General features: G+C 48.0%; 1 protein-coding gene across 4 annotated transcripts; it reads left to right on the top strand.

The window, feature by feature from the left end:
* The first annotated feature begins 26,155 nt into the window (after positions 1–26,155).
* ZNF516 (zinc finger protein 516) lies at positions 26,156–114,818 on the top strand. Of its 4 annotated transcripts, none has more exons than XM_079783998.1 (6): positions 26,156–26,435; positions 65,187–67,075; positions 97,238–98,662; positions 104,568–104,672; positions 105,496–105,563; positions 110,681–114,818. In XM_079783998.1, exons 2-6 carry the CDS (start codon positions 65,362–65,364, stop codon positions 110,738–110,740), a joined length of 3,372 nt encoding a protein of 1,123 aa, XP_079640124.1. In that variant the 5' UTR covers positions 26,156–26,435; positions 65,187–65,361; the 3' UTR covers positions 110,741–114,818. The 4 variants fall into 4 exon arrangements, with proteins under 4 accessions (XP_079640124.1, XP_079640127.1, XP_079640126.1 ...); XM_079784000.1 differs by lacking the exon at positions 26,156–26,435 and adding an exon at positions 26,716–26,840; XM_079783999.1 differs by lacking the exon at positions 26,156–26,435 and adding an exon at positions 29,948–30,030.
* The last annotated feature ends 28,754 nt before the right edge of the window (positions 114,819–143,572 follow it).

Here is a 143,572-nt window from a genome sequence, read left to right as displayed (position 1 = left end):
CACTCAATCTATTTGCATAGGTGCCTCTGCATCTCCATGAAATGTCAGCCTAGTTAGAACCCACGCAGATTCACTCATTCGTTCATTCAACAAACATTCACAAGTGTCTCTGGGCAGCAGTCCAGGGAGGCAAAGATAAACAAGAAGTGCCACGCCCGCTCAGAAGACCCGCCCAGTCAAAGAGATGATATCCACCAATTAAATATGTCTGCTCTGATGAATGGAAACGCTGAGCAGTGGGCATCTTGAGGAGCTAGCGATAACTCGGCCTTTTCCCTGCCGTGTCACGGGCACTTACACCCATCTGCCTTCCCTGGAATTCTGCACACAATGAAGCCACACCTCTGAGCCTGACACTGTGACTTTTGTGACTTTTGGGGGGCCGATCGCCCCATCCTTTTGACTTGCCTTGGGGGATTTCTCCAATTCTGGGTGACGGTGGGCCACCAAGGCAACAGGCTGTGTCATTGCACAAAGTTCTGCTGGAGCCCAGCTTACTGAGACCTTCGTGTGCACCTCTCACAGGGAGGACTTTTGTCCCCCTTCAGCCAAGGGGACAGAGAGCCCAGTCGGTTGGTCATTGCCTGGGGGTGGGGGTGCTTACAACTTGGGACATCCCCCCACAAATGCAGGACCAAGATTGTCATGCTCAGGCTTCAGTTCAACCAAGAGAACATTTCCAAAGCAGGGAGGTCACAGTCTGCCCCACAGTCCCGCTCCCCTCTCTAGCATCTTCAGGTGCTCCTTCCAGAGATAGAAATCGGAGTTATGCAAAGAGCCCAGGTCAATCTTTTCTGCCACTTTTTTAGCATGGGATGGGTGGGGCCAGGTTGATTTGGGCCTGGAAGGCAGGCAGCCCACCGCTCAGAGACCAGACAGAAACGAGCCCTCCTTGTCAACCCTAGGTGAGTAGATTCGTCCTAAAGTGTAAGAGCAACACCATCAGTACAAGTCTGATATTTTCACAGCTGATATTTTCATTTAGGACTTATTTATGCTCCAGCACAACTGTGGTTTCTTATCTTTTCACATGCACATCCGACTGAGCGCTGGCTCTGCTCATTCAGGCTGCATAGTCTATAAGAAGGGAAAGGACTGAATTGGAAATCAGGAGATTGGAGTTCCGGTCCTGGGTGTGTGATTAACCTCTTGGAGGCTCAATTTCCATATCTTAAAAATGATGTTAGATTAATAATCTCTGGGTACTTTTCAGTCCTAAAATGTGATGACATGGAGCATAATTTGACTATTTAAAATTAGTGCAGACATCAATAATTACCACGGCTTTGCTCATATGACATCGCGTTAATCACCCACTTATTTATTTGATGCCATTTTTTTTAAAGGAATACAACCACCAACTGACACATTGTTTGAGAAAACAAGGAGCAGGCATTTGGACCAGACCTGAATGATGGGCCAGACTTGGACATAGGGAGAAAGGGCAGGGTGGGCGGGCTGTCATGGCAGAAGATCCTGACTATCCAAGGCATGGCCACTCTTGCCACCAACACTTGGGTCAGCCGAGAGCTGGGCACAGCTGGGGATGGGTCATCTCAAGGGGAAAGGGTTCGCTCTGGAGAATGAGATGCTTGCCTTCAATCCTACCCCTCATATTCTAGCATTGGGCATCGGACAAGAGACTATTTCTTTCTTTCTTTTTAATCCTCACCAGAGGATATGTTTTATTGATTTAGAAAGAAGGAAAAATAGAGATAGAGATAGGGAGAGAGAAGGGGGGGCGGAGGGAGAGAGAGAGAGAGAGAGAGAGAGAGAGAGAGAGAGAGAGAGAGAACACTGATTGATATGAAAGAAAAAGATCAATTGATTTCCTCAGGGGATCAAACCTACTACCCAGGTATGTGCCCTCACTAGGAATCAAACTGGCAACCTTTCCACGCATGGGATGATGCTCCAACCAACCACACTACCCTGGCTAGGGCTATTTCTTCATCTATAAAATGGGGGTTATATTACTTGCAATGTTTGGTGAGCAAGAAAACTAAGTAAGCCCTGGGTGACTTGACTCAGTGGATAGAGCATCGTCCTCAGACTGAAGTGTGCTGGGTTCAATTCCAGTCAAGGGCAGGTACCTTGGTTGCAGGCTTGATCCCTGACCCTGGTCGGGGCTCCTATGGGAGGCAGCCAATTGATGTGTCTCTCTCACATCGATGTTTCTCTCTCTCTGTCTCTCCCCCTCCCTTCCACTCTCAAAATCAATGGGAAAATATTATCAGGTGAGGATTAACAAAAATAAAAGAAAAATACACCTATTAGTTAGCTATTACTTTGTTTACCTTCATAGCCTGATTATTAGGCAAATGAGTAACAATTATGCCTATTATTAAAGGTGAGCCAGATTGGCTTGTTCTAATTCTTAAAAACTTTTATTTAATTTATCCAAGACTAACCCAAGTTCATGTATGATCATCATCTATAATTTCTCAAATATGTGGCTAGATCATCCACTTGGTCCTAAGAAATGGAAAGGAGAGACCATTGCTCAGAGACCAGAGAGTATCATTAATCTCCTTGAAGATAAGACTATTAGTTGGGTTTTTAAAAAAATATGTAATTAAAAATACCATTTCCCAAACAATATAATCTCATAAAAACTTCAAATACAGAAGAAATCTATTGTCACAAGTGTGATAAGATTTCAAATACAGAAGTCTATGAAGTCCTAAGTCAGAGCCTCCCAGGCCCCCATTCATGCCTCCGAGGTCCTGCGTGTCTTGCTCAGGTTGGACCTCGCAGCCTGCCTCCAGACCAGCGGATCTCAGAGGGGGACCCCACTGTCCAAGTGAGCTGTCCCTCTCCAATCCTGAAGCAGGGAGACACAAGGTGTCACAAGCAGCTGGAAGCTCTGGGTCTCAGCGAGCCAGGACCCTGCTCTGTGCACCTGGAAAACATACCCATCTTGGGTTGGGATCTCACCTACTTGCAGCAACAGAGGTAACAGGTCTGTGTCCACTTGGTCACCGAGAAAATGGAAGAGGAGGCAGACACAGAAGAGCCCTTCCCTCCCCTGGGTGCCCCTCAGGCTGCCCCCAGGCCTGGCCCTGATGACACTGGAGACCCCGACTCCTTCCACTAGAGGGGCAGGCGCACCGTTATGGTGGACGCTGTCACCAGGGCCTACTGACTGGACCCGGGATTAGATGAGCATGGTTCCCACCATGACCAGCCATCTTTTAAGTCTCCCAGCACAAGGGCTGTCATATATATTTAAATTAGAAACACTGAGAAAAGTAATGAAATAGAGGAAAAGGCAAAATATAAAACTTCATGTTCTATAAGAACTGAAAGGAAATATGGAAAAACAAAACATTAAGGTGTTGGTATGATTGGATGGTCACAAATTTTATTTATTGAATGATAATGAACTTTATGGAATTAAATATATAATTCATAAAGTTAAATACATATACTTATGTGTATATCCATACGTATATATGTACATACATGTGCATATATAACACACATAGACATGTACCAAGTTACCCGGCCAGAGATCATGTCACTCATGCAGGTCAGTTATGAGGAACACTGACGGACAGAAGCTACTGAAATCACCAACTGGGCGCCATGGACACAGGGGACAGCTTGATTGGCAATTGTGGAGGGTGCCCTGGTGCAGAGGAAGTGAGTGTGGGCCCCATACGGACATGCTGCCGCTTTAAGGCAGGAGAGGGCCATGAGGTGTGGGTTTTACGAGCATGGGACACTCAACTTGGGTGATAGGGTTTTCTGGCACCTGTGTTTTCAGAAAAGTGGAGCACAGATCAAGAATGTTTGCCAGAGATCTTGGTGGGACTCTCATCTGGGGAGGTTCCTGCTCCCCGTGGTGCCCCAGGGCCTCCAGGGGCTCTAAGTACTCTCTGAAGAGGTCCCAGTCTGCCTGCACCTCTGCCCCTTCCTTCACCATGTGCCCTGTCTTGAGTCCCCACACCCCTCTTTTGACACTTCTTAATAAATGTCCCTTGCCAACAGCATCTCTCATGGGAGGTGCCCTGCCTGCCCCAGATATCAGCACCTGGCTGAGCCATGGCCCAGTTCACATGGACTGAGTCTCCCCACGCTCCACCACAGCTCCCTGAGTCTCAAGCTTCTGTGCGTTCCTTATCTACGCCACGCCTTCTTTCCTCTCCAACCACAGACCATCAGGATGGAATCCTAGGTGTAATAGAGGCATTAGTCACACAGCCGGGAGATGGAAACACCAGTGTCCCTCCACCACTGGATGGACCAATGAATGCAGGACAACCCAACAATGGAACACTATTGGCAACAAATGGGAATGAAGCCACCACATGCGTGATTCCACTTACTGACATGTCCAGAACAGCAAATGCATAGAGACAGGAAGTGGATCAGTGGTTGCCAGGGGCTGAGGGGTTGGGAGAACAGGAAGGGACTGCTAATGGGTCCCAAGGCAGTTATTTTTTTTTTTTTGGGGGGGGGTCCCTATGAAAATGTTTAGAAGGTAGATGGAGGTGGCACCATATTATGAAGACACTAAATGTCACTGCATTGTTCACTTTAAAACAGTTAATTTTACATTATGTGAATTTTACTTTAGTTAAAAAAATAACCTTAGTTGTAGGGCTCAGAGAGATTTAGGAGTTGGAGGATAGGGCTTAGGATTCAAAGGGGATTGAGATTGACTAAGGGACTTAGAACTCAAAATATATTTCCTGGGTCATCAGGTCACCAGTGAGTCCCTCTAGCTGCCTTGGAACCCAACCACATCACTCTGAGTTTCAAAGACCTGATTTACAAACAAACTTTGGGATATAATCTTTTCCTTTTTGATCATTGAGGACGGTCTGTAGCTCAGTCAATCCTGGGCTCTTGTTCTGAATCCATCAATGAAAAGACATCATCACAAGAATCTTTGGGGAGTGAAAGTCAATTTAATCCATTTTTTTCTCTGTTAGCTCCTCTGGTAATTGGTTTGATGGGGAAGAAGTTTGAAGATATAGGTTAAATAGAGGTTTTTGGATTATCTATGCATTTCAATTATTCATGCTTCACCTGGCCCCAATTAGCACTAATAATTGTGTTCACTGAATAGAAGTCATTTCCCATCATATCACTCTTTCTCGAGGCTCATTTATTGTGTCTCTAATGGAGCCCCCCAAAGACAAAGCTACTTTCTCTAAACAGAGCTCAGAACCCCACCCCACAATGTGTCAAATTAACGCTGCCCAGTGGGCACTAAGTTAACTGTATTATTAATAGTATGAAATCAATGCTCTTCATAACCAAACATTATGTAGCTAAAAAATGTAACCAGTCATTTCCAAAGTGCACATGACAACCTGAGCATTTATGGCCATAAGGTATTGCAAAGCATTTCTAATCAATGTTGTCAATTGATTTGCTTTTCTCAGTTTCAGTGGAGAGTGTTGTCGTCTTGATTTATCCCTATTCAAGTTAACAGGGCTTTTGAAAGTGCCAGTTAATTTTAGCAGCCTGCCGGTTTCCCCGATGTGTTTATATTTACTAACCTCCATCTACATGCCTTTTAAGGTTTCGGTTTCTCTTTTTAGACACGTTTGTATTTATATGAAGCATGATAAATCTCTCCCATTCCAACAGCCCCGTCAGACCTCATGTGATCTCTGAGTCCCCACATCCCTTAACCCACACAGAAAGCAGCCCCCTTCCTGCAAGGCTGCTCTGAGCCTGGGTCCTGCCCCTTTCTGCCTCCTGTTTTCCCATCGCCATGGCGATGCAGCCTGTGACAGCACAGCCACCCAGCCGGGAGAAAGTCCCTGCCAGGTAGAATTACTAACGAAACAAATTGGCCTGGTGCCAGGGTGCCAGGAAGTGGTTCCCAAAGTTCTGCAGTTCTCTTTTCCACACAGTCAAGTTACAGGTAGCAGGGCCAACAGCACAGGGACGCTGACAGGGTGGCTCTTTTAAAGACACAACGGGCATGTGACTCTTCGGGGACACAGCCTGTGGCTCAGATCAATACCCACCCCTCCAATGCGCTAGGCTGGGGTTGGGGACCTGAGAGGATTAGTGCTCCTTCTGCAGACACCCTGTCCTGGGCCCCCATCAGCTTGGTCTTGGTGAATAATGAACAGCAGAGGGCAGAGTCCCCAGTGAGGACTGGGCGGTGGGGGGAGCCAGGGGCCCGAGGTGGGGGGTTAGAGGTAGGGCGGGGAGATGCTCCATGCTCTCCTATGTGGGCTGAAGAGTAATCAGCTTTCAGGAACTCTGAGGCAGCCACTCGCAGGCCAATTTCTTTCAAAAAATAAGATAATTGGTGCACGGTTCTTTCTGTGGTTTCTAAAATCATGAAATGGCCAATGAGACCATCTGAGAAGAGGCTTCTAAGTTTTGCTTTTCTCAATATCACTGTGTCTTTTGTTTGTATTTGTTTCTCGTGATGTATTTGATTTTGGCTAAAGGAACGCTGATTAGTCTCTAAGGGGACATAAAAAAAATGGAACACATTAATATTTGATAAGGAAATAAATGGACATTTTCATTTAAAGACGACAGTGATTGTTTTTAGATGGGCAATCTACAAAGATTTTCTAAATGCAAAAATTATATGGTGACATCTCAGTATTAATCACTTATTTTGTTACCTGGGTAAAGATAAACTGAGTATAACTGATGAATGACACGGTTAGTTGGGGAATTATAGCTATCTTCCTTGTCCAATTTTTGCGACATGTCTTAGTCACTTTTCCTGCAAAAAGCAATTGAGCCCTGTGTGAATTGTCACTTTATGTCACACGTGTGCATATCCCTGTGTTCTTATCAACTTTCTAATCCTATTTGATTTAAGGTTGTAAACCCCAGCCCCGAACTATCATATCAACAAAACCCTGGCTGAAGAGGATCAGGCACCTTTCTATGATGTTTTAAAATAATATTAATTGGCCACTTCATCTTGACAATTGGTGAGTAGTTTTTGGAATGTATTGTGTAGAATTATAGGTACTAGTGATTTTTTTTTTTTTACAGCAATTCTTCTCATGCCTGAAAATTGCTTTTGCTACCGTTTCCCATTTATGTTAAAGAACTCAAGTGACTTTAACTTCCCTTAGAAGTTGTTTCTAGGCTACAGCAATCACAGTAAAAATACAAACAAACAAAAAACACTAAAGTCAACTTCATTTTCCTTTTCTGAATTGAACACAGTGAATTCACTCTTTCCAGCGAGTCTTTCCCTCTCTGTGGGGAGCCTGTGGGTTTGCCCTAATCAAGATGCTGAGCCTAGATGTCAAACCTGGTTATTGTCTGGGGGAAATGGCCTTTTAAAATATTGACTTCCCCCAAACCATGTCAGGGCTTTCGATGGTGCAAAACTGACATGCCTATAAAGAAAGGAGCCCTCAACAGAAATGTCTCTGCCAGGTCTTGACGACCTGTCCTATCAGTGCAGGTGAGAGACGCAGAAAGGGCCATTGAACATACTTATAGTTGCCAAATCCTCATGGATACAACTTACACACCTGTTTCCTAGCAACTAGGAAAAACCCATCTCTATTCTGCTTTCCTGTATAAGATATGTATACAGAAAATAAAAATATAGGATGAAGTAGAAAATGGATAGGCCATAAGCGTTGCCCGACACAGCCCTTATGAAGGACTTGCTCTTGATGACAGGAATGAGGATTTCTGGGAAGCATTTCATTTGGGCTGTGGCCTCCAGAGGTGGCCTCTCAGATCAGCGTTCACAGACAGAGTGTCCTAGGAATGGCATGTCCTGCTCGCTTTCAAACAAATGGCAGAGCTCCGACCTCCTGGACAAGCTTTCAGACAAATGGAGCGCTCCGACCTCCTGGACAAGCCAGGTCCCCACCTGGGCTGTGCCTGAGGCAGGTGCCACCTGGGCAGGAGCAGGCCTGGGAGTGGAAAGGGAAGGCCAAGGCTCCAAACACTGAGAAAAAAAGGGGCCTTCTAAGGGCCACAGGACTTGCACAAACCTCTACTCATCCCCCACTTTCCCCCACTCCCCAACTCCCGAGTCCGCACACAGACAACTCTGTCTGAACGTTTAAGCAACACAGAGCTGACTCTGCTCAGACCCTCCCTCACATTTTACCGCTGAAAGTTAAGGTGTACTAAGAAGGATCACATGTCTGTCTCGGTGTTAATCATTGCATGTCACTCTTGGGGAATGCCATGTTCATGTAAAAACACACTTCCATAAAACCCCTGCCTCCCATGGCCTATGTCTGAGCACCCGGAAAAGAGGATCCCTGAGGCTAATTTATCTGTGGCTTAGATTTCTCGAAGGCTATTAACAATATGCTGCTTGGGATTCTTTGAAATCTGTGGTATCTGCTTGAATTGGCATTGTGGTGGAAATGACAAAAGAAATCCCACAGGAGCCATTTAGTAGCAGTTGGTTCTGACCAAAGTGCCCAGTGGTTTAGCTGTCCTTGTCCTGTTGCCTGTAGCCTGGGTGCAAGTTCAAGGTGTGCTGCCCACACGGGATGTGCTGCCGGGCGGCTGGTCCCTTGCAAGCGTAACAGGTGTGTGTACACGACGGCGTGCCCTTCACAAGGCCTCCGTGGGTGCTCTCGTTTCTGCTTCTGTGACAGAGGTGGCCAGGAACCCCCAGGTATGAAGACCTTGAGAAGCAATCCTGTACATTAAACAAAGAAATGGCTCTAACTGGTTTGGCTCAGTGGATAGAGCGTCGGCCTGCGGACTGAAGGGTCCTGGGTTTGATTCCGGTCAAGAGCATGTACCTTGGTTGCGGGCACATCCCCAGTAGGGGATATGCAGGAGGCAGCTGATCGATGTTTCTCTCTCATCGATGTTTCTAACTCTCTATCCCTCTCCCTTCCTCTCTGTAAAAAATCAATAAAATATATTAAAAAAAAACAAAACAACACAAAAACAAAACAAAGAAATGGGTTAGAGAAGCCCAAATCCTGCCAAAATGGCAGGAAGGAGGTTGTTTGAAAATGGCAAATAATCTTTTTTCAAGAAAGAAAGGGATGTGAGCAGGAGAAATGTCAGCCATGACACTTGTCATCACAATGAAGATACCTTTTGTAAAACAAATGTCCCCTCATGTGGCAGAGACAACAGACCCACAGCTCTTCCCAGCATCATCGTTTACAATGCCTTTTCCAGTTTCCAGAATATGTGCTGGCTTTTAACCGTATAATTTGGAGTACATAAATGGCCTCTCGGTAGGTTGCCCTAAGTGGAACTATTATATAATTGTGACGATCTGCACACAGTGTTATTAAGTGCTTAAAGAAGGCAGGTAACTCTGATGAGGTTTTCAGGGAAGAGCCTCTTTTCCAGTCTTACTCAGAACAATTTGAGGATGACCTTTCCCTCCAGGACACGGAAGCCGTGTTCTGCTGCGGGAGGCTGGGCCCTGCTTGGCTGGGTGTCAGATTCTGTACTTTCCAGGCTGAGACATGGGCCTTGCAGCTTTCAAAGTTAATCATTTACTGGCTCTGAAGTCTTGAGGGCATTTCAGTGGAGCTACAAATATGCCATTGCTCTAAGTCATCTTCCTTGTAATTTCCTGTTTTATCCCCAAAATCTAGTGAGAAATGTCATTCTAACGGGACAGGGGTCTGGTGAGGTGGAGACAACCTGCACCTCTTATTTGGGTTAAATAAGAGAGAATCTGGGTTAAATACGAAGGGTGAAAGGGAAGCTGACTACACTCCTGCTGAATACTTAATTTGCACATTAAAAGCTGATCATTAATCCTATATTTTAACTCTATAAATGCCAGGAGCTGTTATTTCCTGGAATCTGACAGATCTAGGGATAAACTAGACTATTCTGCGGCAAAGCCCAGGAATGACCAGGCAGATAATTCCTGTATCTAAACGAGAGACCACTACATCAGGCTTCAAGAACCAAATTGTTACCAGATTAAGCGAAGGGGAAGAATCCTAGAACAGACTATAGCTACGGTAGAGTTCTAATCAGGAGAACGTTATTAAAATCTAATTGTGAGTATATATATGAAGACACACACATTTTAAGTGTTGCAGTGTGTCTGTAGTTTCATTGCAACGAAATCCAGACAAGGCTTCAAGTGGCCAAAGGAGCACTGATTGTCCTCTTCCATGTTTGAGAAAACCCAGGGAACAGAGATCCAGCTAAGACGCCTCACACAGAGCTCGCCCAAGGATGTTTTCAATGACTCTAGCGTAAATCCGTATGACCAGCAACACTTTACCTAATTTGGAAAAACCAACAAATCAGATAAATAAAAAAGATGTATTTAGGACCAAAGTGTAGTTTCTATCAAGATGGCTTCCTGAGCTCTACAGGCCTGGTCATGAAGCTCCGAGAGCTGGGATTTGATAATAACACTGGAAAGGGTGGGCAGCTTGCCACCCCGGTGTCAACAATGTCCTCCTTATGCTGATTCACTTCAAGTTTCATACAAACAGCTGTTTGAAATGGTTTGCTCATAAATGTGCACACGGCTTTCAGAACAACAATCTCCTAACACCATGACAAAAAAAAAGCGAAGGAAAAACAAAGGCGAACCAGTGACAAGAAATTAGGTTGTTGATTTTGTGTTCAAGTAGTACATTGGCATCTCTTCCTCAACTCTTAAACCGACTTTTAAAATGGGGCAGTCTTTGCCCTAGCTGGTTTAGCTCAGTGGATAGAGCATAGGCCTGTGGACTGAAGGGTCCCAGGTTCGATTCCGGTTAAGGGCACATGCCCTGGTTGCGGGCTTGATCCTCAGTGGGGGGCGTGCAGTGGGCAGCCGATCAGTGATTCTCTTCATTGATGTTTCTATCTTTCTCTCCCTCTCCCTTCCTCTCTGAAATCAATAAAAATATTTTAAAAAATAAATAAAAAATAACATGTAGTAGTCTTCAGTAAAGTTGTTTATGCACTGATGATGTGCTAAGTGCACACTGTCCTCCTGAGAACATGAGAGCAAAATGTAGCCAACCCCCCTCCCACACACATACACATATTTGATTTTATAGTCTTCTAAATTTCATCAGAATTTGGGGATCTTTCCAGGAGAAACTTGAAAGAAAATGTGTCCGTTTATTGGTGCTTCAGTCACCCGCGTGTGTGAAAGTCAGGGACATGACTGTCTGTCACACCGAGCCTCAGAGCTAAAGCCTGGTGTCCATGGGGCTGTGCTCAGTTTCCTGGCAGAAAGTGGAACCTATGTCCTTGGCCCGCGGGGGAGGGGCAGGAGGCCTGCTGGTGCTCATTCTTCACTCCCCCTCCGAGCAGTTCAGAAACTCCTGGAAACTCCTCTCCACTTCCTGTTCTGCAGCTCAAGGGCTCACGTGGGACAAGTAGAAGAGGAACTTTGCGATCCATCTGGGAGACCTGGAGCCCCAGTTTAAATTCTGTGTCAACACACTACCTTTGGTCTGTTTTTCCTTATCCAGACATAAGCGTGGGGAAGCAAAGTTCTGGGGTGTTTCTATCTTGCAAGGGATTCCTTTACACTCCTCAATTAGGAAAATGTGTCAATTTCTAAAATCTGAAGTCCAAACCACAATCAAGGACGGGTAAGTGGAAAAAGAGAGACTCTGAAAGGGCTCTCCTGGCTCTGACTTGAAAAGAGGAAGGCGCTTTCTCAGCCAGGCTGAGTGAGGGCGCCCAGCAGAGGCAGCCAGCACTCCTGCCCGGCCTTTGGAAGGAGAGCCAGCCGGTGGGTGGGACCCGGTAAGAGGATCCTCCTCTCCCTGCCCTGAGCCCAGACTCCCAAAGGCCTGGAAACCCAGCAGAGCCGCCCAGACAATGCAAAGTATCCCCATTCCCCACCTCTCCTCTCTCTCTCTCTCTCTCTCTCTCTCTCTCTCTCTCTCTCTCTCTCTCTCTCTGTTAAGACAAGATTTCAGTTTTGAAAGAAACACAAATAAAGCACCGGCTCAATAATTAAAGTCTGCTGTTGCAGGCCAGAGTGCGAAGATTAATCGAAAATAGTTATGCAGCATTGTCCAAGCTCCCATGGAAATCTTGAGTGTTGTTCCCAGAGAAAAGGCGGTTACTTTTTAGCGTTTTCAGAAAACTGAATTTGTATCCATTGCCCGAATGCTAGGCACATCTGCTTATCTGGACCTCTCGGGGGCTGCTGTTGTGAGGTTTGTACAACTCACTTCCTGTCCTCCCACTTACACAACAGGATATTTAAATAACAAAGGCAACTCCCGAGAAGCCAGCCAAAAGGGGCTGCTCCTCACTTCACATGTGCCATTCTTCATTCCTTCATCCCCTCTTGATGGGTTCTGAGGTGCGGAAATAATTGGCACACACAAGGACATTTTAGAGTACGGACAAAAACAGGGACCTGTGTTTATCCTGGGCCGCTGTGTGTTGCAAGGGGCTGTTTGTCTCCCAGAGGGAAAGCCACTTTGGCCCCATTGCTTGCGGTGTTCCGAGGTCCACTATGAGCTCTAGATAAGCAAACACATGGAGGCACATTTGGGCGGATGTTCGATGCCTGCCCCAGTCCACCATGACACTTACCATATTTAACAACTTTTAGGCCTTCTCATTCACTTCTTAAAATACACAGCGTGGGTTTTAAGCTCATAGTGATATAATGTAATTTCAAATGTACACCAAATTCTTGAGTTAAAGAAAATCTTTTCTAGTAAATTAACATGCTTTCTGTCTCATGTGGATCATAGTTTCCTGGTTTGGAAATCTGAACTAAAAGGAGATCTTCACTGTTTTACTGCTTCCTTCATAGTAACATTACTGCAGGTGTATTATAAGTGATTTCAACACAGCTATTGTCTTGCCATAGGTAACCAGGTGGTGCCTATGAAACTAAAGGATTAAGTATTTTTCTGACTATGCCCGAGGTGTCCGTGTGAATGATGTTAGCCCATGCACACACATTATGAGAATCAAAGCTGTGTGCCAAGGACTATATTCAACTTGGAAACCAAGAACACGTTTACATAAAGAGAACTTAATTCTGTAAAGAAGAATTCCAACTTTGAAAACACCAAGGAGTTTCAAGTATCTTCACTCATCACTGGAAAATTACAAATGTCTTAAATCTGTATTTATAGATTTAACAGAAGTATTTCAAACAAATTATCACATTTTAACCTATGCAATACAACACTTTGTTAACTGATGGTTTTTTTAATGTGTGAAATTAAATATGCTTTTGTGATGGAAGAAGTGAGACTATCTGGGGATAAAAATAAAACACTGATCCCCCATCACACAAGACAACCACGATACACATTTTGTTTCATATTTTTTTAAAAAATAAATGCAATATTTTTTGTTTTCATAATTATTTTTATACTTACATATGATATTTTAAATCTGAATCATAGAATTCTACTGTGGGAGGTTTTATTTCGTTCTGGCCTCTCCTTAACTCAGAGAAGTTAAGTTACTTGCCAAAGGTCACAGAGCCACTCATGGCAAAGTCAGGGTGAGAAGCTATTCCTCCCATTTCTCTCCTCCAGATGCCATGCTGTCCCTCCTCACAACTGTGACATTGGCCCTTTCCAAATGACCAGACACCTAGGGAGTTGGGCAGACTTGAGAAAAAATAACTTGTAATATAATTGAATACCTAGGAACAAGCATTGTCTTTCAGGCCATTACATTCCCTTTTGTGCATAACAGACAAAGACCATTGTTCAAGACTGCCATTTTTAAAAATAACAGTTTTCCTGAGATATAATTTACATACCATACAACTCACCTAACTGAACTGTACAATTTAATGGTGTTGAGCATGTACACAATATTGTGCAACCATCACCTCTATCTTGTTCCAAAGCATTTTTATCACCCATATCCATGAGCAGTCACTCCCCATTTCCCCCGTTTTCCTGCCCCTGGCAACCACTCATCTGCTTTGTGTCTCTGTAGATTTCCTGTTCTGGACATGTCATGTAAATACAGTCGTACAACAGGTGGCCTTTACATAGCATACTGCTCTCAGAGGCTCATCCGTGCTGTAATGTGTACCAGTACTTCACCCCTCTTTGGGGCTGAATGGTTCTCCATTGTGTGCATAGACCATTCATCAGTGGGTGGATGTCTGGGTGTTTCTACTTTGAGGCTCTTATGAATAATGTTGCTACGAATATCCAAGTATAAGTGTGTATGTGGGTGTACGTATTTACTTCTCTTGGGTGTTTACCTAGGACTGGAATTTCTTGGTTACATGGTAACTCGGTGTTTAATCTTTTGAGGCGCTGCCTCTTTTCCAAAGTGGTTGCATCATTTGACATTCCCCACCAGCAATGTATAAGGATTTCACCGCCTCCTTGCCAACACGTGTTATTATCTGTCTTTTGATTCTAACCATCCTAGTGGCTATGACATGGCATCTTACTGTGGTTTTGATTTGCAGTTCCCTAATGGTGAATGATGTTGAGTGTCTTTTCATGTATTTATTGGCCATTTGCATACCTTCTGTGGATCCTTTTATCTTCTAGTCATATCCTTTGCCCATTTTTAAAAGAGGGTTATTTGTTTTTAAATTATTTGTAAGAATTGTAAAAGTTCCTTCGATATACCAGATAGAAGTCCCTTATCAGAGATGACATATGATTTGCAAATACTTTCTCCCATTCTGTGAGTTCTTTTCACTTTCTTGAAAGTGTCCTTTGAAGCACAGAACTTTTTCATTTAGATTGGATCAAATTAATCTGCTTTCTTTTCTGCTTTTGGTGTGATAGCCAAGAAGTCTCTGCCTAACCCAAGTTTGTGATGATTTGCTAATTATTTCTTCTAAGAATTTTATATTTTGCCCTCACACTTAGGTCTGTGGTCTATTTTGAGTTGATTTTGGGGTATGTTGTGAGTTGATTTTGGGGTATGTTGTGAGTTGATTTTGGGGTATGTTGTGAGGAAGGGGTCCAACTGCATTCTTTTGAATGTGCAGATCCACTTGTCCCCCTATTATTTGTTGAAAAGACCCTGTCATTTATAACGTGGCTTTTAGATGATTTTAACAAAGGGTAAGAGGAAGAGAATGTGGGTCAGAAGTAGGAATGGTACCACAGCTGTCACACACTATTACTGTATGAATATAGCTCAGTTTTAAACCCCGGCTTAGAGCCCACGTCTCATTTATTTTCATTCCTAATATGTCTTAACTCCTTTTGCAGTGTGTTATTTTCCATTTGCTGCTTTTTAAACACATTTTTGTTAGTTTTTAACAAATTTTTCTTTTTGCGATTTCTTTCCTAGTTTTTTTTACTCATGCATTTTGAACACATATATTCCTTCTGCCAATACCCAGTGTAATAAACTCCTCTCCCTCCCACCCAGCACAGCAAGAATCTGACCAGGCTTTTTCTGTCTCCCTTAGTCTTGACATTTAGGGGGAATACTATTCCTGATAGCTATTATTAAACTTTTATGCCGGCCGGCGTGGCTCAGTGGATGAGCGCCAACTTATGAAACAGGAGGTCACGGTTCGATTCCGGTCAGGGCACATGCCCAGGTTGGGGGCTCGACCCCTATTGGGGGGTGTGCAGGAGGCAGCCGATCAATGATTCTCTCTCTTCATTGATGTTTATACCTCTCTCTCCCTGTCCCTTCCTCTCTGAAATCAATAAAAAACAAAAACAAAACAAAATCCAAAAAACTTTTACAACCAACACTTACTAAAATGTAACAATGTTTTCCTAGTTTCTTTTCATCACCTGTTTCTTCTGTCCCTTTTCTTTTTAAATTTATTCTTTAGTTCCAATTTCCTTTAGTCTGAGGCACGGAAGAATGCCAGGCCCCGAGACTGGTGAAAATATAAGGTTCCAATTCTACATTCTGAGGGGATTTTCATAAGTGAGGCAGCAGACCTAAAGCAAGATCTATCACCTAGAATTAGCAACAGAGGACAGGAGGGCAGCTGCTGGGACAGGTCCCGATAACTTATGATTCCCAGAGCACTCAGAATGGGCCTTGCAACCCCTAGTCCAGTCCTGCTCCACTCACATGGGCTGGTGCTCCCCACATGTCCACGAATGAGCACCCTGAGCATGAATGGATTTGTATGTTGAGCACAAAGGGCTGAGGGTGCTGTCCCAGAGGACTGGCTGTCATTCCCAGCATCGTCTGTCTTTTCCATTTCGTCTGAACCTTTGCATCGGTAAACATGCCCACAACTCTCTTGCCTTCAAACAAACAGCCAGGGCAGGAAGACCTCTGCCTTCACCTGAGACCCTCCCGAGTAGGGACTGAAGCTCAGGCTGGTGTCACTGTTCCCCACGGCTCATCCCCCTTTCCTCTGAAGCTTCTCTCCGGAGGTCCCACAACAGCCTGTTACCGAGTCCGATGGATGTGCAGCCGTACCTGACACTCTGGGCCACTCTGTCTTCTTCAGGTGAACGGTCCCACCTGAAGGGGAAGAGCCCCGGTGGCCTGCCTTGGCTGTCTCAGTCTCCATCGGGGCTGCCCTCCCTTTGGCCAAGCCAGTGACACGCAGGACTCTGGTCTGCAGGCTCAGTGTACCTTACCTCCCAGCTGATTTCTCCACCACCATGCCCTTCTCCCACTGAACCAGAGGACTCTCCAAAAACCTCTCTGTGCACGTCCTTTTCTTGCTGAAAACATTACGGTGGCTGCCAGTTGCCTTAACATTTGATGACAGGTAGTGTGAACATCACACTGCCAGAGGCAACTCCTTTTAGTACAAGGGGCCGATGGATTTCAGGAACTACACCCTTAGATGCACAATTCTTAAAAACACTCTGAATTCAAAATGACTCCACTTCTCACTGACCACACCATCCAGGAAACAACTTTGCTCTGGTTTAACATTTTTAAATGGAGTTAGTAATTCTGAGCCATTTCACTTTGTGTTGTGAGCAGAACTAAAATACAATAAATGAGAAAGTACTTTGAGATGTAGTGTGTGTGATTATTACAATTCCATAGGACAATCCCTCTACTCCTATTTCAGAAAGGATACAATGGTCCTCTGTTCCCATCCCAGCTGGTGTGGGGGACACACAGACGCAAACAACTGTGCCTTGGTCACTGGGAGAGTTGACATTTCACCATTAATGCACTCATTTTAGTGTGTGTGTGTGTGTGTGTGTGTGTGTGTGTGTGTGTGACATGTAAATGATCACCTATCATTGTTCCTGCCTTCACATCCATGGCATTCTCTATGTTATCTTTGACTTAGACAATAGGTTCTCCACCCACAAAAGAGGGGAGCAGTTTTATGAGTGTACCCTGATCAGACGAAACTCCCATCACAGTTTGGAGAGAATTATTTGTGCGGTCTTCACAGAACAGAATTTGTTTTTTACATGGTTTCTATGTTTTCTCAGGGCATTAGATAACCCATTTTCCCCAGCCCCCTTACACAGCTGTCCCATGTTTACTCTGTTTAGTTAATCAAACCCCAGTGGCCTGGATGAGTGGGATGTTTGCACCATTAACTTCCCTGCAATTCTGCAGGGCCAGGGGGAGAGGCAATTCTGCACAAAAATGAGGAATTGGGGAGGAGGGAGGAACACTCCTCCCTGGAAATGATGCTGCCCCAGTCCTTCCAGAGCAGAGCTCACCCTGAAATCCTTTCTGTGCTCTCACTGACCCTGAGAACTGCCCATCTAAAATTTTAACACGAGGGTACATGTGAGCACGCCGTAGCCTTTGGAAATAAGATGATATTTCTGGGCTTTGAAAACATAACAGTCCTCCACGTAATGCTTCACAAGTAGGGCTTTTTAAAATGGGGCTTTTGTATTGTTCCAAGGAAATGTGTTACAAATATCAGTGAAATATTTCCTAAAGAACATAAGGCCTAGAATGGAAACTTCTTATCGGTTTGCCTAAAAGTCACTTCTCCGCTCCATTTAGGTTAAGTTCCAAAATAAACAACTGGATAAACAGCAACTGAAATTAAAGAAAAATAACAGAGGTGTGGGGGAGGGGCCGGAAAGTGGGACATTGTTTCTCCCTCCTGCAAGTTTGGAGTGTTTATGCTGTGGGAAAAAGGGGCATGCCGGAAACGGCTTCATTTTAAGGATGCCTTTATTTTGACCTATACCTTTCATTTACTCGGAAGCAAGTTATACGAACAACGATACTACCGGCTCTTCCCGCGGGCCCTACCTCCACAGGGAGGCCTTAGTGGCCGCTCTCTGCTCCGCATTTCCTTGCTCTCATTCATCCATGCACTTTGTTTAAACAGAGTTTGGTGCTTAGTGGACGATTGTATTGCATTGTAACTTACAGTGTAACACATTCTTTCTGTATTTATTTCACAGAACGACTTTCTAAAAGCGAAAGGGTTTGAACCGAAGGAAATAAAGAAATAGAAGTGGCCATCCCGAACCTCCGAGGCTGGTGTCTCTAAGACACCTCAATATCCACACCCCAGAAGTTTCTGCAGACCCAGGCTGTCGGAGGTCTCACTGGTGGCAGGAGGCCGGTTAGCTTTGCAGTCTCTCTGGGCAAAACAGGTGCTGACCCAACCCGGACTGCGAGGGTCAGTGACCACAAGAATGGAGCTGAATCACAGTCACCGTTCACATCGGCACTGGGAATGCAGATGGGGTCTTGAATGCAGCTCTGACACCTGTGATTTTGGGGTGTGACCACGAGATGTGACAAGGCTGGACCATACCAATGGCATCCCAGGTAAACAAACACATTTCTTCAAATCAATGACAAAAGTACGAATGGTTCTAGAAATGCCCTCATTTTAAGAGTGCCCATACAAATTGGGATAACATTTCTGATGCCTTCAGTTATTTTTAAACAATGTAATAAATTATCACATAATTTTATTATTTGATTACATCAGCAATTATATGGTGAGGAAGAACTTGTATATTAGGAAAAGAACTTGCAAGGCTCTGGCTGGGTAGCTCAGTTGGTTAGAGTGTCGTCCCAGTATGCCAAGGTTGTGGGTTCGATACCCATTCAGGGCACACACAGAATCTATCAATGAATGCATAAATAAATGGAACAACAAATCGATGTTTTTTTTCCCCCTCTCTCAAATCAATCAATAAAAAAGTACTTTGTTTGCCCATACAAAAAATACTATTAAAACAATTTTAAGTAACTTCGCCTTTTTATTTTTCTTGTTCATAATAACTGTGATTCCTACTTTATAGATATGGTAATTAATGTAAATGCTTACTAAATTCTAGGCTGATAGTTTGCCTCCAAATCACAGTGAGGAATACTGTCTGAATATGTTTTTTTGGTAAAAATATTGTTGGGAATATAGTGCATTACATTCCACAGTCTCTCCCACGCGCCCCCCCTTCCACACACACACACACACACACTTTGTTTTTGTTTTTTTTTTTAGAAATTGTAGGAGAAATTTCACTTAGATAGCATTACTAGGACATAATGCTTTTCTTTGGAAGGATGCACTTCACAAATCCGGTAAAGAATAGTGTTTCCCTCTTTGCTTTGGATGCTAGGAAGCTTAGAGGAAATTCCAGCACCTCTAACAACACAGCACCACTGGCTGTGCATCAGTGTGCACTTGTCTCAAACTTCTTCGTGACCCCGACTTCTTTATTTTCTTCTCTTACTTTTTCTGACTAATTCCTCCCACTGCTGTGCTGTCCTTTGGTATTTTATATGTTTTTAAAACCAGTTCAAATCCTTTGAGAAAGTAAAAAAAGATATTCATAAAGATTCTCTATCCCCCGGTTAGCAGGGTTTCCTGCACAAATATGTCCCACACATCATGGGGACAGAAAACTGACAGTGCTTTGTGGTAAGTGACAAATGTGAAAGTCGGAGGATGTGACTTGCCCAGGGAAGACCAACACCACACAGATGATAACTGGGTACAGGAGTTCATGTTCCTGGTCCGGTTATGAGAAAACTCGGACTGGGCTTTTCGCCCTTCTAGAAAATCACCTTCATTCAACTGAGGCCGTGGTGTTCTGGGCCGGTGATGTGGTCCAGGGAGTTGCATCCAGGGCTGCTGGCTTCACACCCTGCCCCTGGCACGTGCCCGCCTTACTTTTAAAACTAGCACTTCACCTAGGGCCTGGTGTGGAGCAGTATATGTGGAAAGAATGAACGAATGAGGCAAAGGTATGAAATATTAGAATTTTAAAATTTTGGTTAGCTTTCAATGGTGACTGTCTATGTGAAATATTTAAAATTTTTTCATTCTATTGAATGTTTTTGCAATCTAATATTGTTTTCCCACATTCCCCGTGTAATTGTCACAATTACATACCCCACACCCCCCAAAAAAAAGAAAAGAAAAAGAAAAAAGGGAACTCATGGACATGGACAAGTTTGGTGATTGCAGGTGTGTGTGTGTGTGTGGGGGGGGATGGTGCTGGAAGGGGGCATAGAGGGAATATATGGTGATGGGAAAAAATCAAATCAAATCAAATAATTTTTCTAAATAAAAAAATTAGCAATAAAAATGGCATTGTTTTCTATTTGCAAAACTCCTTCACATCTGGCTTTAAAAATAAAAAGCAAAACAAAAGCACACACAAGTGCACCTTTTAGGGGTTCGCAGCTCAAACTGTTTGTCTTTCTCAAAAATCCCATCATGGCCCACCGAAAATGGAATTTCTGAAAGAGACAACCAGTTTGACATCTCTTTATAAACCCCTTCACCCATTCTACAATTGAAGGCCTGCCCATAGCACAGCAGTGGGGTCCCAGGGACGCACACCCGTGCTGGTTCTGTCCCCAGGAAGGTAAATTCTCTTAACCAAGGCTTTTTCCTGGAGCCAGAAGCGTGGGGCCACCTGAGTGCCCAGCCACATGAATTAACCCAGCTTATGAGGTTCATACATCCAATTCCCCATGCCTTTTTATTTATTTCAATTTTTATTTTTCTGATTTAAATATGCTTTTTCCAATGTTGGGGGAAACAGTTTGGTTAAAAGTCATAAATAAGCTATGAAAATACTGGCCAGAGAGTACTTAATTAAAACCCAGCTGCTGGTCTGCTCCCTGCCAACCTGCTGCCCTGGCCTCCTTTTGGGAAGATGGGCCTTCTTCATTTTCTTCTGAAACTTATTCATATGGAGGCAGGGACAAGCAAAGACAGCTGGGTAACAAGATCATCCTAGGCAACAGAAGACAAATTCTTGAGGTTGTTTTTGTTGAGATTACAGTCACTTCCTTAATTTATTTGGCAAAGCTATTGCCTCCATTATCTATCACCTCGAGGCCAAATCGAACCTCACTACACGCTACAGCAGGGATGAACTTAGAAAACACGCTGAGTGAAATGAGCCGACACAACAGGACAAATGCTGTCTGATCCCATTTATACATGGTCCCTGGAGCAAATTCATAAAGACAGAGGTAGAGGGTGGTGGCCTGGGGCTGGGAGCAAGGGATCGGAGTTCAATAGGTATGCGTTCAGTTCTACAAGATGGAAAGACTTTGGAGATGGTGGTGATGATGGTTGTACAACACTGAATATACTTAACATTACGGAACTATATGCTTAAAATTATAAAAATAGCCAATTTCATGTTATGAATATTTTACCACAATAAAACTGTCACCAAAAAAAGTACCTAGTCTCCCTTATCAAGAAAACATCTTGATTCCTTAATTATGACAACCACTTCCTCATATCCTGACCATGTCTTTCCCTGCTATTCTGATTCTAACACCATAGAAACTTCTAAACGCCAAATTCTACTTCCAGTGGTACTAAGTGATGTTCAAGTGGGACCTCACCAAAAGGTCTTTGAGTGTCCCCCCTGCCCCTGCCCTCAGTTTCATTACTAGCGTGCCCCGCCCACCCACAGGGAAGGAGGTATTGCTGGTTCCCTAATTTTAATTTCTGTTCTCTTAGAAAAGTTAGCATCATCTGCACAGGTCACCAATTGGTTATGCATGGTGAAACAGAATGAGATTTGGGGGCACAAAAAGTCAATGGTTTTGCTGTTGTGAGAACATGGGATGTTAATAGGTCACAACTCAATGATTAAGTAATTAGCTACTGTAGGATTATAGGAAAAGGTAGTAAACAGACCCCCTCTTCCCTCCTGGGGAAATCTTTCAAGTATAGTTCCTTGTTGAATGTGTTTCTCCTTAAATGAATTCTGCTCTACAGCCTCGTTCCTTTATTCTTCTGACCAGAATGAACACATCTGTGGAATTCGCTGTGAGCTATTCTGCAGCCAGCTGTTGCTAAGTCTTTTATTCCGGTTGAAATTAGGAACAGATTCAAGGACCCTCTACCTACTGTGAAGGCCTGATGGAGTTACCTAAAACTGCAAATGGTGAGACAACATGGACTGTTCATACAGTTTCTACAACACTTTTGCCTCACTTGCGAATCTACACTTACTCTGCGTTATCTTTGCTATTAACCAAAAATAGATGCAGAGCCATCAGTGAAAGAAAATCTGTGTTGCCATAATAATAGTACTGTGGGTCATTGTGGAGGTGTCCTCTGAGCAGAAAGCAAGGACAATTGTTTAAAAAGCTGGTTTCCTGGGCAAGTTGTTCAATTTTCGGCCACGAGGAAAAATGAGTAAGGCATTCTCCGTGTCACACTCGTGGGTACGTTTGCACACGATCTCGAAGGGTTGCTTTGCTGATTATTAAACTGTTCAAAAATTCAGGTACAGCTAGCTGCCTGTTGAAGCGTCTTCGGACTCGGACACGGTGGAGAGAAGAAATCTTCATAAAAGTGTTTCAAGCAACATGGAGGTCCTCACCATGACCAAACAAGCCTAAAGCTCAGCCAAGTTGACCTTAAATTATCCTACGTGGGAGAGAGTTGCCGGGTCAGACATGGGAGAACCTGGGTGCAGATCCCACTAGAGCTAAGTGTGTGTGCGTGTTTATAAGAAAATGACTAGAGTACTCATCACCCTCAACAGAATGAAAATTTAGGAAACAGAGCTGAGAGAGTTTCCTGCACTGAGATTAAGAACATCCTATTGGTGAAATTCAGATTCAAGCAGTCTTGAAACCGTTTTGTAGAGGACTAGTTGAAATATAACCACAACTTTGTCTCCTGTCTTCTCAGGGGATTTTTATATGTTGAAAATGTCCTGTGTCCCTTCTTCTCCATCATCTCCATACCGCGCATTCTCTGCGTGTCCAAATTGTGTGAAAAGGAAGGATGTTAGGGAAGGGCAGCAAATTAGCATTGGGGTAATATTTTTGAAACTGTTTGTGATGAAATAGCCAGTTTCCATGTCACAGTGACATGGTTACTCACGCCAAACACTGGAAAGGCAGTCAGCAGCTGTACTGCTCCTACAAAACTCTTTAATATGTCAAGTATTCCAATTTTAATTTCTGTGGTTGATAACATATGATAGAAAACGGGTTGACCATTTAAATCAAATTTGTCCCTAATCCACTCTGAAATCTATAAATTTAAGTTAGCTCAGGGAGCTAAAGATTATTCCTAGACTTAGCATAATATCATTCTCTTTTCTCAGATATAATTTAGAAAATCCTCATATTTATATGGAGATAGAATTAACATTAAATATTTACTAATAAGTAGTGCACTTACATTTTTGAGCATGCATATTTAATAAATATGCTTTAGTTTGTCTTGGAGTTCATACTATAGTTCAGAAAGTTTCACTTCCAGCTTTCAGAAAGAACAGGCCTTTATTTTTTGTGGGGAGAATTCTTCTTGTTTGCTTTTTACTGTAGCTATTCTTGAAAGGAACCTCTTAAGAATCTTTCTTATCTAAATGGCCAGCCATCACACTACCGCCTAAGTTATACAGACAGGCCACTGAACACTGTTTCACTAAAAGGCCATTTTCCTTAGCTCAAACAAGCAGAGTCCCAAATGCTGAACAAAGAATTCATTAGACAATAACAAGGGAATATGTGTTTTCTTCTCCATCTGTTTCATGAACCAGAATTACTATAAAATTATAAATTCATACTAGTAAACAGGCAAGTGTTTATTCAACCATTAATCCATTAATATTGCTGACTTTTCTCCATCCAAATATTGTGATTTACCTAAATATTTCAAAATAGGAGAACCTCTGGGAGGTTTCAGGAATTTGTCATTTGTCTAGAAAGTGTCCTTAATCCTGAGTGGCTACTTTAAACGTCTGAGGATATTAAACAGTTGAAATTTTGGCAAGGTTAAATATGTTACAGGAATAGTATGGGAACCCTTTTACATATTTTGTTTTTGTATCAATTTTCCCCTGGAACATGCTACGAATGGTGCATTGACAAGTGAGCAATGACCAGTGACTTTGTGTACAAATAGTGTTCAGCACATTTTGCTTGTCTTGAAAGGTGCTCTCTCCTCAATAACAAAACCGGCTGGCCCTGCAGCTGCCATTTTCCAGAATGTAACTCTTGCCCATCTCTCATATTACCTTCTCAGATTCTGTATGCATCGTAGAGAACCGTGGAAGGAAAGAAATTTTCTAAAAGCACGATATTACTGTAGAAGAGTCATAGCCCTGAGTGAAATCACATGTGGGTGATTCAAAACCTGGGGAAAGGAGGCAAGTCACAGAAATCTCCATTTTATATGGAGGAGTTTGGAAGTTGCTCACTCTTTTGTTGATCTAATTTATCAATGTTCAACACATGAAAGTTATTCATGCAATACTGTAGTTTTCAATAGACCCAAGTATGCAGATGAATGTAGATAAACTCAAATCCACTTGAAAATACTAAAAAAAGCTATTAATATGTCAAGTATTCCAATTTTAATTTCTGTGGTTGATAACATATGATAATATATCTATGTCTATATATGCCATTTATATCCTTGCCGTTAGTTGAATTAGAGGATACTTTTGTGTAGTATTTGTACTGTGTATTGTAATGAATTGTGGGCACTTGAATACATTACTGTGAATTAGACTTAAATCTGATTGTTCAAGAATACATCCACTGGGGGGAAAAAAAGGAAATCATCTACTGAGGTGGTCACGCTGGAATCAGCAACAATTGTCCAAAGCCCTCACTTACCAAGCCCGCTCTCCAGAGCAGTGCAGATCACGGATCACCAAGAGAGCTTACGTGTTAGGATTCTGGATCCTTCTCTTGGAGGTTCTCCTCCCTCTTGCCCCCTCCCTCCATTGAAACACACACATCGCAAGCATGCACGCGCGCGCACACAGTACACATGCAGAATGGCCCCTGTGTCTGAGCCTGGCTCTGCAGGAACAAGCTCCTCCCTGTGAGCTGTCTGTAGTAGTTTCTGTTGTAAATGCCCTAAGTTGGAGAGGCCCTGGGCTGCAGCTGCAGTGAGTGTTAGCGCACATTAGGCACCGAGAAATGTCACCGCGGAAGGCAACACACGGGCTGCAGCGCGGCTGGTGGAGCAGGGCGAAGTCAGTGTCTTGGACGGAATCCATCTCCACTGCGGAGTTATCACGAGGGGAGAACAATATGGCCAGGAGCGGTGGGAGAGGACGGTTCCCCCTCCCCAGGCTATAGCTCCAGGCTGCACCACCACGGAGGCGGGGGAGCTCCCCTCACTCCTCCCCCCCCCCCCCCCCCCGCGTACCAATAATGCTTTTTTTTTGGGAGTCAAATTGGGAATTTTGTTCCCAGACTCAACTTATTGCAATTAAATACCGGCCCAGGAAGAGTAGTTGGTGTGAAGAAACAAAGTTTGAAAAACAGAAAAATTAGAGAACTTTTCAAGGATAAACAAACAAACAAACAAAACACACAGTCATTTTAAAATTGCCTTACAGCAGAATCCGCGTTCTGAAGTCTTTCCAGAGTGACCTTTGATCTTGGTTCAGGACTTAATGCATTGATACTCAGCGTCAGAATGCCCCCAAAAGCATTTGCCAGGAAGTTGAGTAAACGCACCCCCCCCCCCCGCCCCAGGCTGTTTGTAATGCACATGCACTGAGACCTCCGGAAGGAGCCCCACGAATCGCTCTGGACTCGCGGCTCAGTGTTCAGGTACCCACGCCCGCTGAGATGCATCCCCGACACGTCTGCACGTATGGATGCGTGCGTGTGTGCGGATCTGTGTGTGCGCGTAAACAGCTTCTCATAACTGGAGCTGCGGCAGCGGAGTCCTTGGAAGGAAGGGGCGACGACAAGCCGTTGGAATCGTGATTCAGGACTATTAGGGAAAGAATGAGCTGCTTCTGAGTCATCGCGAGCCTCCAGACTTTCCCCGCAGTGTGGCAGAACTTTGTGCTGATGAGACAATAGTGAAGCGTGTGCGTTTCCTACAGGGCAGACCATTCCGGGGCTGGGGGAAGCCTGGGGCCTGCGCCCGGCCGCGGTGGCCTGGCCTCCTCCCCGCGCCGCGCAGCTCCCCGAACCCGGCCGGTTTCGGAGTCCCCGCTGGGCGGGCGCGTCCGGGGCGCGAACGGGCAGCGCGGGGAGGGAAACGGGCGCGTGGCGGGCCCCGCGCGCCCTCGCGTGTCCCCCGCGCCCGGGCGCAGCTGGCGCGGTCGGTCTAGTGCAGCGCTCGGCTCCGCGCCTCGGGCGCTCGGCTTCACCTTCAGAGGCGCGGGGCGTGCGCGTCCTCCTCCCGGGGCCGCCGCCTCCCCGCCAAGGTAGGGACCGCGGTGGGGGCGCCGCGGGCCCGCGGGGGCGGGAGGCTCAGGGCCGGGGCCTGGACGCTCCTGGGACCTCTGTGTGCGCCGCTGGTGGGGGGCGCCGGGGAGGGGCTCCCGGGAGCTGGGAGGGCGGCTAGGCTTTCCCTGCTGGTAGTTGCTGGGCTCCGCAATTCCAGGAGAGGGAAGATGCAACTTCAGGCGGCGAGGCGAGCGCCGGGAGGTGGTTTTTACCGCAGTGGAGGGGCGGGGTGGGGGCCGGGGTGGGAGCGCGGAAGAGGCTCTGGCTTTGTACACTTCGTCAAAGGCGACGCGGGAGGAGGGGAGCTCGGATGCGCTCTCCATCCATTAGGAGACAAAGAGCAAATTGCCTTACTTTAAAGTAAAACGCTCTGGTTAATGAAGGTGAGTGATGGGGCTGCGGGGCCCGAGGAGCCGCTTCAATTATTAAGGGTTTGGCTGATGGGATCGATGCGGTGGGTACCGAGCGCTGCTGCCTCAGGGAAGTGTTAGCGTGAGGGGGGGTTGTTTGCCCTCTCCCCTGCCCTGTTTGCCTGCCCATTAGCGGGGAGCGTATAAGTGACCCTAACATTAAAGAAGTGAGAGCCTGAAAGGGAAGTTAGGGCAGGGGCAGGGGTGGGGGCGGGGGCGGGGGCGAGGGTTCCCGCAATGACTTGGACAGGGGTGGGAAGAGGGGTCCGGATGGCTAGGACTCCTCCGAGAGGCACCCAGCCAGGCTGGAGCAGGGACTGTGATGGTGGTGGTGGTGGTGGTGGTGGTGGGGTGAGGGTGGGGGAGTTACTGATCTCAATATATACTCGGGTATATCCAAGAAAAGAAGAATGCTGTGGATGTGTGTGTGTTGGGGCGGGGGGGGGGGGGGTTGGAAAAGCGCTTAGTCTGCCATTTTCAGAGAGAACTAGCATGCTGAATAGCTACGAGCAGTGTTTTTAGATTAAACTGTCTCGTTAAGTTTTAAAGAAACTTTGTATGGATAAGTTCGCTAAAAGCCAGAGCGTTGGTTATTTAAAACAGGAGGAAGGTTGGTGCGGTGACAATCAGCCCCAGTGGGCTGGGAAGGCAGTGGACCCTGCGGTTAGGAACCAGAGAGACCCAGCCTTTTACCAGAAAATGTGGGTCTGTAAGTCAGCCCCATTTATTATCAGCCTTAATAAGCTCCCTGCAGCAGACGGGGAGCTTCTGGGCTGTGTTTGTATGTTACTCATTCCGCTGGGCTTGTTGGTAAAGAATTACTCGGTCTCCGGGTGTGCAAAGATTAACTTGCTGAGGCCCCTTTTAAAATATATTCATTCTGTGCCTTATTTAATCCAGATGCACAAAAAGCCATTTGCTGCTTCATTGTTGGTTTACATTTTTTGAAAAGGCGACTGGTATAACCTGTGGAATTTGAAATGCAAATAAAAGCCTGTGGGAGTTGAGGCAGAACAAATCGGCGTTTATAAAGTGCAAAAGATTTAATGTCTTTGAAATCATTGCAGAGGGGAAAAAAAAAACGGGAGAGGGGGAGTCATTTTTCAGGGAGTGAATTGTGACGTCAGGGCTTTTTGGAAAAGATATTTTTAAGGTCTGAAACCCGGGTATGTAAAGTGCTTACAGGAAAAACAGATTACAAGATTAACATCTGTTAACATGATCATTTATCTCCAGCCAAAAATAGGTCAGTTCTTAAGGAAACACGATTGCTGGCGCATGCTTAAATAAAATTAAAAGAATGAATTCTTAATTTAGGACCGGTGTTTTTTATAACCTGACCTATGAAAAAAACATTTTTTATTTCGAGATCAGTGAAAGGTCAAAGTTCCTTTTGAATGTTGAGTACAGCTCTTCACCCTGCGTCCACCCCTCCCAGAGGACCCCCCTTTCTCCTTACTCTGAGCTCTCTCTTCGCCCCCTCCCGGGATTGCTAATTCCCTTTTCATCCATTGTGGAAGTACAAAATATACTTAAGTGGATATTGTCTGATGCCCCCCTCGTTAAAGAAGGAAAACTCTCCCCACAGATGGCTAACTTTCAGAGCTCTGCTGTTCTTTTACCATTAAATGAAATGGTGGGGAAGGGGGGGGGGGGGGGGGGAAGGAAACAGCCTTGTAAAGTTTCCCTGCCCCCTGAGTGAGAATGACGGCTCTGTTGGCCAATCCGTAGCGGCTTTCTCCATCCCGGAGGTAATTTGGGGTGTGAGTGTGTGTGCGCGCGCGCGCGCGTGCATGCGCCCATGTGTCTCTGCACACTGTTAAGTCCCACTAGACCCGCGCATCCGCAGGCTCCTGATTTGCACAGCTGTGTGCTGTAGACGTGGACACACTTTTATTCTAGTCTGTGCAGCTAGATGGGCACACCGCAGTTCAAATGGAGACCCTGCCTCCTCTGAGTGTCCTTCTCTAAAGAATGGACATAAGAGGCGCTTTCGGATTCCAGTCGAAACCTGGAGAAGGGGGAAGAAAAGAGGAATGATGTGATTATGCTTCTCAACAACTGGGGAATCGGCTCCTTTCGTCTCGTTCCCACGCGGCAGGCGCGCCCCAGCGCTCTGGGGGTTCGGGTGATGGAGCCCACTCGCCCGGCTCAAAGTGCACAGAGAACGAGAATTGTTGAAACTGCTGCTAACTCCGCACCAAAATGAAGGCAGCATGTACCTTTCGACTTCAAATTTTATTTCTGGAAGTTGATACTTAGTCCTTGGCAAATTCCAGAAGGTGACCTACTCATGGTCAGTGCAAGTTCTGTGGCTCGCCGAGCTGAGTGCGGAGCACGGGCGGGGAGCGTCACGGGCCGCCCCACGCTCCGTATGGGCTTGATCTGGCACCAGCTTCCCTGGGAATGTTGGTAGTGATGTGTGTGGAAGCGTGTGGACCAGAACTGGCCTGGTAGCATCTGTCACGGTTGGAGTTGCTGGGCTGCCTCACTCCTGGATGGATGGTGATGATGCGGTGCAGGGGTTAAGGACCCACGTGTGCCCCCTCCCTGCCCAGAGACCCCTGCTGGGAGATACCTGGGAGAGACCCGCGCCCCAGCTGCCCGGCCGGACCGAGGTCACCCCGAGGCCTACGGGCGACCCCAGGCGACCTTTGTTCTCCCCTTGCAAGAACCTAACTCGGTTAAGAGGCGGTGTCCGGCCCAGCGCCTCCAACTCGGGCCATTTCCGCCCCCCAAGGCGGAGCTGGATCCGATTCTGCCTCCCGCCCTCCCAGTGAGATCGCCGGTTGAGGAATGGGCAGCAAGGGGGAGGTGTCGCTGGATTAAATCATTCCTATTTCTGTATCTCAAGCTTTTTGGCGCTGGGTCTGGGGCGCCGCTGGGGAGGCTGGGGGCGGGGCGGGGGCGGGGGGGATTTACCTGCCCGCCCCGGGGGCGGGGGCGGTGGCGGCTTGTTGCTGGGCTTCCTGGGGGCGGGCCGTGGGCGGGGCGGCGGGGATAGAGGTGGGGGAGGGCCCGGCCCGCGCCCCCGCCCCCCGGCGCCCGCCCCCCGCCCCCCGCCCCCGTCATGTGGAGCGGACGTCACACGCCTGCACTGTAACCCAAGAAGTGAAAGAGACGGGGACCCACGGCCCAACTTCGCACCGTAACAAAGGCGGGGGTCCGTGCGGGTCGGAGGGGGACCAGCTGGGGAGGGAGAGGGCTGGGGGGCGGGGGGAGGGGCAGGGGTAAGGGAGTGGGACGGCTGGGGAGTGGGGGTCTGTGGGGACGGGGTGGGGGTCTTCGCGGGTCTGGGGAGTCGAGGCCAGACCTGGCTCGGGGTCCGTTGCGGGGGCGGGGGGCGGGGGTCTGCGCCAAGCCCGGGGGGTCTGCGCGGCTGCAGGGACCGCGCTCCGGGGCCCAGGCGCCAGGGAGACCAGGTAATTGGTTTCTATTTTAAACTTCACTTTGTTCTGGCGGAGGTGGGGCGGTGGGAAAGGCGTGGCCCTCAGGACGATTACATAAGTGTTCACACCTGATTTGGTCTGGGGCCGGGGACCTCGCTCAGGTTTGGGTGGGAGGTGCTGGGGCGCGCTGGCCCGGGCACCCGGCGAGGGGCCATTGCGCGTGGGTGTGTGTCCTGCCGGGCGACCTGACCCAGCTGGGCGCGCGAGAAGCCGGGTGGACCAGGGACCGCCTTGGAAGCCCAGATGTGCCCGTGGGCGTGGGCCGAGCCTGCCAGCGGGGTCCACCGCGTAACAAAGGGCAGGGCTTCGGGACCTTGGGCCGCGCACTGTGCTGACCTAACAGCAAGTCACAAAAGGAACTTTAGACAGTGGTCTGAATTAAACATTAGTCTCCCCCCCCCCCCCCCACCGTGAACCTGCCATTAAGTCTCCGTCCTGATTAAAGATGATTTAAAAATGGATGTATCTCCACGCCGTGGCTGCGAAATAAATACCCTTAAAGAATTGACCGACGTCGACGCAGGGCTGGCTTCTCCCCCAACAGGATCTTCTCCAGATTATTTTCCAAGCCGCCCCACGAATATGATTGGGGTATTTTGGTTGAGGAATGTAAGTGCTACTTTAAGGAAGGAGGCATGTATGCTATTCAATAGGCTACTTTCTCCTGCCGCGTAAAAAGCTCCTTTTATCATTTGTTTGCTCCTCCTTCATTTTCTCTTGCATTCTTTGTGGCATTGAAATCACTTGTTATTTATATTTACATAGACCAGCCAGAATTAAACATACCACATACCACATGCTACTGCTGCGTGTGAATGGAGAGTTTCCCCCTCTTGGTAAAATTGGAGAGAGTTGAGCGGAGCTGGGGGTGGTGCCTGGGTCTGAGAGTTGGATTACAGGGAGGACATCTTTGGTTTCACAAGAGAGACGGCCATGCCATCTTGAATGGGCCCTGGGAGAAACTGAGCTCTGAGCAAGGCTCACGGCTTTTGGTAATGGAATTAGAATTTGGATGTGCTGAGATACAAACAGCATGTCTCATATTTTTCTTAGTTCGTTTCTAGGACTTTGTTTTCTTAAGCTTGCTAATTTGCATATGCTGAAACATTCAGGGCACTTTAACATTCTAAACAAATAATCCCCTGGGTGTGTGATAGAGCTAACCAGGAGGCCTGGGAATGCCTTTCCGAAGTGAAACCAAACAGCTAAATGCATATTTGGTAGGGACAGGATTCAGCAGTCCAAAGGCAGGCGTTTTGCTTATTTTTGTTTCTGAGTCATCCTCCCAAAGACTTACTGTACTGAAATGTACTGGCTCAAGAACTTTAACTTTGGAATGTGTCACTGATGATCTGGGAATACTTTATACGACTGGAGTTAATCCCACTTATTTGTAAACAACTTTTAAAGTTGCCTGACTAATTTAGAGATTAATCAGTCTGAAGGCCCACGTTTCTAACTTTACAAGATGTTATCCCAGAAACCAGCCTTCAGTGAATAGAATAAGAGATGGTTGTGGAAAGAGGTCAATGTTGAAAGCATGTTGTCTCCACTTCTACAAATTCAATTTCTCCTATATTTACCTTACTTAAGTCTTGTGTAAAGCATTTGATACTAAGATTAACTGAACAAGGAAAGGAGGCTTCTTAAAAAGAATGCCTCAAAATGAGGTACACTTTAACAGATGGTTTTCGGCCTTACCAAATAGGGGAAAATGATAATGTGACCTGCAGATTTAAGTAGTGCTTAGTCATGGATTGTTCTTGAAAAACCAGTACTCAGTTTACTGGGTTGTTGTGGATTTTTATTTATTTGATTTCAGGATATATATTGCTCTTATTTATGTTTTATCAGAAGGAATCTTTTTAAAATTGGGAGGGAGGGGCTGTAAGTCTGACTGGAGCTTGTGTTTAGAGTTTCAGCGGCATTATACCTTAATGCCATGGAAATAGGAAACTGAAATATAAGCTGATTACGTTCAGCAGGAAGGAGCTTGTCCAAACCAGTGTGCTTTCCTGATATAATATGCTTGTTTTAAATGTTCAGGACAGTACTCTGTTTTGGTTTTTATTCTGTTTTCATTGGAGAAAAGGGCGTGTGTTAATTGTATAATTAAAAATGGCATTTTGCTTATGGTGCAATTAGATTTCTGAGTGAATAAGGCTTCTCTATTGCATGGGAAGGAAACAAACAACTTTTTCATTGGCATTTGAGGGCCAGTTCAGCTGGAGACATCTACACTAGGTGATAGGCATAGATTTAAGCAGAAGTCATAGAACTAATGGAAGAAAGCAGAAGAATGTTAACTTTATTTGATGAGCTATTTGCATTATAAATGCTTAAATGTAGAAGTAGCATTCCTTCTTCAAAGGCAGACATCTTACTGCTGTAAATGTGTAAACACTGACAGCAATAAATGTGGATAGAGCCAATCTGACACTATCAGTTAGTCCTTGCAAAAATGCATCTCTTGGCTGTCCTGACCCCTCCTCCTCAAAAGTCCTGGAGGCTGTGGGAGAGTCTGATGAGCCCCCCTCTTAGTGAATGTAGTCCCCACAATACCTTTGGGCCCTTGGGCACCCTGGGGGGCCTGGTCTGTGCTGGCCCGACCCCAAAGCATGTTCCTCTTTCAGTGTGGGCTCACCTGCTGCCCAACTAGCACCCAGCACTTGGAGTTGCCTGGGCTGGCTTACCACGTGGCATCTTTGATCGCTTCCAGAATTATTAATATCTAAATGTGAATAATTAATTGCATTACTGTCTTTAGCTCCCAGACCCTTACTCTGGTGGAAACTGCATGTCATGTGGGTTTGCATTTTTCAAGTGAATTGCATTGTTGGGATGTGGGTGTGTTCTGAAGCCTGACCGGGAGCTGGTTGGAAGATGTGTCCATGTGTCATGGAGACAGATGACAGCATGCAGCTTCTAGGAGGCAGATGTAAGTGTGGACGACTGATTTGAATCCACAAGCTTTGTCCACTTCGCCAGGCAGTTTGGGGAGCAGCAATTATTTGACTTCTTTCTGTGTTGGGCTTGGTGCTAACTGGGAGCATGAGCTAACCCACGTGACTGTGGTCCTCTTCTCCCTCCTCCCTCCTCCCCTCCCTGGGGCTCTCACCCCCCCCAACCTTTCTATCCAATGGCCAACAGTGAGTGTGTTGGCAGCAGCCTGTTAAGGACTGAATGTGTCTTGGGAGTGACAGCATTTTCCAGAATCAGGCCTTGACCTCGGTCTTTTTTGGCCTCAGGAACAAGTGAGTTTGGGGTGCAGGAGGTGGACCGTTCTCTTTGATGGAGGGGTGACCTCTGCCCTGAGTAAGGTGAGATCATACCCCCTCCCCACTCACCAGAGGTGGGGGAGTGATTTATAGGGGGAGTCCTCTTTATCACTGGACTCTAGCTATGAATTATCTTAGTTTTCAGGAATATTGGCAAATTGTCACAAACCATTTTAAGGAAGGAATCACATCAAATGTTTATGAAGAATTTATTAAAATTAACCTTATGGGAAGACTGAAGAAAAACTTTATGAATTTGAAATCTCATCTACTTCTTTAAAAAGCATCTTTATTTAGAATTAATTTACCTCAGCAGAGGACCATTTTAGGGGCATGACTTGGCTGTAGGAAGGGTACATATAAGGGCGCTGCGAATGCACGGCTTGTGTTTGAGATCCGAGAGCGGCTCAGGTCTATCAAGTGTGCCTGAGTGGGGAAAGGAGCAGTTGTAACTGTCTGTTTGTGTAGTCTTTGTCCCTCGAATCTGGCTACACGTGATTTGAGCAGCTGAAGCTTTTCTTTCCGAAGCTCGCCTGGCTGTCATATTTATGTGCAGAATGAGATGTTTTCTAGTGGCCTGCATTCGAGTGGTAAGGAAGTGTGATTCTATGGCTCTGGACTTCGCTTAAAAGTCATTTTTAAAAAAAAAAAATCGGGCATTTAGGCTTCACTACCAATGGCACTGAAAATGACAAAGCAGCAATAATTAGAAATGCAGCTGTTTTCAGCATGCAAACATATGAATATCTGTAATGAGCAGAACATTACACAGAGGAATAGAAAAATAGTTTAAAAAGCAGCTATGTCAGATATAGATACATTTTGCTGTTTACTTCACATATGTGTTCATTCTGGTTGATTTTTTTCCCTGGTGTGTGTGTGTGTGTGTGTGTGTGTTTATGTGTTATGTGTATGTGTGTGTATGTGGTCAGCAATGTAGTCGCTAAGTTCTCAAACCCACTTTGAGAAAAAGGTATTATACAGGGTAGGGCAAAGGTAGGTTTACAGTTGTGAGTACACAAAACACAGTTTATTCTTGGATTAGTATGTGTTATTGTTTTCCCTACAAACAATTGTAAACCTATTTTTGCCCCACCCTGTACATGCTGGTGAAGTTTAGATAGTTCCTTGCCGGAGTGGTGAGAATAGGGTGAGATATTAGTATGTTTTCAAGACAGAATGAATCTGGTGTTTTATTCCTTCAGAAGCAGGTAGACTTGTCTCTCACCGTGTGGCACCCCAGGGAATTGCTGATGTCAGCTCAGCCCTGGGATACAGCTGTCCTCCTATTTTCTTGCTCATTTAGGGGATAGTGAGTGCAGGCGACATGTGGTATTGGCTTTCAGCGCCCGGTGAAAGGGAGACTTAGAAATTTAGGTTCTGTGTTAAAACGCTGTAGTTTTTTCGTAATGGCTAAGAATTAGTAAAAATTTTTTCAGCATTATTTAGTAACCCTCGACAAACCCTTTCCTCTTCACTCTTCCCTGTCAAAGGAAAGGGTGTTTGTTTAGGAATTTTTTCCTTTGTTTCAGAAAAGGGCAACATGTGTCTGTCTCTGCCATATGGCACTATTTAACCTACGTGGCTCAGGCTGACTCGGCACTGCGCTTGCCTTGATTTATTTCAGCATTCGAGAATGTTCTTTGAAATGTACAGCGCAGGGTGCACCGAAAGTTGTGCGAGAGGCTGTCCCTGGCTTTCGCAGTTTGTTTAGCTGATATTCAAGGGTAGTGAGCTGGTGTTACTGTTATTGTTCCTGAATTAATTTTTGTAGGAAATAGTTGAACATTAAATGTTGACTGAGTTAATTCAGGAAAGCACGGAGCCCAATGTGAGTTAAAATTTCTGCTGATTGCAAATAGGCTGAGGCTGGGTTGGTAAGAAGGGACCTTCACTAACTACTTCCTTCCTCCTTCCTGAGTACTCCAATGATTTTAACCTACAGCTAGAAAATATGTGTGTTTTTTCCTTAAAGACTTGGCTATTTTTGAATGGATGGGTGAATCAGTGAGCAGATCCTATTTCATAGTTTTTAAATCTTTTATTTTTCAATTATAGGTGACATACAATATTATATTAAATTCAGGTGTACAACCCAGCGATTAGACATTACCTAACTTACTTAAGTGATCATCCCGATATGTCTCGTGCCCATCTGACACACCACACCAGTTGTTTCAATATTACTGACTATATTCCCTGTGCGGGACTCTACATCCCGTGACTATTCTGTAACTGCGATCCTGTTTCACAGCTGAAACTTTTGTGGTGGTGTTCTGGAACTGTCTAGAGCAGCAGTCGCCAACCGGTGGTCCTCAGACCACTGGTGGTCCGTGAGGTCCGAAAGGTTGGCGACCGCTGATCTAGAGGCAGATCTGTAATGTTTCCACTCAGGGATTTGTTTTGTTCACACATGCTATCAGTATACATTTGCATTTTTGGATTGACTTGTATTTAATTCACAAGGGGGGCTTCTTCAGCCCTGTCTTGGGAATCAGTGAATACAGAGAATTGTAGAAGATTCCGCCTTCATTTTTAACATCCTGCAGGGCTGTGGCCTTGCTACCCATGCCAGCCCATACGAATCCATGTGAACCCATGATAACACATGTCAACACATGCTAACAATGCTAACACATGCTCGTGTGTCTCTAGGCATCTCTCTTGTTAGCTTGAATTGTGCCATTTTAAGGAAAAAAAGTAAACATATTTGTACTCCTCCCTGTGTGTGCCCACAGCAGGGCCTCCATGCACAGAAAGGTGGGCTTGGGTGGCACAGAGAACTGCTGCCATGGGCAGGAGCACTGCTTTTGTTGATGCATAATTTATATTGACATTATCAGTGACACGGAGAGAACACTTTGGTGCCATTTGAGAAAATATCACCATTGACATTGGTAATTATATCCCCGCAGATTTAGATTCATCACACCAAAGCTTTCTCTGTTGTTAGTGTGACCATTAGCATAATGGTGATAATTTGTCCCTTTGTAACGCCAAGCATCTTTAGATTCCCGTGGTTGTGGTTAAGTACAGCATGGCCCAGGTGCTCACATGGCTTTCTTGTTCCAAAAAATGGCTTTTTACTTTTTAAAGTAAGAGGCAAGGAAGATGATCTCATTCCTGAAGCCAGCTTAGAGACTATGACCCTTAGTAAGCGAATCTCGAATGTGAAAATACTTGCCTTAGCCACGTAAACTTGGGGACAATTCTGTGGAGTCCTGGGATTTGTGGTAGGATTAAAATTGTCCCCAGTAAATTACCCTGGTGACAAAAAAGCAGAATCTATTGATGGTTTAATGGGAAGATTGGCTTATCAGTTATTTTCTAGGTTGATGAAAGATTATGATTTGCTTAGAATTTGAACTTTAGAAGGGAAGGTTAATTTTCCTAGCTACCCATTTTTTATTATCTGTAGGAACTGGTTAAAAAGGGAATTTATTGCAGTAAGAATTTGAAATTTTATGTGCCGGTGGGAGACGATTTACAACCCGTGAAGGGACAGGTGCCAGCATGCATTTCAGGCTGTCCCTATGGTAGGTCTACCAACTGTCTCTGGAAGTTGTCCACCATTTAGGAAAATGCATTAGATCCTTTGGGCCCCCCAGGCACCCTTTGGATGGTTCCAAGGTGGTGGCTTACACTTCCCCTTGCCCGGACCAGAGTACATGTGGCCCAGAGTATGGATTTCATATAGGTTAGGAGTATTAAATAGATTCTGTGGAACAACCGACTATGGATTTCATATTGATTAGGAGTATTACATTGATTCTGTGGAACGACTGGGAAGGAAAACATTGACTTTCGTGATTATTTGCCTTTCTTTGTGAATTTAAGTTATTTCGATTTGGGTTTATTTTATTTTTAAAATATGTTTTTATTGATTTCAGAGAGGAAGGGAGAGGGAGAGAGAGATAGAAACATCAATGATGAGAGAGAATCATTGATCAGTTGCCACCTGCACGCCGCCTTCTGGGGATTGAGCCTGCAACCCTGGCATGTGCCCTTGACTAGAATAAAAATAATAAAAGAAGCAGTTGGCTTCTTCGTACCCTGTGGGACCCTTCAGTCCACAGGCTGATGATCTATCCACTGAGTCAAACTGGCTAGGGCTAATTTGGGTTTGTTTTAGAAGGTTAATATTGAGTTCTATATATCCTATATAATAAAAGCCTAGGTGGCGTCATGCCCTTGCGCGATGCCCTCACGCAACATTGTCACAATGTGGCCGCCACAAGATGCCCGCCCTCATGTTGTCACAAGATGGCCGCCACAAGTTGGCTGGCAGGGGAGGGCAGTTGTGGGTGATCAGGCATGCAGGGGAGGGCAGATGGGGGCGACCAGGCTGGCAGGGGAGGGCAGTTGGGGGCCATCGGGCTGGCAGGGGAGGGCAGTTGGGGGCCATCAGGCCGGCAGGGGAGGGCAGTTGGGGATGATCAGGCCAGCAGGGGAGCAGTTAGGGGGTGATCAGGCTGGCAGGCAGGTGAGTGGTTAGGAGCCAGCAGTCCCAGATTATGGGAGGGATGTCCGACTGCCGGTTTAGGCCCCATACCACAACTGAGAGTTGGTTTTTGGGTGAATCCTGACATTTTACAGGTACTAAAATAAAGGATTTAGTGACTCAGTGATGGACAGGGCTCCAAGCCAGCTTTCTTGATTCCCCCAAAGTTTACACCAGGCTGATCGCACAAAGTCTGGTGGGGTAACACTCCACATTCAAGACCAGGTTGTTGCCCTGGCTGGGTAGTTCCGTTGGTTAGAACATCGTCCTGATACGCCAAGGTTGTGTGTTTGATCCCCAGTTAGGGCTCATACAAGAATCAACCAATGAATGCATAAATAAGCAGAACAACAAATAGATGTTTCTCTCTCTCTCTCTCTCCTTCCCTCCCTCTTGCTCTCTAAAATCAATGAATTAAAGAAAAAAATGAGCTTGTTAAGAGCTGGTCATTTTGTAGTATGCAGACCTGGCCAGTGATCAGGCATTTAGAAAGGAGACTTTGTACTGTCCCCATATCTATTTCATTTCTAATGCTTAGCTAGAGCTCCAGAGAGAAGAAATGTTGACTAAAGTTTTGCATCTCTCAACGAGGATATCATGTCCGTGTGAAAATTGGACGTATGGTCCCATTCAAAGGAGACTGCAAGGGCAGACCAGGTCACCCAAGACCCCGAAGCTGTTTGCACAGCTCTCTAGTTCAGCAGGGGGCCAGGATACACGTTTTCTTGGGAAACCCTGCACTGGCTGATTGGCATCTGGTCTGCTCCTGGTTGCTGGATGGACTCTGGCAGACAGACCAGCGTGTAGATGGGTCCCTGTCCCCTCAGCTGGCTCCCGGGACGTGGAGCTGGGCCAGGTGCAGCGAGGTTTTCTTCCTCCAGCCAGAGGCCCATAGAAAACCTGTTTCCTTCTGCATTCTCCGAGTGAGCAAATGTGGCTGACATTCTAGGTTTTCTCTGAAGAGGAAAAACTAGTAAGCTGAGACCCAAATTTAGAATGCTTTCCCCTTTCTGAAGAAGCTAATACTGAGAACGTTTTCATTATTTATCTGAAATTACATCCTAGGTAGTTTGCTACCTTTCCAGAAATTTCTCAAAAACTTGGATGACCGAGTGTAAGCTAAGAATTGCCCAGATTGGTGCCATCAGTGTAAGACTCGGGCCTTATTCCTGTGTGAGAATGATGTGTGTGAGGGTTTGCGCAGGCTCACTTGAGTTCCGGGAATTGAAATCTTGCTATTTGCATGTGGGTCGCAGCAGTTGGCTTCTGCATACCCATCTCATTCCATAAAGGACGAGGTGCACTAGAGGTTACACGTTAAATATATAGTAAAACAAAAATGAAAACCAAGGAGAAAATGGACTGAGAGGTCACAACGAGGGGAAAATAGGACATATCCAGATCATAATGTCCCCTTCAGGGGGTGTACTTGAATCAAAATTTGGAGTCTGAATTTCTGGCAATTAAAGCAAGAGTGAAACATGACCATTTATATGCTGCACCGATGAGAAGGGGTAAAACTCACCAGTGATCCCACGAAAGAAAAGCCTTTTAAAAGCTTGTAACCATAAGGAAACTTTTTACGTTGATTTTATACTGGCTGATTCTATACATATTTTTATGTAGACAGTGCCTTCAACAGTATTCTCAAGTCCCATGACACAGCGGCCTTTCAAAAGGTGGCAACTCGGATACAAAGAACCAATGGCAAACGAGCAAATTGCGAGACATGGAGAGCTGGTTTTTGACTCTCCGTGACAGTATGACCCAAGTTATTGAGCATGACAGTTTCCTGTTATGTTACAGGTTTAACTTTTATTACTGATGACTTACTATAGGACTCAACCTTGGCGAATGCCTCGATAGCCAGTCCCACATAACTCTGTGAAGCTCACTCCCTGTCCACAAACACTGGTCAGATGCCTGCCTTTCTTTATGTTCCCTGTTTTTGAGCATCATTCCAATTAAGAGGGTAGGGAGTCACATTAGTCCCTCTCCCCCATGTGGACACCGGGAACCATACTTTTCAGCAACCTGGTCACAGTGCCATCGCTGGGTTGCCTGAGTGGACCGTTCTTGGGGCAGTTGCCCTGAATTTGTGGTCTTCCTCATGCTTGTTCAAATGTGTCGAGTTATTTGTGTGTCGGTCTGAGCCATCTGGCGTTGTATCACATGATGGAAGACCAGTGTCCCCTCTCTTGCCTATTCCTCCCTAGGTGGCTGGGATCACTGCTGAATCACCCTGGAGGAGCTGGGAGTTGATGTGTAGTGTCCTCTGAGCTGGGACCCAATCAGTATATGGCCATGTCTGCTCTGAAGACAAGCCAAAGTTTTGAGTAATCCATCAAGAAAGAGAGATTTTGGGGTGGGAGGGGGGCGGGCATGGAGGGGAAGTCTGAGAGTTTGAAGCAGGGAACCATCTAGCCTTCCAGCCCACTGGAGGGACTTGGCTCTACCCTGGTTCCCTGACCCCTCTGCCTCTCTCTCCTGTTCTGGTCGCTTAGGGAGGGTCCACTCTCTAGGATCCTGAACCCGGGGTCTGTATTTCTAAAACTCCAGGGCTGGGGTCACAGACTTTTCCTGTAATGGGCCTGAGAGTATTTTGGGCCTTGAGAGCCCTCGTCTCTGTGGGCACCACCTAGCTGAGGTTTGTAGCTCAGGACCCAATAGCAGCAACTAGATGCACTGCATTGATGGACTCAAACTTGAATTTCATATTATTTCACGTGTCCCAAAATATTGTTCTTTCGATTTGTTCCAACCACTTAAGAATGTAAAAACCATTTGTAGCTGACAAGCTTCACAAAGACAGGTGTCGGGCAGGGTTTGGCCCACAGCTGCAGCTTGCTGACCCGCTGGGACCGTGCAGCCCCATGGAAATGCGAGGCACCTGTCATGGGAGATTTTTTTTTAGTGACCACGTGAAAAAAGTTAAAGAAATGGGTAAAAGTGATGCCAGTATGTTTTATTTAACCCAATAGATCCCAAACTTCACTTGTGCATGTAGATGACATGCCAGTTATTACCAAGGTGTTTTTTGTTCTTTTCCATACTAAGTCTGTGAAATCGGGCGTGTATTTTACAGCCCGCCCCCATTTGGACTTGGTGCTGTTGGCCCCACAGAGGTTGGTGCAGCTGTGGGGGGTTTGGGATGACAGGCCCAGTTTGGGAAGCCCCCCCCCCCCGTAGCCCGCTACCAGGTGCCAGGGTTGAGGGAGAAATCTCCATTCTGCAAGTTCAGCTTTTTTAAAACAAGGACGTTGAGGGAAGAAATGTTACTTTGGAGCTATCTCAGTGGAATTCTAGCAATTAGAGGGAAAAAGGTTCCTTTTACCACTCTGGGGTCTGTGCCCGGAGCCCATGGTGGCAGTGTGGGACAGTGGGCAGGAGGCTGGGGCCCACTCTCAGCACGTCTGCCCCTGGGAGTCTCGGGTAGGTTGACCAGGTAGGTTGAGGAGGGTGCTCTTGGATAAAAGACCCATCCTGTCTAGGATTTTCTCCAAGTTCCCCGAGGCCAGACCCGCCTCCCATATGGCACCCGGTCACTGAGCTTAACTCTGGCCCTGGGGTAGGTAGAGAGGAACTGAGTGAGGTGGAACCCAGCCTGCAGTCATGGTGCTTCTGGGCATGTCCTGGAGCCGGTGCCCTTCACCCCTTCCTGTAGAAATGGGCCTGGCCTTCCCTGAGGGCCAGTGACGGTGGCAAGAGGTGCTCTGGGGGAAAGCAAAGGGAGCCCTTCGCAACTGATGAGTTACAGACAGAGGCCCTTACCCTGAGAGTTTCCGAAATCAGAAAGTAGGATGGCTTGAGTTTATTCTGCCTCATCCAGTGATCATTTTACATCCAGAATCAAAACTGTGTAGCAATTTGGTTATTTCTAATTGTTGCAAGTTGAAAAAAAAATCATGTTTGTTTTAGAAGAGATGAGGATTGTGATCTAATTGAATGAGGTAGATGTTATTTATAGTTTGGTTCACCTCACGGTGTAAAAAGCGAATTGATAGAATGTAGGCGCTGTTCAGTTGGCTTGGGTGTAAGGTGTACGCGCCGGGAGAGCCAGGCAGACCTGACTTCTTGTTTTGTACTTGGTGGTTGTGGTGGCAGAATAGCCACCGAGTGCTCTTCCTGTCGCGTAACTGAGGACGTGAGTGAGATGATGTAGGCTGGGGCCCACCCTCCCACATGCATGGAGGAATATGCTGCTGGCGTTTCTCCACTCAGGTCCCAGAGATCTGAGACGTGGGGGTCAGAGTTCGCTTCCAACTCTGAGTGACAGCCCAGGAAGGGCTTGTGGTTGGGGTTTTTACTTAGGAGGGCAGCATGGAAGGCAAAACTGCCCCTCCTCAGAAAGGATCTGGGACAGATGTGTTTCATCAGGCCTTTCTAAGTAGGTCGTTTAAATATAATAACAGGAATAATAACAAAAATGAAGATGCCCCCCTCCCCCCAATGGGTAACAGTAATGGCTCAGAAAAGCTGTTTCTCAGAAGGGAGGGAAGTTAGTAACTTTGTCAAAGCAAACATACCTCCTTTAAGAGGATGCTTCTTTTTAAAGATATATTTTTGATTTCAGAGAGGAAGGGAGAGGGAGAGAGATAGAAGCATCAATGATGAGAGAGAATCATTGATTGGCTGCCTCCTGCATGCCTCCTCCTGGGGATCGAGCCCGCAACCTGGGCATGTGCCTTGTAGGGAATTGAAGGGTGATCTCATGGTTCGTAGGTCTGCTCAACTTCTGAGCCACGCCAGCTGGGCAAGAGGATGCTTATTTTAAGGAGATGAGGGCTGGATGCATTGTAATGAGTTTTCGTTCACATCCACAGTATTTTTTGGTGTATGATTCCTGTATTGTTCCTGGGCTGCTAGGTATTATAGTGAGATACACAGAGGAATGTAATGGGTTCTGCCTCAAGGGTGTAACAATGGACTATGTTGTGGGTGCTGGGAGTGTGTTTAGGGTGGTCTGGAAGCCAGGTGGAAGGGAAAAGATTCATTAGTGTAAAATTGTAAGAGAATCATGTTGTGTTGGTATATTTAATATGTTCCTCAAGGTAGGCACAAAACGCTGCCCTGGTTTTTAGGAGACAGAGCTAAGCTAGTCTTTGTCCTCATGTGGCTCAAGGCTGCTGGTGTGTTTGGTGGTTCGGTTTTGTCCCATTTTCAAGGTGAGACACAGTTAAGCTGCTTCCTCATTCGGGGGCTGGTCCTGTTCTTTGTGGCAACGCCGTGGCTCACCTATTCTTCCTGCCTGTAAATCTAGACGTTCAGCTCAACATGTTTATTATTGTGATTGAGGGTCAAGTTCAAGTTCCATTTCTTACCCTGAAATGCTCCTTCTGATAGTGGACTGGTGTTGAAACCGACCAGAATTCTGTTTACTGTCTTGCCTGTGGAATTGCCGTATCAATGTTCACAGGAAACTTATCAGATTTTTATTTTTTAATAAGATCAACCAGCGTTCAGGTGTAATAGCAAAGTCCAAATCGACATTGTTCAGCTGTGATAAAGAGTGCTGTTTATCCTTGAATGTTTCAGTGGCTCAGCAAACAGTGCTTTGGACGTGTGCGACCACAGGCAAATGGATATTTATGTTTGAAGGAGAAATGCGAGCCTTCAGTGTAGGGATCGTGGTTAGTGTGTGACCTAAAATTCTTTGGAGAGTTTTGCAAATCCTACTTGTCTCACCCAGTTAGATTTCATAAGTGGGCCTTTACCTTGAACATGATTTAAGCCTCCATAGCCAGTCACCCCCTATTGGCCATTCCTGGGGGGCGGGGAACTTAGGCGGTTTCCACCCTGTCATGTGAAATTTATAGGTGTTCAGTTGCCTGAGGTTCTGCTTGTCGGATGGCACTTGGGTATCACAGTAAATTAAAGTGTCCTGGTGAAAACAACCTCTTTTTACACAGACCTGGACTGGTTTTGGAGGTTCGTGGAAAAGAGACACGGAACTGCAGGCTTACATTGAGTCACCCTGGTCAGAATTTATTTCTTTCATATTCACTTGAAAGTCACTTTGCTTACTTCACTTTAAGATGTCTGAAGTCCATGCTAATAATGTGGGCAGTGTCCTGGTTTTAAATGACAGGAATCTTAGTGCTGAAACAAGCCAGCTCCTTCCCCCACCCCTGTGATGTCTACTTTGTTTTTTCTGTGGAACTCTGTTGGTGGCAGGGAGTTGAGCCAAATGTCATTATTCCAGGGAGTTATGGGAAGCTATACAATGCAATTATTGAATCAGAATTAAACATTGGCAACAGGTACCCAGTGTCTTCTGTTGTCTGTTTCTCTTGTGGCGGGGGATGAAGACAGGCACGAGTATTACCTTGTGAGACATATACACAGGTTTTCAAAAGTAAGTTCTGTAGAAGTTCACAAACCGTCTAAGATACCACACTTCCCCTTTAGGATCACAAAGGGGGCTCGGGGAGGGTGGGCGGCACAGTAAGTGACGCATCACTTCATTTTCACCCACGTTTGTCTGAGTAATGTAGTTATAGCCAAATACTTCGGGGAGTTCTGCCTGAATTGAACGCTTTCTTTTCAGATAATTATACAGAAGGCATAGCTCATGGACTACAGAGTCTTCATCATCTTTGCCATAAAGATATTTACAGTCTAAAGAGGAAATTGCATTTTGAAATCAAAGAACTTGTTCGACATTTCACAACATGGATGTACTTTTATTTTATGCAAGCTGCTATGTATTGAGTGCCTGCTATATGCTAATCACCATATTAGGCATTTAAATACATTAACTTAATGACTAGTAAGATTTTCAATGTATATAAAGTTTAAAAAATAAAAATGTGTATGCACTTTAAAAAATGAAAGGCTCATGTGTCATGCCATCACAACTTACTCTCTTTTTAAAAAAAGACGTTTTTATTGTTTTCAGAGAGAGAAAGGGAGAGGGAGAGAGAGAGAAACATCAATGGTGAGAGAGAATCATCAATTGGCTGCCTCCTGCATGCCGTCTACTGGGGATTGAGCCCTACAACCCAGATATGTGTCCTGATGGGGAATAGAACTAGTGACCTCTTGGTTCATGGGTTGATGCTCAACCACTGAGCCACACTGGCCAAGCACAACTTACTATCTTTAAGGGTTGTGTAGAGGGCACTTGCTTGCACACAGCCTCGATGTGGCCCAGTTCTAATGCATCAGGAAAATTTTGGCTATGAGCAGCCAGTAGGGGAGTGGGCCAGCACCCTGGAGCTGACATCTACCAGAGGAAGCTGCCCTGTATTTATTCTCTCCATTAGGGGCTGGGGGACATTTGTCTTGTTAGCAGTTGTCCTTGTGTGCAGAAGGCATAGTTCATGGACTGTGATACAATATTGTGCTCTTGTGGGAATATTTCTTTAGGAGAAATTGAATTTTTGGAATGAAGGGGCACTTTAATTGATAATTCTTGCCAAATTTCCCAACTAAGATATCAAAATGACATTTTACAAACCCAGCAACAGTCCATGTGAGTGATGGCCACCACTTGGTGTTATTAGTCTCTTATGACTTAGCCAGCTTGAGAGGGAAACTATCTCACTGTATTTAAAAATCTTTGAGTGGTGTCCATCATTTATTATGTTTCCTGATCATTTTATTTTTCTTGTGAATCACCTGCTCATTAATTTGGTCAACTTTTCCACTCAGTTTTTCTTGATTTGTTGCTTTTTAAAAACATTTGGTTTATTAGGACAATTGCCTTGTGCTTTATGTTTGTTGCCTTTTGTTTATCGTTTTGTATCTTATGTCATGTGTAAATTCTTTGTGCTCCAGAAATATTCAGACTGCCTATATCTGAGCTGTTTCTCAAAAGGTGTCTAAATTTCAGTGATTTTTGTGCATTTGAGTGGGTGGAGGCATGAATAATAGTTTCCTCCATTTCTCACATGGTTTTTGGTCTGCTTACTTTTTCTGTCAATTCCTGAGTAAATTTGGGACATTTATATTTCACCAGAAAATCAGTCATTTCTTTCATCCATATTATCCAATTTCTTAACCCAAAGTTTTGAAAAATATATTCTTTTAATTTTCCTTCTGTAGGTGGTCAGTAAATCTAATTTCCCCCATCTATGCCTTTTTTCATTAGGTCAGCTACTTATCTCATTAAGTTATCAAAGAACCAGTTACTGATTTTATTAATCCGTTTTGTTATTTTTTTTTCTGATGACCTTTTCAAGAGGCTGTCATTGTGGTCGTTGCCCAGTTTGGGGGTTTGATACTTACTTCCATGTGACATAACCTTCCTTTTTAAAAAAATATATGTTTTATTGATTTTTTACAGAGAGGAAGGGAGAGGGATAGAGAGTTAGAAACATTGATAAGAGAGAAACACCAATCAGCTGCCTCCTGCATGTCCGCTACTGGGGATGTGCCCGCCACCAAGGTACATGCCTTCGACCGGAATCGAACCTGGGACCCTTTAGTCCGCAGGCCGATGCTCTATCCACTGAGCCAATCCGGTTAGGGCTCATCCTTCCTTTTTAATTCGAGTCGTCTCCTATACTTTTGCCTTTTTAATTTCTCAGGTTTGAGGGAGCTGTTTCGCTTCTCCAGACCATTTCCTCTCTGCTGATCTTTTCATGTGGTCACTGGCTTGCTTGTTTTATGGATTTTATTCTGCATTATTGGACATAAAGGTTTAAGACAATTAACCTTATTTGTGATTTCTCCTTTTTACCCTTAATAATTACACTGTGTGATTTTAGTGCCTTTTAAAAACCGTGCATTAAACTTGTAATGGTATTTTTACGTTCACTATTGCTTTTATTTACATTTTCCTGCTTTATTTTGTCTGCAGGTCCAGCTTTTCTGAGTTCCTTAGTTTTAGGTATCTTTTGTAGAAAATACATAGTTGGATTTTGTTTTTACCCTATCAAAAAGTCTCTTTTAATAAATAAATATAGTCTATATTATTGCTAAAAGACTTTTGTCTTCTTTTTAAATTAAAGAACACACCTTTTATCTTTTTTTACTCTTTTCTCCCTTTTTCCCCTACTTATTAGTCTCTGAATTGCCTCCTTTCTCTTAATTTTTGAAATCAGAAGGTCCACAGACAGTCTAATGTTTATAGTTCCTCTAGTGATTATATTTATAACTTTTGCTTAAACTGTGTTTCACAATTTATCAACTTCGGTAACTCTAAGCCAGCTTCCTCTTTAAGGAAGATGAAGAAATTAGTGCCCTTCTGTTACCATCTTCTTTTGTCTTCATCTGTCTCCTCTCCCCGCATTGAACTGTAATTCCTTTTTTGAAGGTTGTTTAGTCTCTTATTGTTAATTTATTATTTTACATTATAGATATTTAATTACAAGAACTGTGATAATATGTTTATTTTACATGTAGATCACGGGTATGTGGATTTTACTCAGTTTATGCTTACTCTGTTTACTGGGTTTAATGATTGTTGCCAGATGCTTAAATTTTTACGTTTTTGCTGTGCGTTCTTTGAGTCCTCTTGCGGTGACCTGATGACCTTCTCACACAGATTGGGAGGACGAGCTGGTGAGGACACTAATCATGTGGACAATCAGCCCCCTGAGCAGGGAGGTGCTGGGCAAGCATCCGGGTGATGGAAATGGTCCCAGCCCAAGAGCAGAAGTTTGGTGTGCATGTGTGTGCGTGTGTGTGTGTTGTGTGTGTGTGTGTGTGTGTGTGTGCAGGGTGGCAGGCAGGTGAGGGCTGATGTCTGTGAGGTCACCAGGACAGGTCATCAGGACTGTAGATGTGGTAAGGACTCCGGGTGGGATATTCTCTCAGCAGAGTTGAGGGCCACGTTCTGGGGACCCTTCAAGGTCTATAGTGGGGGCTCCCGGTGAGTGACTGAGAAGGGGCTGTTCGGGGGAGGTGGTCCAGGGGGAGGGTGGTGCTTGCCACTGGATGAGTGGTCATGAGACAGGAGAAGAGAGACCAGGGGCTGGGTCACATGGAAAGGTGATGTCCTAGACACGGTGAGAGATGGGAGGGGTCCAGCGTGGGGTCGGGTCCCTGGGAGGGGCCGCAGGTTGTGGGACGTAGGCCAAGGGCTGAGGGCAGACTGTCTGAGGTTCTGAGTACAGTGTGACTTAACCTTTCAGAGTTCTGGGCTTTGGAATGGCACAAGATAAAAATATCGAGTGAAGGACCTGTTTAATCCCAACATGAAATTTTATTTTAAAAAATATTACAGTTTCTGTCTGGTCAGGAGATTAAAGTTACCATAATCCCTTTATCCACAATGTGGGTCCCTTCCCTTGGCCCTGCCAGTAATTTTACGGAATTTCATCTTACACTGAAAGAAGGCACTCTCCCCTCGATGCGTGTGGAGATGGTGAGTGTGGGGCCACCGGGCAGAGGTGCCACCAAGACCGGGACGTGCTTCCAGAGCAGCAGTGTCCCCCAGCCAGCTGTCACCAGGGCTGATCTAGGACCTCAGAGCGTCTGCTAGGTGTGGGATCTCCTGTCAAAGACATGACACAATCCAGTGAGGCCGCCGACTCGCTGTGCGGAGAGGCCTGACCACCTGGCGTGGCATGTTCCAACCATGGTGGCCCAGGCCTCCCGGGCCCCAGACACACTTGGTGTGGCTTCCATGGAACTGGCTGTGGAGAGGGACAGGTCCTTTCCGTCTGCCCAGAGCAAGCACTCGAGTCTCACCTGGAAAAGTCAGGGGCAAGGAATTCAGCCTGCAGAGAGGAGGCCGCCCTTGAGGTTCAGGGAGCAGGGCTAGGCTGGGAAGCGCCCTGTGTGAGGGGGTCAGGGGCAGGTGGAAGCAGCTCAGCCTTGTCACCTTTCGGGGGCGGGGACCCGAGTGGCAGTGCACTCCTGAGTTCAGAAGGTTGAGGGTTTGCTGAATGTCATAACCCATGAACTGATGATACATCCTGCGTATTGATAAAATTGTTCTTTAAATGTTTTTAATAGTCATAGTATTTCTAACTCTGTTTCCTATTTCTTCTGGCCAATGGATTTGGTGAGGAATAATGTAAATCAGTATCTTTGAGGTGAGTAGAATAAAACATCGGAAAGGTGTCTTTTAATTAAGCAGCTTACTTTTAAGGAAGGAAGACTGCTTAGGAGGAGAAAGGACTATGGAAGGAATTTAAAAAAACAGTTTTCTTGAACTTGATGGAAACATTTTCAAGGGCAGAAGGAGGGGTTTATAGAAAAGCCATAGATCAGACAACCTTAATGTGAATTAAGTCAGAATTCCCTGCTTTTGGCCCGAGGGTGGTTGTAAAATGTTTGTAACAAAAAATGAAATGGATTAAAATTCTCAGGATACACCAGAGAGCACAGAGTGGGGTTGGCGTGGGATTCCCAGCCGGGAAGAAGTGGGGCGTTCCAGAGCTGGGTCATAAAAGAAAGGGCTCCTTGGAGCCCACACCACAGTGTCGCAGTGCATCGAAAATAACTTGAAGTTGGAATTTGTGGAGCAGCTAGTGCAAAAGGAGGGACCCCGTGAAGCAGGTTTGTGCTGGATAGAAATGTACCCTTTCTGGACCTCTTCCTTACATTCTCCAAACTTTTGATTTGGATCAAGAGCTAAGTTCAAAGTTGGGGGGTGGGGTGGCGCAGAAAGGGACATTTTCTGTAAGATTTTGGCCCAGAGAACTCATAGCAGAGAACATGAAGTGGAACAGGGTAATCCACCAACAGGCTGCTCTGAATTTGGCACAAGAAAATTGGCTGCCTCATCTAGAAAAAATATTTTTTTCTAACAGTTTCAAATTCCAGTGATGGCCTTGGACACATAAAAATCTAACAACCTCATTTGGAGTTATACTGTTTCATGAGTAACATATTTCACCCGGCTGGTGTGGTTCAGTGGTTGAGCGTCGACCCATGAACCAAGAGGTCACCAGTTCGATTCCTGGTCAGGGCACGTGCCCAGGTTTTGGGCTCAATGTTTTTCTCTCTCTATCCCTACTGCCCCCCCCCCCTCCAAAAAAAAAAATAGAGTAACGTATTTCATGTACTTTTCATAATAGGTTATTTACCTAATGAAGCCTGCAAATAGTATTCATTTATACTTTGTGTTATGATTTTTTTTAAGGTGGTACAGTTTTAAAGTATTTGAAATGATTGCAAACATTTAAAACCTATATAATTTTATTTTGAATTTTTATTGAGGTAAAATATATACAACATAAAATTTGCCATTGTGACGATTTTTAAGTGTACAAGTCAATGCTTGCATTGGTTTTTATAATGAATGAACATTCGTTGAGAGAAACATTGGGCAACTGTCTGAGGTTCCGAGTACAGTGTGACTTAACCTTTCAGAGTTCTGGGCTTTGGAATGACACAAGATAAAAATATCAAGTGAAGGCTCTGTTTAACCCCAACATGAAATTTTATTTTAAAAAATATTAAAGTTTCTGTCTGGTCAGGAGACTAAAGTTACCATAATCCCTTTATCCACAATGTGGATCCCTTCCCTTGGCCCTGCCCAGTAATTTTACTGAATTTCGTCTTACACTGAAAGAAGGCACTCTCCCCTCGATGCAGCCGTGGAAACTCTGACTAGGGTTTTGGTTATTTCAATGCAGAAGGGAAAATATGTGATCTAACATCATGAGTACTTTCTTTTAACTGTCCACTCTGTATAACACATGCATTCATAGACCTTTACTACAACTTATTTTTAAAAAGCCCACTAAATATAAAGACATAATGAGTTTTCTTAGTTATATATATAAGACAGGACAGCAGGTCCTTAATAATAATAAGTTTGGGTATAATTTTGGGCTGGTGACTTCAGCCCTGCACCACGGTTGCTAATTTTACGTTTTGCTGGGAGAAGGGAAAAGCTGTCTTGCAGCCAGGGCAGCGTTAGCACACCCTGATTTGACATCAGTTATTTATATTCAGGCATACAGGACTAAACATGTGGAAACGCTATAACTTCACTTAAGAGAACACACAAAACCATTCAAGAATGGACTTTGAATGCCTTTAAAGTCAGCCTAGGAAGTTGGTGATGTGACTGCGTTTCCCGACCTCAAGTTCCTTCCAATGCATGTTCTTTATCAGTGCTGCACGTCCATGGTTCAGGGTCTCTGTGATTCAGAGCCGTGCGGATATGTGCAGCGGTGAGAAGACGGGCTGTGTACCTAGGGCTCTCCTTTGCTTTGAGGGCTCACCCATAGCATTAATGGGAGCACTGCCCAGCCTGCTGTGTGTGCCCCTGTGAGAGTTTTTGCTGCAAAAACAGCTCCTTGTGATGGATGGTTTTCCTGGTAAGTGGGCCTGGGTCTGCCCAGATCACCAGCGTGGAAGGACATTGCCAGTCCTCATGTTGGCATCTCTAGTTTCAGACAAATAAACACGTTTCTGTGAAAGTGGGAAGTGGGTTCCCTGTGTCTGTCGACCTTTCGGTCCATCAGCGCCAGCTCCAGCTTTCCTGTCGTCACGTGCAGACCAGGGACCTCCCCCTTCACGGGGGACACCTGGTGTCTGTGGACACTGCAGGGTCCGTTGGCAGGTGCGTGTGCACTGGGGTTCCGTGTCACTGCAGGAGGTCTCGTCCCCACGCAGGGCTGTGGGCTGTGCTGCAGTCACCCTCGAGGGTGGGCTGGGGACTCGGAGGGAGAGACCAGTGTGGAGAAGCAGGTCACGCTCTCCAGTGATGACTGAGTACTTACGTCGCTGCCTCGAGGGTCTGTGCTGCTGCTGGCTGTCACTCACAGATAGGACGAGAAGCCCCCTGTCCGCAGGCACTAACTTGGTAGGTTTTTGCTCGTTGCTGTCCTCTGGGTGCTTTTATTTATTCTGAAGACGTCTCGACTTTGGGTGGTGGGCACACAATGCGATAGACAGATCATGTATCATAGAAATGCACACTTGAAACCAGATGATCTTATTAACCAATGAGACCCCTAATCAATTTAATAAAAAAACTAACCAACCAAACAAACACAAAACAAAATATAAAACATCACCATAGCCCCAGAAAGGCCTGGTGCATTTGCATCCATTTGCTTTTTTCTTAAATAAAAAAAATTAGCAAACTTTTCTTGAAAAAGTGACTACTTAAATATGAACTTTGCTCATTTCAGACTCGGGTGGGGTGGGGTGGGGTGGGGTGGGGTGGGTGGAGTTCTCCCTGGTCCTGAGCGTGGCAGCTTTGAGGGGGACACGCCTGGAGGGTCTTGTTACTCATTTACACGTTCACCGGAAGGTCAGGCCAGGTTCCATGAGAACGCCTTCCTGTTAGTATTGCAGACCTGGGTGGAAGCATCGGAGCTCAAACAGTTTTCCCTTGACCTTGGGGCAGGGTGGCTTTTCCCGGCGTCGCTGGAGAAGGGTTTTGTGGAGATGGATGATGAATAGAAAAAAGCCCGAACAAGAACATTCGTTGTGAGGCCTCCTGTTCCCCTTTTCATGAGCTCCCAGGGTCATGGAGTGAATTAGAGCCAGCTCCTCGGAACTTTCCCCTGAGAGACGAGACGGCTGTGTCAGCAGATCTGAGCTTGGTGCCCGGTGGAGGCTGCACTTTCATTTTTGTTATCTGGGAAGGAGCTGGTGGAAGGGTATGAGTTTGCATATAAGTAAAACTAATGCTGCCCCCTCCCCCCATCCCCAACACACACACACACACACACACACACACACACACACACACACACTCCCGCCCGCCTCTGGTGATTCTGGGCAGAGGGCTGCAGAGATGCAGAGAGCACCCTGTCCCTTCTGGGGGTGCTGCCTGGGGACGGAGCCCACGGATCACAAACCTCTGAGTGTTCCCTCCTTCCTGTGTGTGTGGGTCTCTCTGTGTGGGGAGAGGGGAGAGGGAAAGGTTTCGGTGTTTGTTGGGCAGGTCTTTCGGGAGTGAGGTCACTAGCCTGTCTGCACACCGTGTATGCCAGTTGTGTGTGTGGACTCGTGTGTGGCTTCCGAGTTTCTACCTCAGTGGACATTCTGGGAGCTTCAGCGTGTTGGGCTCGCAGCTCCTTATAAGGAGAGGAACGGTGGTGCAGTCTTCTCTCCCTGCAGTTGTGTGGATTGTCATTTGATTACAGTGGTGAGATGGCTTGACTTGCATTGGTAGGAAGGAGTCTCTGAGTTAGAGAAACTGCCGGTGGCCTTGCTGTCTGGGTGGGCCCCTCCCAGCACCCGGCCTGGGCAGGTCATTGTGGTCTCGTCGTGTGGAAAACTGTTCCTCTATGACAAACACACGTGCAAAACGAATATAGAAGCCAGAAGGAAAACATTAACTTTGATGTTAATGTGACAGATATTTGGATGCTAACGAGGGTCCAAAAAGAAAGCTTATATATTTCATCTCCAAATTTGGTGACAATCATTTGACTTTAGTGTCAGAGCAATAGGGACAGAGAATCCCCTGCAGGGATGAGGTTGGCACCTGCCTTTGCAGGTGCAGGTGCCCAGGTGAGCCCACCAGGAACTTGCCACATTAAATGGGGTGATCTAGGGCTTCTCCAAGGAGGTGTGGCCCAGGCGTGGGAGGCACTGGCCCCTCGGTCCTCTTTGCGGTGAGAAGGCTTCAGACGCCTTGTCCACTCGCCCACGCGTGCCACCCAGATGGTCCTTTTTTCAGCGGACAGAGAGGTGGGAAAGCAAATCATGTTCCCCGGAGGATGCTGTCCTGTTGATGCTGGGGACTGGGTCCCCCTTAGAAATGCAGCCTGTGCCTGGTTCTGTGGTCCTCATGAACCATCACTGGCGCATCAAGTTCAGTGGGTTGTAAAATCAGTTCTTGCCTCTTTGTTACTTTTGGAAAAACACAGGAATAAACATCACTGGTAAACAAGGAGACACACGGGCCCTGTGGTCTCACGTGTGTCCCTTTCTTTCCCTGTAGCTTTTTTCAGTGATTTCTTTCGTGGGCTGTGCTCAGACACAGTAGACTGGTTATGTAAATCTGGAAACTCTCGCCCCGAGTAATAACAGAGTGACCGACCGTCCACTCTGTTTCATGAGCTCTGCTAGGCTTATTCAAAAGAGGAAAAGCAGTCCATCCGATGGAGCCCCAGTTTTTGTTACTGGCTAGCAGCCGACTTGCCAGCTGCCAGAAACCTTGCCTCCCATTCCAGGGACGTGGATTTGGGCTCCGGAGGGTCATGGTCCTCCCTGCCTGGCTGATGGCGATGTTCTGATCACACTTGTGGCCCCGATGTGGTTTTGTACTTAGCGTGCAGCCCTTTTACGGGGAGGCTGCAATATAGTTGGTAACTTCTAAATGGAAGTTCAGTGTCATTCAACATTTGGGCGCAGTTTGCCACCTGCTTTCTAGGAGGGTCATGTTCACGGCCGGTGTGACCTGGGTGGCGTTATCTGGGTCTTATCGCCTCACAGTTGTTAGTGGACTCATTCCTTGCCTCACACTGATGGTCGTGAGCAGAGGAAGCTCTAGTGATTTGGACGTGATTTCATTTTTGGGGACTGGTGGCAGGGCCCCCTTCCCCATGTCTTTATTCATTCGAATGTGGCCACCTGCTGGGGTCTCGGCACTTTGCTCCCACCATCCTCATCTTAGACAGCACAGGACTGCCGTCGCCGGGATCTCCCTGTCTGATACAGCCTCTGCCCTCCGAGAAAACCGTGGGTGTCCCGCACAGCGTCCAGCCCTGGTTGGCGTTCTGCAACCACACGAAGCCAGGTTGTCGCCCAATGACATCCTCTCGGCCGTAGGCCAGAAGGCTGTAGAGGGCAGCGGCAGGTTGTGTGTGTGGAGCGTCCTGACGGGGTTATTTCAGACCTGAGGGAAGTCAGTGCCGGAACAGCTGAGGGAGGATGGAAGGTGGTTTTGCCTGTTAGGGCCCCAAGACTGTGCAGACAAAAGGGAGGGTCCTAAGTGGGGCAGATGGGCTGCTATTTCCAGGGGTCACCAGCTTGACCTGCAAGCCCTTCCCGAGCTGGTTCATGGGGTGCGTGTGTGCATTGGTGGTGGTGAGTGACCCTGTGTCTGGAAGGAAGGACAGCTGTCCTTAGACCATGCGGTGGACACCGTCAGTGCCGGCTGGGTTCAGCAAGAGCTCTGAGCATGCTCTGAGTGCAGAATGCCAGTGTGGTAGAGGTGACCTCCGGCAGGTCATGGGCAGGGATGCTGTATGCAGGGCCCAGAGGGCCAGTGACCCAGGTGGTACTGGAACCTTTAGGAAGCCGATGTTTCTGGGATGGGGGTGTGTTTTATCAGGGGGGGGGGTGTTGGACCTGGACACACTGCTCCCCTCCATGTGTGGTGGGTTTCTGAGCGGGTGGGTTTTTGGATTATGCACATGCCTGTACATGCACACGTGTGCACAAGCACCGCGGCACTCTGCCTGCCCGCATTGTCCGGCAATCTGCTCCCTGCATTTGCCCTGAACAGACCCGGGAAAGGGGACCTGGATTTGGATGTGTGCTGTGTGCTTGGGGTGGTGGTGGGGGGTGGTGGTGGTGGAGATGAGAAGAGCACGAGGGAGGAAAGGGACAGCAGTGACAGAAGGAACCCCTCAGAGTGCATACGCACCACCATTCCGACTCTCATCGTCAGGATGGACGTAGCTGGAACTGAATGGATGACGCAGAGGTAGTCGCTCGATCCGGGCCGTGGTCTTCGGGTCTTTGGAAAATGTTTGCAGCACCTGGCGTGGCTGCTGCTCTCGCTCCGGTGGCCACCGGACGTGCTGAGCTCGTTAAGCGCACACTATGCCCCCAGACAGTCCAGCCTGGGCTGGCTGGCAGACCCGAGACTTCAAGGTCCTTATTCGTCCTCTTCGAGGACCGGGCGTGGGGTGGAAGCTTTGAAATTCAACAACGTGCCTCGTTGTATTTTATGTTTACTTTTACCAGAAGCTGCTGCTGGGCAAGATGCTTTCGCTTAGGAAAAGTCCTTTCTCATTTCTGCAAGATCACTTCCGGTGTAGTAGCATTTTCTTAACGTGGATGGCTGAGTAACACAAAAACATGACTGTAGGGAATGAGAGTGGACTTTTGCTTGTTGATTCTGTTTTGTTCCTTTCGAGAAAAGTATAGGTGGTCTTTTATCTTCAGAAGGCAGGACGTAAAGTGATGCGTCATTGACGGTGCCTGAAAATACATTGTTCGACAGGCAGGCCGCATAAATCCTGGGGCAACGTGACATCATGTTCTGTGGGGAACCGCTCTTTGTAAACAGGCTCTGATAGATCACTCTCCTTAAGAGGCGGACAGTCCAGCTGCTTTCAAAGGTGCTGCGTGCATTAGTGATAAAGTGGGTCACGTTACAGTGGTGACTGGTGGTAGTGGGTCTGGAAAATTTAAACTGGTTAAAGTGTATGCATGCTGTCCACTTTGTATAAAGTAAGGCCTTTGGGGAAGGTTTGTGACCTTGTATGCTTTTGATCATCTTAAAGGATTGTTTGGTGTTTGTACAGTGGCAAACAGCATCTTAAATAATTTCTTGCACGGTATGCCTTTCAATGAAAACAGACTCAACTCAGGGTATCGTTACAGAAAATGTGTATGAGCCATTGGTTAGAATTCAGCAAGATTGATTATTGATGTGTTTGCTTTTCCCCTGCGTGCTCCTAATGAAGGGGTTTTTGGGGGCCGAGTCCTGCGCCAAACAGTATACCTGGGGAGGTAATGTTTAACAACGGTTTATGGCTTCCTGCACATAATTGTCTCTCTCTGTATTCTCAGGCACAATTCTTTCTTTCATTTGATGGTGGGGACTTCTAGGCTCTTTCACAAAACGCACAGAAGAAAGAGATAATGGGAGATAGGTATTAATTGCAGTCTGTTTTCTTATACTGGGAGAGAAACGTTGGTTTTGGGTAAGAGGCTGGAAAATAGGTCAGCGTGCCTGTGTTGGGGGCAAATACAGCCTTTTGCTTTGTTTACACGGAATAAAATACGGTTTACTTATAGAAACAAATTTCAGTTAAAATATGTTTTGCAGTTAGCTAATGGGAATTTCAAAAAAATTGTCCAGTTGACCAGGAGGTGTTGCATAGTGAGGAAATATAGTGAGTGTCTCCATACATGATTGATTGTTTTCACTGCTGGTAATTTAAAAAATTAAAAAAAAATTATATTAGATGCTGAATTGGTGATAGTTTCAGCACTTCTGGGTTTAGGGTCAGAAAAAAAGCTATCAGCCACTTGTCAATGGGATGTTCGCCCTGAAGTTTATCTGAGGCCTCTGGCCTTCCGTGCTTGCTTTAAAAATAGAAATTTACGCACCTTCGTTTTCACTGGTGTTCCCCAAGTTTTCAGTGTTTCTGAGTTACTCGGAATGTGGCTGGTGGCTGTAATCATCTTGGTGCAGGATGTAAAAGAGTCAAAACTAGAAACTCGCTGCTTTTGTGGTTCGTGGAGGGGGCAGCCAGTGATTTGTTCTCTGTTTGTGTGAAAAGCTGAACAGCCAGCCCTCCGTGACGACAGTCTTCGTTGGAGCTGCCCCGTTTGGGGGAGATGCAGCTGTAAGCTTCTGGGAAATGGGGCTTTTAGTGGGACCATTGCCAAGATCATAGCACTAGCCCTGCCTTCCCTCCAGGGAGCAGGGGTCCCACCAGGTGCCAGCTCTCCTGGCCGACCAGGGTGTCCCTAACAGGACAGTTGCCTGCAGAACGTTAGGGAGTAAGTTCTGGGTCCTTTCCTTTTGTGATGAAGTCACTACTTAATAGGATGGGAAACAGTGACAAGTAGGTGACATGAACGCATTAGTTTTGGAGAGAAAAGAAAAGCAAGTAAAAGGACACTTCTTTTGATATAAAAATCCCCTCCTTCATTTTCACATGGATAGCTCTTTATTCAAGTCTCCATAATTCCGTAACTTGGGATTTTTCAGGATGTTATTAACATCTGGGGAAAGCGGATTCCCACATCCTCCCTGGTTTGTTCTTGGACTTTCTGAAAGTGATTAGTAACTATATATTGCGCACTCATCTGCCTTTTTTTTTTTTCCCCTCCGTGAAGGTCAGACTGGACTCCCAGTCTTTGTATTTAATAGAAGGGCATCAGGACAGCTGCTATGTTAATGCTCATTTATATTTTCCCTTGGAAATATGTTGGTCTACCTTCTTCATGTCCATAAACGTCCTTCTGTTTGTACCTTCTGTCTGGCGGTGAAGATGGAGCCTTTCTCTTCTGAGCCAGGAATTTCTTTGGGTTCTTGACAGGCGGTGGTGAGCAGCTTCATAAAGGGTAGCCCACTTGCAGGATCCATTTAGGTCATCCAGGCGTGTTTGCCGTAAGTGAGCGCTGATGCCAAAGCTGTGGTCCGCGGCTCGCAGCACCGTGGCCAGTCTTGCTTACCTACATGGTCAGGGAGTCTGGGTAGTCAAACCTGATGGTGGGCAGGAGTCACACAGTTATACCTGGGGATGAACGTGGGGTCTGCTTTGATGTATTTGGCGGTGTTCAATAATTTAAAGGAGGAGACCTTTCGTTTGAGAAAATGGAACTTTGTCGCCGTCCTGTCCGTGGTTCCTTCCCAGTACCTCTTGTCCTGAACAGGAAGCATGTGCCTCACCTTTGCAGCGTTTTTGGCGGAAATGTGGAGCACATTGTTCTCTGGGAGCTGGGAGGTGAGGCTGTTATGGGCAGTGCGTGTCCTTGGGCCCCGGGATAGTGGGTTTGTGTCCTGTCCTTTCATGGGGGAGGTGAATGCGGGGGATTCTGGTAGCCTTTTATTCATTTCTTCTTATTAGAGTGGAAATGTAGTTTGCTCATAATGGATTATTGATTGGTCTGAGCGAGGCGGCTTCAAGACCCTGTCATCAGGGTCCTTACTCTCCGGGCAGTGAAAGCCTCACTTCATGGAGCCTCTGGGACCCTGGTCTGGGGACTATAAGCCTGGAATTGTTAATCTCTGGCGGATTGGTGTGTGGGGAGAGGAACTCCTCATTGTTGTTCTGGAATTTCTCCCCATTTGTTCAGAGAATAGGCTTTTTGTCTCAGCAGTTGATAAGCGGGTGCAGGATGTTAATGATGTATTTTAATTCATGGCTCATAATACTACAGTGTAACCAGTAAAGCTCCCTTCATTGTCTGCAGAAGAACAAACGCCCAGTATACTAAGCACACTGGGCCCCCAGCACTGGGCCTGCCCTGTGGCCAGAGTCCCCTTCAGAAATGCACCAGGCCACGCTGGAGACTTCTCTTTTTATTCTGTGGCTTGCCTTTGCAGCCATGACACCCCTGTCCATGTCCTGAGCCGTCTGTCTGTCTGCTGCGAGCAGTGTTCTCTCTGAGGGCATCACTGTCCCTACCTCCCCCCTTCCCTGCATTTCACAACTGCTCCTAGTACCAGTGCTCCGGAGAGGACAGGACCCCAGGCCCGCTGCCTCTGGCTCAGGCTTTGCCAGTTCTGCCCACTGTCCCCCAGCAGGTGACCAGAGGGGGCGAGAAGGGAAGTGACCACACAGCTTCGAGGAAACCAGAACGATTTTGTACTGTCGTGCTGTGGTGAATCAATGAACTGGAACTAAAGAGTACCCACCCGGAGAGCTCTTGGAAAAACCACACGAGCTTCGAGCTTCGGGTTTGCTCCCTAAACTGAAAAGCGGTGACCCTGGTGCACCCTGTTCCTGCGGACCCCTTCCGGCCTCCCCCGTGTCTACTAGTTCCGCTTGGGTTGCTTTCAGAAAACTTGCAGAGTGGCTTTGCTATGGAAATTACTCTGAGTGTTAGAGGTCATTTGAAAATCAGCCTTCTGGTTCCTTTTTCAGGATAACCTTTTTTGATAGAATTGGCTTTTTGATAGTTTTGGGGAAATCAGTACAAAACCCGTCGGCTTTGACTTTGTGTTGGTTTCATTTACAGAGCAGAAGATGGCAAGGCTTTGTGTAGATTCAAAAATATGCTTACTGTTTAAAAATAGAGGATATTTACCCTTTCTTCTGATAATACCATATTTAACGGGTTGGGAAATGGTGGTTTAAAGTAGGAAGGAAACCCTCAACAGCATTGCTGGTTTCTGCCGTGGGAGGGATCCCCGGGAACGCCCCAGGGAGCACGGCTGGTCCAGTTTGGCTGGTGGTAGTCACACTGCGCTGTCTGCAGCCTTGGAGCTCCGGGTGGCTTCCTGGGGTGTCTCTGGGCGAGCCTGAGACATCAGCAAGCAATCTCTTAAAATAAAATCCTGCTTTGCTTTTAAACAGTTACATATTACTCAGATGCTTTTACTTTCTTTGAATTTCACACACTCCAATGAACAGAAGGTACTTTCCTAACTGCATTACTTAGAGCCCTCTGAGCTTCCTGGGGGCCTCTGAAGGGAGAGGGGGAAGTGGGTGGTGGAGGGATGGGGGAGTGGTGGAACAAGTTGGGGAGGGATGAGAGAGGGGCGGGGGAGGGAAAGGGGTGGGAGGTGTAGGGTAAGTTGGGGAGGGGTTGGGGTGCTGTAGAGGTGGGGGAGGGGGAGAGGTGGGAGAAAGGGCCCACAGGAGCTGTGCTCTCAGTTGTGTTACTGAGGGACCCAAATGTGAATCATTTTTTCTTTTTGTGAAAAATGTTAAAAGATCTGCAAAAATAGAAAGAATAACACTAAACATGCACACCCCTGACCCAGAGAGGCAGCAATTTGCTTTCTCTCTTTTGGTAAACTGCCTGTAAAGTACTTGATCACAGGCCTCCAGAAACGAGCCCATTTTCCCACATTAGCCACCCGACGTGAGTGACCCTTCAGAAGTCATGGTGGCTCTCAGTATCGTCCCCTGCCCCGTCCGGTCCACGGGGAAGCTAGTTTTTCTGCAGGTTCTGGAGCTGGGCCTGCCGGGCATCTGCTGTGACGGCCGCAGCTGCTGGTGGGAGGACCTGGTGGTTGTGTTGAAACCTTTTGTGAAGCTGTGGGCCCAGGTGTCACTGGGGAGTGTTGCTGGCTTGCTTCCTGAGCTCTTGTTCCTTTGCCCTTCTGAATTGATCAAACCAAGTATTGTCATTGCCAGTGACAAGGTATCTTTGGGCACTGCACCGACATTTCATTCATTTATTCTACAATTACTAATTAATTACAATACCTGACTTACCTGGAGCATTTACTGTGTGTTAAACACTCTACCTTGCTTGCATTAATTTAAACCTCACAAAATACTATAATGTGGATACCATGACCATCATTTCCATTCTAAAGATGAAGAAATGGGCTGGGGAGCAGAGAGGTTAAGACCCTTGTTCAAGGTTGCACAGCTGATCCAAGTGAGTGGCAGAACAGGATTCCACTTCCGTTTGTCTGACCTTGAAGCTCAAGGTCGAGACCTTCTTTCCCAGCGCTGTGAGTCCCACTGTGTGATTGGTTCTGTGCCAGTGTGTGGGATTTAGTGGGGAGAAAGCTCAATATTTTGGGGGCCTGCCCTCACAAAATATATTGTCTAACATACGATTGTGTGATGGTTTAAAGAAGTGGGAATAGTAATGCGTCCAGATGTGTGTTGAGATAGGGCTGGACCCTGCAGAGTGCTGGGCAGGGCCACTCCAGGGGCCCAACTTTAGTCTCATGCTAAAGGGGCTCAAGTGAGGCCCCTGAGAAGAGCAGTGACTGATGTGTGGCAGCGCCCAGAGCTACTGAGAGTGTGTGTTCTGCTGGGGTGTGGGCAGGACACGAGGTCATGAACTGGGGGGCCTGGGGACATGTGTTCTCGGTGCAGGATATAGCCCTTTAAACCCAGGTGGGGAGTTTGGCCTCATCTGAAGGGTGTGAACACCTGTGCAGGTTGCCGTCTCGGGCTGCCCAGACATGCATTCTGCAACTGCAATTTTGGCTGAGGTTGGAGGGGGTGTGGATTCAAGACTGAATTGGAGATACAGCGAACAGGATGAGCATTATTATGGGATGCTGGGAGACAGAGGTTAGGGCTGGCGAAGACCTCTGGTGTTTGGGGTTGGGTCCTTGGGACTGGGGAGTCCCTCTCACCCCTAAAGTTTAGCTCAGACCATCTATTCCCAGACTCCCCTGGACTCCCTTTGCAGCCATAACACCCCAATGCAGGTCATCACTTCCCTCCCTACCCTTCCGGAAACTTCCACTTGCCCTGCAGGAGCACTGTCAGGGTTCCTAGTTTCTTAGTCACAGTCGATTGTTCAATTCCCAGCCGTCACCTGTCTCACAGTAGGCCCTCAGGGATTGTGATGAACCCCGATGTTCAGTGGGAGCCTGCAGGCAGCACTGGGCCTTAGGTCCTGTGGGATCACACCTTGATAGAGGCTGCACAGGGTTCTTGATAGGCCCTCTGGCTGCGTTCAAGTGCTTTTCCCTGTGGTGTGTGTCTCAGGTGCTAGCTTTGAGGGACTGGCTCTCACAGGAGTTCCCTAGGACAGGTGGTGGGAACCAGTCCCCTGGGCAGTGGGTCACCTGGGCGTGCTGCTGCAGGAAGTGACCTCTCTGTGCTGAGGCCGAAGGTGCAGTTCCCAGGGTCCTCACTTACAGAAGGGTGTGTTTTTTTAGTAGAAACAGTCACCCACAGATTAAATTTACCTACAGTCAGTGTTAGCAGTCTTGGGAAAGTCTCTTACGTCTCCAGGGTAGGGCGGCAGCCTGACATATGCATGCAGATCTGTCGCTGCCGCTCTCTGTGCGCTCACATGCTGATTTCTTAAATACGTTATTTTCATGACTTTTATATTCTGTCCCCTAAGCCCCTCCCCATGCCCATTAGAATGCATTCTTATGTTATGAACACACATTTTTAGTTTCTTCAGTAAACATTTTATTTTTTTCTATTTTTATAAATATTAAATTAACTTTTTTCAAAATAAAATTTATTTTGAAAATTACATAAGGCATTTTCAAAAAGTAGCTTCCAACTCTTTATTCATCTCTAGAGAAACACACACACACACACACACACACACACACACACACACTCACACACGGAAACATCCATTGGAAATCTATTTTAAAACCCTAATCAGCAAGCCATTTTTATGCCTAAACAATGAAATTACAGTCTCGTCTGGCAAGTTCCCAGTGACAGCTTTGGGAAGAGTGTGTAAGACAGTAACAACAAAACTCTGATTCATTTTGGGCAAAATATGTGGTCAGCGGGGCTGTGCTTTGTGCTTTACGCATGTGTGTGGTGACTTGTCACATGTCAGCTAAGACACATGGACGTGTGTTGGCTCTCTACCCCAACCCCCCTCGTAGCATCTGTGTTACCTGAAGGTTTGGGAGTGTGAACCACTCCTCACAGGGGCCACAGTAAATGGGGAGAAAGCATTTGAGGACACCCTCTCCCCCCCGCGCCTCCCCCCGCCCCCCCCCCCCCCCCCCCCCCCGGCTCCCAGAGGCTGAGGGGCTTTTAAAAATAGGACAGCAAAGCCCTTAGTGCCAGGAGGGCTGATAACGTCCCCATAACCCTGTCACTGGGATGGCTGCCCCGGGCCCATTTTTAAGGGCTAACTTCTAATGACAGTGTTCTTGTTCTTTTTTGGAAAAGAAAGGATGACTGTGTCTTAAATGGCAATTTTTGCTGACAACTAAAAGAATGGTCACAGAGGTCTGTTGATTTGGCCACTGAGGAGAGCCAGTGGCAGCGAATTACGTTTTAACTGGTTGCTGAAAGGTTTGCAAAAAACACCACCAGTGGACTGTGGGCATCGGGAGGGGCTGCTGAGTGGGCCTCCTTCAGTGCAGGAGGAGAACCAGCCCTGTCCCAGGGGAGCCAGGTGGGCCCTCGTCCCTAGCTAGCCTGTCAGAACTCTGTCCTGAAAGATGCCGTGTCTCCCACGTGCATTCCAATGGCGCATTGTTTGTCTGTATTCTGCTTATCACAAGTCAGGTGGAAATGCTTGTTTTTATGGCACATGGTTGCTTTTCAGTGTGGACTGTCGTGGGCCCAGTTGGTGGCGTACAGGTGTTTGGTTAGGTTTCCACAGTGTAGAGGCTTGCCCTCTGTGTGCCTTGGATTGTGCACAGGGTGCTGGGCACGCCCAGGTGCCTGGAGGAGCGGCTCAGACCAGGGCCTGTCCCTCATTCTCTGGAGGGCAGATGGGCATGAAGGTGACAGTGATGATACATCTGCTGTCACCAGGGAGAGGTGGACCTGGCCTCCCCGGGAGGGTGCTGTGGGGGTCTGACTTGTGGAGAGGTGGGAGGCTGCCCAACCTCCTGGAGTCAGCAGGGTTTTCTGCACCCAGGACTCAGCCTTGTGGCCGGAGTTTCGGGTGGTTTTGGGGATACGGCGGGGGTAGGAGTGCTGGAGAAAAAGGATAGGACCAGGATGGCAAGAACTTTATAAGGTGGGCCTAAGAGTTTGGGCTTTATCTAAGAGGCGACAAGGACCGGATGCTGCTCTGGAACTGATCTTGTGGTCACACACACCTGGGAGTGGTGCCCGTGGGGTAGCCAGCGTCGGTCACCTACTCCTGGGGTAGTGAGTTCAGGGCACAGACCTTGAAGCAGCTGAGGGTTCCCTTTCTGCACTGCGTTGCTTCTCTTTTACTACATCATCCCAGTTCTTTTTTTTTTTTTTTAAATATATTTTATTGATTTTTTACAGAGAGGAAGGGAGAGGGATAGAGAGTTAGAAACATCGATGAGAGAGAAACATCGATCAGCTGCCTCCTGCACACTCCCCACTGGGTATGTGCCCGCAACCAAGGTACATGCCCCCGACCGGAATCGAACCCAGGACCCTTCAGTCCGCAGGCCGACGCTCTATACACTGAGCCAAACCGGTTAGGGCTCATCCCAGTTCTTAACTGAAGACTCGTTCCTTACGGTCTGCACACCGTTGTAAGTGCTGCTCACGGCTGTGCGGCCCAGCAGGCGCTCTGCCGCTGATCTTTGCATCGTTCCCCCCTCATTTCACTTTGCTCCTGTGCCCACGCTCTCCTCTTTTATAGCTGTGTCTCACGCCCACAAACTCCCACCAGTCTTTTCTTAAAGATTTTATATCTTTTTGATAAAAATTATTTGAGTGCACAATCATTTACATTGGTTTGTTTTAATTATTTAACACGATCATCATCAATAATTAATTGCTTGATTGTTGATCTCTGAAAGGAAAGGAGCTGCTTATACATCTGTTTGAATTCTTGTTGGTGCCTCATTTCCTTAATTTGGATTGGACTGATGTTTGCAAGGAGGACCATGCGGCTCCATTGGTGGATGTGACTGCGTCTCTGTTCCCCTGCGCACCTCCTTCCTAAGCTCTTCTCTGTGTCTTTTCTGTTCCAGGTGCTCGCTGCCCTCCACCATGTGCTCCAGGTAGGACATGCACGTTGTGGTGGCAGGCGCGTCTGCAGCTGGGAAGCAGGAGGCTCCTCTGAACATGGAGAGATAAGACCTTGTCCTGCAGGCCTGCCTGACACAGAGCCCTGCCACCCTGGCTGAGCTAGCCCGTGTCCCTGAGATGGATCGTAACCAGGAGGCCGAGATGGAGCTGCGCAGGGGCCCCGAGGTGGCTGGGGATAAGGCCCTGAGCCACAGCTGCTGCATTTGCGGCAAAAGCTTTCCCTTCCAGAGCTCCCTGTCGCAGCACATGCGCAAGCACACGGGCGAGAAGCCCTACAAGTGCCCCTACTGTGACCACAGGGCTTCCCAGAAGGGCAACCTCAAGATCCACATTCGCAGCCACCGCACGGGGACTCTGATCCAGGGCCACGAGCCAGAGGCCGGCGAGACGCGTGTGTCCGAGGGCCTGGACGGCTGCACCAGCCCCACGAAAAGCACTTCGGCCTGCAACAGGATCCTGAATGGCGCCACGCAGCTGGACAACAGCAAGATCCTGCTGAGGAGCAGCAGGAAGGAGGCGGAGGGGGCTGCCTGCTCTGCGGAGGATGGCGGGGCAGTGGCTCAGTGCTCCTTCTGCAAGAGCAAGTTCGAGCGCAAGAAGGACCTGGAGCGTCACGTGCACCGGGCACACAAGCCCTTTAAGTGCCGGCTGTGCAGCTACGTGACGCTGAGGGAGGAGTCCCTGCTGAGCCACATCGAGAAGGACCACATCACCGCGCAGGTGCCCCGTGGTGAGGCCTGCGTGGCGAACGGCAAGCCGGAGCTGCCGCCTGGGGAGTTCCCGTGCGAGGTGTGCGGCCAGGCCTTTAGCCAGACCTGGTTCCTGAAGGCGCACATGAAGAAGCACAGGGGCTCCTTCGACCACGGCTGCCACATCTGTGGCCGGAGGTTCAAAGAGCCGTGGTTCCTGAAAAACCACATGAAGGCGCATGGCCCCAAGGCGGGGAGCAAGAACAGGCCCAAGAGCGAGCTGGACCCCATCGCCACCATCAACAACGTGGTGCAGGAGGAGGCGATCGTGGCCGGCCTGGCCCTCTATGAAGTCTGCACCAAGTGCGGGAACCTGTTTACAAACCTGGACAGCTTGAATGCCCACAACGCAGTCCACCGCAGGGTGGAGGCGGGCAGAACTCGGGCCCTGAGCGGGGAGGGCGAGCTCGGCCCTGCGGACTCCCAGCAGCTCTTCCTCCAGTGCCTGAACCTGTGCCCCGTTGGGACGGGTGCACCAGCCCACGGACAGACCGGGCAGCGGGTGGCCGAGCTGGACCCGGTCAACAGCTACCAGGCCTGGCAGCTGGCCACCAGGGGCAAGGTGGTCGAGCCGGCCGAGTACCTCAAGTACGGGGCGTGGGACGAGGCGCTGGCTGGGGATGTGGCCTTTGACAAGGATCGGCGCGAGTACATCCTGGTGAGCCAGGAGAAGCGCAAGCGTGAGCTAGAGCCTGGTGCGCAGGGCCCCCCACGAAAGAGGGCAGGCGCACCAGGGGACCTCGCAACCCTGGACCCTAGGCCCACCTCACGCCCCAGCCGCCGGGCTACCACCCCAGCTGGCCAAGGCAAGTCCTCCGAGTGCTTCGAGTGCGGCAAGATCTTCCGCACCTACCACCAGATGGTGCTGCACTCTCGGGTGCACCGCCGTGCGCGCAGGGACCAGGAGGGCGCAGGGGACCGCGTGCCCCGTGCCCGCTGCGGCTCACTTAGCGAGGGCGATTCGGTCTCACAGCCCAGCAGCCCTGGATCAGCCTGTGCAGCCACTGACTCCCCAGGCTCTGGCCTGGCAGAGGAGGGTGCTGATGAGAGCGGAGAGGAGGGTGCCGCAGACCCTGCACCAGGTGAGTGGATGCGCCTATGCTGCCAGGTTTTCCCACGCCCAGGTAGTCTCGGCTCAGGTAGTCCTGCACCCAGGTGGCCCAGGCCCAGTATTCCTAGCTCAGGTAACCCCATACCCATGTGGATCTGCACCCAGGTGGCCCCTTGCCCAGGTGGCCCCATCCCAGGTATCTCTGAGCCCAGATATGCCTGACCCAGTGTTTTGTACCCAGATAGCCCTGTGCCCCAATAGTTCTTCCCAAGGTATTTCTGAACACAGGAGGTCGAGGCCTAGTAGCCATGTTAGCCAGGGGGCTCACACTCAGGTAGTTCAGGAGCCCAGATAGACCTGATGCCCAGGTACCCATGCCAATGTGTTTGGGGTTTAGATAGCTCTGAACCCAGGTGTCCCAGGCCCAGCAGCCCCAGAGCCAGGTAGTTCAATGTTCGGCACCAAAAAAACCCTGTGCCCAGGTAGCCCTTTACCAGGTACCCCATGCCCAGGTAGTCTGGGCTCAGGTAGGCCAGCAGGGTGTCCCTGATGTCTGGCTGATGGTGCAGATGCAGGTGCCCGGTGCTCCCCTTCTGACTCCTTTTTGCTCATTGCCCATACGTGTTTGCATAAATGAACACCTTTGACCCACTGAGTTGATAGTCTCTCTGGGGCATCAGTCATTTGACAGACCACAAGTGGCAGGCTACTCAGGGGGCGTGCTCTCTTCCTGTGCAGTCCGTTCGCTCACCACAGTGTGCATATATGTGTGAGCACACAGGAGCAGGCACAGAAGGCCCACCCGTGGGTGCACACACACGCATGCACATACACGTTCTGCCGCGCCTCTTCTCCCCTGCACCAGGCAGCCAAGTAAAAGAGTAACTTCAAATCAGTTTACAGTTATAATTAATCTCCCTGGATTCAGGTAACCCTATGGGTTCAGAGGCAGCTAATTGGCAAGGGTTACTTTCCAAATAGCAGCTATGTAAACATTAAAAGATGCTTGGCTAACTTTGTTTTCATCATTTTCCTACTTTTTATAAATCTTGAAAGTTTTGATACTTTCTTCTTTGTTTTTTTGTGTGTTTTGGGTAATTCTTACAAGTTCTGGAACTTGCCAGGAATGTTTTTTTTCCCTTCTCCCTGAAAACTGGTTAATGGATGTTGCCTTTACCTGAAAGGTCAGGGATGATGGAAACCCAGTTGCTTCAGCAGGGCTATTTATGTTTTGTAGGGAGGAAAACACCATTTATAAGTGTACATACAGGTAAGTGAATAATAATACATTATGCATTGACCCACATTTCCCACTCACTGCTTAGTCATTAGCCCTTGGAAGGAGCAGGAGAATACATTGTTCTCTGAAAATGCGTTGCTTGTTTCCTGAGCCTTTTTTTTTTTTTTTAATTCTTCTATCAGTTTCTCACAAAAATAAAAAAACACAAAAAAATACTGGTGAACCCAATTGTGACCCCTGGGTGGCATTTCAATTTTTGGTGTTCCCCTTTTAAAATTTTTACAACTAGAGATTTTACTTGGTCACATTCTAGTAATAATACTATGCCTACTTTTTGGAGCACGGGTAAAATATTAGGCTAGACCTAAATCTTATTTATTTTTTACTTTGAAGACAGATATTTTGAATACTTGGAAATTTTTAGGCCTGATCCTCACCTGTTATGATAGCAGTCAAATAATTAATCCTAAGCTAATTCAGTAGTGCTTTTAACAGCAAGATGTTGGAAAGGTCAAATTATTTTCACTATTAATTAGAAATGATTCCTTTTCTCTAGTTCACTAAATTTTAAAGATTATCATTTGCCTCTTAATAAGCTGACATATATTTTCTCTGTATGTAATCTATTTTTTGAGACATTTGATTCTATAATGAGGTTATAGATGGTAGTTGAATTGAACATGTTGACAGTAGAATGAACAGAATATTGTAGCTTATTGAGAGCTTGAAAAAAATAAATTTATGGCATGACAGAGGCATAAAACATTGAAGAACAGTGTGGGTCTGCATGTAACCCTAGAGGACAGTATCTTTCCTCCTAAAACCACCAACTTTTCAATCCTGGTGTCCTTTGATGGTTGAGTGTAGCATTAAATCGCTGATTTGTGGATGCCCCTTAAGGAGAGAGATGTGTGCTATGTGGACTTAATACTCACCAAACCCTCTCACTTACAGGGTTTGGCTCAGGCCTCTGAAGGAGCTATTTTGGAAAAGGAGATGGGTATTTTGGATTCTCTCATGAAATCTGTAGTTTGTGTTTTTGTTTTGTTTTGTTTTTCTAAAAAAATGCAAATAACTTTGGGAAATACTCTTTCCTGTTACTAAAAGGTCTCTTAGATTTTAAAACATCTCAGTGACTTTAAATTCTCATAGAACTTTGATGGGACGACTGGTTAAAATTGTTAGAGCCAACACGGAGAAACGGAGAGCCAAGATCACAGTGGTCTTCATAGGAGTGAGCCTGGTCAGTGGGGGCAACAGAGTTGACATTGACATTCTGATCTTTGCGACCCTTCCAGTAATCCCCATGGTGCATTGTGCCATGATTTTAACCAGAGACTTTTTTTTTTTTTTTTGACATCCAGGAATGGATCCGAATATTGCCTTTGCATCTGGGGCTAATTTTCACTATTAGAGTGATTAAAAGAAACGTACTTTTCCATGAGATATTCCCCATCTGTTGAGTGTTGCTGCCTAGTCCTTCTGAGAGCGCCCATTGTCACATTGCTTTTGTGTTCACTTAAGACTGGTCCCAGCAGCTCTCATCACCAAGTTCTAATAAGAAGTGCAAAGTTGGGAATGAAGTTCAATAACATAAAACGTGTTATTGAATTAGATTGAAATATTCTATTGAGAAAGTGGCCGGGCCCAGGTAGAAAGTATACTTTTGGAGTTGACGCAAATTAATTCTGTTCGTTAGGGAAGAGGAGCATTGAGAGGGCATATAATTGAAGTTTATGAAAATCAACATTTTCAAACAGAGCAGAGTCAGGCTCTTAGTGGTCATTGCTGGGGACAGTGACTATTCCTTCAAGTCATCAGGCCCAGAAAGCATGGGGATGGATGACTTAGGGATGATAGAAGGCCACCTAGCATGTTTAGAAGGATCTGCCTCACGTGGAACCCGTGCCCTTAGATAGAGCTAGTGCCATGGTGAGGAGCACCTTCCGACGGCCCTGCCTGGTGCTGGGGGCCACCATAGGTGCTGAACCTGTATCAATGCAAAACTCCCAGCAGCCTGTCTCTACAATTTAGTTGCCTATCGTTTCTGCTAGAATTTATGTGAATACCCCACGTTTGCACCATTTCTTATTATTCTAACCTCTCCTATCCCATCAAATCCATACTCTATGGAGCTCGCCTCTGTATATATCTTTGTATAATCACCGTTACTTAATTGATAGTAAACCTCCAAGTTTTAGATGACATCATGTGACTGTTTTCGACCAAACAAGATGCCAAGCTAGATGGCTCAATAGAACTAGGTCCACAGTATCAAATGCAGTTGGAGCAATGAAGGAGATAGTTTCAGAAATAGACAGTATGTCAAGGGAAGGAAAGATAATTAAAGGGAGAAATGAGGTTACTGCATTTTCCTATTTCTCTGCCAGCTGCCTCCCTCCAGGCTACACTCCTGCACCATCTTAATTGAAAGAAGATCCAGTCTTTGGTTATAAAATGTTAGCTGAGTACATGCTCTGCGACTGGCCACTTGTCCCCAATTGTGCGCTGGCCGGTGGGGAGGACCAGGGTGGGTCATGCAGCCAGCACAGAGGTTGAACAGCTACTGTTGTTTCTCTCTATGTAGCGTGGGCAGTCACGAGAACAGCTTAGGGGACATGTTTATGTGTGTCCACCCATTGTAAGAGGATTTAGAGTGAATCTAGCTAAAAGAAGTAACTGGTGACGACAGTGTTCATGGTTTCACACTTCCCTGAAAACTGAGGAATTGATTTAGTTGGGAATAGATGAAGTGAGAGTAGAAAACCTTCATATTTAATTCTTATTCATTATCAAATGCAGAGAAGTTTCTTAAGAAAAACACTCAAATGTACTTGACGGTGGAGTGCAGAATGCCCGGTGGTTTAGTCGGCATCTTAGCAACCAGAAATGGCTCTCCGTCAGCATCGTAAGCACACAGGCCTGGTGACGACTGTTTATGTGGTGCTGCCGTAGCCTGGATGCTCTGAATTACCGAGGCAAATTGAGTTATGATGGGAACAGTGTGCTTCACTGTATTCCGATTCTCCAATACTGATCATCTATGCATGGCATGCATGCTAGTATTTGCTTGAACAGAACACCGTGTTCCCTGCCGTTCCAGAATGAATTTATTATTCTGTGAAAGACATCAGGCTCTAGAGATTATGCTTTGGGATTTTTCTCCCTGTCACCAGGAGGCACATATGGGATGTGCGCACTCAGAACTGTAAAACAAACACCATGCAAACATTTTGGTGTGTTAGCAAAATTCAAACACTTCATTTATTTTTTTTTCTCTCTCTTGTAATTTTTGTTCTTGTTAATCCTCACCCGAGGATATTTTTTCCATTGATTTTTAGAGAGAGTGGGAGGGAGAGGGAGACACAGAGAGAGAAACATTGATGTGAGAGAGACACATCCATTCTTTGCCTCCCCCACATGTACCCTACTGGGGCCGGGGATTGAGCCTGCAATCGAAGTACGTAACCTTGACCGGAATTGAATCTATGACCCTCCAGTTCACTGAGCCGACCACTGAGCTCTAACCACTGAGCAGCTGGCTAGGGCTCTTGTAATTTTTTTGACACAATATAGTTAGAATCACAGAATTTTTAAGCTGGGAGATGCAAACTCCAAGATGTTTGTGATGCCCCTCCCATTTTACCAGTGAGGAAACTGAGGCACAGGGAAACCTTATAATTTGCCCAAAGGCGAGTGGTGTATTTATTCCCAAAGGACAGTGTGGTTGGTGGAAGGCACGTAAGCTTGGATGCCTACATTGTAATTCTTTTTTTGTTGTTTTTTTTTGCAGTGAGTCTTCAGTAAGTTCAGCCCTGTGAGTGTCCCGTTGCCATGGTGACAGTGTGGGGGCCATGATGCTCATTGAAGGGGTTGTTGTTAATGTGTTCCTGTGTGTGCCTGGCATCGTGGGCGTCCTGTAGGCACTCTTTATGATACTAGAGTTAGAACCAGAACAGGTCCAGAGGGTCCAATTCCCGGCCTGGGAAAGGGCTCCTGTCCCCGTTTGCCACTGGAGGGTAGAGGCACATGGTCACAGGCTGGCTCAGCTCTGTCCAGGGTCCAGATCCCCGTGTGCTCTCACACATCCATGGGCAGGATGGGATGGAGGCAGCTCGGCTTGCTCTGCAGAAGCTGGTCTTCCGCGTGGTGGGTGCCGGTGTCATCCTGTCCCAGGAAGCTGCTTGTGAGAAACACCGAGCGGCCATTCTCTAAAGGTGAAATTAATGGTTTTCCTGGATTCCAATAAAAACGCGTGTGCTGTGTTTACAGAGCCTTATTTGAGGTGACAACGTCCCCGCCTTCGCTCACATACCGGATTCCTTTGTGTCCGTCTCCGTGCCCTGCTAGTCTTCGTCTTCCTCAGTGTGCAGTATGGGTGACGGGGCTGGGATTTTAGCTCCTTCCCTGGGGTTTAAGGGTCACCTTTGCTATTATGTCATGGAGAGGAGCACTTGACCTTCTCCAGTTCGGACTGGAACTTGTTCCTCCTGACAGGAAACATCAGGACTCCTCTTTGTAGATTTTATCCATCAAGAGTGAATAGAAAGAGCTGAGTGTGAGTCTTTCACCCCAGTCCCATCAGGAGTGACCTTATCTGTGAAGGGGCGGATTGCGCCAGGTCGAGGGGTGTCTACAGAGTGAGTTGCTCTGATCTCGCTTCTGAACCATGGGTTGCATACTATTGGGGGGTGAGGGGGGTTGAGGGTCAGCCCTGGAGGAAGAAGAGCCCCTGCAGTGGACATGGGCTCACATCCGGTCAATGCAGCTGGGGTCCCTTTCGGTGCATTGACCCTAAGATGGTGCCTTGTCTCAGCTCTGTTCTGGACGGACACATGTCACTCTCACCCATATTCCCACCACTGCCCTGACTGTGATTCTGTCTGTTCCTCTGTACCTGGGATGTGGCACATCTGGCTGCATCTGCTTCAGGCCATTGCCAGTATTGTTGAAGCTCAGACACTGTCAGGTTGCAAGAGGGAGAGTTCTAGCTCCTTACAGGGGGGCCTTCTAGGACCACAGCCGGGGCCCTGATACCCCACCCATTTCCCCTGCTGCACCTTCACTGTCCCCCAATATCCTCTCTGGAATGCTCCACTCGCCCTCCGTGTGACCTGAGCGTCCTGTCTCCATGGCACACATACTGGACAACTCTCCCGCCATCTTGGCTGATCCCTTCCTCTGCCTTGTCACCCTAGAGCCTGCACTTGTGGCTTCCAGGCAGTGGCCCTCTCTGTTCCTAGAACACGTATGTCTGCTGCAGGTTTTGGGCATTCGTCTTGTGCCATGTCACCAGGGGGCCCTCGGGCTGTCCTCTCTAGAGGGAGACCTTCTGTGCAGTGGGGAGAAACTGCAGAGACCTTCCAGCCCCTGGCCCATGTGACCTGTGGCCCCGTACTGAGTTCTCAGGCTGCTGGGAAAACAGGCCCCCCTGTCCCTGCCAGGGCTGAGCCCACTGCGAGTGGGAGTGCAGGGGCCAGGCCCAGGAACTCAGAAGGAAACCCGTCCCCCCTCTCTGGAGTTGGGATGCCCTCCCAGCAGGCCTGGTGTTCTGGGGTCAGAGGCTCTCTGCTCAGTGGGCTGCTGTTTCATTTGCATCCACCTTGGCCGGCTTGCTCCTAGGGGGTGCACTGAATTATTTAGTAAGTTTAGACTCTTCAAGCACTTAGGTTTTATTAGCTGAGTGTTTTTGTTGTGTATGCATCTCTGGCACATGTTTTAAATTTTTCATTTGTAAGTTTAGGGTTATTTTCTTTTTTGGTTCTTAATGTCCTGTGTGCTGGACAGAATCTGAGGCCAGTTTTTCACGAAACCTCTGTAGGCTATCACTGGAGCCAGTATTTGCATACAATTTGCATAAGCTCTGCATATTAAGAGCGATTGTGGTTTTAGATTCCGATTTTACTAGCAGTAAAAAGGCAAGAGGAGGTGTATTCTTCTCGGGTTAAAAATTAACCACATACTTCCACTGCTGCCAGATTCTGTGTGCGTGGTCAGCACTGTGGTGTCCAGCATCCTGGTGTGTTCACACAGGCAGCCGTTGATTCGAGGGAAGAATTCTCACAGATTAGTAAGACATTTGGGCTAACTGCTAGCTGCCAAATATGTTCCCGTAAAAATGTGCAGATCAGAGTATTACTCATGTTCTTTCTTCTGACTGCAGAATAATGACTTTCAGCACAGTGAACAAACTGCATTCCAAATGTACTAGGAGGGCTGTTTTCATCTAAAAATGCAGTTGGCTATTGAAATGTATCATTTGAAACAGTAATTCAGTGGGACCCTCCGATGCCTTGACCATCCTCTAGAAAATTCCCTGCGTGCCTGACTCTCATACCCGAAACCTGCTGGAGAGTGGTGCCTCCATAATGGTTCCCCAGTCCAGCGACCGAGCCCAATGTTAGCATTATTGGAGCAATTCGTTCGCTGGACTGACTGTTAGAGAACATCATGTTTGATTCCTAAATGATGGTCAGGTTTCCAGCATGACGTCTAGTTACTGTGGTTCCCTTGATTTAAAACTCACCTGTATTATTATTATTGGTTAAGAAATGATTACTGCATGATTCATGAGATAGGATTTATACAGACTATTTTGGTATTAGACTAGTGGTGGGGTAGATTGAAAATTTCTAAGAAATGTTCCTGGGCGCTGTGTTTGTTTTGTTTGTTTTGTTAGAAATGATGATGTTTGGTAGGGCAGAGCAGAGCTATGGAGATTGGAAACAAGGTACAAACCCCTAAAACCTTCTTGACTGACAGAGAAGGATCCGCAGTATCCCCAAAATGCAGTTAAATATGTCACCTGAAGATGACTTGCAAAGTTCTTGAATGCTGGGGTGAGGGACTCAGTCACAGAGGTCTGACTTGGGAATTTTGGAGGCTGAACCGGAAGCTTCTGCACAGGTTGTGCTGTGCCCGGAGGAAGAGTCTGCAGTTTCCACGGTGATAGCCCACACACCAGCGAGAATCAGATTCCTGAGATTGTTTAGGAGCCCCAGTGACAAAAGGGCACGTGCTTGAAAGTTAGGAAGAGATAAAATAGCCCAGGCTGGACTGCCTTTTCCACTCTGGGTCAGAATTTCATGATTTTTTTTTTCTTAAGTTAAAGATCTTTCTCTTAGAACTTAAAGATCTGCTATTTGGTGGGGAGGGTGTATTGCTGTAGATGTTTGTAGTTTTCAGAGCTGTGCCACACATGTGAGCTGGCTGTGCACGGCTACAGTGCCACACCTGTGAGCTAGCTGTGCCACGCCTGTGAGCTGGCTGTGCACGGCTACAGTGCCACACCTGTGAGCTAGCTGTGCCACTCCTGTGAGCTATCTGTGCACGGCTACAGTGCCACACCTGTGAGCTAGCTGTGCCACACCTGTGAGCTAGCTGTGCACGGCTACAGTGCCACACCTGTGAGCTAGCTGTGCCACACCTGTGAGCTGGCTGTGCATGGCTACAGTGCCACACCTGTGAGCTGGCTGTGTACGGCTACAGTGCCACACCTGTGAGCTAGCTGTACACGGCTACAGTGCCACACCTGTGAGCTGGCTGTGCACAGCTACAGTGCCACACCTGTGAGCTGGCTGTGTACGGCTACAGTGCCACACCTGTGAGCTAGCTGTACACGGCTACAGTGCCACACCTGTGAGCTAGCTGTGCATGGCTACAGTGCCACACCTGTGAGCTAGCTGTGCACGGCTACAGTGCCACACCTGTGAGCTAGCTGTGCCACACCTGTGAGCTGGCTGTGCACGGCTACAGTGGAGATGAGGGCCTGGTCTTTTCTTTCTTGCCGTCTGTCCCAAAGCCAGAGACCAGAGACAGAATCTCAGACCGAGTCCCCTGGACCCAGGAGCACCAGGAAGGGTCACCTGGAGTTGCCATTGTCATCCTCATAGCCCTGTGCCCTGTCACTTCTCAGCTCCTTGGTTTGACGTAATTCATCCAAATAATGTGTTTATTTTAGTTGAGAACAAGTTATGGAGTTGCCAGATTTAGTGAATAGCAGTACAGGATTCCTGTCAAATATGATTATCAGGTAAACAATGAGTCCTGTTCCTTTTTATTTATTTAATTAGTTAATTTATTTTTTACATTTTATTTTTTAATTTTATTGGGGTGACATTACTCAGCATGAACATATAGGTTTCACGTGTGGATTACTAATTTACAAAATCTGTATATAGGACCATGTGCCCACCACCCAAAATCAAATCTGCAGTCACCTCATATGAGGACTCCTTTCTTCCCCCACCCTCCCTCCCTCTGGCAACCACCATACTGCTGTTTGTGTTCATAAGTTCCAGTTTTCTATTCCACATATGAGTTAAAGCATATAGTTCTTAGCTTTTTCTGTTTGACTTATTTCACTTCACATAATGTTCTTAAGGTCCATCCATGTTGTTGTAAATGACGCTATCTCATCCTTTCTTGTGGCCATCTAGTACTCCATTGTGTATATATACCACATCTTCTTTATCCAGTCCTCTATCCTAGGGCACTTGGGCTGTTCCCAACTACTCTTGGCCACCGTGAATAATGCTGCAATGAACATAGGGGTGCGTATATCTTTGCGTGTAAATAATATAAGTATGTCTCAGTAGTATTTGAGACATACTTGTGCCCCCAAAATTATTTGTCGTGCTTCTGGAATTCAGATCACCTGGCTGTCCTGTGTTTTCTCTGGGAAGGGTCTCGCGGTTAGGCCTCTGCGGGAAGCTTGTGTCACTTCACGCACGTGGAAGTGTCTGGTCTTGTTGCCTGTCTGTCTGTGGTTGGCTGATTATAGCCTGTTGAGCAATCCTTGGTGTGTTTACTGCCAACGGGAGACTCTGGTTCTCTCACCCTGCGAGTGTTATAAGAACAATTAGCTGAGGAAGGAAAGGGGGAACTTTTGGTGGAGTTTCTCTTTTTCCAGTTTTATTTGCTAAAACTTTAAGTCCAGATATAGGCTCTGTTGAGGTTCAGTGCTATGGAAAAAGAGATTGAGAAGAATAAAAAACTACCTTTAGTTTGGTTGCTCGATTAAAAAATAACTCAGTGTTTTCTAACAGTTGTACACAGTGCATCAGGGTGGTGTGAGATACTTGAGTGCTCTGTACAGCACCGAGGACCTTGACCTTGAAGTTTCCTTTCAGTCTCTGAAGCGGGTCCTGGAGGATGATGCTGTAGGGGTGGCCTCCCGGACACAGATGACAGTCACTGGAGAGGAAAGGCCTGTCTTTTGCAAAATGTTTTAGGAGGTGTTAATGAGTAACTTGAACTTGGTAAATGAACACAATTATTGTGTTAGCTTTGATGCTTGAAATAACTGCATGCCATCATTTCAGCTGATACAGATTTTATTTTTTAAAATTTTACTTCCCAACTACAGTTGACATTCAATATTATTTTATACTAGAGGCCCAGTGCAGGAAACTTCGCAGTCCGGGACCCCCCTCAGGAGATGTCCACCTGCCGGCTTAGGCCCGCTCCCTGGGGGATTGGGCCTAAGCTGGCAGTCAGACATCCCTCTGGCTACCCCAGAGCCCTCATGGGATGTCTGACTAACAGCTTGGTTGGACATCCTTAGTGCTGCTGTGGAGGCGGGAGAAGCTCCCGCCACCACCGCTGCGCTGGCCAGCCATGGGCCGGCTTCTGGCTGAGCAGCGCTCCCCCTGTGGAAGCGCATTGACCACCAGGGGGCAGCTCCTACATTGAACATCTGCTCCCTGATGGTCAGTGAGTGTCATAGCGACCGGTTGTTCCACTGTTAGGGTCAATTTGCATATTACCCTTTTATTATATAGGATTAGCTTCAGAATAGTCACGGGGATGTAAAGTTCAGCATAGGGAATATAGTCAATAATTCTATATAATAAAAGCCCAATGCTAAGTGTCTGACTGTTCGACCGTTGGTGCACTAACCACCAGGGGGCAGGCGCTCTGGTGGTTAGCTTGCTGCTGGGGTCCAGCAGATTGGGACTGGACGAGATAGGCCGGACACGCCTTGGAGCCCTCCCGCGGTCCCTCCCCGGCCCAGATCGTGCACTGGTGGGGATCTTTGGCCTGGCCTGCACCCTCTTGCAATCCGGGACCCCTTGGGGGATGTTAGAGAGCTGGTTTTGGCCTGATCCCCACAGGCCAGGCCGAGGGACCCCACTGGTGCATGGGTGCACTGGGCCTCTAGTATCGTAATAACTATGCAAGGTGCTGGGAGATCGCTCTGGAAAGTTCTGTCTTGTTTGGAGTTCTGTGGGTGGCCTTTCTGAGTGGAGGCTCTTGGCCGCCCTTATGTTGGCATTGTTCTGTGGTGGATGCCAGTGTCCCTGGTGTGTCGGAGGGGCCACAGTTTCTCCCTGTATTTGGGACATTGGCAAATGACCCCAGAGTCTGTTAAGAGTTAAGGTGTGAATGAAAGACTCCAGTCCTAACCACTGAAACTATGTCACATGCATAGATCTCTCTCCTTAATCCAAATTCAAAAAAGTCCCAGGAGTCGTACTTGACACATAGGCTGCCCAGACACAGACATGTTTTGTGATCTCAGTGGTACATCCTCTGTATGTGCCTGAGGTTTTCTAGGACTTGTTCTGCCCCCCCACCGCCCCCCCCCCCCAAGCAGTCTGAGGAAATCAGTGGCCCCATTTCTTCTGGTTCTAAATTGATTTTGCCTATGGATGGCCTATCCTCATGTAGTTTTGGTTTAAAAAACTGCTAAGCGAATACGTGTGAAAAAAATCCATGGCAAATCACTGTTCTCTTGGGAATCTTTGTCCCGTGCTTGAACTGTTGAAGAATTACTGACGTATTAGTCGTGGATTCCACCACGCAGACAGCAAAGTCATAAAAACAGTGGCTCCTCCCACTCCCCCAACCTAACAGCATGCAACGAGATCTCAAGTTCGCTGGAATGGATTGGTCTGTGATGGAAATAGGCGCTGCATCCTGGGGTTACTTGGCAATGCGGTCTTGGTGAGTCCGTTGAAGGTCCTAGCTTCACCTGAAAGTGGTTTGGAGGCGGGCGCCACCTCTGCCCAGGTACTTTTTGACAAGTCTTGTTGCTCCCCTGTCGTTTGGGGCCAATTCCTGTCAGTCAAGGCTAGTAAGCATCCGTGGAAATGTGCGACCTGTGTTTTACAGTGATGGTTCTTTTTCTTGTAGCTTAGCACTCACTGCATTATAGGCTCCCAAAGGGGAGAGGGAGGTTAATTACATTAAATGAAGTTATTGCTGGAAGATTTGGTTTCTACCCTTCTTTGTCACATGTAAGGATAATCCAAGAGACAGTCTTTTTTATCCTGTTTTTTAAAAATACCTTAGGCCAGTGAATTTCAGGTAGTGATCGGGGTGACTTCTAGTGAAAGACGTTGTCCCCAGCAGTGATACAGTATGTGGGGGACTCCTACTGCACTGGGAAAGAGCAATCTAAAAATACTGTTGTCTTCCTGACACATTTATTTCACCAACAAACTGCTTATCCTTTCATTCTAAAAGGTCGCAGTTGTATTTGACCACGAGGCTGAGTGAACCTTTGCAACTTGGTAACTAGCAAAACTATGGGAGTTCCCATTTAATAGGTAAGCCCTCCTTTGACTATTTAAATATCACTCTCTTCAGAGGTTGAGATGATGTAAATAAAGCTAGAAATGTCCAAAACTTACGCAGAACCTCACCCGGCAGTAATTCCATAAAAGGAACTTCGTGTTTCTGGTTTTAGGAATAATAAAATCGTCGATGCAGTATTTTCTCTAATTGAAAGCTCCCACGTTTATATAATTAATGACATCCAAAAAGGAAGGGGAAAAAAAAAACCCCTTTCTAGTTTTATTACTTCTTGGCTTTAAGTAGCAAAGCTTTAGCAGATGTAAAGTCTAAGGTGGGTTTTTATGGAGGATTACTTAATGTGATAGGGTAAGGTAGTAAAAAATGGTCCTTGGATCTGGCACCCATTTGCATATTTTCACAAAGCAAGTGTTCCAGAAATTGATGCTCTGCTTGCACATACCCTGATCAGGACAGCATGTCATGCAAGTTTTCAAATCCGGTCAAGGCAGAAGTGATTTGAGATTTTGAAAGTTTCTCCAGGTTCCCGGAGTCGTCCTCCGGGCTTCGGTCTCCGCGTTTTCCTGGGTTAATAACATGCCGAGAGTGCCGGGAGGCACAGGGAGTGAAACCGCTGAGGCTGGGCTGGGTCCGGTCTCTGCCTGGCTGGGCCGAGAGCCTGCCCTTTGAAGTCGGGGACCAGGGACCGGATGAGCCATCAGTAGTTGTTATGAGTGGAAGCCTGCGAGTTCAAAGCAGCTCCCAGAGAGCGCTGCCAAGTTTCATCTCGGCGCTCTGCGGCAGCCTTCAAATGGCTGCACGCTGACAAGATCGGGGCGTCTGTTTATTTCTCAGTATCCCCGACCGGCCTGACCCGCATTCTCCGTTATTTATGGAGGTCTTTTGGGCTACGTCTGCCAAGCATGAGAATGGCTCGATATTCCTGCCTTTCTTTCCTCTTGGTTTGATTGTTAACAACAGCTGTAATTTGGGATGAAAGTTGCTCTCCCCCTTTAATTTGGAGACAGAGTGGAAAAATGAGGGAGTATGTGTTCTTTTATCTAGAATCAACCCAGGAAGGAGGCATATAAAATATATATATTAAAAAAAATATATATTTTTTTTGCCAAACTCAAGACTCAGAGTTGTTGTACTTTAGATGAGACTTTAAACCTTGGTCTCGGTCACTGTGGAGGTTCAGGTGTGTGGTTGTACGTACGAAAGATGACCTTCCATTTACTACTCAGATGCTGCAGGTGAAGTCCGAGTGGTGAGTGTTGTAAGAACTGCTGGTGTCTGTTTCTTGAACCTACAATGGCCTTTGGGCTTGGACCAAGTTTTAGGGTTTGAAACTGGATCGAATATCTTGATTATAAGCCAAAAAGCCCAGAGCAGTAAGTGTGGATAACTTTCGGATCTTTTATTGGGGTTATTAATGGGAAAATTCATGGCTTTTGACATTGGGTAAAGCACGTTCAACATTCCCCCATCGGCTTTGCCCGAGGACACGCCGTGACATAGAGGTGGATTTGGGGAGCGGCACAGCCCCTGTAAGAGAGCGCGCGCGGCCTGTGTGTGACGGTTCTTCCCGTGGGACGGGCTCCTGCAGGGGCGCCCTGGACCGCCTCCGAAGCTCTTCTCACTTTATAAAGATCCTGCTGCGCGGAGGCTTCGTTCCTAATGAACGTTGCTCTTTCCCGAGTCCTCCCCCCTCCAGTGAGATTCAGTGATTCCATGTGCAGGCTGGACCCTGACCTTGTATGCAGAACAGCGTGCCTTCCGTGGGGAAGGACGGGCTGTGAGAGGCTGCTCCTGTGAGTTAGCCGGCTTCCTTCCCAGTGACTGAAGACAGTCGCTGCCAGGATCCAGACTCATTTGCAAACAGAGCTAATTGGATGTTGGAACCGAAGTGACTGCTTGAAGCTGCTCCTCTTTGGTGGGCTGGGTGCGAACTTTCGAGGAAGCGCCTTGGGAAGGAGGGTCAGCCTTCCTTCCTTGCCGCCTGGGCGCGGAGTGTGGGGACTGAGCGGAGGCAGGAGCTCTGAAGCGAACTCCCCTCAGGACGCGTTACTCACATCCCTGATGCCGTCCCCCTGGTTCTCTGTGCAGGTGAAATGACAGATGACATTTCCTGTGAGCTCTGTGGGAACACTCTTCCCTGGGCGGCGGAGGGCCCGGCACACTGTTCCTTCCCCAGCGGCTGGTTCCTGAGAGCCTGGGTCCTGGACTCAGATTCAGAAACCACGGGCCTGGAGCTGGGGGGCCTGCCGCATGGACCAGACACACAGACGGCCCTCCACTTCCCCCGACGTTGGCCAGCTCATGCTGTGGTCCCTCAGTGACGAAGCCTCCTGGCTGCTGTCCAGGGCAGCGGTCGCCAACTGGTGGTCAGTGAGGTTTGAAAGGTTGGCGACCGCTGGTCTAGGGTGAGGGTGCAGGAAAGGGCTCTGGGTGGTGGGAAGTGGACATGGAGTGGGCGTGGCTAGGTGCCCACGCCGGAGCGCGGGCTGCTGTTGCTGCACCCGAGTTAAGTGGCCAGCATGTGGATACCTGGGCTCATGTAACTGTACTGCATCACACATGCCTTCGTCTTCTCCCTCAGCTTTGCCTGGTTAGAGCATCAGTCCTCGCCCTGGTGACCTGATCCTCAGCTGAGCGGACCTGTGTGATTCCTGCCCAGGGCTGGGCTCTGTGTGGGGTCTGGGACGCTGGGCAGGAGCGCGCAGGGTGTGGCGTGCCAGACGTGGCTGAGCAGGAGCTGTCGGCGCTTGCCGAGAGCCGCTCGTCCTCTGTCTGTGTCCTCACAGCGGAGCTGCGGTGTGGAAGACACTGTGACTACTGCGTGTGACTAATACAGTTTTTCCCAGATTCTAAAAATAATAACCGTTTCATTTTTGCAGCTACATGTAGATTTGGTGTGTGTGTTATATAATCATACAGTCCATAGACGTCTGAACACAGGAAAAGATGGAACCCGTGTGTGCGCGCTGCTCAGCGCCTGCTGGCCTGTAAGATTGGTCACTTTTAAGTTTCTAAGGGTATGGACGGGTGCCCTCAGCTTTTAAAAACAGCCGTAACACACACGCACACACGTTTTCTCCTTCTAAAGGACGGTGTCTTCCTTTGGTTGACATTCTGGACTTTGTAATTGGCTGTGGGAGAGGGAGCGAGTTCTCAGGACTCAGGGTCATGTGTGTAATTATCTGGCTGGACAGAACTGACCCCACGGTCCTCCCTGCCTAAACCCTATGGCTCTCTTGTGGGAAATTGTGTGCATGACTGTGTGTGCAAAACGGGTGTGCACCATGCGACTTCCTGTGTGTGACTGCATTGAGATAGCACATGTGGGACTGTGTGTGTGTGTGTGTGTGTGTGTGTGTGTGTGTGTGGAGAGAAGCATCAGGACAGACAGGCAGACTCGGACAGAGAGTGGGATGGGATGCCGCGGGTTGGCGTGGCCAGTGAGCGTGGCGGTGATGTCCAGGTGGTGGCAGGGTGACTCGGCAGCGTGGATCGCCAACGTTGTGAGCACAGTGTGTTTTCAGATGTGGTTTACGACTCTCCGCCCTGTGGTGCTACGCGGCCACCACAGGCAGCAGACCTGCTTCAGTCCTGTGTGCAGGCGTGAGCTGCCAGCATGTGTGGGAAGCGAAGGGGGACAGGGACGCAGCAGCCTGATGCAGGTGTTTTCTCGGTTGGAGAGAAGACAGCGTAAGATGTCAGAGCCGCTAAGTGGTTGCTGTTCTTAAAATTGAGTTTCGGGAACAGCAGCTGCAGCTTTTCCAGGCACCTCCGGTTCTGCAGTCGTGCATCTTGCTTGTTGCCTTGGCGACCTCCGTGTGCTCGGGGGGAGCTGGGCCGCTGTCCCTGAAGGCACTGTCCCCTCACCTGGGCGCACAGGCAGAGCTCCGATCACACGGGCCACGGGGAGGTATCCTGGACGTGGACGGTGGAGCAGGCAGAGCGAGGCAGCGTGGCGGAACCTTCTGGTAGGCCCTGGGCCTGCTGCCTTCATCTCTGGGCGGTCACGTTTGTTCTTGGTTATTTGATTAGCACCCGCCTCCCCCTGCGAGAACAGCGGTGTGTGCTTTGCTCACTGAAGTCAGCAGGAGGCGTTGCCCTGACGTTTGAAAGGTTTTATTTAAAGAGCGAATAAATGAATTAGTATCGAACATGATGGCGTCCTTAGCAAGTAGACGATGGGGCTGAGATGTCCTGTGCCCTCAAAATATGTCCTCAGAGAGCCGCCCCACCCCCTGGGGGGGGCCGCCGTCCTCTCCCACGCATGGACATACACACACGTGCACCCTGCTGCACGCACAGGCCCTGCGGTATCCTCGCTGCCCAGGAATCCTCTCGCAGTCAGTCTCAGAAATGCTGGTTTTCTTTGTCGCTCTTCAGACGAGGCCACGCTCCTAGACAGGGAGGAAGGCTGTGGGGAGCTCTGTGGCCGAGCGCGTAGCCGGTGACCCGTCGTTTCCTGGCCCCGTGGCCCTCACCTTTGCCCCAGATAGCTCCTGTCCTGAGTTATTTCGGGCCGGCCGGCCAGCTGCAGGGCCTTCTTAGACAGCCACGGAAGGGACGCCAGGCCAGAGGGGGGCAGCGGGACCGGGCCGAGGGCACTTCCTTTTCAGTCCGGCTAATAGGATTTGTTGGAAAACCCTTCACATAGCTTTACAAACCTCTAATTCATAGATGCAGGGCTCCTGCCTAGCCAAGGCCTCCTGGAAAACAATCACAGAAATCAGATTTTGCAACGCCTTCTCAAAATAGAACTATGACTCAGTGATTGAGAAAACCCACGTCAGTAGCTGGGGCTTTCCAGAGACGCTCGAGCCTCTGAATGGCATGGTGGCCTCGGGGCTGGTGATTTTTCTGTCTTGACTTTCAAAACTGCATAAATTGGAGGTGAGCTATAAATTAGGGGCACAACTGAAGATACACAACAAAGGGGATACATGTATTGTCTCTTTGGATAAAAAGGAGAGGAAATAAAACGGAGGGATGAAGACGTTCACAAACGAGAATGTATATGTGCTTGTTTTTTCACATTTAAAGAAGAATACTGTCATTATAGTCCTATTTCAGCATAGTATGTGGCTTAGGCAGCCTGCCCGAGATTACGGAAACATTTAGTGATGGAGTTGGAGAAGAGTTGCTTAAATTATTAAGTAAAATATATAAAGCAGTTCTTTCCACTCAGTGTCTCTGGTGAAGTGGGACTTTTGAGATTTAGTATTTCTGTAATAGTTTGAACTTGTCATGTCGGAGAGACAGAAAATGCACACATTTCATTCTCATTTGTATGTTTACACCCATAAAGGGCTGTAACATGCCTGTGCCTGGCCTCCGCTGTGGGAGAGATTACTGGCCACAGAGGTGGTGGCCCACCTGGCTCACAGGCCCCACAGCCACCCCTCCGCCGACGGCTCTGTCACCCACAGGTGCTGGGCTGGGACCGGCCATGCTCTCCGCACCCGGAGCCCTGGCAGAGGGAGAGGCTGTTGGATGAGGCGAGGTGGGATGCTCCTTTGATCGGATGTAGCTCTGTTAAATAATAGTTTTCCCTCTGTGGGCATGGAGTTAGCAAGTTCCGGCGAATGCTCAGAGCGGCTGTGGCTAGCACGTTCAGTCCGCTTGATAGAAGACACACGTGAAAACACTCAAGGAATGAAAACAATTTCAGTTTTGACAAAGTTCTGTTTGGGAAGGGATGTAACCACCACGCCTCGCACGCACTGTCTCGTGCACCCTGTGAGGTGCCCCGCCGGTGTCGTCTGTCTCCGGGCAGACTGGAGGGAAGAGCCAGCTGTAGAAATGGTTTCCCTTTTCCTCCCTACTCCTTACACACAGTCTTAAGTTATTACTCCTGGTTTTCCGACTCGAAGCCCCGGGAGGGCTAGTGATGTGCATCGCTGGAGCAGGGCAGAGTGTCGGGCACACGGGGCAGCCCTCACTCGTGGAATGAGGGGACGCTCCCCCAGCTGGCACAACTGGAGGAAGGTGATTTCCCATATCAGCCTTGGGATCAGACCTGGCCCTGGAACTAGGACTCAGACCTACAGACTTGAGTCTCCCCATGATAGCGTTCTTCATTAAATGAGCCTGCCTTCTTAGACTGGATACGGTGTCCACACCCCGGGAACATACCTGTTTTAACTTTGAGAGGAACTGCTTTGAAGCCAATGTAAAAATACCTACTGGAAAACGTTTTAAAGTTAGTTGTTACTAAGTCACTAAAATACTTTCAGGCAGTGACTAGATCACTAAATTGAATAAATTTTCGCAGCTTTGGACTTTTGGAGGTACTATAATGCTGGTCCCCAAAGTCTAATGCATATGGATGTGTTATTTTATCTAAATGGATTTTTTGCCAAATAATTCCAGTATCTCATTAATTTAAAGCTCTCCATGTTTTAATCCTCTTAAAATATTGATGAAGGAACAGAAACCAAAACGGGAGATGCTTTAAGACCCTCTGATGAACCGCCATTCTGATGATGGCCTGAAGCTGTGTTTCAAAAGAAATACGCACGATTGTATTAATGGGTCGTAAAGCAAGTTCTTGGTGCCTGTCTTTCACTAATAAATACCTGTTGTTTAAAAGTGGATGCCTTTTCCATCCCCTTTCTGGAATCCGGGGACCACCCACATAGCTCCAGGCAGGAGAGGGTTATACATTGTGCGCAGGCGCCACCTAGTGGCAGAGGCCAAGCATGGCGCCGGCACCGGCGCCGCTGGGCTGGAGGCCTGCTGCCCTCACACAGCACAGACCAGTCCTTATGAAATGGCCTTTGTTCTGCAAGTCAGACACGTGCCTGACTTTAAATCTGAAGACTCTACTAGTAAATCATCTTTTTTTTTTTTAAAGGATCATTATAATTTCCATGTAAATGCACAGAGTTTGGGTTTTGCATTTTCGGATCATTAAGCAAGCAGAAAAACTTTGAAACCACATACGGCTATGTTGTGTGTGTGCTCATCGTTGTCACGCTGGAGACTTACAGTGTTAACTTCCCTTCCAAAGTCTTTCTGGGCCCCTGATCCCTTAAAACACTTCTCGTGAAGGAGAAAGCACAGGCGGTTTAAGTTAAGTGCATTCTTGGTAATGCTTGGTGAGTGATTAGGACTCCCGGTCCACAGGAGCGGTGTGATTGGAGGAGGATGTGAAACCGGCCTGGGTGCCCCTCCTTCCTGCCCTTCTCCTCACTGTTCACTTCCTTGTTGACATTTAAAACCTCCGAGTGCTGTGAGTACCTTCTTCTCAGCAGTTCCAGGGACGGTTCCTTGTTAAGGTTCGACTGCTCTTTTTAAGCTGGGACTGCTCCTGATTTCCCAGCATGGTTTGTAAAGTTTTGCTGGATGATTTCCTTTCCTTTTCACATGTCTTGGCTTTTTTCTTTTCTTTTTTTTTTTTTTATCCCCAAAAGGCCAAGTTACAGTTTGCTATTAGATTTTGGGGGTGAAGGAGTGTGTATAAAACGTTAACAGTCACATTCAAAGTAGACTTGAGTTCCTTCACTTCAGCCTGGGTTAGAGTTAGAAAACAACCCCAGCAGCCCCAGTGATGTGGTTTTATGGTCCAGTCAATGAGGAAGCAATTAGTAAGATCTAGGATCCTAGAAGGTGACTGTGTTTTATGGCGGGCAAACTACTGTTTAGTAACTGAGAGCTGTGAGTAGAACTGGGTATTTGATTAACCTTTAAAAATGTTGATTTTGTAGTCACCGGATAGGAAAGCTTTTGAAAAATGTCTTTCCCGGATTTTAAACTTTAGATTTTCTTGTGTAACAAGGTTACTTCAGTTAGAAATTCAGTATTTAATTTGTAACTTTTTTCTTGAGAAATCAAAATATGACTTCCAAAGTGATGAAATATTCATAAAGGTTTCTATTAATGTAAATACGTCTCAGTTTTGCAAGTGATGTTAATATCATAATTACTTAAAATGGAAACTTGTATACTGTATTCTATTATACAGAAGAAATAGCTGGAACAACTTAGGGAACAAAATATTCGTTCATGTATAAGCATTTTAAGGTAGGATGACTCAGTTTTCACAGTGTGCTGATCCCATCATTTTTCTTATGACTTAGACTTTACTCTTGTTGTTACTGTAGTTCACGTTGCTTGTGTCGTGCGTGGAATTGTGTATATCACTAGAGGCCCGGTGCACAAAATTCGTGCACAGGTGGGGGTGTCCCTCAGCCCAGCCTGCACCCTCTCCAATCTGGGACCCCTTGAGGGATGTCCGACTGCCCGTTTAGGCCTGATCCCGGTGGACATCCCTCTCACCATCCAGGACTGCTGGCTCCTAACTGATCGCCTGCCTGCCTTCCTGATTGCCCCTAACCACTTCTGCCTGCCAGCCTGATTATCCCCTAACCACTCCCCTGCCAGCCTGATTGATGCCTAACTGCTTCCCTGCCAGCCTGTTTGCCCCTAACTGCCCTCCCCTGCAGGCCTGGTCACCCCTAACTGCCCTCCCCTGCAGGCCTGGTCCCCCTCCAACTGCTCTCCCCTGCAGTCCTGGGTCCCCCCCAACTGCCCTTCCCTGCAGGCCCGGTCGCCCCCAACTTCCCTCCTCTGCCGGCCTGGTCACCCCTAACTGCCCTTCCCTTCAGGCTTGATCGCTCACAACTGCCCTCCCTTGCAGGCCTGGTCCCTCCCAACTGCCCTCCTCTGCTGGCCATCTTGTGGCAGCCATTTTGTGTCCACATGGGGGCAGTCATCTTTGACCACATGGGGGCAGCCATCTTGTGTGTTGAAGTGATGGTCAATTTGCATATTACTCTTTTATTAGATAGGATAGAGGCCTGGTGCATGGGTGGGGGCCAGCTGGTTTGCCCTGAGGGTGTCCTGGATCAGGGTGGGGTTCCCTTGGGGCATGGGTGGCCTGGGTGAGGGGCCTGTGGTGGTGGTTTGCAGGCTGGCCATGCCCCCCGGTGACCCAAGCGGAGGCCCTGGTATCTGGGATTTATTTATCTTCTATAATTGAAACTTTGTAGCCTTGAGCGGAGGCCAGGGCCGGCCAGGAAGCTTGGCTTCCTCCATCGCAGGGGGCAACCCAAGTCCCCTGCTCTCTCCAGCTCCGTGGCTGCCGCCATTTTTGTTGGGATTTATTTATCTTCTATAATTGAAACTTTGTAGCCTTGAGTGGAGGCCTGGGCCTGCCAGGGTGTGCGGAAAGCTTGGCTTCCTCCATTGCCAGGGAAACCCAAGCCTCCTGCTCGCTCTGTGGCCACAGCCATCTTGGTTGGGTTAATTTGCATACTCGCTCCTGATTGGCTGGTGGGTGTGGCGTGTGAGTGCAGCGGAGGTACGGTTAATTTGCATATTACTCTTTTATTAGATAGGATTACCTAGGCCAGGGCGCTTTGTTTTCTCATCGCTTAGACTTTATCCGCATTACTTTTGTAGCTTCCATGGCGTGCCTAAGTGAGGGAACTTTAACACACTCCTTTAAGAGGAATTTTTCTGACCATAGGGCTGAACTATGATACTGGATTATGAGAAGCAATTTTTTTTTCATCCTCCCTGGAGACCAAAGCTGTCCTTTGCTGACCCTGCTGCTAGTTTCATTTTGGTGGCAGTCGTGCCTGGTCTGGGAGCCTCAGACTTCCTTGTCTGCTGGAAGCCCAGGGACCAGGAGCCCCTGAACTAGGTCCCTGGGGAACACGCTTCCCGGGCAGCCCTCTGTGTAAATAGGGCAGATACCAAGTTTGGCTGGTTCCTTTTATTTCCAGGAGGGGAACGTCCAGATGCAGCCAGCCGGGGCAATGTGGTTCAGTGTGGACTGTGTTTCTCCTGCACAGGAAGCTTACATCACATTAGTTAATGGAAAAGTCACCCGGATATTGAAGCCAAAACTTTTGCTGCACTAAATCTTGATGCCTATTGTTCTCATCTCTCTCGAAACATCAGGCCTTTATTCTGGCCTGTATCTTTCTGGTTAGCAGTCACCCCCTTTTAAGACAGCTGAAAAATTATAAAGGAAGGCTCTCTAGAGAAACATTACTTAAAGCTGTAATGTTCCTGCTGTCATGTCGAGCTTTGATAACAGGACATATTTGATATGAGTGGCTAGAAATTCACAAATACCAAAATTAACTGCTGAAATCTCAAATTTCTCTTCAATCCTGTAGCTGCTAATTACGAGAGTTTTTCAGGTATGGAACTCATTTGGTGGACCTTTCTCAGATAGTAGGAGTGGCACGATGACGTCCAATAGTTACAGCTCCTCTGGCTGGAGAACCGAGAACCTGAACGCGGGTTTGCTGTGAGCCCTGAGCCAGCTGTCATTCGGGTCATCAGTGCAAAGGGTACCTGGGGGACTTGGATGAAGAGAGTAGGCTGCTGATGGAAGCTGCCCTGTGTCAGGCGGGCTTGGGGGAAGCATCACTTCCGACTTCTCCGGCAGCCCAGCTGGGGCAGTGGCAGTGACCGGAGGAAGGGGAAGCAGCGAGGGCCTGCCTCTGAAACGTGGGCCCCAGAAGGTGGCTGGCGGGTGGCCCTCCCATCTGCTGCAGTGTGACCAGGGGAACCATCCCTTTGCCAGTGTCCACCGAGTTCCCCCAAATTTCCTGCCGCTCAGTCTGCAGGAAGCCTGGTGTTGGCGATGCCGTGTGGGGTCAGCACTCTCCCGGAGCCTCCTCCTTACCTTCTCGCCTCTCCCTCCAAGGCTTCCTCTGTGCTCTGAACCCGCTTCAGTTCCTCCCAGGAGAGCGTTTCCTGGTGTTACCTGGAGCATCCTTTCAGCCTATGAATGCCACTTCCTGGGTGAAGAAAGTCGCCAACCCCAGGGCCTTGTGGGCTGAGGTTTGACACCTACCATCATTATGGTGACACGTCCACTTTGCCACACTGTTTCCATCTCATCTGGAAACTAGTTCTTTGTCCTTATATGCTTCTCTCGTTCCCTTTCTGACCTGTCTCCTCATTCTCCTGGGGACTGAGAACAGAGGGTTAACCTCACCTTTGTTGCACTGCAGGTCTCTGTGCCGAGGTGTCATATCTGAGCCCTCAGCTGACTTTTTGGGTCAGAATAGAATTTTTTTTTTTTGGGGGGGGGGTTGAGTGGCGTGCTCCCAGCTGAGAGTGAGAGTGGGGAAAGCGCGTGTTTTACACGGTTCCTGGTCACTCGCTGTTTGCACTTTGGGTTCAGCACACTGGCCTTTGGCCTCATACTCACCACCTGCCCCCCCAATACTGCCCTCCCCTGCAGCCAGGCCTGGGTCCCCTCCGGCCTTCCCAGTCATTGCGTTGGAGTCACGGTGGCAGGCCCAGCTCCCGTGAGGTGAGGCCCGAATTCACATCGGAATTCGTCATGTGTGTTCACAACTTCGGGTGAGGGAGGGGGAACCTGGGGCGGGAGAAGTCAGTCTCTACAGAACTTCTGCGAACAACAGACACGGAGCTGCTGTGTGTCCACTGAACGTAAAGGACCTACTGAGGGTGTTTGGAGACGGAAAGACCCCCCGTCAGATGAAGGTTCATGGTTGTGTGCTTGGTGTGTTGCATTCGTGAGAAGTTCCTTTCTGCTTTTAGTTGTTATGTTTTAACCGGAAGACTGGGAATCTACGAAATTATAATAAACACTAGAGGCCTGATGCACAAAATTTGTGCAGGAGTAGGCCTTCCTTCCCCCGGCTCCTGGCGCACCGGCTTCCCTCTGGCACCGGGACCCGGGCTTCCCTCTAGCCACCAGCAGGCACCGGGGTCCTGGGCTCCCCTCACAGCCCCGGCTTCGTCAGGAAGGACGTCAGTCTAATTAGTATATTACGCTTTTGTTATTATAGATGAAAAGGAGACCAACAACCATAGCCATACAATAAACGACAGACAAACTGAAGTGCGTTGGCTGGTTGTCCAGAGTGAGGTCATGATAAGCGAGGAGTAGGAATGAGGCTCTTCTTACCCAAATGCCTCTTCCCACCTGGAACCACCTGCTCCCTGCGCGGCCGGCCCCGCAGCGACTGCTGCCGAGCTGCAGAGGGCTCCTCGCCGTGAAGTCCCACCTGCTATTTTTAAAGCTATAAATTGAGCAATGACAAAGCACTTTCAGAAAAAGTATTTCCGCCTTCCATCCCTCTCGCCTACCTGCCACACCACTAACGCACAGCAAATTGCACAGGAGAGAAGCGACGGCAGTGCAGGCGTCGTGGGAAACCCCGGGTGGTGGGGCCACTTCTCGGCTCGTTCTCAGGCCATAGCGATGGAGGACTGAGGCCACCTCATGCAGCGATGGGGACGGTCCGCCCTGTTCCTGGGGGCTGATGTCCGTTTCCCCGTGCCGCGCGGTGACAAGGGCTCGCTGGCTCTACCAGTGCTTTCTCCTGGCAGCCTCGCCAGAACCCTGATCTCGGTGACTCCAGTGCTTTGTCCTGTAGCGACCCCAGCACCCCTCAGTCTTGGCACAAGTAGAATTGCCCAGAGGTTTTTTTAGAAAAGTCGGGTGAGCAGGCGTCTCCCCCAAAGGCTGGTTCTTGGTCTAGGCACCGACCTTGGAAGTTTCTTGTCGTTGATGGTTCATGCTCTTTCCAGATGACTCTGGTCAGACCCCTACATTCTAAGATTTTTTCCTTTGCCAGGTGCTGCCCTCCAGGAACCACTCATTTATTCATCCATCCACCCACCCTCCCTCCCACCCACCCACCCACCCACCCATCCATCCTTCCCTCCCGTCCTGAGTGAAAGGCAAAGTTTGTGGCAGTCCAGCATCCTCTATAGAGGAACAGTTCAAGTCCCTGCAGTCATTCTTCATATTTTTAAAAATATATCTTTATTGATTTCAGAGAGGAAGGGAGAGGGAGAGATGAAAACATCAATGAGACATAATCATCAATCGGCTGCCTCCTGCACGCCCCACACTGGGGATCAAGCCCACAACCCGGGCATGTGCCCTGACTGGGAATTGAACTGTGACCTCTTGGTTCATAGGTCAATGCTCAACCCCTGAGCCACACTGGCCAGGCCATTCTTCATATTACTTGGTTTCCAGAAATGCCCCCCCCCCCCCCCGGCAACCTGTTCCACCTGCCCTGCCCCTCATCTCTCCTGTCTCTCAGTGTGTGTCTGTCTCAGGGACACATCTGGGCTCTTCCAACTATGTGTGCTCATCTGTGCCTTGCTTCGCTGGCTGTGGCTGAGGATGCTTTGGCTCCATCTAAAACCCTGGGCTGTGGCAGCTCACTCTGAGCTTGTGGTCCCCTAGGAACCTAGAGTCTTTTTCAAGCACAGCTTTAATGCCAGACCTTTCTCCTCCTGTACTTTCTGTTCTCCCTTATCTTGTTAGATTTGAGCCTTTGTTCCATGTTGTTGAAAACTTTGATCTTTGGTGAAGGTTTGGCTGTCCCTCTGAGCTGAGTGTCAGTTCTGGGTCTGAGAAGCTCGCCCAGTCCCAGTTTTTCCTCGAGGCCACTGATAGAGATGATGGTGGGCTGTGGGAGGACAGACGCTGTGGCACCCTCAGGGACCTTCCTCCCCTTCCATCCTGGGCGGGCCCTGGCTCAGCTCCCAGTTCTCAGTGTTCTAAACCCAGCCCTGTCCCGTCTTGTCCCCCAGACGGTCAGGAGGTCCCCTTTCAATAAATGGGATCACACTGTACGATGAGGGGCTTTTGTACTGCTTTTAGATCCCCCCCCCCCCAAAACCTGGGATAAAATGTTTTGAAACTATTCTTAGTTTATAAACCAGAACACCGAGACACACGGAATGGATCTAATCTGCTTTCCCAGCAGGTCAGTTACAAAATATGTTTTGACTTGTGTTACAGTTTCTGCAAACTACTTGTCTTTATTCAATGCGACACAGTGCGGTGGTGACAGTGCAGTAAGGAGGTAGCCCTGCCACGTGGGCGTGCCAGCCTGCCCTTCGGTGTGGCGTACAGCCAGCTGTGTGGCTCCATGTTCTGTTACGCGATGAAGGGCCTGGAGGAAAAAGACTCCTGTTTGACCTGTGCTCGCTGGGTGGTGGTAAAGGGGGTGTGGGCGGGTAACGCTGTGTCCCCACGTCCCTCTGTGTCCTCGGAGCAGGACCCCAGCCCGACGGTGTTCCCTGGGGGGTGGTCCTGGGGGCTCTGTCCTCACGGGTAGCCTGGGAGGTGAGGTGAGTCCCTGGAGAATCCGAGTCACTGGGTCCAGCTCCCCCTGCACCCTCTTTATGTTCCATCACAATAAAAAAGTTAAAAAAAAAAGTGAAAGGGGAGTGATTCTTTCCCCTGCCAGATGCCGGAATCACCGTGTCAGTATCTCAGGGGCAGCGCTGTGCTTGCGTATTGGAGATGCCGCCTCAGGGGTTCCAAACATTGAAAGCCCCTAACTCACCCCCAAACCTCTAGGGCTGGTGAGGGTTCCAATGTGAGATGCGTGTGCAAGGTGAGCCCAGCACCCCCAGCCTTGAGGTATGGGTCTGGCCAGTGCTAAAATCACATTCAGGAAGGTCCTATTTAGAAAGAAATGGGGTTTTTAAGGTGTGTGTGTGTCACAGAAATGATTGGGCCGAAGAGAGAGCAGCCATGGAAAAACGACTGTGTGTGCGAGTGTGCATGTGTATGTGCATGTAGGTGGTGCATGTGTAGGGGGTCACACACACGCTGCGTGCTTCCTGCGGGCTCGGCACGTGCTGCAGCTCCCGGACAGCAGTGCAGGTCCTCTAAGGCGCCTGTGCCCACAGCGCCTCTGTCCTCAGGATGTCACTCAGCCTCCCGGTGAAGATCAAGTGCATTGTCTGCCGTAAGCACGTGATGCTGTGCTCAAACTCCTGGCCGTCCTCCTTGTGATCTAATAAAGTGTTGGCTGCGAGTCGCCTCTAAGGCAGCTGTGTGTTCATGGAGCTTGGTGACCAGCAGGAACGGCTGGACGGCAGCGGGGGCTGGGGATCCTGCAGGGTGGGGACCCCTCTGTGCTGGTGGGTGGGGGCCTGGCCTGCTTTCCGGTGGTGGGGGTGGTGGCACGGAGTTCTTGGGGAAGTCCACCTTGCGGACGAAATGACCGTGAATGAATGGGAAATGGCACCGAAGAACCTGGAGCAGAGGCCCTGAATCCTGTCCCCTGGGCCAGCAGGGCAGCACTCCTCTCGGCCTGCCCGGACCTTGACACTTTGCGGTAAATAGCACTTCGCAGCCCTTCACAGCCCCTCACTTGCGGGTTCATTCCGGTGCCTTAAGGGCCGCTAGGTCGTCAGATGTGGGGGTTGGCGGGGAGAGCAGGGGACAGGCCTCGGGTGCTTCTCTGGGTTGACCAGAGTCTGCTATTGAAGGTCAAGTTCACCAGCCCAGTTGACCAGAGAACCTCAGTTAGAAAGGACCCTGCGAGTGATAGGCGGGCCTCCTGGTATGAAGAAGCACACGGCTACCCCGTGCCTTCCCCTCGCGCTCATTCTGATCTCAGATTCTCCATAGTCCCCATTCCCGATTGTCCCCCCGGAGATAGCTGGCCACTGGGGAGTAGTCTTTCTTCCGGGTACCAGTTTTCTTGGGTAACACTCTGCCGAGCCTGGTGGGGGACTCGGTATGTTATGTCTGTTACTTGCTGTCCGTTTCTTACTTCGTGTCTCCATCAAAGGCACTGGAAGTTCGGCTGTGATGTTTGATGCTGCTTTTAGGGAGCATGATGCTTGGGACTTGGCAGGAGCTTTGCAGACCCCCCCAGAAGTGCATTGTCAGATGGCACAGGCCTCACGGCTCAGTTTGGAGGCTCCACCAACAGCCCTCCGCCCCCCCCCCCCCGAATGTTTTCGTGAGTCCATGGTCCTTCAGTTTGGGAAACACCAGCTTCCCAGCCCCAGATGCTGCTCGGTGAACATTTAAAAGTGAATTCGACACAACAAGCAGCAGTCTGAGTTAACCGAAGGCCAGGGGCCTGCCCCTCTTCAGTTCCAGGTGGAAGGCCGCTTCCATCAGGAGGGCTTGCCAGGGCTGCCGCCTTCTGAGTGGTCACGGGTACCACTTGTGACAGACAAGCGCACTTGACTTTACCGTTAGCTTTTTGGAGCCGCAGAAAGCATCCCTCCCTGACTTGGTTCCTCACCATTTCTGCTGATTACAACATACAGGTAACACGTTTTACGTGGACATAATCTTTTTAAATTGCTTGTGAGTGGCTCACTACTTACCTGCTGGTTGGAAATGAGCCTCAGCTCCGAGGACACGGCCTCAGAGAAGGGTGTTTTCCTGAGGATCCCTTCTGAATAGTGTGGGGTTCCCAAGTCTCAGCTCCCAAGAATATACTCAGACACTTAAAGAGCGTTCTGTGTAAACAGACCCCTACATTCCAAGAGAGTGTTAAAATCTCCAAAACAATCTTGTGTAACAACCAACAGTACTGGCTTCTCACAAGAGAACGCCTAATCTTAACCCATCCCCACTCTGCTGGCAGCAACGAGATAACATTCTTCCCAGGGAGGAAGAATGGAGGTTTAAGGGACCCAGAAACATTTCTTACACCTTCTCAATGTTGACTCCTAGAGTTAAATAAACCCAGGGCACCATGCAAACTGAAGACAGAATTTTTCTTTAAGTCCTGTTGAACCTGCTTGGTCATCGTCAAGTCCGATGTTGCAGAAATTGTAAAACTTCAGCTCTGAGGCCAGACCAGCCACGCTCGGCCATGATCTCACAGTATGTAGCATCCACCTGGGGAGAGATGAGGTTGGTCACACCAGGTCCTCGCGCGGATGCAGGTGGTCCACGTGTGCCCAGGCAGGACCCTCCAGGTGCAGAGAGCTGGGGATGTGTCCAGGTGTCTCTCCAGAAGGGTGGGGATGAGTGGCTTGACTCGCCCCTTTCCTTCATGCCTGTGCAGGAGAGTTTTGGTGTCAAGGTTTTGGACTCGAACGTCGGACCATACAGGAGAGAGTTCTAGGGACCCTTTTGGGATCGGGCCAGTTGGCCTGTCGCAGTTGCTGAGGCAGCCAGGGCCCCTTGGGCAGAGTAAGCTGTTTTCCCGCCGTGCGACGGATCCCGCCGTACACGGATTGCATTTTGGCCTCTGAGTTTTCTTACCTTAACACGGCTGGCTGGGGGTGATCCTGCAGCCCCCCAGTAGCCCCAGTTTGCCTGAGTTAGAGCCTTGGAGAGCCTGGGAAGTCTGTGTGTAAGGAAGTGCGTTTCCTGGTGTTTGATGAACTAGTCTGCCTGTTAACTAGTGACTCTGTTGTTACAGGTAACTAAATATCCAGCTATTTCATTTTCCTCTACAGTCGCCTGAATCATTTAAATCAATTGAAAAAAAAGACGCCCCGCCCCAAACGTCACGTTGCCCTTGGTGGTGGCCGGCTCCTTGGCTCCTTGCAGAGCGCAGTGGGGAGCCGGCCAGACTCTGGAGCGCTCTGATTCTGGCCGGGCATCCTCTCGGCGCCCAGCGCCTGGTTGTGCTTCTGTAGCTTGTTCTGTTCTGATGAGAAATGGTAACTTCACGTTTTACATTTGATCCTCAGGGGCAAAGCCACACAGCCGCCGCTTTTCCGAAGACGTGGCTCCGCTCCTGCTCTCCAATGGAGGCCAGAGTCACAGCCTTGGACACACCCTGCCAGGACAGGACCCCGGCGGGCCCCGCGCGGAAACAGCAGCCCCTGCGTCCGCACGTGAGGACCGCAGCAGGGAGACCTCCAGGCGACCGGAGCTGCCTCGGTTTTCTGTGGACTTGAAGATGCCTGCGTGCCACCCCAAGCAGGAGGTCCGCGGCTTTCGGGACGCCGTAGACTTCCCTTCGAATGCAGGTCAGGCTTTTCCAGAAGGCGCGGCCCTGCAGCTCTCCTCGGAAAGCCCGGCTGGCCACCCCAAAGAGAAGCCCTGCGATCTGCACAATAAGGAGCATTCTGGGGTCCGGAGGGCGCCGGCCCCGGACCTGATCCCGCTAGACCTGAGCGAGAGGTCGACCCGGGACAACGCCAGCCACAAGGAGCTGGCCTCCTCGCTGCAGGCGGCGCTGGCCGTGTACCCGTGTCCCTACTGCAGCCACAAGACCTACTACCCCGAGGTGCTGTGGATGCACAAGCGGATCTGGCACCGCGTCAGCTGCAGCTCCATGGCCCCCCAGTGGACGCAGCCCAACGGCTACAAGAGCATCAGAAACAACTTGGTTTTCCTCGTCCGGAGCGGACGCACAGGCCCCCCGCCCGCCCTTGGGGGCAAAGACTGCCAGCCTCTGCCCATTGCTAGGTTCACGCGCACCCAGGTGCCAGGTGGGGCGCCAGGGCCCAAAGGCAGCTCCTTGCCTCTGGGTGGAACCACAAAGGCCACCGGCATGCCTAAGAGCCGGGAGGGCCACCCGGGGGGCCCCTGCGCGCTCTGGGCAGCCGGCTCCGAGGGGCCGCGGCAGACCAAACCGGGCCATGGCCCAGAGCAGCACGGTGCCCCGGCCCAGCCGCCTCCGCCCAGGCCGAAGCAGGAGGCCGGCCCCAGACCCGGGCCTGTAGCGGGCGGTGGCTTCAGCAGAAGTGCCACCCCCACACCCACTGTCATTGCCCGGGTGGGCTCCCAGCCTCCGGCCACCGGCAGGCTGGGGGACAAGTATGTCATCGCCCCCGTGGGGGCCGGCCTGGGCCCCCCAAATAAGCACAGTGCCCCGGATCCACCGAAAGCCAAATTGAGCCCTCAACCTCAGGGTCAGCCGCAGGTGAAAGACGACGGGGGCCCCGCTCTACCTCCCCGAGAGCCCCCCGCCAAGGCCGGCCAGGGCTCCAGAGGGAACCCAGCCCCGCAGGCCCAGCCCACCCCACAGGCCGTCAAGCAGGAGCCAGCGCCCGAGGGCCACGAGAAGCGCCTAGACATCCTCAATATCTTTAAGACCTACATTCCAAAGGACTTGGCCACGCTCTGCCAGAGCTGGGGGGCCAGCGGCCCTGCGCCCGAGCACAGAGGTAAGCTGTGCTGTCCCTCCCTTCGCCCCGGCTGTGGCCCCAGCTGGCTCCCCCCGCCCTCCTGCTGGGAGGGCCGCCTGCTGGCAGCGTCTAACCTGTGGCCCTGGGGCTGCCTCCCGGGATGTTCATTTGGAAACAGTTCCACCTCCTCCACGCTGATGTTGACGGGAGCAGGCCGCCTCCATGGCACTTCACCTCTTTGATATTCTAAGCAAAGTTTCGACAGATGTTCATTGTCCCTTGCTAAGTTTTATTTTTATACGTATACAGTGGAACCTCGGTTCTCAAACTTAATTCGTTCTGGAAGGCTGCTCAAGAAGTGATTTGTTCAAAAACCAAATCATTTTTTTCCCCCATTGGAAATAATGTAAATTAAATTAATCTGTTCCAGACCCCTAAATGATTCCCTGTTTTAACCTTTCTTATTCCGATTACTCTGGAAAATTAGCTTCTGTCATGCTTTGCAATTATTTCTCTTTGAAGCTCTATCACTGTTCTCACAACCTTCCTTTTCCCTTTGCTGCTATCACTAACCTTCTTAGGACCCACGGTGACTTACTGTAGATATTTAATAACAATAATGAGCAGCAACAGAAGCAAAAATATTTCACAGCACCATTTCCCGAGATGCGAATAACGTGAGGTTTAGTGGTAAATTGACTCAACTTGTGCATTCTCTCCTTTGTTTGTAGCTTGAGAGACACGTGACTGATCATACAGGTATTAGCATGAAAGGGTTGTTGGGTCGAGAACCGAAGTTTTATTCAACAGCCGAGACATTTTCCCCGTGAACAACTTGGTCGAGAACCGAATTGTTCAAGATGGGAGACATTCGAGAACCGAGGTTTGACTGTATATAATTAAAAAAAATATATATCTATATATATCAGTGTGCCAGCATTAGTGAGCAAAGCCTCTGTAGACTAGAAATGTACCATCTAAAGTTTGGGGAATGGACTTTTGCTAGTTCTGGAAAAAATATTCCTTAAATGCTTATTTCCTTTCCTGCCAGTCCCTCAGGGTTGACACCTAACAGCAATAACAAGGAATTGCCAGCAGGTTTTCACGTGCCACATTGGGTATAATGCCTTTGATCGCGAGTTGAAGGTCACGCTCACTGCACACCCAGCACCCTGGGAAATCTGAGTGTCTCCCATGAAAAACCACCCAGACAAACCCACCCCTGTGGAGTCTGTCCCTGAGTTCTCACCTTGGGCGGTCCTCACCGGCTTTGGACAGAAGTGTCCACCTGGCACCTGCACTTTCTCTTTTTACACCTGCACTTTCTTAAAGCAGATTCCCATTTACTGTGACCTTTGAGAACTGGCCCTTCAATATCCATTAAGATGGAAGCACTTTGGGGGATGGGGTTCAGGGTTGGTGAGGTCAGGTCAGCAGAGAGGCACCCCAAATCCACTGTGTGATGGCACTGGGCAGACACGTGCATGTCTAAGTTAGTTCCTGCTCTTCTCCTGTGACGTTGGGACCTGCCCAGGTCCACAGGCACCTGAGCCACCTCGGTCTGGCCAGTGATGCCTTTGCTTCACGTTTACCCTTAGAGGAAAAAATGGGGTGTTTCTCGACTAGGAGAAAACTAGGGCGCTGCACAGTCTTGGAGACTGTCCGGTGGAGCCCGCATTGCAGGCCGGCCTCGGCTCCCATTCTGAAAAGTACGGAGCCCTGTGGGCCCTGCTCACATCACAATCAGCACTTCCTGTGAACTTTCCCGAGTGGAGCCGACGGCCTGGGCGCCCGGAGATGTCGCGAGGCTTTATGCTGAGTGTTCGTAAGATGCAGTGGGTCCTGGTTAAGGTTCTCACCCCGTCTCCTGGCAGCGTTTGCACTTTTTCTGGTCTCAGTTCCATTGAGCGAGCTCGACACAGTCGGCCGTAGTTTCCGGTCGTGCAGGTTATTTGCTGTGTAATGGAGTAGCAGTACATAGGTCAGACTTTGGGATCTGATACTGGCCTCAGTTCTTTAGATACAGATTTTCTTGGACTCGAAAGTGAGACTTTCTAGACCCAGGTGGCAGGTGAGAGTCGGCGGGTGCCTGTGGTCCTCGTCCCCTCCCGTCCAGTCCTTCCCCTACTGCACCCTCCCGGCGAGTGAGCGACACGTTCGCCCCATAACCGGACCTGCAGTTGGAGTTAGTTCAGCCCCGTGGCTGCACGGGTGACACAGACCCACACCCACACATCACACCCAGCCTCGGGTCTCCCGTGCTGCTCTGCGGCCTGCTGTGGCTTTTATTATTTCCCCCCAAAACAGAAGTGCATTTGAAGCCAAGGTTTTAAGAATTTCAGGTGACAGAGGCAGCAATACAAAGGAGCTTGACATGTTTTCCTTTTCCTTAAAATTTTAAAATATAATTGGTCCTAAGGCTTACAAAAAGAAAGAAATTAAGTGTTTATTCTTTAAATGTGAAAAGTGCTCAACCTGCCGTGACGCACATATGCTCTCCTTGATTACCCTTCTCACACACACACTGACATAGTCAGGACTGAGTGTTTCCCTTCGCTCTTATGGGGGCCGCTCGGGGGAAGGTTTTCAGTGCTTCTCCCCTAACAAGTGCAGTTGTAGCATCAGAGCCTCCTGAGCGTGGGGAGGGACTGAGACCCACTTCTGCAGGCTGCTACGTGAGTAGCCGCCCGGCAAGGAGGGACCCGCCACCCCCGGGTGACCTTTTCCTCTGCTGGGTCCTGGTCTCAACTCCGGGACGGGTGAGAACCCGCCGGAACCCCTCCCATGACAGTGCGCTGCCTCCTGCCTCGGCTATCGTACTCTCCTGGGGCCCCGCTCCCACCCAAGCACCCCAAGCTGGACAGGTTCCCACAGTCTGACCTGTGTACTTCGCCGATTCCTTTTCCTCCTTTGCAAGTTTGTTTGTTTGGGAAGCCCTCGTGGTGTTTGTTGTGGCAGAAGGCCATCCGGAGCCTGGGTGTGGTCTGGCTGAGAGGTGAGAGGTCCCTGGGGTGACCGGAGTGTAAATGTCCTTGTTACGGAGACTGCCTGTTACTGCAGCTCGGGCAGGGCCGTCATCACAGACACGTCACTCCACGTGCCAGTAACCGCCCCTTCCGAGGTTTGCTGTCCACTGTGGCTGCGCCCGCTCCTCCTCGACCCTGTGGGCAGTGGACCCTTGCATCCTGAGTCTAGGTTCCCTCCTAATTCATCTCGAGTCCAAAGCACCGTTATTCTCTGAGTCTGTGGGCACTCTGGCTCTTACTTTGTCACCTGATGCATTCACTTTATGTCTCCTCCTGGGGCGTTACCTGCAAGCGAAGGTCACCCCTTGGTGTGCTGGCCATCGATTACACCTATAGCGTCGCCTTGCAGCCGCGGGAAAGAAATCCTCGGGAGAGAATCTTCCAGAGGAGGAGGAGTGCATTGTTGTGTCTGTGGTGCAAGTGAGATTCTGTGATGTTTTCAGTGATGTTTCCATTCACACAGCGCGTTGCTCTCAGGCGGGGTCTCGAAGACATCAGGTGTTTTTCCGAAGGGAAGACAGTTCTCAGAGACCTTTCCCCACACCTTTCAGGTGAACGATGTTTGTGAAGAAATGATAGTCTGGAAGCGCTGCCAAAAGAGGAAGGCATGACGAGGAAGTGACCCTGTCCCTTCCCTTGGGCTCGCCGACTCACCCGTTGCGAATGGAAAAAACATGTTCCACGGTGTGGCTGCCAAGTCTGGAAACGTGCCTATAACACGAATGGTTTGTTGATAGAATAGTAATAAAATAACAAATCACCTGTGTTTCCAGACTTGTGGCTAGCCAATGGTATAGAATAGTATGGGTTTTAGAATAAAAAAACTAAAGGCAACGGGAATGGGACAGTGCTGGATAGAATACTATGTAAGGTCTTTCTTATTGGCACTTAAAAACGATCCCTTCTACCAGGGACGCAGTAAGACGATGATTTGAAAGACTGTGCTTCCTTGGCCTGAGTCTTTCAGACAAGGGTGAGCATCTGACAAGGGTTAGCGTCCCTGGAAGGCTGGCCAGGCCGCTTCCTCCCCTCTGACTCCACTTTGCGCACCCCGGGTTCCTGGGTTAGAGTGTGAGTGCTGCGGCTCACCAGGTGGGCTTCAATTCTAATGAAGTTCACGACCTTTTGATTAACTCAGAATTTTGCAGTAGCTTCGGCATAATATTATTGACCACAAAGGGCAAGAGTCCTTTCTTTAGGAAGTAAAGATAAAAAGCTCTGGCAGAATGCGCAGGGAAGCATGTGTGTGTGTGTGTGTGTGTGTGTGTGTGTGTGTGTGCACGTGTGCACGCATGCTGATGCATCCTTAATTAAGGAAGTAAGAATGGTGAGTAGAGGAGTAGTTTGGATAGGGAGTAGCCAGCTAAGAGGTTTCCTCAGGGAAAAAGTGTTATAATGACTTGTGTTTGAATGTGACTTCAGACACACGTGCCATGCTGTCTGTCACCATCGTTAGCAGGTGTCACGTGTAGGCAGGGACTGTGCATTGGAAGCAGTCCGATTGTACCTGGGAAAACGGGACAGCCACGGTGACTGTCAGAGGAGGTTTCCACGGGAGCGCCTCTGGGTGGTGGAAGGGAGTGGGGAACAGAGTGCTTTTGGAGTGAGAGTTTCCTGGACCCAAATGAGGAAGGAAAGGCGTTCCTGGACACAAAGCCAGCGGTGCAGCCATGTTCACACGGGATGTGTGGGGCGGGTGTGCCGGCCCCTGCAGGAGGGCCTCGCTCAGAAGGGACCGCCCACCTGAGCTTTCTCTCCACCGATGCGCTTGGTGAAAACTCTTGGGAAGAGGAGCCGGCGGGTGATAGCTGAAGTTGCTGAGTCATGCTTTTCTTGTGCGTTGCATGGGCACCTTGCCAACATTCGTGAGTGGTTTTCCATTAATGACAGTGGGATGAGTGTTGGTTACAATGTGTCTTAGGCTTTTTTGCGTTCCTGCACTGAGAACTGGGTGGGCAAGTTCTGAAATTTCTCTAAGGCTCGGTTAATGACTTGTTAACGTGAGAAATCAGACAGGTCTGCCTGCCGGTTCGTGCCTTTCTTTGCTTCTTCTCTCCATCAACGCCACCTGTAACGGATCAACGATGGTGTGTTGTTTTACCTGTGGAGGCATCTATGACTTGGGAATCGTGACTTGGGTTCTGCTGATTTGACTAAGAGCCTTTCACACTAAAATGTCACACCTTCAGTCCAAAAACAGCTCACTGAGCTTCATTTAAAAATGTGTTGCTTCAGAGGTAACTCTTTCTAGTGAGCGGTTTCGTGTCTTGTTCCTCCATTGAGTTGAGTTACCATTGAGCTCAGGGAGGTCTCTCTGGAGCCACCCTTCTGTGAAAATTAGCCTTTTCTTCAAGACACCATATCAGGAGAGGTCTTCAGATGAGTGAGCGTATCGGCCTCCCTTTTCCGAGCAAAGCTGACTGCGTTTAGGATCAGAAGGGAACTCGAGGCCAGTGCTTCGGCCCAGGGCCTCATTCCCAGGTGTTCCCTGTGGGCTCCGTGGGGACAGCGTGGGGCACACAGGTACGGGCCCATGGGTGAGGTGTTGATGGCTGGGCCCCTGGCCCGGGGCCTAGCATATCGACTGGGGACAGGCCCCGGCCCTGCTGCCTCCGAGTTCCGGCGCCCGGTCTGGCCCCCCGGTGTCACTCCGATTTGCTTGGTGTGCCGCTGACAGAACCTGAGAAGGCTGGGCGAGCACCCAGCTGCTCGGAGCCGCACACCTGACAGCCGCCGTTTCGGGCTCAGCACGGGAGGGAGTTTAATTCGCTGTAACTCATGCTCGCCCGGGGCCCCGCCTGTGCCTGCCCTGTCAGAGGAGCCTCCAGGAAGGTAGCTCCCCTCAGGTCACATCAGACAGACTAATGATGGTTTCCTCTCCCCTCCCCCGTCTGCTCCCCTTGGCCACTGCCACCCAGGGACGCCCCGGACGCAGGCCCGCCAAGGAGACTTCGTCTGCGTGGAGTGCGGGAAGTGCTTCCACCAGCCCAGCCACCTGCGGGCACACATGCGGGCTCACTCGGGTAAGCCTTGCCCTGTCCCTCGCCCCTCTGTCCCTCCGTCCCTCCTGGTCCTTGTCCCCGTAGGGTGTGGGTGTCCTCTGCAGGGGTTCATCCTCCGCGGTCGTTGACATGCGGACACCGAGGCCCCTGTCGGGGGAGGGTGACGCGTCCCCTTCTGTGATTGTGCGCCAGACTCTCCTGAAACAGATTTTTTCCTTTGCATCAAGTGCCATGTGGTTTAACGTGAGAGAAGCCTGTTTGCAAATGTTTCGTTTTAATTAGAGAGTGGACTCCTCAGGAATGAATATGCGAACGAGCTGTGCTGCCACCAGCACTCACGGAAATCAAAGCCGCTTTCAGGGTGACAGGTGCTGCCCCCCCCCCCCCCACTGGCCCTGCGGTGCGGCCGGGCCCCTCCGGAGCCACCCGTGAGGGATGCGGACCCCGGGCTCTTAGGAACGCGCGGCCCCGAGACCATGTCAGGCTGAGAAGCCGTGTGTCCCCCACCGGGAGCGGGAGGCTGGAGGGTCCGTTCTCAGAAGTGTGAAGGATCACACGTAAGCCGGTCTGATGTGAAATGACAGGGGCCAAATGGTAAGTAAGGCAGGAGGAGGGTCCCCTCCCACAGGCTGGTAATTACTGTTGTCAGTGACGGCTTTCTCCAGCAGCCGCGTCTGAATTAAAAAGGGCAGTGGCCCCGGGCAGCGGCCTCACAGCCTCTGCAGGAAGTGTGATGGTAAATTGGTATTTTCCAGCCGTGGGCTAGGCGCTGGCATCTGTGTGGGGGAGAGTGCTTGATCTGTAATGGCCCGGATTGCTGCTAACACTCCCCTTGTTCCCACAGTGGTGTTTGAGTCCAACGGCCTCCGAGGTGCTGAAGTCCACACCACCTCTGCGGATGCCCCCAAACAAGTAGGTCTCCGGACGGGCGTGGCGAGGAGGTTTGGGTTGCAGCGAGGTAGCGGGAGCATGCGCCGCGGTGTTCTCTCGGGACAGACGTGCGGACACCTTCTGGGCTTGGACGTGGATCCCAGGCCTGCAGGACAGCCCAGCGCAGGGGACTGGAAACCGGGAGGGTCATTCAGCTGCTCGAGGTCTTGTTGGGGCTGTGGGAACTGGGAGAGACTTGGTGGGGCCCGAAACCCTTGACGTTCACACGCTCTCACCCCGGGTGCTTTTATATGTTTTCTTGAGAAGAAATTATGCTTAGTCTCCTCTCTTAAGACCCATATTTTTGTATTACTCCGTGTCCTCCACATCACACACTCTACCGCAGGGCCGTGGTGTGTAAAAACACCCGTGTCCGTGCATATGTGACCGTGCTCCTGTGGCTTTTGCATGCGAACCACTTGGCGTCCGCACAGCATGGCGGAAACTCTTGGAACCAGCGGTGATGGGACCGTGTGCCTTGCTCTGCAGTGGGGACACACACATCGCCATCGGTGGTCCCCTGTGCCATCCTAGGCTGAGAGCACGTGGTTTTAGAGCTCTCCTTCCTTGTCCTACAGAATGTCACAGCTACCCTGTTCTCCCACCAGCATTTTCTGTGTAACATTCTTGCCTTAGGATGGTCTGAAACGGCAGACGCTACCATTGTGAATGCACAGGGGTGTGTTTGCCATCAGATGAACATCAAGCCCCGTCAGGTGGTGAGAGGGAGGAAGGGCGCCCTGCCCCTGCCCCTGCCCTGGGCAAACCCAGCCATTGGAGGCATCCTGCTTGTTGACGATGAGGGGGATTGGGATGTCAGAGGGACCGCGGGCATCCTCTAGTCTTCTCACTGGAAGAGAATGGTAACAGGTGACAGGGCCTCACCAGGACCTCCTGTGAATGAGGGACTGACCTGCCCGGGGACTTCCTTTTTCAAATTTATTTCTGCATTTTCAGAATCCCTATTGTTGTTCAAAGCCTGTCTTCCCATGTCATTGACAAAATGCCTTCCCGTTTGTTACCATGTTTTACTAAGTGACTTCTCGCTCTTTAATAAAACTATAGTTTTAGAATGTCAGGCAGTTATTTCACGATGCTGTGACAACTTATGAAATAAATAACGGCTTGCAGAATGCTGAATTAGAAGATTTCCGAGCACATGTGACCTCGGCTCGAAGCACTGTCCTTTTTAGCAGAAATCAGCCCCGGTGACAAGAGGCACCGATGCGTCTGTGGGCTGCGTCTCAGCGAGGTCGTGCCATAATTGGAGAATTACATATCGAGATGACACCCTGAGTCAGTCCAGAGGGTTCCTGCGTGCTCAGACGACCCATTAAATCCACCCGAGACACGGCTTTTCGATGCGTGTTTGACAGGGGGGGAGCCCAGGCAGATAGGAATAACGCAGTGAGTCTCCGGGAACACACGTCCGTTTATTTGCTGCCTATTCATTCTGCGGGAGCCTCTTTAAAATGCTTCTGTCGTGGGGGGCAGTAGCTCAGTAAAGCCAACCACCCGGCCTGCGCTTCAGATAATTTCTGTGCTGCTTATAGTTATGCTGGGAATTCTTAGCAGCGTGAGTCACCCTGGACTCTGACGGAGAAAAGATGCGTTTACATTGTCTCTATAAACTCCGTTCTGCTATTTTATACTTATTACCCACTAACCTCCCGGTTCCTGCTCACAGTGACGCAGGGAGGCTCTCAGGGGTCAGCTGTCCTCCTCGGGCTCAGGACAGCGGTCGGTCGCTCAGGCCGGTGACGAGAAGGCGGAGCTGGGTTCACACGCCCCTCCGGTGCGGGCAGCTCGCTGGCTCGGTGCCGCATTGGAGATCCCGGCTCTGAGAGCCCTTCGGGTCCTTGCACGTGAAGTAGCTTTTGTTGGTTAATCACTGCATGTTCCGGTTCTTGAGGGAAATTCCATTTTCCTTAACCTACTTTGGAATTGAAGTGCCTGCCAGGATTGAAGTGTCACCCAAGAGGTGGGGTGATGGCACGGTCGGCTCTAACTCCGACCTTCTGCCTGTTAACTTGGCCCGAGTCTGCCATCTATAAAATAAGGACCGCAGTGACACCTCCTGCATTCTTACTGTGAAAACCAAAATAGAAAGTGGGCCGTGCCTGGCACACTTCGGTCATAGCTCTTGTCAGTTATTCTAAAAACGAATGGCCGTCCTTACCAACGGGAGGAGACTCGTGGGCAGGGTGAGTCCTCGGGTGCTGTGCATGTGGGTGAACGGGGACGCACACCTTTCCCCGTGCATGCGTGCCTGTCGCCGCTGCCGGACGAGCTGGGACGCCGCTCCGTGCCCCTGTGCTTTACTTGGTGTCCTCGGCTTGTCCGAACCTGGCGGCGTGCTTGGTCTTGTTTTGTTTTGCAGGCTGTTTGCTAGTTGCCCCTTACGGGGAGGAGACAGTGAGAGATTAGTGTGGGGACAGTGTTGTCAGCTTAGACGCCGTTTCCTTGCGCGGCTCTCTGTTCAGGAGACCACATGTCGGTGGAGACGTCATCGTTACACGTCCACCCAGAGGACAGCTGCCCTTGCCCTGTCAACGCCTGAATCTCCTGTGTTGGATAATTCTAACCGTCCTCACACACCTGCAGCCCAGTGAGACGGTTCCCAGCAGGCGGTCCAGGCACGTGGGCAGAAACTGACTGAAGTCAGTCAGGTCAGAATGAACGGGAGCTCCGAGGGGAGGTGAAGCGACTTCCTTTGGATGTGGTTTCGGCTGTGATTTCTAGTGTGTACGTCCTCTGGTTAAGCCTCTGCTGTGTTACAAACATGCACGTGGTGTGGGGCTCCCGAAGTGTAGTCATTGCTTCACAACACACTCCTGTGATGGGCAGCGTGGGCGGGTCACTGAGATGGAAGTTCCGGTTGTGGATTCAGCAGTAGGGCGGCCGGTGGGTGGTTAGTGGGCACACTGTCTGTTCTCTGGGCAGTGTCTCATCCTTTTGCTTTATTGTGAGAGGGCTTGGGCACTGGAGGTGAGGAGCTGTCTTTATGGCGAAGCATCCATAGCTGTGGGGATAATTCTCCCAGTTCTTGGGCATGAAGCCACTCACTGTTTGTGCTTGTGTTCTGATGATAATTCTATTCACAAAGGTAGCTAAGAGTCCAAGCACAGTTCTAAATGGGGGAGCAGTTCATGCCTGTCGTCACTTTGAAGATGCTTTGGCATATGTCAGGCATGATTAATTTCTAGTAATCACCAATAGTCATCATTAGAAAGAACGAAAGAACCTTTTGAAAATAATATGCTGCAAAATGGGTATCATTGTCCTATGATGTTAGAAAAAAACAAAACACCCCAACTAGAAGGGTTTCTTAGTGTTGTGGAGAAATGTTTTTTTCCATTATAACTGGCTGTGAAACATTAGAAATTAAAGTTTAAAACCAAGAAAAAAAATGAACCCTCTCCCCCCAGCCTCCTGGGTTGGGGGTTTAAAAGAGCAGACTGATTTTTACTAAAATGCGAAAACTGGAGTTTTGATTGGTTTAGATTCTTTGCTAAAGTTTAAAGACTATGATTCATATATGATTTCTTATTATTCTAAGTGTTATTTTAAAATAGTCAAGCTGGGGGAATAATTCCATTAATCAAAATAACAGGAAATGAGAAAACAATGGCAATCTAATTTGTGTCGTTTTCAGCTGTAGATATTATAATGTGGATGACGGGGCTCACGTATGTTGGAGTATTTGGACGTAGGCACAGTCTCTTTTCAGTATCACTGTTGGGTTCTCAGATCCAATTCCAGAATTCAGTTCATTCGTCTTGGCAGTTTTCTTCGTCATAAAACCAAACAAACATCTTGAAACCCACGGTCCATTTTTTCTCTATGAATGACATACTACAACACGACTGTCATTGGTGAGTCATCCAAAGTGACCCACCGTGACAGGAGTCCTGCCTGTGTCCGGCTGGTTGGGTCCGGGCCGTGATCAGTAAGGTGCTGCGTGCAGAGTCGTTAGGCAGCCTCACAGCACCTCTGCCAATGGGAGCCTCTTCTGAAGGCCGACCGCCCTCTGAGGGCTGAGGGGTCCCTGTGTGTGCGTGCTGTCAGCCCCCGGCGTGAGCACAGACAGGGACCCTTCCCTTCCTTATAAAGACAGAAGGGGAGGAGCAGACCTCATAGAGTTCCAGAAGTCAGCATCCATCCCTAGAACATTAAAATGCCTCAGAGAACGGTTGTATTTCTTTCAACAACACTGCAAAGCCCACACACTGCAAGAAAGAAACGCCTGCTTTTCTGAAAGCACTCTTCTTGTTTTCTGATGACTCTTTACAGGAGGGAAAAAACCCCAAAACAATGTGTGTGCGCTCAAAATACCCTGTGTCCTCTTCATGCCTGTATTTCTGACGCCTCTGCTCCACAGCTGTGTTTTCCCCTTTGCCTGATTAAGCAGGTGAATTCCATCCATGCCTTAAAACATGTAGGACTTAAACCCTTGAGGACTGCAGTGTTCAATAGTAAAGTGTCCGTTTTAGGAATCAACATGTGAAAATGACTTTTCTCAAACAACGAGATGCTATTTGAACACCTCCCTTCAATTATAGAGAGAAAGGGGCACCTGTGCATCTAGATTTGGGGGCTGAATTTAACAACCCCGATACTCAGGTTATACCTAGGTTCTGCAGTCTTCCTAAACCAAATGTGTGTAGCCCTGGCTGGTGTGGCTCAGTTGGTTGAGCATCGTCCTGTGCACTGAAAGGTTGCCGGTTCCATTCCTGATCAGGGCACATACCTGGGTTTTGGGTTCCATTCCTGGTCAGGGCACGTGTCGGAGTTGCGGGCTCTGTCCCCAGTCGGAGGCATGCAGGAGGCAGCCTATCAGTGTTTCTAATCAGTGTCTCTCTCCCTCGCCCTCTCGCTTCCTCTCTCTCTAAAGATCAATAAAAACATCTTTTAAAATGCATCCTGCTTGTGTGCAGGGAGCTACAGCTGAAGTCAGGGTCTTTGCCGACCCAGCGGGGCTGCTCTGCGAAGGTCATTGTTTATGTTCTTGGGTGTGGATAAGAAAATCCATAGGAAATATGCACTTAGAAACCCAAAGGCAGAAATGAGCTGTTCTGTTGTCTCCTTTTCTCATCCAGGGGAGAGACCTTTCTAACCCAGACACCGTCCAGACAGTGCCTCTCAGAAAGGGCACCTAAAGACTCGTCTCCAGCGAACCCCGGTGCCCCGTGACAGCCGTTACCAGTCCCCTCCCGGATGTCCCAGCTGCCTCCCAGCAGAGACCCTGACCACCCGCGCGAGGAAGAGTGGCCGCCCCCCGCACCCCGCCACCCCTCATCTTAGACCGCTGTGCTGGCCCGGAAGCTGCGGGGCGAGGCCTCTCCCGGTCGGACGTTGAGGAATAAATAAAGACGCTGAACTCTAGAACTCCATGCAGATGTTCCGAATGAGTATACGTGCTCGTCGACCATGGCCCCACGTTTCCTGTGATTGACGGTGGCGTTGGCAGGCACAGCGGGAGCGCGCGTCTGTGCTGCTCGCGACGAGTGGAGACACTGGAAAAGAGCTGCTCACGCGTGTGGGACCGAGTGAAGCCGTGTGTGCAGGACTGTGGGGCGATGGCGGGGCTGGGGTTGAGCTGACACAGTGTTACTACTATGGCCTCTCCCGTCTGAGTGGGTGTTATTTATGTGGTGAATGAGACAGGAAGGAGGGGGCGTGCAGGTGCTGTGCGAACCAGGCTGGGTGGGAAGGGGCGGTGGCCAGCCCTCCCTGTTCCACCGTCAGGTTAGGTCGCCTCCCCGGGGCCCTTTGCATCCCCATTGCTCCTTTCTTTCCCCCACGCCTGTGCTCAGCGTGTGGGTGGGAACACGGCCATGGGGATGTTTCTGTTCTGCTTCGGGAACAGAGCTAGTTGAACACTAAGAAAAGCAGGCTTCTTTGTTTATTCTCAGGACCTCTTGTAACAGGGCTACATTCTGCAAACTGCTCACGAAGGAAGGCTGCCCGTCGTCACGCCATCCAGGTCTGGACCATTTTGGTCATGCAGGAGAGCCCTGGGAGACTTGGGGGCCCATCACCCTGAGCTGGTGCTCTGGAACCTTCTGCTCTCTCTCCCTGCCCCACCCCAGCAAGTAGGCCTGTTTCTCCCCGGGCCTGGTGCCCTCCGCAGGACGAGCATCCTCGTTCCCAGAGCATGGAGGTCCCCAGGCCCCTGGGTGGGGTGGGCGGCTCTATATACCTCTTCCTCCGTCATGCAAATGCAAGTTTTTGTGGTGGGGTTAAGGCCCCCAACAAAGGATCTGAAATCCTGCAGTGTACGCAGTGAAAATCCTATTCCACAGATACACATATTTTCTTTTCTTGGTACCGTGACACTCGGGTGATGACGGTAACCTTTCTGAGAGTTTCAGACGTTTGCACATAGGATTTTATGCATTATCAAAAGTTACTGCTGCCTTGAATGAAAACGTTCTGTGAAATTTTTTGCAAAAGCTTTACTAGGTTTTTTTTAATTGTGAAATTTTGTAAAGGCAGGAAGTGGATTAAAATGAGCATGCTAAATATATTTTTCAAAAAAGCAATAATTTTACATGTACAGAAATTATCCTTAACCTTTAATACCGGTGAGAGCGACAGTTTACTTCATACCGTAATGGGTTAGCGCAGTTTTTGTAGAAAATGGGCTTCTGATACAAAGACTTGTTTAAACACACACACACACACACACACACACACACACACACACACACACCCTAAAGTGTGTTTTTTTTTGTTCTAATGATTTGTTGAATTATTATATTATTATTATTGTTGTTATTGTTATTAGTTAGTGTTTGGTTCTGGATTCTACTTGTTACTGAATTTAAATTACTTGACGGTTCAGGTTACTTTGCAACACTTGGAAACAATGCAATGTAACTGGCTAGTTTATATATATATATGTATGTGTATATATGTACATATATACACATATATACAACACATATACATATGTATATGTGTGTATGTATATCTAATTTTTTACTTGTTTTTCCTCATATTCTTACACCAGATATGTACCAGAATGACCTGTCTTGTCGGTGTAATTGGGAATGTCCTTGCAAATACGGTTACGCGACTGTGACTGACTGTTCTGTAAAGTTATTTTGAGCAGATACATTATGTTGCAGATACATTCCTCTGTTCACCTTAGAAACCACAATGCCTTTCTGTTGACTTACGTTTGATCATTTCGATAGTTTTCCCAAAGTGATCATTTCTGCATTTTCTGGCTTTTCGTTTTTTGGCTGAAAGTGAAAGATGACAGTTTAGGAACACACAGGGGCTGGTGACGTAGTCCTGGCCTGTTTCTCTGAGTTTTAGTTATTAAAGTCTGTACCCAAAGTGACAGGGAGGCATCGTGTCCCTTCTCACTGTTGGAAAGCAGCTCCCAGGAGCCCCGCTGGCGCTCCGAGCTGGGCGTGTCTTCCCAGAGACTCCTCCCTGGGGAGGCTGGCGGGCTGAGGGGTGGTTCCTGGGCATCCGCAGAAGGTGAAACCGTAGCCAGTGAAAATAACTGTGAGCTGCAAGGAGGCCAGAAATCAGGTTTCTACTTAATGACATAGACGGGAGGGGACCCCCGAGAACGCCACCCTCTGAGACACGCCGTGTCCGGGCCTGACTGTGGTTCCTTCTTCCACTGATCATCAGTATTGTATTGGTTTGTGAATGCCTTCCTGTCAGCCCTGCCGTAGTATTTAATACGATATGTGTTTTCTTATTTATTTAGCCAATGTGTTTTAATTTGCTTTCCTCCGAACGATGATTTCCGTGTGATCTCTCCTGTAAGTCACCTCTGACTGTTCCAGACTTTTCTACTACCTCTACCGATCTGCTGTTTCCTCGATTCTTCACAGGATTTTACAGTGTTGGCATCTAATGTGACTTGGACAATAAAGGGTTTGGTTGTCTACTTGCAGCTTCTCCGTGTGTGTCCCCGGCGCTGCCAGTGGCTCCTGGCGTGGCTGCCGCTCGCTCTGCTTCTCCCGTTCATGTCTCCTACTCGTTGTCGCCTTCAGATAACACACAGATGATGAGCTGATAGAGATCTTTCAGGTTACTCACTCGTACTCCTTAATTTGAAGAATGAACATTTCAGTTGTCTGAAGAATCAGCTTTTGGGCAGGTCCACTGCTCGGTCACTTTTCCGCCTGCTTCCCGGGCGTGCGTAGAGCAATCTTAGGTGGACAGCTTCCACCTTGGTCAAAACACAACACACATTTTCAGGCCCACTGGGTTTTGCCGTTCTGGTTTTGGAAAGCATTAAGTGCTTTAAGGGGTCCCCCCAAGAGTTATTTATTTTTTTGAACCAAGAGAGACACTGGCTTCTTGAGAAGAAGGTTTTCACAGAGATTGCACTGGGAATCCACCCGTGGCCACCTGGTGAGAGAAGGACGGTGGATCTTGCCCAGTCTGGCCGCTCTGGGCCTCCAGCGTCCCACAAACAGCTATGCAAAGGCAGGTGGGCCTAGTGACTCGGCACCCCTGAGGGTGGACTGTTGGGTGCCACAGGGAGCAGGTTGCACCTCCCTCGGGTGCCGGCCGGCTCTGGGAGCCTCCCTCCTTCCAACCGAGAGAGAGTGTGGCTCGGAGGATGCGTGTGAGCTGCATCACAGGGGACAGCAGCCTGTCCGAGCACTTCCCGCACTTTCACAGACACATTCCTTCTTGAAAACGAAGCCCCTCCCCCTGCCCCTGCCCCCACCGCAGAGGTTTCAGGAGGGTGCCCAGGAGAGGGACCTTGTCTTTGTACCAGTGTACCTTGCCCTCTGGAGGTGTCTACCCTGTAGGGAGCGCACGTGCCGCTTTGCTGATTTTGCCTTTGCTGAGTTCTAATGGCAGAGCATTTAACTCTCTGAGCAAAGAAAGGAAACAGCGACAGGCCAGGGCTTCAAGGGAGGGTTCCCGCACACCCAGAGCCCCGCGTGCCCGTGGGCAGTGACGGGGAGAATGTTCATTCTTCATCCATCTTGCTAATGATACTTTGAGGCAGTAAAATGCAAAAGACCATAGAATTTGTATTTCTTTTTTTAAATACAGTTTATAACATTATATTTTGTACTCTTTATATTAGAATTTGTAACTAGATTGATGTATTTAACTATTTCTGAAAAAAAAAAGTTCAATGTTTCAGTTGTGTGATAAAATATTTAGATAAAACAATATTCTATTGGAATTTGAAATCAATAAAAACATCTTGGAGTTCTTGAGACTTGTTAGACCTTTTTCCCCTAATTTAGGAGGTGGCTGAAATCCTCTGTGGTTTTGTTGTTGTTGTTGTTGGCTGAATACGAACTGAAGGGATAGTGGTCTTCCTTTAGGCAGATGCCTTTGCAGGAGATTCACAGACTAGTTCATCGAGAAGGATGCCAAGGTGGCCGGAGCACTTTCTTCATGTCTTCTGTGGACTCCAGGATAGACACACTTAAACACATTTTTTGGAGGGTGACTCTGTGCTTCTCATTTCCCCCAGGCCATCTCTTATTCCCCACAGGAAGCCCGCACACTGCTCTCACACTGACTCCGAGGAAAAAGTACCAAAACCTTGGAGCGGGGCTGGGCTGGGGTTGCCAGGTTTCTCTGAGTAGAGAGCAGAAACAGGACTGGAGGCCTCAGGTGAACTAACAATTTTAATTTAAATAAGATGCATTTAAAAGGTATTAACTCTTGTCTCAACTGGCAGAGAAAAGAAGGGCGAAGGTAAGTACTGAGCCGTGGCTTTCACGGTGTTCCGGGAAGGAAGCGGAGGGCTTGGTGTGCAGCTGCAGCCAGGCCTGTGCCGTCTGCTCCTGTGCTGGCCGGTGCACTGAGCTCACCCTCCATGCTCCGAAGGCCTGCCGCTCGTGGGAACCGCAGAACCAGCTGCCCTCGTCGGGAGTGAGGCTACTGCTCCTGGGACTGAGAGCCTCTCCCCCAAGGAGGAAGTGGGGACACCACGCCCTTTATCTGAAACCCTGATGGCATGTGGGTGACAAAACAGAATCCCTGCCCAAATCGCCATGTGTCACCTGACGTGCATAATTGCTCTCAGGTGACATGGGCCGGTGATGGTCGTGTGTTCAAGCCCCAGCAGGCACCTCCTCCAGTCCCTGGGGTCCTCCAAGCACCATGCCCCTCTAAGAAAGCAGCTTTCCTTCCTCTCTCTGCCCCCTGTGAGCACCGATGCCCGGCCAGGCGCTGAGGGCCCCTGGCTGCTGGGAATTAGGAGGAGGTGGCGCTGAGAGCTCCCTGTGTCTGTGGTGTCAGGGAAGGTGCTGGATGCAAGCGCGGGGCGTGGCCGTGGCCTGGTGCACACAAACCTCAGACCTGCACGTGAGTCAGTCCACACGGCCCTGCCTTTCCCCTCCGCTGTCTTGTGGGACAACAACAGTGGCATTTCTCATCGGTTCTAATGTGTGCACTCCATCTTACCTTTCTAAAAGGTGGCTTGTTATTCAAGAGATGAGCACAGTCATTGAAAGAAAAGGTGATGTGCCCTGGCCTCTGCCTGTGAGGAGTCCCTGTCCCTCCCCCACGGTCAGCGGGTGCCCAGGCCGAGCAGGCTCTTGGGTTGGGGATCCCCTGCGGGAACCTGGAGGGTAGGACAGTCACACAGCCCTCCACTCAGTGTCCTTGACCTGAAGAGTTAAGGCGGAGTGAAATGAGGATTTCGGGGAGAAGGCTCTCTGCTGTCCCCCTTTTCTCAAGAGAAGAAGATATTACGGAGAGGCTTCTCCAAGCCGTCTCTTCATGGCGGGGTCTGCCAAGAGTCAGGCATCGGAACAATCCCCTGGCTTGGGAGCCAACAGTTTCAGCTTTTATTTTAAAAAATTACTTAAGAAAGAGGAAGGGAGTAGGAGAGAGAGAGAGAGAGAGAGAGAGAGAGAGAGAGAAACAATGATTTGTTGTTCCACATATTTATGCATTCATTGGTTTTATGTATGTGCCCTGACCGGGCAATGAACCGAAACCTTGGTGTATGGGGATGACACTCTAACCAACTACCTGGCCAGGGAAGTTCCAGCTTTTAAAGGGCCAGAGGACGCTCACTTTTTTTGTACCCAGGCTTGTTAATATGCAGGTCACAACAACCATGCCCATTTCTCTCTGTGCCTCACCATCTCCTATGTCCCGTTCGGCCTGGCCCTGGAATTACATTGAAAGAGGGGCCAGAACAAATGAGAACGTTTCTAGGACAGGGAGCCAGGGATGGAAAGGGGGTCCTTTTAGGGAAGAGAGGCCCCACACGGGTCAGGCGAGCAGCTGTGGGTATTTGCAGGTCTACCAGAAGAAGCAGCAGGTGGAAACTTGTGGAGGTTTTGTGTCAGAACTGCGGCTGGTGGGTGGAAGGCACAGCTGCCTTGGGCTTAACACACAGAATTAGTGAGGACCAGACCAGGCAAGAATGGGAGGAGCTGCCCGGCTCCCTGCCCCTGGGGAGGCCCACAGAAGCTCAAGTTCATTTTAGAGGAAATCGGTATCAGGGTCCTTGCCCATGGGGGCCATTAGGAACCAGAGGAGCATGCAGGTCCCATCTGATCAAAGATTTCAGGCTTCTCTGAATTGTAGAAATTTGGGTATTTGCAGAAAGTTTCTGATATTATTCATTCATTCAACAAGTTCTGGGTGCCCACCATCGCTGAGTGTGGCCCTGGGTCCTGGGATAGAAAGGGGACAGACTTCCGGAACCTGTTCTTGGTGCTCTCACCATGGAGGAGCAAGGCAGACATCACAGTGAATGCATCAGATGGATGCGGGCTGCAGGAATGTGGCTGGAGGAGGGGGTCGCATCCACTGGGGAGAGAGGTGAGGGGTGCAATGATATCACCCAAGTGCCCAGCGTCACCAAGACCAGGTGCCACCTGCCCGAACCTTTTGAAACACTTTTATTTTATAAAATGACTTGGGTAAATACTTGCAATTAAAATAAAATTTGTACCTGATAGTAAACCTTGGTTGGCTTAGATATTCTATAAGATCTTGATTTGGGTGAGAAAACTGACATGTGCATTTCAGTGAGAAAAGCCTGAGGAAATGTATTTTGGGAAATCTCCGGGGCACATTTGGAACATATTTTGAGTTGTCACATCTGACAGAAGAAAGGGACCGAGATCATGATCAATTATTCCTTGATGACACTAACTCAAAGTGAGGCTTCAGGCAGAGAGGCCAACAGCGTGTATCAACGGGCAAGATAGCGTGAGGAAGCCCCGCATCCGCCCCGTGGCCACATTGTGGAGAGGTGTGTGCACCTGCCTGAGCTGTGGTGTGCCCTGTCCTCAGAGAGCCAGAGACAAGCCAGAGGGGAGAGCCCGGGGGTCAGGGGGAACCTTTTAGTTAAGGCAGACAAGAAGGGCATGGTCATACAGAGGATTTGTACAGTGTCTTACTCGTGTTTCTTTTATATTTTAAAAAATTGCTTTCAGAGACGAAGGGAGAGGAAGAGAGAGAATCATTAATGATGAGAAAGAATCATAGATCAGCTGCTTCCTGCACGCCCCCTACTGGGGACCGAGCCCACAACCCTGGCATATGCCCTTGACCAGAATCAAATCCGGGACCCTTCAGTCTGCAGGCCGACGCTCTATCCACTGAGCCAAACCCACTAGGGTGAAGTGTCTTACTCTAGATCCAGTCTTGAGAGGTGAATTCAGAACAACCACAGGAAGCTAAGGACTGCCTGGGTGCCAGGAACAGGGGTAGAGGTTCTCAGCCGATTTATCTCTCACGTCTCACAGCACTCTTCAAAGGAGGCTTATTAACTCATATCACAGGTGAAAAGAATAGCAGGTGAGGGCAGGGCAGCTCACCCAAAGGGACACAGCCAGTAACTTGCAGACACACCCCTGGAGTTGAGGGTGATGGGCTCACTCGCACCCCCCGCCCCCCGCCCCGCTCTTGTTCTGCTTTGAGACAGGGCTGGCAGGTCAGTAGTGACGGTGGTCTCTGGGTGACACGTTACGCTTCCAGAATGCCTGGACATCCATTACCCTGTGGATCACAGCAGAGGCCTGCGGGGTGAGGGGGGTGGGTGATGCCGCCCCTGTTCAGGAGACCAGCAGGGACCACCACTGTGTCAGAAGGAGACGACTGGGGCTTCTGAGCCCTGTGTCAGAGGGATCAACGTTTTGCCTGGCTGACCTCCTGTAAGTTAGGAACTAACATACTGATCGGGATTCCTGAGGACCTGGGTGTGAGTTCCAGGCGTGTCGCAACCTGAACGCATGGGTCCCTGAGCCAGTTTCCCCAGATTCCTTCTCTGTTTGGTCCTTTCTTTCACGCTCGAGACATCCTCGCCCCCAAAACACCACCATGGACACACCTTCCTTGGGTCCTCTGATGCCTCCCATCAGTGTGTCCCATCCTGTGGTTCAAAGTCAACCTGCCTGAAAAAGTGGTCCATCATTGCTTTCTCCCTCCCCAGTCAGCTTGGCAGGCCACCACCTACTTCATGGAAATGTCTCGTGTTAAGATTAGCAAGGACCTATAGTTGAATATCATTATTTTTTCCTCTTATTCTACATTTTATTATAACTTTTTTCTATGGAAAATCACACACACACACACACACACACACACACACACACACACACACTCTTCATCCAGATTCAACAATTCCAGTTTGCCACATTTGTTGTTACTTTCACTTTGTTGTTACTTTCACTTTGTTGTTATGATTGTTTTGAGTTGGAATATTTTAAGTAATCCCAGACATGACATTTCAATGTAAATACTTCAATGTGCAATCCCTGAGTGTTATATATATTTAAAAACGTAACAGGCATGTAGCATTCCTTACGTTTCTTGATCCTCCAATGGTAAGCAAGAAAACAAGGAAAAATCTAGAAGTTGCATACCTGCCATGAAATATACATTGAGGTTTTGTCTAGCAATTAAGTTCGTTTTAAAGTCAGACAGTTACAAAACTTGAAGGTTGGAAACCCCCCGAGAGACCACGCCCTCCAACATTCTCCTTTATACGGAGGGAAACTACGGTCTAGAGGGGTCCGCGACCCTTCCACAGTTCACAAGTACTCGGTGACTGTCTGCAGCTTTACTGTGTTTTCGTAATATTACCCAGTAAGTGTTACATCTGTCTTTCAGGTTTTGTACTTTGGGCATCTTTGCCGTTTCTAGTGCATTCTCTTCACCTTTCCCCTCAGTTGCACACTCTTCATTTTTCTCAGTTCACTCCAACTTCCCCCAAATTATCCCTGGGTTTCTTTCCTAAGGAAATAGGAAACACGTTGACCCTAGATTCTTGTTAAAGCTTCTGTGTGTGCCTGGCCCCTGACAAAGTCAGAAGCAAAGTCCTAAGATTGTCCCCTGAAGTGTAGACGCGACCAGGAGTGCACAGTCCACAGGGGCGTGCAGTCCTTGGCCCGGGACAGGGCCTGGCATTCCTCCCTCCTGGACGTGAGGCCCCAAAGCTCACCCTCATATTTCACACCACGGTTTCTCTTCGGTTCATTCCCTCTTACTCCCCAATAACGTGCAAGATCTGGCCACACAGCGGTGGCCCCAGAACTCCCACTGCAGGAAGCAGCCTGGAGGGGAAGGACCCAGCCTACCTCCTGGGCTCTGATGAGCTTTGTCCCTGATTTCTCCTCCAGAATCTTCCCATCCTGAACTTGCTCTCTGCCGCCACTAGATGGCAGACAGTGGCCAGACGTGAATGCAGAGTGACTCCAATTTTGAATTCACTCACCTCATTCATTACTTTTGTCAGTAAACATGTATTGAGCACCTGCTGCATGCCGGGCAGTGCGGGCTTGCTTGCAGCCGGGGGCTACCAAGGTAAAGACATGGGAAGGCGTGGGAGGGGTGCGGAGTCCTTGGCACGGGACAGGGGATGGCATTCCTCCCTCCCTGGACATGAGGACCCACACAGGGGTGGGGAGCAGGCTTGCTGGGTTCAGGCCAGGGGCCCCATCTTCAAACACAGTTACATTGAGGATTATAGCTTCAAGCTACAGATTTGGGGGGACACAATCCAGTCCATAATGATGAGTATCACCCTGAGAGGAGGCTAGAGAGCCTGGGAGGGGCAGACACTGGAAGAGGAGAGGGTGGCCGCCCTGAGACATGGCCCAGAGACAGTGTGAGGGGAAATGGAGGCAGACAGAGGCACTGCCTTCCCTTGGCCTGAGGTTTGCTCTCTGAAGACCAGCTGTGACAAAAGCTGGGCCCAGCAGGTCCAGGCCAGGAGGCAGTGCTCCAGGCCTCCCATCCCCGGATTTGAATGACAGCCCGCAGGGGGCTGGGTTAGTTAGCATCCCCTCCACTAGGTGCAGAGTTGGTGTTGGCTTGACAGGAGCCAGGGAGCAGAGGGGGCAACCGACAGGCTTGTCTCGAGGCTTTGGGGCTCATCCCATCATAGTCACTCTTGAAATGTTTCATGGGGAATGTGTGAGTTCATGAATTGCCCTAATGGAGGGGAGATGAGAATTGACTGTTGTGAATCCGATCTCCAGCACCAGGCAGGAGTGGGAGGCCCCAGCTTGTCTGCTCTTCCTGCAGGGCCAAGAGCGTGTGGCACATGAACTCAGCTCCTTCCTGATGGGCCTGCCACTCAGCTCTGGTCAGCGACCTGGGACCAGGCGGGGCAGACTAGGTGAGAGATTATGAGTCTCTCAGAACTTGGCCAAGGTAAGGCAGGAAGGACAGTTGACATCCCAGGGCCACAGTCCCAGACACGTGGTGGAAGGTCTAGGGGGCAGGACACAGCCCCCTCCTCTGAACAAGCCCATTCATCTGTTGTGAATGACGCCAGACAACCGTAGGTTTTCTCCACTTTATTACATAATAAAATAATGGGAAGATTCTGGAAAACAGCTAGCTCTTGAAGAACAAGTCAAATGTAGGTGAGTAAGCTATAAGGGCTTCCTAGATTTCCAAATTTAAGTATTTTTTCTAGATAAAAGCTTGATAGTGACTCCATCTACAAATACAATTAATTTCATTTGTTCTAGAAATAGTGCTCATTTTGGGAAACACAGCTACTATTTTTGGTTATCACTTGAAAATATTGCTGAAGCCCCATTAAATCCTGTATTTTTCTCTATTCTGGTAAAAAAATATGCAACATCATAGATGTCTTGGGAAGCGGGCTATGTGCTGTGGTGGATAAAATATTATCCTTGACAAGACATTTGTGCCTCTTGGACCATCTTTTCTTAGATCTTTGCTCAGTTTGTTCTCTCACTGCATTCAGCTCTCAGCTCAAATGCCTGTCCTCTGAGGGGCCTCCCCACACTGTCTTATCTAAAATGGAGCCATCTCTCATTCTCTAGTATATCCCTAGTCACTCACCTGCTCTGTTTTTCTCCATAGTGCTTACACTATATATCATATATGTATATATATTTATATATGCATGCATATGTGTATATGCATACATTTATTGTTTATTGTATTTGTTTTCCACTAGGGTGACTATATCTTTTTATTTTTCATGGATCTGCAAATTTATTAGAGTAGGTTTGTTCTTTCTTTTTCTCTAAATTATCTCCTCTATCACCATCTTCTCCAGAGGCAGGGATTCTGTCCAGGAGGGAGTAAGGTCCTTATAATATCACTATCACTATCATCACCATCACCATCACCATCTCCACCACCACCACCACCACCATCACTATCACCATCATCACCACCACCACCACCACCACCACCAGTACCATGACCACCATCATCATCACCACCTCCATCTCCATCACCACCATCACCATCTCTATCACCATTACCATCACCATCATCACCACCACCATCACCATTGTCCTAGTGGCAAACAATTTGAGGACAAAACACCTTGCTCTTGGCCCTTTGCTGGCTCATCCAAAGGGAAACTTCCAAGTGGAATCTTCTCTGACTTCCAGCCCCTGTCTCCATCCCATAAATGTCACCTTAGTGCTCTATAATGGAGAAGGAAAGAAAAGAGAATATGGGAAAGAAAAGGAGCCTTGATTTCTGTTATTGCTCACACCAAGAGTTTCACCCTAATGTAGGAGAACCCATGGCAATGGCTGAACAACCCAGGTGTTTGTTACGGGCAGGCCAGTGGAACTTCCAGAGGGTGAAGTTTCATTAAGGGGAGGATCTCCAGAGCTTTCCATCTTCCAATGTCATGGCACATGGGCATTCATGTGGACACATGGAAATGGAGCAACTACACTGAGCGTTTTCTGGCACTCACTACGTGCTCTTCACTAAGCTCTCACCTGGATTGTTGCAAGGCCTCCGGGAGGTGCGGCAGGGAAATATTCCTATCTGTTTTATGGCTTTGGAAGCTGGACACGTGGGGAGGGGGGCTTTGCTGACACAGTCCCTTGACCAGGAGCAGGGCTGGCAGGTTCCCTTGTTCTCTTCGCCCACGTTTCTGCTCTGATAACACCTTTAAACCTCAGCTATGCCACTTTCCCGATGGATTGGCAGGTGCTGTTGGTTCTAGGGACCCATGCATAGCCAGCACCCAAGACTAGTGAAGAGGGTGACTCATTGTCTGCCCACCTCACTCAGGAGATGGACATGTTATGTGTGTGTGCATAGTTTGACATTCGCATCCATGTTTTCCACCCTCCACCGATAGGGAAGGAAACTGACTAAATGCTATGGGTGATGTGTATGACTCTTTTGAGACAGTGTGTCCTTGTGAAGCATTCACCTGAACTCAACCTGAAATAACCAAAAAAGAAAGTGTATAGCTGAAGCCATTGGTGCAGCCCGCTGACCTTGGGGTGGGAACCATGTGTGTCCTTCACATGTTGTCATACGTTGTCTGTTTTTCTCCCACGGGAGAGTGATTTGGTGTGATAATTGGAGTAGGACATCTCTCTGGAACTGGGCTAATGCTTTTAGGGGTCGGGACTGTCAGCTAACACACGCAGGAACATACAAGTGGTGCAGAGAGCAACACAAAGAAAGGCATCATCCCCACGAGGGGATCTAGGCCAGAGCTGCCACCCCAGGTCTGCAGTGGGCGGGCAGGCTCGAGAGGAGTTCCCCGGGAAGAAGCCCATGTCACGGTTACAGAGTTCAACCCTTTTCTCTCTTGAAAAATGATCCTTTTATAGGTTTGTCTTGGCAGCAACACTCAAACTGTGCAAGTGATTTTGGAAAAAAAGAAAAAGTGGGCATTTCCAGTAATCTGGTTCGGAGAAGCGAGATGACACCCGGCTGCTTTCAATTGACTCAACTTCACCATAGAAATGAGGTTAATGAAAGAAAGACTTTCACATGGGGAGATGTCATCGAAATGGCCTTAATATTGATGAGGTATAAGAGTGATGAGAGGAAGCGCGCCAGGCAGCCGAGTTCTCGGCGCGGAGCCGCTGTCACCAGCCCCCGCCCGCGTGGCCGGAACCTCTGCTTGTCCTCACCTGCTACGTCAGGGTTCCCAGGAGAGGAACACCTCTCACACTGGGGAGGGGCCCCATCCTGGAGCACCACGCCAGCCCCGGGGAAGTCACTGAGTGTCCCTGAGTGGATAAAGCACCTGGCATCACTTACCCAAGCATCTCCGTTGCCCCGCCAGCAACAGCCTAATCGTGGACCCTTGTGTGGTGGTTTTGGCGTCTCACACCCATGTTTACTTTAAAGCCACGTCGCCATGGTGCATGCTAGCCTGTCTAATGAATTACTGTGGTACAGGCAGTGGCCTAGTTGTAGACTGAGTAACACTGTTCTTTTAAATGAATTGGTGAGAAAGCAACAACGGGAGAGTGTTCTGTGTTCTGTGTCTCTAGCTAACCATGGACAGTCCAACCCTCACAATGTGCCTCCGGAAGTGGAGCATCTCTGCATCCCCATGGCTGCTTTGGCACCGCGTTTCCTATGACGTTTGGAAACAGAGAAGGAGGCTGTGGCCACGCTGGCTCTGCACAATGGAAACACATGAACAGGCTGGTCACCAATGGAAGGAAGGAAGCCGGTCCACAGCCACAGCCACAGCCACAGCCACAGCCACAACCACAGCCACAGCCACAGCCACAACCACAGCCACAGCCACAGCCACAGCCACAGCCACAACCACAGCCACAGCCACAGCCACAGCCACAGCCATAGCCACCTTTCTGCCTCTGGCCTCCTCTGCTCTGAGTTTGGGGGCTTCCTTAGTGTTTTTCTTCTTCTTTTTCAGTTTGCACTAGTGTCTTTATTTTTATTCCAAATGACTTCCCTTTAATATTAGACTGAACATGTTAGTTTTAAAAAAATTAATAAAGAAAGGTTAAGCAAAAAGAAAAGTAATAGTCTGAATCTGTAATCCCACCTTGAAGGGGTAACTGTGAGCATTTCAGGACTCTAACCCCAAAGGGCTTTTATATGTGACGTGATACTAAGCTAACAGGATGTGTTATATCCTCTAAAAGGGTTATATTTGGCACACGGTTTTATACTGTTTTTAAATCTATTGTGTGAGCGTCTTCCATGTCAATCCATGCTCACCTGCAATGCCTGTGTAGTGCTGCAGAGCCTTCTGTGTGTGGGTGTGTCATTTACTTAACCCACTCTGTTTGGGTGGGCCTAGAGGTTATTTTCCATTTAAAAATAATATGGTTTATATTTCACCCCTTCTTCGGGCTGTACCTGAATTTGAAACCGTCACCCTTTAAAAGGCTGTTGAGACCCTGAGGAAGGGTCTGTTCATCAGCCTCTGCTCTGGTTGAGTGTGGTGGCCCCATTTGCCCCCTAAATGTCTCCCCAAACATTTCATGCATTTCCTTTTAAAGCAGGTCCCCTTTTTTGGGTTAACCCTCATCTGAGGATATTTTTTCCATCGATTTTTTTAGAGAGAGTGGAAAGGAGGGAGGAGAGAGAGAGAGAGAGAGAGAGAGAGAGAGAGAAACATCAATATGAGAGAGACACATCGATTGATTGGTTGCCTCCTGCATTCACCCGACCAGGGCTGGGGGGATCAAAACTTCAACCCAGGTATGTACCCTTGACTGGGAATTGAACTTGGGACCCTTTGGTGTGCGGCTGATGCTCTAACCACTGAGCAATGCAAGCCAGAGCAGAGCAGGCCCCTTCTTTTAAATTTTGTTTTTAGTGATGATGTCACTTATTGTCTATTTGCTGTTCTGGTTTTGGGCCCATTCTCTCATCTCTGGTTAAAAACAAGGAGGTAACAGTTTGGAATGTAAACGAATCTGTGCGTTTTAGTGATCTTGAATGAGCCGAGCCCAGCCCAGGAGCCCTCGAATGATCTTTCCATATCTCTGTCGCACCTTGGATCTGGGTAACCAAGGAGCAAGGAGCACATGGTCTTGTCTGCCGTCTCCTACCCTTCCACCCATCACAGAGCCTTTCATTGTGCTCGGTTAAGTGTTCGTCAGTTCCTGCAAGTTTCCACTGTTTTCTCCAGGTATCAAATGCTGATGGTGCTGGCAATGTGAGCCTCTACCCCCTAATTTGTTTAGCGTTCTCTGCAATAGATTTCATTGAAAAAAAAAAAAGGTTTATTTGTTTTGACAAGCCCATGTGCCACCATCATGTTGTGCCATGTCATAATATAAAATAGTCCCTGCAATTAGCTCAGTGGTACTATGACTTGGAAAATGACTGCTTTATAATTTTTGACAATTTGAAATTCAACCAAAGTGCTCCCTACCAACACCCTCGTTTATGAGATGATGTTTTTTTAGTTTCAATAGGGCAGGAGCCAAGATAAACCTCCGTCTCTACCCGTCACCAGCAGCAACGTAGAGAGCACCCCTGGCAGGGGTTGGACACAGAACGTCCTCAGAAAGGATGGTGGGGTGGAAGGAGACTGCCCTGCTCAGCGTTCTGATGCCTTATCTGGCGCTACTTCCTGAGAGGGACACCGGGTACCAGCTGTTGAAGTCCTGCCTCTTCCGTCTCTCAGCCCAGATTTGGACTTAGGTCTGAAGTATATACTTACAAGGATTTCTAGTAATTCCTTCGAGAATAGTAATTATTTTGTGTATTTCTTGACATTTCTGGTGCCATTTTAGCAATCAGATGTTTTAAGAAAAAAAAAAAAGTTAAGTTATGGGATAAAGATATAGGCAATGGCACATCTCTTTTTTCTAACACTCACCCAGGACTTTTGGAGGATGCATATGTTAACTTTGCAAACATAAATCACCTGCATCGGGAAGGAGCGGGAACAGCAACACGATTCTGCATTTGCTCTCAACGCCACGGAAACGCCGTGCTCTGTCAGACCGCTAGGAGGCTTGCTTCATGTCTTTGTGATTGTTAAGTAAAAACAGAGAGCATGTATTGTCTGTGTTCGGTAACATGTCTTCCTCACTTAACATGCTTTGTAAATAATAGCGTTAACAATAGAGCAGCTGCATCGCGAAATGTCTTCTGACCATTTCTCTCCCACCGAGTTCGAAGCTGGCTTTTCCTCCCTCCTCCCCCATCTTGCTTTATTTTCGTGGCATTTCAATGACTTATTTTAGTCTAAACCCTATTGTGTTCTTCATAGACACATCTTCTTTATATCTACCAACAACCTAGGCAGCATGACTGTATTGTTTGCACTTTGGAGATTTGGAGATATTAACATCTCCACTCTGAGGCTGAGAGAGGTTAACTTATCAGATGTCACCCAATTAAGAAGTGGCAGAACCGGGATTTGAACTTGGGTCTGTCTGGCCCCGGAGTCTGCTGTTCTAACGCGCTGGGTGCATCAGACTCCACAACTGGAACAGCTGGACAGTCACAGGTCAGATCTCAGGCAATGCGAATACTGCGATCGAGAAAAGCCCTTGCTAATAAATGCAGCCACAGAAGCCTTGCCCGCCTTGCCATTCATTTTGCCGGCAAGTTCAATGAGCACCCACCACATGCCAGTCCTTGTGTTGGGGACAGGGTGTCAGGCACATGTAGGTAGGGATGGCCCCATCCCTTCATTAAGAGACTGAATACACAAAGATAAGAAAGATGTTTTTCTGACTCAGGGAGCCAAGGCTGCAGGTGGACAAACGGGCTTGCAATTAGTACAGGTTGGGACGTGTGGATGGGAGGGTAGGAGGTGGTGGGTCACTAGAATCAGCAAACCTCTTCAGGAAGTCTCCCCCAGAAAGGCTAACTGGGCAGGGGTGTGCAAAGGTGAGGGGTGAGCAAGGGTCAGCCATGGTAAAGGGGGGCAGGCGGTGCCCCACTCCCTCCAACTAGTCTGCGGTTGTAAGAACACCACAGGCCCCCGCGGGAGCCCAGCAGTCCAATGAGGTGGGCCCAAACTTCTGATGAAGCAGGTTTTGAAAATCACAAGCTGTGGAGAGCGGCTACAGTGTTTGGACAGGGTCAAGCCTCGGACTAATGAGAAGGCACAGTCCTCTCATGGCAAAGCCACGTGCAAGTCCCAGCTTGGAGGGCAAAGCCCTCCCAGCACAATGATAGCCAGAGGCTATAGTTGTAAGCTTGACCTTATGGTCCAAACCTGTAGCCCCATGTGGCTAAGTGACATGGGCTGCGGGAGGTGCAGCAAGTAAACAAAGCTTGATCAGGTGCATGTAATTGAGTAGATTCGAAACCCACGAGAATGCTGTAAACATCTTGACCACGCCCTTACTTTGCCTCGTGGAATCTGGCTATAAAATAAGGACTTGGCTTGCAGGCAGTGTCGCTGTCTCTCCATCAGAGAAGCAGCGTCCCACTGAGACCCAGCTTTCACTCTTTTCTAAATTCTTCACACACACCACCCCCCCCCCCACCCCCCAGTTCACCCTCGGCCGTGCTGGCGCGGCACAATAAGCCAGTGCACAAATGTCAAATTGTTTCCCCTCGTCATTACTCAGTGTAGCCACTTGAAAGCTTCAATAGTTGAATTTTGAGTAGACCGTACACCCAAGAAGTTAGTCTAACAGTTCGATCCTTTAGAAAATATCCATGAAAGATTTTGAGCAAAGCTCTGACTTCTGACATCTTTTTTTTTCTCTTTGTTTGGAAGGTTGTTTTCTGTAAAGAAGGAACAGCTGTAAATAAACTCTTCTTCAAGCCCAAATACATCTTGGTAGCCTGGTCAGCCCACTGGGGTCAGTATAGGAACCCGTGGCTGGACCTGTGTTGATTACCTTTATCTCACACGGGTGAGGGGGAAGATCCCATACCAAGGATATTTACAATGTAGAACATATTCGTACAAACTTCCAAATAATCTCCAAATCAAACTGCTCTGACAGTTTTGCTGCACTTCTGTCCGATGCCACGGCCGCGTGGCGCGGCTCCCTGAGGTGGGCGGAGAGCGCTGAGCACAGAGTGCGGATCAGGAAAGGATTATCCTCTTCTCTCGACTGGAGGTAGAACTTCCCCTGATTTTCACTGTAGTTTTTTTTGTATTTAATAAACAGGAACTTGACAAAGCACTACAGTATAATCATCTCATAATACCCATTTCACCCCATAAAATTATTATATGCAGTCTGAAAATGTTGAATATGTCACTATTAGAAGAGAGGAACATAAAACTCAGTGTATAATATTAAACCTCACAACGTGACACAATGTGATCAATCACACTCCTGGCGATATTAAACTTCCCTCGTTTTTCTTTAATTTTTCGTTTTTAGTGTAACGGAATGAGATGAAAGCAGCAGGCTTTTGTTCACAATCTCCTGGCCGAGAGTGGCAGAGAAGTTACAAGTCGAGTGATGACACACACATCACATGAAGCCCTAATATTTCATAACGTTTCAAGTGGACGCCTGAGATTTGAGGTCCTGAGCGGTATCAGCCTGGGATCAGTGTGGATGGTCCGGTAATTCCAGAGCCTGTGCATGAAACCACCATGGAATCGATGGAAATGATTACAAAAAGGCTTGAGTTAAACTGGAAGAAACTGAGATATTCCTCTTGGAAGTTTCAGTTTCTCTCTGTGGTTTTTTTTATGAACTCTCTGACCATTATATTTTAAAGGCAGAGCAACCTGTCAGACTGGGAGCTATTTTTTAGAAAGCATGTCCTGCACTTTGCTTGTGGAAGGCGGATCCCACGTTCATGATTTGGCGTGGAGAGGATAGCTTGAAGAAAAAATTAACACGCTATTTCTCCATTGAACACCCCTCTCCAGCAAATGTATTGTAAACCATGTTCAAAGTTTCAGAATCCTTGGATTCTCCGGCAGAGGAATTCCAGTGAGGAGTCTGCAGTCTGCTCTTTAGTGGACCTCTGGAATAGTGACAGACACCTTTTCTAGCTTCAATTTTATATATAAAAACTTCCCTCTGCAAACTGGCATCGAGGTGGGCCACCATGCGAATGTTGAAGGATGGCAGTCTGGGGCAATCTACCCACTTGGCTAATACCCACAGGCCAGGCGAGGACTCTGCCCACACTCCAGGGAGGGGGACAATGTCATTTGGCAAATTATAAAGAGATACTCATGCGAAATGGAGACTCCCGTGGCTGGCGGCCTGCTCCTAGAAGGTGACGATGCAGTAATTCAGCGTGTCCTTCCCAGTTCCAGTAAATTTTCACCACTTCGTGTCCTACTGAGGCCATTTGATCAAGGCTGACTGGACAGGAATAGTTCTCTTACACAGGGACGTATACATGGGGGCAGGTGGCCGAGGTAGTTTGGGTAAGTGGCCACTATTAATGTTATTGGAAAGATCCCCCTCGATTATTGTCCCTGGTGTGAAAGCCTCACCCATCTATAAAGGGTTAACTGGCCTCCCATGAATGGGACACCATCACCAACAAAGTAATATCATTCAACGCACCGTGCTTTGAATTCAGGCAGAGTCTAGACTAAAGGCCAAACAAATTTACAAAACCTCATGCGTCCTATGGAGGAGCATTTTAATGGAAGGATATGTAAATATGGCACTAATCAAAGGTTCTGGAATTCCAAATGCCATAAAAGGTTATGACCCGAAGCCCTATTAATATACCAGTGAGGGCGTAGACGAACTCCTTTTGAATGACAGCTAACATGGGGTGTTTTGCATGAAAAATAACCTCTAATAAGTGACCTCTGCTTTTTTCTTTTCAAATGGGTGACAGTAATGAGTGGGAAAGGGGGAGCTGCCTGCACCCACCCCCGTTGCTATTTACACCTTAAACAGAGGAAGGCCTTCCTGATGTTGGCTTCTGCTCAGGGCGATGGAGAGTAAAGGATTCATCACAGAGAACAGTTTTTTCTTTTCCATTGTTTTTTGAGGGGGGGGGGGGCTTCCCAATGAGCTTCAAGTGAAAGAGACAGAAACTCAAACATGTGCAATGCCGTTAAAGGGAGTGTTTCATTTCCTAAAGCATCCACCCCATTCCGTGGCAGGGAGTGTGGAATCCCCGGGAACGCAGGTACCACCTCTCCCGCTCAGTCCATGACCTCTCGCCTGTCAGATCTGTGTCTCTTCAGGGGACGGGGATGTTTCAGCAGCTCAGAAGCCCTGCCAGGGGATCCTGTTTTCCTGGAGGCTGCTTTCCATGCACAGAAAGTTCTGGTATTTTCCCAGGTTTCAGCTGGATCAAAAAAGCAACATTAAATAACGGAGATCTCCTCTCCTCTTCCCACATCACGTGACTGACTTTCATATTCTTTTCTTAAAAAAATCTGAGTACTCTCAGCTTGCCTTAGTAAAGGGTCCATCCTGTTTGCCTTTTGTTGCTCAAAGCATTTGACCTGAGCTTGCTTTAGTTTCATGCACCAGATTTAAGGCCAAGACACTCTCCTGGGTCCTGGTCGTGTCCGGAGGTTTCTGATGAACTATCTCATGGTGTTTGGCCAGAAAGTTTTTCTATCCAAAATTTAAATCAGACTGCTACTAGTCATATCCCTTTTAATTTTATTTCTCGAGTTCTCTCCAAATCCAGTGTTTGTCCTGTGGCAATGTGTGTGATGTACGTCTGGCTCCACATTTTCATTTTCTCCCCCACAGACGCTTCCCTGCTCTGAGCGCCTGGCTTTTCCCGGCACCTCCTCCTGCTGATGACATTCTCTGCATGCTTCCCACATCCATGCTGGGGTTCTGGGTGAAGACAGTAGGCCTCTCAGATTTAAATTGTGACCTAAGCCCAGTCGGCGTGGCTCAGTGGTTGAGTGTCCACCTATGAACCAGGAGGTCACAGGTTCAATTTCCAGTCAGGGCACATGCCCGGGTTTTAGGCTCGATCCCCAGTGTGGGGCGTGCAGGAGGCAGCTGATCAATGATTTTCTGTCATCACTGATGTTTCTAGCTCTCTCTCCCTCTCCCTTCCTCTCTCTGAAATCAATAAAAAAATAAAGATAAAACTACATTATGATCTAAGACCTCGGGGAGTGAGGGGAGGCCTGGGAAGGGAGAGTGGACAGACGCTGTGTCCTGAAGTCCTGATGTCACAAGTTTCTGGAAGAACACAGATTACTGTGGAAGCAAACCCATGTGTGAACTCTAAGCTGGAAGAGCACTTTCCCTTCCCTGGGACTGGCACCTGGTTTATTGCTACCGAGCATGATGTGTCTTTCGGCTTATCCCACTGCCTCTCTGGCCCCGGGCGTCCGGTGCCATTGCCATGCCTGGGAGATGGCTTGTGATACTCACACCTTTCAAAGCTAATTCGGGTGGGGTTTCTCTCTGCCTGTTTTTCTCAGCAACTAGATCCCCCCCACAATGTAAACAAAAATAAACCTTTTTATCCCCTCGATTTATTTGACTTGTAGTGTTTGATTCTGAGGCCTCTGAAGATTGTCCCAGCATAAGCCGGTCGAGTGGGACAGAAAGTAACCATGACAACAAGCACAAAGATCACAGCCTCTATTCTCCTCCCAATTTCCACAGAATAGACGGCGCTGTTTACGTATTTGAGTCAATTTGAGCCCCACGCCAAAACCTGACTTTTCCCTTTGGGGCCAATGGACTTCAACACAGGTAAGGAGGGAGTGGGGAGGGTTTCCTCCAGGCAGGTTCGGAGCGGCAGAAGCATCTTCTGATTTGTTCTTCCATGTTTCAGAGACAGGACTCTGCCAGGAGTCTGGCTGAAAAGCCAGTGGCCACGCTGGCTCCCATCATCGGCGCTCCGTTCCTCAGGGAGAAGGGAACACCCGTCTGCGGTGTGAGTTCCGCACTCCCTGTCTCGAACGTGTCTCGATTAATGAGCATTTGTAGAGGGATTCGGCACCTCAAAGTGGGTGAGGAGTGGATTTCTTATTCCCCGGGGAAGCCAGATCCCTGATTCTTGATACTTTGGATGAAGAAAAATAGCTAAAATCAGGCTAAGAAAATGTTTATGCTTTGATGTAATTTTAGAGTGAACTAATCTTTGTGTTCTATTTGTTCCAGTTTTTGAAACTTACTGGCCTTTATTGCTAGCACATCATCACACATAACATGCAAAACTTAACAAGTGAGACTTAAATTGTCAAGTCTGTCCATTTTGAGAAAATAAATGACAATCGAATCCTCCGTCTGCAGGTGGGTGAGATTTCTGTGGATGCTCCACAGCGTGGCGCGGGCTCCAGCCTCAGGTTTTCTCTTCTGGAAGACGGCAGTGTTTGCTTTGGACTAATACACGCCAATTTTACCATTAGCGTCAGCAAACCTTCACTTCGATGATACGACTGCTACAGAATCACTACACTGCCATCTCAGGACAGAGAATTTGTGATTCTACACATTACCACTCTCCTATGTGAAAATTATTTCCCTTTCTCAGGCCCTGAGGGCGCTTTCCTCTGCTTCTAGAAACTTCATACCTTCGCTTTTATGATTAGGTAGATGCTGCACAAGTTAATTTTTGTGTATCATGTAAAGTAGAGGTTGAGAGTCCTTATTTTTTTACATATATATATCCAACTTCTGCCAAACTGCTAAAAAAGAAGACTATGGCTTTCCATTTACTAGTAATTGCTCTGATGTCTTTCTCAAAATTACTTGCTCACAGAAGTGTGGGTGTATTTCTGGAGTCAATATTCTTTAATGTAATAGAGGAGGAGAGCATCAGAATTGGGTTAGCCTAGCTGGTGTCACAGAAGTGCTTGTGGTGGGAACCCCGTACACCTGATGTTAGAAGTGCTGTCATGTGGTCGTGGGCTGAGAGTAGGTGAAGACACAGAGTTTTTCCTATTCAATAATGAATTACATTTCTTTTATACATGTAAGTCTATCAGATGTTTGATTTCATTTGTGTTAGTTTGGGTAAATTGTGTTGTCCAGGACTTTGTTCAGTTCATCTAAGAGTTGTCTAATTTCATGGGTAGGAAGTTTTTTACTTTGAGACCTTTTTTTTTTTTAAAAAAAATTCAGACTCTTTAATTGTGATGAGGATAACATTTTAACACACTGTATTTTTAGAGCCGTTTTAGGTTCACAGCAGGATTGAATCCTACTTATTTTATGTTTAATTTGCTCTTCCTTTTATAGATTCTGAAGGTGAAATCTTAGGTCATTTATTTTTAAACCGTTCTTCTTTTCTAAGAAAAACTTTTAAATCTATCAGTTTTCCTCTAAGCACTGCTTTAAATTCCTCTAACAATTTTTGATCTGTTGTGTTTTTTATCATAGCCTTGAAAATAACTTCTAATTTATTTTTATATTTACATGTAGTCCTATTGGTGTTCTCCAGAGAAACAGAACCAGTAGGGAATAGAGAGTCTATTATTAAGTGAGTAGTTTTCACTAAACTGGGAAACTTTTACCCATTATTTCTTACTTTCCCCCCGCCCCCCTTTTCTTTCTGGGACTCCAAGTACATGTATTTTAAGCCACTTGAAATTCTCCTTCACGTCTTTGAAATCCTTTCTCTGTGTTCTCCTTTTCTCTTACTCAGATTGCATTATTATATCAAGCTGTTTTTAGTGTACTGAACCTTTTCTCTGCTCTCTAATCATATCCAGTCAATTTTTATTTTGGTTACTGTAGTTTTCAGTAGTATGGTTATTTTTAATAATATCTCTTTCTATGCTGTGTTTCCCCATTTTTATCCATTCATTATGACCATTTTTGTAATATCTGATTTAAAATTGTTTTCTGCTCATGCAAACATTTAGGTCACCTGAAAGCTGGTTTTTATTACCTGCTTTTCCCCTTGACTGTGGTCACATTTTTATGTCTTACCCTACTCTACTATTAATTTTAAATTATCTTAGGCTATCAATAGGGATTTTATGGAATTCATTAATTTAAGTGGGAAAAATAGCTACTAATAAGTGATTTCGCTTGGTCATCCAATTGATTTTTGCTGAGTCATCCAATGGATTTTGTTGAGTCATCCAAGTGATTTCTCAAAGTCATTTAAGTGATTTCGCTGAGCCATCCAGAAATGCACATAAGGAGAGAATTAATAGTCATTCAGGACAGAGGTGATAAATTGGAAAAATTTCAAGAGAAGTTTTCCTAATAAAGTATAATACAGAGGTTTCCCCCCAACCCCCCGCCACTATACATTAAATGATAGAAATTATATCTGGAGCAAAAATTGAAGGAATTTTTAAAAACCAGATTTACATAGGAACCACTATTAAAGAAACACCTGACCTAACAGGTTTCCTGGTACTGGGGAAGAGCCGTGAGCAAGTTTACTAAAGGAATTCTGGATCCTCTTGGAGCATCAGTTTCATCTAGTCCTTTTATTTTTTGAGCTCCTCAGCATCATGAATTTTGATTAGAGAAAGTCTCACTGTATTCAGTTGCCAATTAAATAATGTGATTAAACTCTCAAAATGTTTGGCAAAAGTTCTGAGGTAGAGCCTAGCTGGTGTGGCTCAGTAGTTGAGTGTTGACCCATGAATCAGGAGATCATGGTTAGATTCCCAGTTGGGGTACATGCCTGGGTTGTGGGCTTGATCCCCAGTAGTGGGCATGCAGGAGGCAGCCAGTCAATGATTCTTTCTCATCATTGATGTTTCTATACCTCCCTCTCCCTTCCTCTCTCTGAAATCAATAACACATATTTAAAAAAAATTTCTGAGATAGAAAAAACTATCATCTTTGCCATCGCCTAATTTTGAAATGAATAGGTATTCAAGCCATTAATTAGAGAGATGCTACATTGTAGCACAAGGAGATTCTGAACTCAGGTAGATCTCCATAGTTTTGGTTTTTCTCATCTGTAAGAAAGGGCTAATCATTTTTATCTCACTGGGGATTTCTTTGTGACAAGCTTTAATGGGGAAGCTGTGTGAAAAGGGTGGAGTGCAGGACTCCCCCCAGGACTGGGGAGGCACGAGCCCCAGCAGAAGGTGGTATGATTGGGCACCACTGGGACCTGCTGGCACAGAGCAATCAGAATGGGAGCTTCTTTCAGTGAGGGAGAGGCCAGCACACATGAATCTAAGAGATAGAAATGTCAAAAGTTACAAGATCTCCCTGAGCCATCTCATAACACAATTTTCCATTTATTTATATTTTCTTTTATGTCCGTCAGTAAAGTTTATATTTTCTTTAATCTAGGTATTGCACATTTCTTATTAGTACTATTTCTAGGAATTTGTAGTTTCAGTTGTATATAAAAAGTGAACCATCTTCCTTGTTTCTACAGTGCCTGTTTACATATTGCTGGTATATATTAACTTTTGTATTATCACATAGCAGGACCAAGTCAATGACTATTAATATTTATCATTCTAGATTTACTGGTAAGGATACTGTAAGTTTGTCTTTCTTTATCTATCTCCTTTTTCCTATTTTACAGCATTGACTAAAAAAGAATATTGAATAACGGTGGCAATGGTGGTATCTATTTTGTTCTGATTTTAATGGAACATGGTGTGTGTGTTAAGTAGGACTTTTGCTTTACATTTCATATAGGTCTGCATTGTTTACTTACTGAAGTAAAATGTCTGGGGATAGTGCCCAGGAAATGTATTTTTGGGAGCCTCCTTAAGTGATTCTAATGCACTGCCAGTTTGCGAATCCAAAGTAAGAGACATACAATTTAACCCACCAGCAGCTCAGCTCCAGCTTGTTTGGTTTTTCTGGACTTGAACAAACATTCAGTTGGAGCAGTTTTAGAAAACAAGACACATATGTGCACATGCACAGTTTCTCTAGAAAAGATCAAAGTCACTAAGTGGAAGGAGAAATCTCATATTGGGAAGAATGCTAAAAATGTCAGATTTAAATATAGTAATTACACTATTATCAATGTTTGGTTCTCTCTGGGGCGTATTGGTATATTTTTCTGTCAATCAAAGGATATGGAGCCATCTAGGTCCAGGGTCAGGTCAACAAAGAATAATGAGTTGTATGACTTTGAGCAGGTTCTCAGCCTCAGTTTCTCTGTAAAATGGGATCAAATGGACTAATTTACAAGTTATTGTGTGAATTGAAGATGGCAAGTAAATAACCTAGCCTATGACATTTTTTTTTTTTGCTGTGTATAAACACTAGGAAGTGAATTAACTTTCCTTCTGTATCTTGACCCCAGATAGAACAGCTGCTTTTCTGTAAATAACCTCTCACAGGTGCAATTATTTACATATCTGGGTCTGCTATTTGGAGAATGTGTACACAAATAGTTATTTGTAGAAAAAGGAAATCTACCCTTCATTAATACAACACTCATTTCCTAAGGTTCATCTCTAAGGTTAAGAAAATAGTTTTACTCTACCTACTTCAAAGAATCACGGACAACTGGCATGGAAACTCTTTAGGAGTGACAACTGGGTAAGCAGTTTTGAGAATAACCCGAGAAAACCTCTTCAGTTTATGAACTAGCTGCAATCATTGCAAAGTTTTCTCATCATAATAAAAGATTTTTAAAAGAAACCAACAAGCAAACAATTTTAGTTAAAAAAGGAGGAAGAGGAAAATAATTGTGGAATATTGAGTGTTAGTAAGATTGGGAATGTGCTACCAAGGGAAATTAGAGAATACCCCTCTCTAAGGATCTTTTGAAAGTACTGTAACGCCTTGTATATCTGGGATAGATCTGATGGGTACAGAATAGTGCTATGTGGACAGAGGGGTAGGAGATTCCAAACCCATAGGCTGGCCAATTCTGTGAGTATTTTAATAATTTAGTTCAATGTGCTTTATACTGAATGCCTCCACAGAACCAATAGAACCCCGAGGTAAATGCTGAGCTCTAAGTCAGCCATCGTTGGCACCTACGGCCACTTCATTTCTTCCATCCCATCCTCGGAAAAAATCCCCGCTGGCCTCTGCTCTGAGGTTTACTCCTTGCCCTGCAGTGGCCTTTGCCTCCGCCCCAGCCTCAGGGCCTCAGATCTGGTATCTTTTTCAGAGCCTTTGAGGCTCAATGCTGGAGTCACATGCTCACTGCCCAACTCTACCTGATGGAGAGGAGACCATGAGAAACCCCATGGGGGCTCCTGTCTCATGGGTCACTTTGACTTCTCCTCTTCCATCATGTCCTGAGGCACCTCTGGGTTTCTGGATTGGGGCCTTTATTCTCCTTACCTGGGTACCACCTGTAGTGAGCAGAGAGTTGACTGGGCAAGATGATAGGGGGATGCTTATTATTATTTTTAAACATGTCCATTTCCAGAAAGAATACAAATATCATAAACTCACCCTACCTAACAGAGAGAAGTGGTTTTGGTCTTTTAAAAAGGTACCACATTTGGAATGATTTCTCTGCCCCACCTCAAGCTGACTGCTGGTTCAACCTGGAGGGGCCACAGGCAGAGGGTCTGGCCTTCGCTAGCATTTTAGACTCACAGATGGGCACCATGGGAGAACTCTCTTCCTCTGAGCACATTCCATCAAGTGGTAACTTTTATTCATAGAGGCCAAGTTCACATAACATAAAACTATTCTAAAGTGTTGAGTTCAGTGGCGTTTAATACATTCACAATATTGTAGCCACCACCTGTATCCCAACAATCTCATATCCTTTATCTTCTGTTCATGCTTTCATGATATTTGACCCTAAGAGAAAGGACCTTAGTTCTGTATGAGTATGTATATGATAGAATGCAGAAAAGAGGTTTCTAAACTCAGGGCTTTGCCTCTTACATGTAGGATTTTGATATCTTTGCATTTTTATTTCAATATCGTCTCTATGGTGATTCCATGTTTATTGTGCCAATAGTTTCATTTTCAAATAAGGTATCTTGTATATGACAAATTTCAGAAAAGTCCTGTTTTCATAATTATTTTCATTGCTTTTGTTATTGCTTTTCTACTGATGTTGAATCAGTCAAGTTGTCCTCAAATTTAGCGTAGGCTGAGATGTTCGCGCTGAAAAATATATGCACTGAACAAGTGATGCTTACTATGAACTGCTTTGTCCCTGATTATGTCCTTTTTTAAAAAGTGTAAATGTTTATATTCCGTGCAATAATTTTGTTATTTTCAGATTTTAATTAATTTAATCCACTACCCAACATTTTTCGTCTGTGAATTTTGCTCCTTCTTGGACCAAACTTATTGAAGTTGAAGTGCCATTGCTCTCCCCCTCCTGTGAAACTCATCCTGTGGAGAGACGCTAATGAGACATGACTGAGGAAGGGTGCACAGGTGTGCTCTACGGGCTCGGATTGGCAGCTCTCTGACACACACTGCACAGGCGCACACGCACGCTCGCACACATGCACAGAGAGCCCGGCCTGATCAAAGACTTCCATTTGGTTGAACTTGGCAATGATTTTGAAATGTTGACAACTGTCAAATTAAGATCACCCAAGCCATTTCACAGGCTCAAATTTGGATGCAGGTCTCAGAACAGAAGGAGATAGCTACTGGCTACTGCCCAAGTGACTTCACCATCTATCATCCGGTGAGCTGTGCTTTATGAAATGAAGCCACGCAGAGATGGGGGAGGTCAGCATCCGACTTAGAAAGCATTTCTTTCCACATTCACCTCAGTTTGAAGGAAGCAAAGAGATTAGTCCTTTATTGAAAATTTGCATATAAGGAGCTTGGTTAGGGTTGCTTAACTTCTCTTTATAAGCCCTCCTCTCTCTTCCTGTCCTAACCCTGGAGGAGCAAGAGTGTCTTTCAATGGGGTGGGGGTGGTGTGGTGTGTGTGGGGGTCTCCAGTCCTCCGAATGGTCTCATTTTCCATATTTGGTCATGGTGATGTGTTCTGTGGCTATGCCTCATGCTCATGCTCACTTTTCACTGTCAGTCCCAGTTAAAATGTCCATGTGTCTATGGTCTTTTTCTCGATGCTAAGCTTTTGAAGAGCGATGACTATATCGTCTCAATTCGGGTCAGTATTTTAGTGCCCTGTGCATGCTGCACGGAAGAGGGGCTTCTTAACCAGTGATGCCCATGCGTTGAGAAGAAGCGAGGGTGTTGGTGCATGGGAATTAGACATCATTTTTCTTGAGTTGCCATCTTTATTGGGCCTGATAGCAGAACAGAAAGATTTAAATGATTTACTGAAAACATTTTCTTTGTAATGCTTGATTAGTTATCTATCAGCAAGTCACTCAGCTAACATTTGAATGGAATCTTTTTAGTTAGAAAAATGACCATTCTGATAGTTTGCAGGAGAGCTTCTCCTCTGTGTAGGTAGTCCAGACTTCAAGTCCAATGCCTGGGAAGTTTTCTGCACACATAATAGATGCCATGGAGTGTGTCATCAGGGAAAGGGCCACCTCAAGCACTTCTTAAAACCCCTTTATCCAGCCCTAGCTGGCTTGGCTCAGTGGATAGAGCGTCAGCTGTGGACTGAAGGGTCCCAGGTTCAATTCTGGCCAAGGGCACATGCCTGGGTTGCGGCTCGATCCCCAGTGGGGGGCATGCAGGAGGCAGCCAATCAATGATTCTCTCTCATCATTGATGTTTCTATCTCTCTCTCCTTCTCTTTTCTTCTCTGAAATCAATATATATATATATATATATATATATATATATATATATATATACACACATACCCTTTATCCAGGGACTAGTTCCAGTTGATTAGTAAATTTACATATAGGGTATAGAAGGAAAAAAACCACCAATTAAGTTTGGGGTCAGTGGTAAATGTATGAAGTAACTGAGGGTGAAGATAACAGCCAGTGTGATAATGGTCCTAACATATGGTGTGCATCACTCAGGCCTCTAAGCTCCTGTAAAAAGAAGCTGCAACACCATATGGATGGCTGGGTGTCCAGACCACAGACAGTGGGACGTGGGAATAGAATGCATGGAAAATCATCAACATACTGGAATATTCTTGGCATTTCTTTTGTGGTTGTGGATTAGAATTTACTTGAGTGCTGATATAATAAAACTAGAGGCCTGGTGCACAAAATTTGTGCACTGGGGGTGGTGTCCCTCAGCCCAGCCTGCAGCCTCTCTAATCTGGGACCCCTCAGGGGATGTCCAACTGCCAGTTTAGGCCTGATCCATGGGATCGGGCCTAAACTGGCAGTTGGACATCTCTCTCACAATCCGGGACTGCTGGCTCTCAACCGCTTGCCTGCCTGCCTGCCTGATTGTCCCTAACCTTTTCTGCCTGCCAGCCTGATCACCCCCTAACCACTCCCCTGCCAGCCTGATTGATGCCTAACTGCTCCCCTGCTGGCCCGATTGCCCCAACTGCCCTCCCTCCCCTGCAGGCCTGGTCACCCCCAACTGCCCTCTCCTGCCAGCCTGGTTTCCCCCAACTGCCCTCTCCTGCTGGCCTGGTCACCCCCAACTGCCCTCCCTTGTTGGCCTGATCACCCACAACTGCCCTCCCCTGCTGGCCATCTTGTGGTGCCCATCTTGTGACCACATGGGGGTGGCCATCTTGTGCGAGGGAATGATGGTCAATTTGCATATTACCTCTTTATTATATAGGATGACCATGCAATTGGCTAAACAGTTGTCAACATTTCAAAATCATTGCTAAAAGCAGACCATTCTATTAAATATGCAAGCCTTCTTGACTATGGGGCATAAAATAATAACTGAAAATCCACTGAGAGGCTATTTGGGGTGGCTTGGGCACAGGTCTCCTGTGTGTAGCACCCAGGGGAATGGGTGGACTCCCACACACTGAGGCTCTCCATTGCCGGTCCCCAGACTCCGGGCCATTTCTTGCTGTTTTCTTCTTTCAAACCTCTGCCTTTTATTTTTGTCTTTTGAAATGTGAATAGGGAAGAGAGGTCCCCAGAGGCACCCACTGATGACAAAGGTTCCTTCCTCCTCCTTAAGGAGTCTGCAGGCCAGTGGGAAGGAACCATATAGAAAGAGGGGAGTCTCAGCCTGACCCAACCCCACCAGGCCTCCCCTGGGTGTCAGATGTCAGACAGAGTGCAGAGGGTCAGAAGCTGCTGCTGAGGGTGAGCAGGTTGTGTATGTGCTTCATCAGGACAGGCCATCTGCATAGACCAGGGAGGACCCTCTCCCTGCGGCACAGGGTACACCTGAATCTCCATCTGTGGGGGGCAAGGGAGGCTAGACCCTCCTCTTGGAGCTCCTTCTCTTAAACTTGCAGCACTAGCTCAGGTTTCTTTTTTTGCATTTAGAGCAGCCCGGACCGGCCGAGTGGGTGCAGACTGGATTGCCCTTTGGCTGCTGGGAGATAATTTGAAGTCAGGAAGGGGTTCCAGCCCCAGCAAGAAGGCAGGGAGGGTGTCTAGTTTTGTAAAATTTTAAATTTATTTTTAATTACAGTTGACATACAATATTATATTAGTTTTAGGTGTACACCCCAGTGATTAGACATTAGGTGATCATCCCAGTAAGTCTGTACCCACTTGACACCATCTATAGTTATTAGAATATTAATGACTATATTCCCTATGCTGCACTTTACATCCCCATGACCATTTTGTGACTACAAATGTATACTTCTTATCCCTTTACCTTTTTCACCTCCCCCAACTCCCCTCCCTTCTTTCAACTGTCAAAATGTTCTCTGTATCTATGAGTCTGTTTCTGTTCTGTTTGTTCATTTACTTTATTTTGTACATTCAATTATTGATAGATATGCATTTATTGCCATTTTATTGTTCATATTTTTATCTTATTTTTTTTCTTTTTAAAAATGACCCTTTAACATTTCCTGTAAAACTGGTTTGGTGGTGATGAACTCCTTTAGCTTTTTTTTTTTTTTTTTTTGGTCTGGGAAGCTCTTTATCTGATCTTCAATTCTAAATGATAGATTTTTGGAGTAATCTTGGTTGTAGATCCTTGCTTTTTATCATTTTGAATATTTCTTGCCACCCCCTTCTGGCCTGCAAAGTTCTGTTGAGAAATCAGCTGACAGTCTATGGGAGCTCTCGTGTAGGTGACTAACTGCTTTTCTCTTGCTGCTTTTAAGATTCTCTCAAGGCCACTAATTGCAAAACTTCAGAGATAAATTCTTTCTTTTTCCATTTACTCTATTGAAAAAAAGTGGGAATGGAAATGGGAATGTCTTCGTTTCCTACTTTGACAGGTGGTCCTGAAGGCAAATTAAATAACAGTTATAAAAATGCCTACAATGGAAAAATCAGTACAGCCAAAATGATGTGCGATAATAATTATCCTTGGTAATAATGGGCACCGATGCAGTGTGTTTAGTGGGGTCAGATTTGAAAAATCATATGTGATCAAAGTAAAACAATTTCATTTGTATTCAGTACCTTGGTGGGTCCCAACATGAAACGTGGTTTCTTGAAAAGAAATGCATTATAATATTTGCTTTCATTAAATAATATTACGTTTTCTGAGCATCAATGACTCAAACTCCAGGCAAGAATTCATTGCTTCAAAAATCACCTCTTAAAATCATCTGAATAAAATGGAAGTGCTGGGAAGACGTATGAGAGGGGAACATGAGTGTATACCATTGGTGTCTTTCATTCATCTGCATCTGGGAAAATCCAGCTTCTGCATAACTCTGAGGACACTCCTTCTAAACTGGCGGCGGCATTTCCCTGTCATGCTTCCTGTAATGTTTTCTTTACAGGGTTTATTTAGCCTTCACAAATATTACCTCGATTTGCACTGAAAAAGAATCTTTTTGTATGAATTTCACCAAAGGGTACAACTGTGATTTAACACAAACATCACCCCCACTTCAAGGCTTTTGGTGGGAGAGAAGCTGGCAGCTGTGGGAGTGGCCAGGCTCAGCCACATGGCGGAGAGAAGTCCCAGTAGGTGCACTGGAGGGTGCTAGCAGCGGTTAGCAGAGCCCCCAGGTCTCTCTGCTGATGTCTGAGGAATGACAGGGCTTGAGGCTGTGACAGCTTG

Source organism: Cnephaeus nilssonii (genome assembly GCF_951640355.1).
Source record: "Cnephaeus nilssonii genome assembly, chromosome: 11".
NCBI lineage: Eukaryota > Metazoa > Chordata > Mammalia > Chiroptera > Vespertilionidae > Cnephaeus > Cnephaeus nilssonii.
Note: the sequence above shows the minus strand (reverse complement) of the source record. Positions and strands in the feature narration are given on the sequence as shown.

Excerpts from the sequence above, each read along its gene's own strand:
- ZNF516 (XM_079783998.1), top strand. The coding sequence starts at position 65,362 with ATGGATCGTAACCAGGAGGCCGAGATGGAGCTGCGCAGGGGCCCCGAG. Across the intron at positions 67,076-97,237 it reads TGCCGCAGACCCTGCACCAG|GGGCAAAGCCACACAGCCGC; the intron begins GTGAGTGGATGC and ends TTTGATCCTCAG. Across the intron at positions 105,564-110,680 it reads CTGCGGATGCCCCCAAACAA|GGGAGAGACCTTTCTAACCC; the intron begins GTAGGTCTCCGG and ends TTTCTCATCCAG.